This window comes from Aulostomus chinensis, chromosome 13, assembly GCF_037954235.1.
Source record: "Aulostomus chinensis isolate RoL2024-O1b breed Wild chromosome 13, RoL_Achi_v1.0, whole genome shotgun sequence".
NCBI classification, from domain to species: domain Eukaryota; kingdom Metazoa; phylum Chordata; class Actinopteri; order Syngnathiformes; family Aulostomidae; genus Aulostomus; species Aulostomus chinensis.
In genome coordinates, this window is record NC_141332.1 from 1,373,966 (window position 1) to 1,483,765 (window position 109,800).

Genomic DNA, 109,800 nt, shown 5'->3' on the forward strand with positions numbered 1-109,800 from the left:
CCAATAGTAATCAAGTGTGTGAGCTCAGTGCCACCTGGCCCCGCCTCCTACCAGCCTCAGAGCTGCAAGGGAAAAAAAAGAAAACAGACACTAACAGAACACTGAATCAAAAACACAGCACTAACAAAACTTGGAACACAACACACAGAACAGTTACAATTTTTTTAATGTTCTGAGAGAGCATGACAACACAGAGAAAATACTGTCCATCTGATGTTATGAAAATATCTTTTTTATATGTGAGGAGTATGTCCATACAGTATATGTTGAAACTGTAGTGACAGCTGCTTCTTGTTAATGTACAGTAAATTAATAATAGTGTAACAGAGGATTATCTATAACTCCCCTTAGCTTTACAGAGCTTGTTATTGAGTTTGGGTAAATTTTTTGGCTTCCAAACCACAGCTGTAATAATTTGGTTGGGATTCTTGTGTCTTGTTTTGATTTCAGAGGAAAAGCCACTGAACACTACTCAGAACCAAATGGCAAAAGCAGGCAGCAAATAGCTGGGGTACACCACCCAGGAGAGTTCAGTCTAGGAGAGTACAGGTATGTGTGTAGGTGAACTGAAGTCTCACAATCATAAGAGGAGACTATCTTGCTTGTTTAATAGAAATTTCTGTCTACGGTCCATCCACAGATGATGATAAATCCATTCCTCTGGCTCATGCTGTACAAACTACATACGTTCAAGTTAAGGGGTCACCTAGCCTCAAACTTATGGTTTGTAACACAGTATTTTGGAGAGTAACAATGTCAGCAAGTCACACACACACACACACACACACACACACACACACACACACACACACACACACACAAACAAACAACAGCAGACTGTTATTTCCGCTCAAACACATACCTACACAATTCTGATGCAGAGCCAGTATGCCCAAGAGGCTGGCCAATGTGTTTCCTCAACACCTAGGCCTGTAACTGTCGAACATTACAAACATAGATCTCCCAACATTAACATTTCTAACAACTAAGGTTGATTTATCGATTTATTTATTATCAATTTTACATTTTCACAGCCTCACAATGACCATGTTCTCTTTGTTAGGATCTGGAATGTCTGCTGTTATACCATCAGTCCATCCATCCATTTTCTCTTCCACTTATCTGTTAAGGGTTATGGGGGGGGGGGGGGGGCCTGTTTTCATGCACACAGTTTGGGTGTGGCTTCTGATTCAGTTTGTTTGCTCATCTACACACCTGCCAGTCAACATTGTTCATCATGTCTCTCTGATCTCAGTATAAAGCCTGGTCTGAATTGCCACTCTGTGCCAGTGTATCATTGACCCCTTTGTGGTAAACTGTTCAGCGAAAAACTCTTACACAAAACCTAGTGTGCCAATTCCGATTTTGCTGTAGTGTTGTTTCTTTTGCTTCCTGTTACATTCCTTTGTGTTTTTCCTTGCTTTCGTTTAAACAACAGAGCAGGAATCCCAGTGTATATAAAAATTTATTTCAACAGGAATAAGTCAATGAATAAATAAGGTTTTCAATTGTGGGAGGGAGGACAGACTGTGGGGGAATAGTGGCAAACAAATGAACTTAAGATAAGAAAACAAGGCCGTACTTAATACTTCCTGAAGAATAAAGAAACCAAACAACAAAAAGGCCTGACTGGCAACCTAAAAGTGGCTTTCAAAACATACAAATGTAGCACCAACCCAGAAACTAGTGTGACAGACAAAAAAATGTAGCAACATACACTATCGATCAAACTACTGAGTAACTTGTATCTTGTAGCATTACAGGCTAAAATGAGTCAATATCTATGTTTAGTTGTCTGCATATGGGCAGCATTGTCATTTCATGACACGACATTATATTAATATTAAATTTCCACTAACCTTTAAAAACTGCACCTTTAAAGATGTCTTTGAAAGACTTCAGTAGTGTTGTAATTAAACACAGCTCCTTTGAGATGTGCTCAAATCGCTTCTGAAGGTATGGTTTTACACTGGGAAAGTCAAATAATCTCTTTATTCACATAGTTAGTGTATTATAGGGCTATAAGCTGCGATGAAAATTTTTCGGTACATCATCAAAACCAGCCTCCAATAAACATCTCAACTGAGGCAATTTCTCTGACTGCAAGGGAAGTGTTGCTTCCCCTAAAATGTCATAAAATAGATTGTCAAATTTGTATTTTTTATTTACATTTCATTGAGCCATTTCACAAGTTGCACATAAGACCATTTAAGCAAACTCCCTCTGCAGGGCATTTAAAGGAAGCTGGTCATTTTCCTGAAAAGGCCACCAAGCTAGGAATATCCTTTCCCAGAGTGATGCTGAGAAACTGGTGCATGCATTTATCACTTCTCGGCTGGACTATTGCAACTCTCTCCTGTCAGGATGTCCTAAATACTCTCTAAAGAGTCTCCAGCTGGTCCAGAACGCTGCAGCGAGGGTTTTGACGGGAGTTAAGAAGAGAGAACACATCTCTCCCACTTTAGCTTCTCTCCACTGGCTTCCTGTAGGATCTAGAATCGACTTCAAAGTCCTTCTGCTAACTTATAAGGCTCTCAATGATAAAGCCCCATCCTATTTGAAAGAGCTCATTAGTCCCTACTGTCCCACCAGAGCACTCCGCTCCCAGAATGCAGGTCTTTTAGTGATTCCCAGTATCACTAAAAACAGACTGGGAGGTAGAGCCTTCAGTTACCGGGCTCCTCTACTGTGGAACCAGCTCTCTCCATGGGTCAGAGAGGCAGACACTTTAACTACGTTTAAGTCCAGGCTTAAGACTTTCCTCTATGACAGAGCCTTCAGTTAGGACTGGTTCAGGTAGCTCTGAACCATTGATAGCTATGCTGCTATAGGCTTAGACTGCTGGGGGACACATCAGGTTACATGGAGCCCTCTCCTCTCCTCTCCCCCTCTCTCCTCTCCCCCTCTCTCCTCCTCTCCTCTCTGCACATTTTTTAACTGTCATTATCAGTACCTGTTGCACTTTGTAGTTTGGCCTTGGTGTCTCGCAGTCTCTGTGTTTCCACAGATCCACCTGAGCTCCATGTCTCTGCACCTACCGCCGCCTGCATCGCCCCCCCCCCCCCCGTTTTCCCTGCTATTACACCAGCCTGCGCTCCCCTCCCATGAACCAGTTTGCCATCCAGTCCTCCCATCAAGCTGGCTTGCTCTCCCTGCCCCCCACCCCCCGCCTACCAGAAGTCCACATTCTGTGTTATAAACTGTTTTCTTGTCTGTAAACAACATCTACTGCACGTCTGTCCATCCTGGGTGAGGGATCCTCCTCTGTTGCTCACCCTGAGGTTTCTCAGATTTTTCCCTGTTAAAAGGGTTTTCTATGGAGTTTTTCCTCAGTCGATGTGAGGGTCTAAGGGCAGAGGATGTTGTTATGATGCCATGAAGCCTGGAGACAAACTGTTTGTGAAAACAGGCTATACCAATAAAACTGCCTTGCCTTGCCTTGCTGGTAAAATTAGGTCACAGAACATTTTATCCAAAAGGAACAGAGGCAGAGTTTATGTTTAACTGCCTCCTGGCGTTCTACCTGGTTTACCTGGGAACTGTGTATAGAAATCCCGGAGCAGTTGTGGGTCCAAGATGAGGTAACGCGAGATCCAGGAGCGCTCTTCAGGGCCGTACCCCTCCCAATTGACCAGGTACTGGAAACCCCTGCCCCGCCTGGGGACATCCAGAACTCTGGAAACCGTGTAGGCGGGGTGACCGTCAATGATGCGGGGAGGCGGTGGTGGCGGTGACGGGGGCTGGAGGGGGCTGTCGATGACCAGCTTCAGGAGGGACACGTGAAAGACAGGGTGGATCTTGAGGGAGGGGGGAGCTGGAGCTTGACTGGGTTGACGATTTTCTCCACTGTGTAAGGACTGATGAAGCGTGGAGCCAATTTCCGCGAGTCAGTCTGGAGTGGGAGGTCCCGCGACGAGAGCCAGACCCGCTGCCCTACTTGATAGACCGGAGCAGGAACACGTCGGCGGTCTGCCAGTCTCCGCACCTCTCGCCAAACTTGTCTGATTCGTCTGAACTGTGCCAGGACAGACGGGACGGCCGCGTCTGCTTCCTGGCTGGGGAACAGCGGAGGCTGGAACCCTGACGTCACCATGAAGGGGGACATTCCCGTAGCAGAACTGATCAGGGAGTTGTGGGCGTATTCCACCAAGGGATGGTGGGTGGACCAAGACGTAGGGAGGTTGGAGGTGACGCAGCGTAGGGCAGCTTCGAGGTCCTGGTTGGCCCGCTCAGTCTGGCCATTGGACTGGGGATGGTACCCCGAAGTGAGACTAGCCGTAGCCCCCAGGCCCTTGCAGAAAGCTTTCCATACCTGAGACGTGAACTGGGGGCCCCGGTTGGAAACGATGTCTGTGGGGATCCCATGAAGTCTGAGCACATGCAAGATGAGGAGATTAGCTGGAGAAACGATCCACAATCGTCAGAATAGTGTTGTTACCGTCAGAGAGAGGAAGCCCAATAACAAAATCCACAGCGATGTGGGACCAGGGGCGTGGAGGTGTTGGGAAGGGCTGCAGGAGTTCCGTGGGAGGTCGATGGGAAGTCTTCCCGCAGGCGCAGACTTGAGCAGGCGGCGACAAACATGCAGACGTCAGCACTCATGGAAGGCCACCAGAACCGTTGTTGCACCAACATCAAGGTGCGGCGGACCCCGGGATGACAGGCAAGCTGGAAGCCATGGCCCCACAGAAGAACAGCGGATCCTGCTGACGGAGGAACGTATAGTCGCCCGGCTGGGCAGCCATCTGGGACCGGGTGACCCTGAAGCGCATCGCGGACTTCCTCCTCCACCTGCCATACCACTGCCCCTACCACACATGCAGGGGGAAGAATGGTTTGCTGCTCAACCTCCCCCTCCTCCATGGTGAAGTGTCGTGACAGGGCATCTGGTTTCACGTTTCTGCAGCCTGGACGGTAAGTTAGGGTAAAATTGAATCGTCCTAGGAAGAGAGCCCAGCGGGCTTGGTGAGCATTCAGTCTCTTTGCAGTGCACAGACATGACAGGTTTTTATGATCAGTCCATACCACAAAAGGCTGAGCAGCCCCCTCCAACCAGTGTCGCCATTCCTGAAGAGCTAGCACCACCGCCAACAGTTCTCGATTACCCACATCATAGTTTCGTTCTGCAGGCGAGAGGCGGCGAGAAAAGAAAGCGCAGGGGTGCAGTTTGTTATCAGCAGCCTGGTGCTGGGAGAGGACAGCCCCCACTCCTGAATCTGACGCGTCCACCTCCACCACAAACTGCAGCTCGGGATCTGGGTGAGAGAGGACAGGTGCATGAATAAAAAGTTCTTTGAGACGATCAAATGCTTCTTGGGCAGAAGGTGACCAGGAGAAGGGGCGTTTGGTGGAGGTTGAACAGGTGAGAGGGGCTGCGATTTTACTATAGTCGCGTATAAAACGTCGATAAAAATTAGCAAAACCCAAAAAACGCTGAAGCTGTTTCCTGTTTTCTGGGACTGGCCACCCGCTGACTGCTTTTATTTTGGCTGGGTCGGCTTTCAATTGGCCCCTTTCAATAATAAACCCCAAGAAGGAAACAGTAGTCACATGAAACTCGCATTTTTCTGCTTTTACATACAATTTGTTTTCTAGTAGCCGTCTGAGAACTGCACGAACATGTTCCAAGTGGTCTGTCTTGGAACGAGAGAAGATCAAAATATCATCAAGATACACAAATACATTCTTATTAAGCATATCACAAAGCACATCATTTATTAGGCTTTGGAAAACCGCTGGAGCGTTCGTTAATCCAAAAGGCATTACCAGATACTCGAAATGTCCAAGGTGCATGTTGAAGGCCGTCTTCCACTCGTCCCCTTCTCTTATATGCGCCAGATGGTACGCATTGCGGAGATCCAGTTTGGTGAAGATGGTGGACTTGTGTAGGGGGCTAAATGCTCAGAGGCAGGGGATACTTGTTCTTTACCGTAATATCATTGAGGCCGGTGTAATCAATGCAGGGACGAAGGGAACAATCTTTCTTCTCCACAAAGAAGAACCCCGCCCCAACGGGAGAAGAGGATGGCCGAATCAAACCCGCGTTTGATCTTGAGACAAAGGCCAGGACCCAGTAAGTAGAGACAGGAGTAACAAAGTTTATTTACAAAGTGCAAAACAACTAGTCACGTGGGACAAGTATCAAAACAAAACATGAGAACATCGCCTGGAAAAAAGGAAAAAGTAAAGTGCCTCGCAAAAAGGTGAGGAAAAAGACAAAACCAAAAATACCTCTGAGGGATAACGAGACAAAACAAAGAACCGAAGCAAAACTTCTTCCAGAAAGCACACAGCGAGTGGTAGGCACTGGTAGGAGGACTGGAGCCGAAAGCACAAGAGGACACGTGTGGTCTGTAGAAGGGATCATCCGGCACTAAACCACTGGCTGTGCCGACAGATATAGGCTGGCCAAACAAGCCAATAGTAATCAAGTGTGTGAGCTCAGTGCCACCTGGCCCCGCCTCCTACCAGCCTCAGAGCTGCAAGGGGGAAAAAAGAAACAGAAACTAACAGAACACTGAATCAAAAACACAGCACTAACAAAACTTGAAACACAACATTAGCAATGGCTCCAGCCAGGACTCAAATCCAGAAACTTCTTGCTGTGAGGCAACAGTGCGAACCATTGCGCCACCATGACGCCTGCTGCCCATATCTTTTGTTGTAATTGTTTTTATAAACCACAATATTCAGCTGATCAAAATGATCAGGAGTCAGTATCAATCAGGAAGTTTCAACCCTGACGGCCTTGATAAAACAAAATATTCTCATAAAGACATATAATCCCTTGAAGGTCACAAATCTGATCAGTATGCATTACAACAGTTGCAGGCAAAATCATTGATTTCACCTAAACTAGTAAACTGCAAAAAGTCTGATGAGGTGCTGACTAAATCCTCCAATGTCCATACTCATTTTGGCACATCACTTCCTCTTCAGTTCACTGTGATGCTTCTACCTTTGGAGTTTGTGGAACACAATAAAGTCAGAAACCTCCTCCACTAGCTCTGTTTTATGCCTGGAGACTTACACAAGAATGTTTGCATTGTGTGCTCACTGATTTTGTGGGACCAGTAGAAGATCTCATGTGGCTATCATGAGTTCAGCCACAGCAAAAATCAGGCCTGTATCACTGTCCAAACTGCTGCTGGCATTGTGGAAGAGAAACGCAGACCTACTCCAATCGTCTTCACCAGCCCTTTCACACGAGTGGCAAGCCCAACTGTCTAACCCAAGGTATAGGGACAGAATAATCCCCAAGGGCACAATCAGAGGATGGGGGTAGTTTACCCTCAATGCTAGAGAGAGTTAAGGTACACTATGAATAATGTGTACAACATACCATAAACAATTATCTGGTACGTAGTTCACCATGAATAACGTGTACCACATACCAGATAATTGTTTATGGTTGTGTTTGTTCGTTGGCACTGTGGATAATGTTGAGGATGGTCTACTTTTTAACAGCAATCTCTTTGTTCCCTCATAAAAATCGAATTACAAAGATACATATGAATATAAGTGGGCTAGTGTGGCTCGGAGGTTGAGTGACTTTCTGGTAACTGCAGGGTCACTGGTTTGATCCTCACTCCCCCTGGTGGCCATGTGACCATGTTGAAGTGTCCTTGAGCAAGATACTGAGACTTTTTCGCTGACTGGTGACCCATCCAGGGTGTATCCCAACTCTCCCAATGTCAGCTAGGATAGGCTCCAGCCCCCCCCCCCCCCCACGCGACCCTTAATAGATGTGCATCATGGAAAATGGATGGATGGCATACGAACATAAGTGCACCAGTACTTCAAACAGTACGTTGAAAATCATTGTACATATACAGTACATCTGTAAAACCTCGCTTTGAACATGCATTAACACTTTCCTCAATGCTGCTCTTTTTATACAATGCTGCTCCTTTTATATAATGTTAATTTAAATGATCTTCTTTGTGCCTGTGGTTTTTATGTGTCTTTTCTTAAATATGATGTACCCACTGATGTATTGATAATAACGGTATTTCACTAACATGTATATGCTCAGTGCGTATGATTAAAGATGGAACAATAAATCTGATTTTGAGTCACATTGACATCAAAAGTAAAACAGGAGGAGCTGTGTATGTTGGTCCAGCATTACTCCTATACTGGAATGGAATGGAATGTCCAGGTTGCTATGGTAACCCTATGATATGGTTCTGCAATGCATTTTATGTTTTTCTGGGTGCAATAAACCAGTAAACTGAGTTATACTTTACATAAAAGTGAAGACAGGAATATCTTAGATATAATATGCTACTTATTGAGAATCAACTTTGAGGTCCAGAACATGAGTACTTATGAAAACCACTGCCCTAAAGCAAGGCACCTAGTTGTAATATATGGTATAATAATCATATAATAACGAAGGCAGCTGATATTTATTATGTGTGCAGAAGTTGCCCATTTCCAAAATGTTGCCCCCCCCTCCATCACAGACTGACTGCCTGAACACAGCAGACTGCAGAAGAATTCAGTGACCATATTGGAGCTTTATCTATTTGTTGCCCATAAACTACATATTGCCTATTTACTGCCCAAACCATATGTTGGTAGATTGATTTCCTACCTCCCAGGCAGCCAGTGAACCATGCTGGGTTTTCAAAACAGCATTAGAGAGTGGGGGTGGGGTGTGGGATCTAGAGACTCTAGTGGGCATTATAAGAGATGCAATATATTTGATTGCATTTGAAACCTTTTCTTAGGAGAACGTTGTATAGTCTGTTGGCTTCCCAAATGCATAAATCTATACTGTGCAATTTTGCAAATATAGATTTGTTTCTTCTTTTTGTGTGAATTGTCTTTAATTGTGATCATGCTAGTACCTCAATAAGAGTTAATTTTGTAACCATCTTAAAGTAATGGTTAATAATACTTCTAATTAATTCCAACCTCTTTTTATTCATTATTTTACTCCTAATCAGACCCTAATCCTGAAATACACCCTAAAAGAAGTAAAAAAAAAAAAAAAAAAGTGAGAAAATATTTCTCATATGGATGGGGAAACATGATTGCATCAGCACACAGTCAAGCAGAGATGGCTGCTACTAAAGAAATCATTTATGATGTGAGAAAAAATTACTTATTTAACAAGTTTAAGGAGAAATAAAAGACAATAAAACAATAAAAGACTGAAAAGCACAGTTGAGAGACTGAAAAAGGTGGGAAACAGACAAAGGCAGAAAATCTCAAGCAGATGATGACATGGGAGGGAAGAGTTTTCAAAATGAGTGAGTGAACAAACCAGAGTGAGCAAAAACATGAGAAACAAAACTACAAACATCCATCCATTTTCTACCGCTTATCCTGTCAGGGGTCACGGGGGGGGGGGGGGGTGTGGCTGGAGCCTATCCCAGCTGCCTTCATACAAGAGGTACAGGTACGGGTTGCCAGTCCATCGCAGGGCCAACACGTTGTCCAGGGTGAACCCCGCCTCTTGCCCAAAAGCTGCTGGGATAGGCTTCAGCCCCCCTTCATGACCCTTAACAGGACAAGTGGAAGAAAATGGATGGATGGATGGATGGATGGATGGATGTTTGCAAACAGGGTCCCATCTCCTTCATTGTGATTGATATCTTGTATTTAACATGGAATAGCAAAAACACCAAATGGAGTCATTTGGGTTAACAAAGTCGAATAAAAACACAAATAGTCAAAGTTGGATTTTAGTCAGTAATTGTTGAAATTGTTCTGTCTGCGACACATTGCTTTGTTTAAATATCTGCCGAAGATGCCTTGAGTTTTCACCTCTGGATTCCATGACACTTTTGTGTAGTTTGTAAATGTGTTATTTGTCTTGCGCCAATTCACTACAAAAGTTATCTCCTGACTCTTCACTAGTAGAGCAGGTCCAGTACCTCACTCCTTCAATGAATCTACACCCAACAATTCTCCATCAGCAAGCACATCCTGCAACAGTGGTGATGAAACCTTCCTTTTAACAGGCAGGAACATCGAGCTGATCCAGGCTTAATGGGGACGGCCATTTGCCTTGACTGGTTGGGGGGAAAGAGAGCAGGAGAGTAGGGCAGAGACAAAGACAGATAATAGAGGAAGACAGATATACAGAAGGAAAAGAGCGAGAGAAAGGGGAAGAGAATAATGGACAGACGGGGACGTGAACGGGTGATGCTAGGGTTGGCAGATTGAGCCTCTTCAGGTTAACAAACACACACACACAGGTTTGCCCAGTGCCCAGTTATCCTTAGGACAATCCACTGCTTTTCATTCATATGGAGCTTAACCCATGTCTAATCCTAACCCTAAACCTAATCTTAACCATTTGATACCTAACTCTAGATTAAACCCAACCTCAGTTCAAACCCTAACTCAAATTTTGACCAGGAACTCAGAAATTACATTGTGCTATATTAGGACTAGTCTTGAGGTACTGATAAAGTTAGTATTTATACCATAAGAGGCCTACAATAGGCAACAAAAATCAGGGACACTCATACACTGAAGTAGTGATATGCCTTGAGTTATGAACATGGGAACTCTGTTGTGAAATCATTGTGCTTACGTATCTGTTGTCACCATTAATAATGTGAACATCACTACTGATATATTTTAAAAGCTGATGTCTGTCAGATTTGTAGTTTCGAACATTTCAGGTTCACAGAGCTGGACAGCGTATTTCCGCTTTTACATCAAACCCAGTTGAAACCAGATAATGTGATGGTCTCCTTTTGGATCTCCACAGCATGAGACTAATCCCATTTAAAAAAGAAAAAAGTAAACAGCTGAATTTAAAGCTTTGTGCCTCATGAGTCAAATTTATATATGTCTTATGGATGTGCTGGATTGAAAATCATATTATCAAAGAAACCAAAAATCAAGTACAGAAATTAGAAAAGTAAATATATATATATATACTTTGTTATTGCCTACCACTGACGCAGAAAGCTATTCTGTACTTCAAATCTGGGTTCTAACCCCAGAGACATCTCCTTGAGATTTTTGTTATGTGTTAGACACCCTTCCATCTCTGCAAGGGTCCTTCCTCAAGGGTTAGGTTTAGGGCTAACCCTCCTAACCCTCATGGAGATAGGGACAGGGTGAAGTCTTGGAATAGTATTAGGGCAAGGTTAAAATCAAGGTTAGGGTTAGGTTAAGCAAGTCATTGTGAAAGGGGCTAGAAAGCTCTAGGAAATTAATGTAAATCAGTGAATTGATTGTGTGTGTGTGTGTGTGTGTGTGTGTGTGTGTGTGTGTGTGTGTGTGTGTGTCTTGTCACTGAGGACAAGGACTCTTAATCAGCTGTTTGTCTTTCTCCTAATGCAAATGACTGGTCCCTAACTTATTTTTTCTGTTCTAACATGAGTTTAAATCCTCAGTTGGATCCTGTATAAGTGAGAGTGAAAAGCCTACATCAGTACCGTGGAAAGTATTTCACTTCTTGATTTCTTGATTCCCTCCATACCTCTCCATTCAGATGAGCTCCACCTCTAAAGCTGCAACAGATCCTCTCAACTTCCATGTTGACTACAGGCTATGTTCACATCTGTCATCAACAGAAAATACATTCACAAATGTGATAATGATGGAATTTGTTGAGATGCTTCTCACACTGACAATATGCCCCTCGGCACAATGAAAAAGACAACAGGTGGAGTAAATGTTCATGTGAGCCGCAGTTACATAAATTAGAAAAAGCAATTTCTTTGGGTGGGTGAATAATGTGTATACATGGATTCTGATGTATCAGAGCTGATCGATCTGCAAATCAATAATGAAAATATTGCCAGCATTCCCTTTTTATGTGATTTTAGCAGTGCCGATGCTGGAATTGCGATCATTCCTGCAAGATTTCTTAAATTGAGGTCTCTACTGATGGGTTGTGCACCCACAGCTGCTCAAAGGTGCAGCATATAGGAGGACTCGCTCTGAACTGACCTGTGATTGGCTGAAGTATCCCCAAAACAGTCAAAAGCAGACCCAGGGGCAGTCTAGTTCTTTCAGATCCCTTGAATTAGAGTAAGGTGAAAGGTTTTGAAAGTTATAGATCTGATGCCAAAAATTGCACCAAAACAACCTTAGATATCTCAGTTTTCATGGAATAATCTGAGCCTGGTAGTGGATGCATGTCAATTCCAATACTTGTTTCCCAAATTATATATATTGCATACTGCTGTGTGTTCACATACCCAAGCAGACTTCGCGGCTAAAAAAAAAACAAAAAAAAAACAACAACTTCAAACCTCCCAGATTTGAATGAATGAAATATTCCAGATTTAAATCTTAATTACATAGTGTAAATCATCAAAATAATGAGATCAATGGAAACAAAATCATTAACCCATTGGAGAACTAGATTCAGAATCAACCAAAATAAAAGTTGAAAAGTTAGATCACAGGCTCATCCAACTTCTACCACACTGTCCTGCACCAGAAGGAACCCAGGGTCCTCTGCACCAGCTGTAGTTTGGCCTTGGTGTCTCTCAGTCTCTCTGTGTTTCCACAGATCCACCAGAGCTCCATCTCTCTGCTCCAACCGCCGCCTGCATCCCCCCCCCCTTTTTTTTATCCCCTGCTGTTACACCAGCCTGCGCTCCCCTCCCATGAACCAGTCTACCATCCAGTCCCCCATCAAGATGGCTTGCTCTCCCTGCCTCCCCTACCAGAAGCTTCCTTCTTCAACTGTTAACATTTCCATGTTTCCCACATTCTGCATTGTAAACTGTTTTCTTGTCTGTAACAACATCTACTGCACGTCTGTCCGTCCTGGGTGAGGGATCCCTCCTCTGTTGCTCACCCTGAGGTTTCTCAGATTTTTCCCTGTTAAAAGGGTTTTCTATGGAGTTTTTCCTCAGTTGATGTGAGGGTCTAAGGGCAGAGGATGTTGTTATGATGCCATGTGAAGCCCTTTGAGACAAACTGTTTGTGAAAACGGGCTATACAAATAAAATTGCCTTGCCTTGCCTTGCCATATGGTTTTACAGTGGCTCAGAGGATGTCATGCCAGTACTTAACACCAGTCAGGGTACCTCTTGCTAGCACACCACCATCTAACCAGTCAAGATGGAGGATGTTGCAAGCATCAGAATACTCTCCACAGTGTCTCCAGACTCTATCACATTTATCACATGCACTGACACTGCTGTCATCTGTGGAGAAAACAGGGCACAAATGGTGAATCTGCCAATTCTGGTGTTCTCAGGCAAATGCCAGTCAAGCTGCATGGCACTAGATTGTGAGCATCAGCCCCACTCATTGACATCTGGCCCTCACACTACCTTCACAGGGTTTGACAGTTTGGCCAGAAATATGCACACAACTAGCCTGCTGGTCATGTTCCTCCTGCTACTCAACAAAAAGGGCAGATAGCAGTCCTGCTGCTGTGTTGTTTCCCTCCGACAGCCCCCTCCACCTCTACTGGTATACTACCCTGTCTCCTGGTATCTCCTCCACTCTCTTGACACTGTGCTGGCAAACACAGCAAACCGTCTGGCACATTAATGTGCCATCCAGGAGGAGCTGCGCTACCTGAGCATATTCTGTGGGCTGGAAATACCACTTCATGTTACCTCTACTATCAAGGCAACTTGAAAAATAGAGAACTAGCCAAAAATAAGCAAGAAAAGATGGGCTGCACAGTGGTGCAGTGGTCAGCACTGTCGCCTCACGGCAAGAAGTTTCTGGGTTCGAGGCCCAGCTTGAGCACAGGGTCTCTGTGTGGAGTCTCCATGTTCTCCTTGTGCCTGCATAGATTCTCTCTGGGTACTCTGGCGTCCTCCCACAGTCCATAGACATCAAGAGGGGACGAGGTTAATTGGATACTCTAAATTGACCGTAGGCAGGGCTGTGAGAGTGAATGGTTGTCTGTCTCTATGTGTTGGCCCTGCGATGGACTGGCAACCCTCCAGGGTGAACCCGCCTCTCATCTGAATGCAGCAGGGATAGGCTCCAACCTCCCGTAACCCTGAACAGGATAAGCGATAGAAGATGGATGGGTGGATGGATGGATGGGTGGATGGATGGATGGATGGATGGATGGATGAGGAGAGTGAATGGTCCGTGGCCTTTATGTGGATGTTCTTGCTAACTGCCATTCTTTTCCACCTGTTGTCTGTTGCATTTGTACAACAGGTGAAATTGATTCATAATCATTATCACTTCCTAAATGGAAAGGCTGAAATGTGATTGACTTTGGAGTTATAATGTGATTGTTTTATGTTCTCTTTTTTTTTAACAGTGACATTTTTTGACCTGTTGAAGCCTGACCTGGCTGGAATGTTGTACATTTTCATGGATCCTGCATTACAAAACATAAAAATTCCTTTATTTTGATGACTAATTCATGATTGAAATACTTAAATACAGATTTTGATATGTTTTGATTTACACGTAGTGGCACAAGAGCCTTCCTCTTTTAAGCATTTCAATTACAAAGACCAATGAGCAGCGTTCCAAATTCAGTAGACTGGGACTGGACTGAGCAGTAAATTGATTTTAATTTAAGCTATGCACATACAGAAAGGACATTTTTTCTGACCTAAACTAGAGTGTTCCAAATTAAATTTCTCAATTTAAAAATGTTGCCACAGTGGTTAAAAATATAGAATTGCCGAAGTGAATAACACTTTCATGATTTCACTTTAAAGGCATGTTGCAATATTTATGGGAGGACAATTTAAGTATTGAAGTGATGCAGAGTGACGTGAAAGACTTTAAAATCCTTTTGGATTGTAATGTTTTACTATGTTTGTGATTTATTAGTCATTTTTATGAGAGTCAAAAATCTGGTCTCTTCAGTTTCCCTATAACAGAGAAAAAGCAAATTATCCAACACTGACATCTTATGGATATCGGATATATTACAAGTGAGGGTCTTTTCCCCAAATAAGAATAGGTCAAGCACTGCTCATTTGCTGCACAGCAAACCCTTTCAGTCATAAGTTAGATTTTATACAATAACTTTGGTCGATTTAATCACAATAATGCATCTGCTTTGCATCAAAGCTTTGATTTATTCATATGAATGTGATGTACTGTAAAGAGAGACAGAAAGAATCAATGAGTAAATTGAAGAGATACGGCTGGCAAAACAACAGAAAATTTTGGCAGACACAAGATTAATTAAGCTATTGAAATACTGTAATGTTAAAAACATTTTAAGATCAATAGGATTACTAACTGAGATGAAGTCTAGTAAATAACGTGTGTTAATTGCAGCGCTATGTAATTGCAAATTTAAGTACATAATTACTTACTTATTATTTGATTGATTGATAGAATAATTGATACCTGGGGTTCTTAGTATGCCAAGACAATGCCCACCACACCATTATACCACCAGCAGCAGCATAATTAGCAGCAACATAGCAGGACTGTTCCATGCTTTCATGTTACTTATTCTGAATTCTGTCCTGATCTGCTAAGTGCAGAGCAGAAATACAGACTGTTCAAAGTTTACATAGTCGTGTGGCTGCGCCTGCAGTAAGGAAAATAAAATAAGTACCCCTGCCTGGAAAGGAACTGCTCACTTCTGGAGCAATCGCTTCACCTTAATGAGGTTTGTGTCTCACCAAGGACAAACATTTTGTGAAAGGGATCTCTTTTCGTAGATCTGTGTGGGTTTGTGAGTCACACAGGTTCTTCCCTCCTCTTGCTCACCTGTTGGCAAGGCCTCTGATTCCCTTCATCCATCATAAAGGTGCCTCCCCGGCACATTCATGATATCCTTCCTCCCTTTCACACCTTAGCTATTTAGTCCACCTCATACCAACCCTGGTATGGTCATTTGGGCTGGTGTGAAATCCATTTGAACTCAACTGTAGACCAAATAAGCAAACTTTAGTCCGCACCAAGGTCCTGATTCCATTCAAACCAAAAACATTTATTTCACTGGTTCACAGATGGAGGAGACAGTGAGGAGCAACGAGGACCATAAGTGCATAAAGCGGCATCATAGCACAATTGAGTCTGCCTGCAAAGCATTTCTACCTCCTTGTTCAGCCGCATGCGTTCATTCCATCGCTGGATGTCTAGGTGGTGCTTAGATAACAATGTGGCTTACATAGACAATTGGAGCTCCTTCTGGGGAAAGCCTGGTCTGATTCGGAGAGATGGCGTCCATCCTACTTTGGATGGTGCATCTCTCTTATCTAGGAACATAGGCCAATTTATTAGCCATACTAATCCCTGACAAGCACCCAGAGTTCAGACCAGCAGGCAGAGCTGCAGTTTAACACGCCCCTCTGCTGGTTCCTTCGTGTTGTCACCCACCCAGCCTATAGAAACTGTGTCTGCCCTGAGGCTTTATAAGCCTGCACCCAAATCTGGAGGAGTAACTTATAGCAACTTAGTTCAAATTAAAACCACTGCTCCAGCAAATCAACCCAGTAAAACTATTAAATGTGGTTTGCTTAATATTCGATCTCTTGCATCCAAGTCTCTCCTAGTGAACGATTTAATTACTAATTATCAGATTGGTGTATTAGCACTCACTGAAACCTGGGTGCAGCAAGATGAGTATGTTAGTTTAAATGAATCTTCCCCTCCTGGTTACATTAACTACCATGTACCTCGCACCACTGGCAGAGGAGGAGGAGTAGCTGCAATCTATCAGTCAAATTTGGTGCTTAACCCTCGACCTAACAGTTCATTTAACTCATTTGAGAGCCTTATTGTCAGCTGAAAAGATAGTGAATTTTAGAACAAAGATTGCCAGTAATGGAGGACAGACTACAGTCCCCATAGAAGCACCTCCCAGACTTGGTGCATACTTGGACAGCTTCTCCCCCATCGACCTGTCAGAATTAACTTCTGCAGTCGGTTCCTCCAAGTCAGCCACTTGTCTGCTGGATCCCATCCCGACAAGCCTCCTTAAGGATGCCTTCCCTCTAGTCAACACTTCTATATTAAATCAAATTAATCTTTCCTTAGTCACAGGTTATGTGCAACAGGCCTTTAAGGTGGCTGTCATTAACCCTTTACTTAAAAAACCTTCTCTTGACACAGATGTGTTAGCCAACTATAGGCCAATATCCAACCTCCCCTACATCTCCAAGATCCTTGAGAAGGTTGTCCTGGAGCAGCGACATGAACATCTGCACAGCAACGATCTCTTTGAAGCCTTCCAGTCTGTTTTAGGACCGATTCTCTTCACTCTTTACATGCTCCCATTAGGTGACATAATCCGGAAGCACTCGATCAACTTCCACTGTTATGCTGATGACACACAACTTTACTTGTCGATGGAGCCAGACGACACAAGCCAGCTTACTCATCTGCAAGACTGCCTAAAAGACATTAAATCCTGGATGTCTTCTAACTTCTTAATGCTAAATTCAGATAAAACTGAGGTAATCATTTTTGGACCTAAACACCACAGGGACACACTCTTGAATCGGATCTCTACTCTAGATGGCATCACCTTGACCCCGAGTACAACTGCAAGGAACCTTGGGGTCATTTTTGACCAGGACCTTTCCTGCAGCTCTCACATAAAGCATGTGACTAGGTCCACCTTCTTCCATCTGCGAAGTATCGCTAAGATTAGGAATATCCTTTCCCAGATTGATGCTGAGAAACTGGTGCATGCATTTATCACTTCTCGGCTGGACTACTGCAACTCTCTCTTGTCAGGATGTCCCAAAAACTCTCTAAAGAGTCTCCAGCTGGTCCAGAACACTGCAGCGAGGGTTTTGACGGAAGTTAAGAAGAGAGAACACATCTCTCCCACTTTAGCTTCTCTCCACTGGCTTCCTGTAGGATCTAGAATTGACTTCAAAGTTCTTCTGCTGACTTATAAGGCTCTCAATGATAAAGCTCCATCCTATTTGAAAGAGCTCATTAGTCCCTACTGTCCTACCAGAGCACTCCACTCCCAGAATGCAGGTCTTTTAGTGATTCCCAGTATCAATAAAAACAGACTGGGAGGTAGAGCCTTTAGTTACCGGGCTCCTCTACTGTGGAACCAGCTCTCTCCATGGGTCAGAGAGGCAGACACTTTAACTACGTTTAAGTCCAGGCTTAAGACCTTCCTCTATGACAGAGCCTTCAGTTAGGACTGGTTCAGGTAGCTCTGAACCATTGATAGCTATGCTGCTACAGGCTTAGACTGCTGGGGGACACATCAGGTTACATGGAGCCCTTCCCTCCTCTCCTCTCCTCTCCTCTCCTCTCCTCCTCTCTCCTCCTCTCCTCCTCTCCTCCCTGCACATTTTTGGAACTGTCATTACCACTACTTGTTGCACTTTGTAGTTTGGCCTTGGTGACTCGCAGTCTCTCTGTGTTTCCACAGGTCCACCGGAGCTCCATCTCTCTCCTCCAACCGCCGCCTGCATTGCCCCCCCACCCCCCTTTCTTATCCCATCCAGTCATCCAGTCCCCCATCAAGCTGGCTTGCTCTCCCTGCCTCCCCTTCCATGAACCAGTCTGCCATCCAGTCCCCCATCAAGATGGCTTGTTCTCCCGGCCTCCCCTTCCAGAAGCTTCCTTCTTCAGCTGTTATTAACATTTCCATGTTTCCCACATTCTGCATCGTAAACTGTTTTCTTGTCTGTACCAACATCTACTGCACGTCTGTCCGTCCTGGGTGAGGGATCCCTCCTCTGTTGCTCACCCTGAGGTTTCTCAGATTTTTCCCTGTTAAAAGGGTTTTCTATGGAGTTTTTCCTCAGTCGATGTGAGGGTCTAAGGACAGAGGATGTTGTTATGATGCCATGAAGCCCTTTGAGACAAACTGTTTGTGAAAACGGGCTATACAAATAAAATTGCCTTGCCTTGCCTTGCATGCCCATTACTTTTGTGGACAAATTCAACTAACAATATATTTGCATCAAATTCTTTTGTTATGAATGTCAGCTTGTTATATGTAATATGATTCATTTTCTTTTTTTCTGTTCTGTACCTTTGGTACTGATTGCATGTCTGGACTGGGATCCCTCCTCTCTGGCACTCCATGAGCATTCTGCCATTTTCCCCCTTGAAAATTAACTTTCCTTGCCCTGCTCTGATTTTTGTACTTTGATTCTAATTTTGACTTGCGATCGCATAGTTATCATCCCTCTTGCCAATCATCAGCAATCTTGGGCTCAGTTATGGATCCCAATGTCCAGAAACAAAGATCTTTCCTCTGAAACTTGAGCTCGTTTCCCTTCAAGCTGGTGGGGGTTCTTGAATCAGTGCCATCCAATATTTTCTCTAACTTGGTTCTGTCTATTGAACTAACTGGCCTGCATGCTCACCAGTTTTGAGCTGAAATATTGCATCATTGATGGGGGAAATTATATCGTTCCCACGGACCATCAACGGCACTGCTGTGGGGAGGGTGAGCAGCACCAAGTTCCAGGGGATTCACACCCCTGAGGACCTCCACTGGACCAACAACACCACATCACTGGTCAAGAGGGCTCAAACACACCTCTACTTCCTCTGCAAACTGAGGAGAGGACAAGTCCCATTTGCACCACTGGTTAACCAATATAATTCAGATGCCTTTTATAAAGTCTAGATATGTAAAATAAGAATAACATTTATTCATTTCATTAACTCACGCACAGTTGATGCAACACTGGTGGGTCTAAGACTCTACCTGTAGTCATGTGTTCATCATTCTTCATTAAGACAATGTGGGGGGGGGGGGGGGGTGGCAAGATGTAGTCACCATTCCCAAGGGAAAAAAAACTATTTGCAAACCTGATTTGGAGGTTTGGAATGAATCAATTGCAGGAAGAAAATGCAGAACAGCTCAAAAATAAAGTTCCCATGTGGGTACAGAACCTGTTTCCTGCTGATGGGAAAGGCCTGTCAATATATTTTCCAATAAATGAAGCTTTTTCAATGCAAAATATCATCAAGAAACAGAAAACTCCACAGAATGCTACTTCTCCTTTCACAGGGTAGCACAAACAGATCCTCACCATAGTAAAACTGGAAGAAAACAAACAAATACATTACAAAATCTACAGGCAACACCAAGAAAAATTCACCTTGTAGACTAGCAACTAAAAAAAAGCTTATGATGGGTGAGACGACCTCACCACTGGAAAGATCAAGTTTGGGAAAAAAAATGTTATGGACATGCAAAGCAAAGTTTGAGGTGTACAAATCACAAAGAAGAACATTTGAGAGATGCAGAAGAGATGTCGGGAGAGTGCTCAACGTTATCAAGCAAACATGGTACAGGCAGTGAGATGGGCTGGGTACGCTTTGGTCATGGGAAATTGGGAGCCGTACCGGCTAAACGGGATCATTAAGGTTGCCAAAGGTCTGCAAGGATGCAAAAACTGCAGATTGAGGATTTTTGATAAAGGCAAAGTTTGAGGGTTGCAATTATCACATCAATGAAAATATATAATTTTAAGAGAAAATCATTTTCAAATATATATATATATATGTATATATATATATTTATATTTATATATATATATATATATATATATATATATATATATATATATATATATATATATATATATATATATACGATAAGCAATACATTGAATTTTACTTTCACTTACAATTTTGGAAAAAGAAAAAAATTAGAACAAGACTTTAATTCTTTGAATTGGATTTTCTTCAGATTTGAACAGAATGCGCAATAACCTCATGTGTGGTTGCGTGTTTACGGGCAGGTCCGGCGTTTCGACCAATAGCGGGCCCAGGATTCACAGTGGCGTCACTGTTCGCGCTGTCGAACGAAACAGAGTGGAGATCATGGAATCCAAGCAGAGCCAGGTACATTTTTAAACTGCCTTACATCGTTCTTTAATTGTAGTTTCTACGTTTGTGTGCTCCTGCGTCAGACACTTCGTTAACAGAGTAGAAGGCGTGTAAATCCAAGGTGTTGGTCACTGAACAGAAGTACCGGCGCCAGGACGTCGCCCCCTAGTTCTTATCGTCCAGCGGGACACGTTACCGCCAGTTTAGCATCTGAAAACCTATCGTTGCTGGTGGCGACATTGTGTCTAGTGTCCAGCTGCACATGGGGACCTGGACTCAGGGAACAAGTGTTGACATTTCTGTTGTTTATATTTTCCTTCTTTGGACCCTGAATTAGTAAAATCCCACCTGCCACTCATTACACCATTAGTGAAGACCCTTGGCTCGCAGTTATCAAAAGATGTGCATTCATCCTCTTAGTACATTTGTGACACCTTATCGAGTCATGTAGTCATAGTTATGCTCTTTGGTCAGTATTCCTTTGTGGAAATGCTAGGCTTCTTATGTGGAATATAACTTACAATTAGCAACAATTTGAAGCAGTAAATTGATCTGATTAGAACACAAAGCAATGTTTTGGTGGAAGTTATGTTTTTCCGGTTTGTTTTTCAGGAGAATTACATATTTGGCTATTTATTTATTTATTTATTTATTTTCTTTCTGCTGAACCTGGTTGAGGGCTGTTGAATGGGCCAAGAAAACCATTTAAGTTCTGGTGGTGGCGGGGTATTAAACCAAAACAGCCTTTCTTTTTAGGCCTGGTAATCATGTTTTTCTAAATCAGGGGTGTCAAACTGATCCAGTAAATGTGGCTGCAGGTTTTCATTCCAACCCAGCAAAAGCAACACCTGACTTGACTTAAATCAACTAAGCTGTGTCCACACAGCTCATTGGTTGGATCAGGTGTTGCTTTTGCTGGGTTGGAATGAAAACCTGCAGCCACATTTACTGGATCAGTTTGACACCCCTGCTCAAAATAAACAGTACTTAATGTTATGCATCTGCTTGTACATTTGATCAGTGTCAATTGTTTCAGCCTGGCTCATCTGGTGAAAAACACTACATACAGAAATAAAGAGGCACAGGGGAGGTTGCCATTTTTGGAAAGCTCTATTTTTTGCTTCTGTTGTTTTTGTTTTTAGTGGAAAGCTGGACACCAATCAGCTGTTAGGACTGTATTGTTTTTGAATCTCCTTTCAATCTCCTCTGGATATTCAAAGGTTTCTGTTTATGGTAAATCTATCTCTATATATCTATCTATATATATATATATATATATATATATATATATATATATATATATAAATAAACTGAACTGGCGGTAACATGTCCTGTTGTAAAATAAGTGATGGGCCAACTAAACGCAAACTGGATGGGATGGCATGTCGCTGCAGGATGCTGTGGTAGCCATGTAGGTTCAGTGTGCCTACAATTTTGAATAAATCCCCAACAGTGACACCAGCAAAGCCCCCCCACACCATCACACCTCCTCCTCCATCCTTCACGGTGGGAACCATGCATGTAGTGGCCATCTATTAATCTTTTCTGGATCACACAAAGACACAGATCTCAAATTTGGACCCATCAGACCAAAGCACAGATTTTCACCTGTCTAATGTCCATTCCTATTGTTTCTTGGCCCAAACAAATCTTTTCTGCTTCTTGCTTTTCCTTAGTCTTGGTTTCTTAGCAGCTATTCAACCATACAGGCCTGATTGGCGCAGTCTCCTCTGAACAGTTGATGTTGAGATGTGTCTGCTACTAGAACTCTGAGTGGCGTTTATCTGGGCTCTAATCTGAGGTGCTGTTAACTTGTGATTTTTGAGTCTGGTGACTTGGATAAACTTATTCTCAGCAGCAGAGGAGACTCTTGGTCTTCCTTCCTCATTTGAGCCAGTTTCATCGTAGCATTTGATAGTTTTTGCAACTGCACTCGGGGACACATTCAAAGTTTCTGCAATATTCCGGACTTACTGACCTTCAGTTCTTAAAGTAACGATGGACTGTCTTTTCTTGACTTGACTGATTGGTTCTTGCCATAATATGAATTTTAACAGTTGTCAAATAGGGCTGTCAGCTGTGTACCAACCTGGCTTCTGCACAACACAACTGATGGCCTCAACCCCAATAAGAAGCCCAGAAAGTTCACTAATTAACCCTGGCAAGGCAAACCTGGGAAGTGAAAACCATTTCAGGAGACTACATCATGAAGCTCACTGAGAGAAGGCCAAGGGTTTGCAGCACTGCCAACAAAGCAAAGGGTGGCTACTTTGAGGAATCTAAAATATAAAACATATTGACAGTTATTTAACATTTTGTCTATGGTTTTTACTTTTGAAGCCTGTCACTGAGGAGTTGTCTCAACTTTGCTTCCTCCTCAGGTGTTGAACCTTGGGCGAGTGCAGGCACTGGAAACCTGGCTGAAAACAACCAATACAAAACTGATCCAAGTTAATGGCCAGAGGAAATATGGAGGACCACCTGAAGGTAAACACTCTCCTGCAGACTGCATGAGATAATAATTCATGCTAAATACAAATATATGACTAAAACAGCACTGCAAAGAAAAAGAATATGCAGCTTCCATTCATTCATCATTGTCATCTCATTGATTATCACTATTGGTCAATAACAGTGATTCTCAAACTATTTTAACCAAGTACCACCTCAGAAAAATGAAGCACTCCAAGTACCACCATTACGACCAACTTAAACATACAGTAGGGTAGCGGCTCTTATTTAGCCACAGCAGGGGTGGGCAACATGTTTCTCAGAGGCCCACACTGGCTTGGATGAAGTCAGTGTGGAGCCACACATCAGAATATTAAAAGGAAACATGAAACACGCATGCTCTGGTATGTTCATGAATTTTGAACTTGATTTCAATCGTATGTATCAGGCTGGTGAACTCTTAGGTTACAATGAAATGTGTTACCAATTAATGATTTCTATATTGATGCATTGATCACTGGTGAAACACACTGAGCTATGTTGTTAGTATATGAAAATAAGTAACTGGCAGTGTTTTTGACATCAGTGCTTTCATCCAGCTTGATTAAAAAACATGTGAAATCAAAGTCACAACAGACAGCTGAAACCTGTTGAACTTAGGGGTCTGAAACAAATATATTACAAGACAAAACTTTCAATTTGAAAATATTTACTGTTTTGATGGTGTTCTTTGTTTTAAGATACTTCTGTTTTGTTTCATTTTCAATTGGATTTTCCATCTACAATTTGAGGGAGCAGTGGTGGCTGTACTACAGTTGAAGAATCACTGATCAGTAAAATGTCAGGAAATGGTGAAACAGGACCAGTTCCCAGAGCTGGGGGTGTCTACTTGTTTTGTAAAGAGAAATGAAATAACATGGCGATTATTTACCTTGTGACTGAAGTTACAAGTCATTTTTCAGTGGAGAATGACAGAAATAATCAAGTTGCTCAAACTGTGTTAAGAATTTCATGGTTTTGGAGGAGAACAGGTGCAGGAGTTTATTTCTTATCTGAAGTTAATCAAGTTGATCAAAAATCTTTTGTGAGCATTTCTTTTATATTATGTGATTGTAAACAAGATCTGTCGGTCTTACATATTAAACACATTGATTCATGTTATGTTAGGATGTACAGTGGGGTTTTTAGCAGCCCTACTGGCGAGGTGTGTTCTGCACATTCACAGCACAAACAGACCTGTTACTAACAAGATTCTGTCATTTCACGTGTGAGGAGGACCATGTTGTCACACAATGAGGAAAAAATTATGAAGATATGGTGCGCAGCAAAAATGGTCAGCATAGTAGCTCCAGTTGATGACAATGATTATTGATGTTAGAAAAACGATTATATATAAATATGTGGACATATTCAAAATAGACGTGCAGTTTCAAACTCCATTATGAAAATTGAGCCAAAACAGTGTCTTTGGCAGTGGAAGCTTTTTGGTGCATGTGCACATAATACTTGATTTAAAAAAAACAAACAATCAAGTTGCTGGTTGATTTACTAAAAAATAAAAGATAAAATCCTCTCTGGTGTGACCTTGTTGGTGAGGTCTCATAATAGGGTTCCTATCACCCACTCTCTCTTCTCCTGCATTCTGCTGACAGTGTGGGATGGTCCTACCCCAGGATCGCGCTGCGAGGTGTTCATCAGTCAAATCCCTCGAGACACCTATGAGGATCTACTGATACCCCTGTTCTGTTCAGTCGGGCCACTCTGGGAATTCCGACTCATGATGAATTTCAGCGGCCAAAACCGTGGCTTTGCCTATGCCAAATATGGCTCAGCAGGTGTGGCTGCTGATGCCATCCGTCGGCTGCACGGCCACATGATTGAGCCTGGCTTCCGCCTCAGTGTCCGACGTAGCACAGAGAAGAGACACCTCTGCATTGGAGATCTGCCTGTCACCACCAAGCAAGAGGAGTTGGTTCAGGTACTGCAACTGTAGCAGGTCTCGTTCGTTGTTGTAGTGTGAGACAAACATGGCATGATGGCGGCTGGGTAATTTTGCCCAACATGAATGTCACAATCATCACAAACATTATTCATGTGATTTCACCACATGTTTATGTAACATTTCAGTCTTAAGCCTTTCCTCAGACTGAAACAGATGCAGAGATACATAGACCCTTAAGATCCATCCTGAGTGACCCAGTCACACTTAACGCGTGTGCACACACTCAGTGCGTATCAAATTATCTTGGGATGTCATCACTGAAACTAAATTTGGAGGTGGTTTAATACACAATGTGTGCAAATGCACCTGGACCACACTTAAGGACTGCCTCGTCTGCTGATGTCTTTCGTTGAAGTGGAAATGCCATTGCTGAGCATGCAAACGGTGGCATATTGTGACAATCGCTTATCATGTGAAAAGCCCATAGAATCAAGTCAAGTCAGTTTTATTTGTATAGTGCCAATGTTTTTTTGTTTTAATATCATTTAGACAGGCTTCAAGTTTAGTTAGCTGTTTGGGTTCATGTGGATGCGTTGGTAAGTACCTCCTCGACCACGGGACCTCGCCGCTAAGTCTGGATGTTAAGATCCAGAGTGCTGGGGACTCTGCATGGCAGGGGCATCCTTCTGTTTGCACCTGATCGTAGAACAGGTTCAGGACTAGGTTTCACAATCCTTGCATGTACCTTGAAGCACTCATGTTAGACAGATGATGACATTTTAGGGTTGGGTGGTTGAAGGAGGTAAAGATTTCGCCAGGGTCATCAGGTGGGCACCCTCCTTCATTGGCGTTGATTTTACGAGGCCCTCGACACCTCCAGTGGACTCAACAGCATCATCTTAGTCCCAGGTGTGCCCCCTACACTTTAGCCCCTTCCACCCCCCACCCCCCATGACAGCATGCTGTTATTTTGGCGCCCAGGTGTTGAAGAAATTGTTGTATAGAGTTTGTGAAGGTCAGTGGGAGAAAAGCAGTCATGTGTGGGCCTACTGCTGTCTCTAAGGTTTCTGAGTTTAAAGTGAATATGTTGTCAGCTGATGGCAGGAGGAGATGAATTTGATCTCTAATGAGTAGAAATTTAGCATTAAATGATTGAATAATGAATAATCTAGGTAAAAAATAATAGTGTGGCTCTCTGTTAGTCTGGCTACAGCGCTGAAGAAAAACCTCACGTTGTTCTTGTTTTCCTCTATTAATGCTCATTAAGATGATGCTCTAATTTTATGAAGGGCTTCCCTGTAATTTTTAAGGCTATCTTGCCAGATTACATGTGACTCTTCCAGTTTGGCGGTACGCCATATTCTCTCCAGTTTTTGTGTTGTCTGTTTAAGTTGTTGGGTTTCAGAATTGCACTACGGTGCTTGTTTCCTTGTTTGATAGTTTTTTTTCTGTTTGTATGGTGTCTGTTTCAACATCTGCAAAATGAGCAATTTGGAAGTGATTAAAGTTGATAATAGGGTCCTGGAGGACATTACATAAAATTTAAATCTGTCTACAGCATGATCAGGCAGACATCTGGAAAATACCGTTTTCCTTAGTGGTGTATGGTGTTGTTGATTAAGTGATGGTCTGATCAAAGAGACTGCAGACAAACAAGAAAATATTCATCTTCATTTTCATATGTCAGGATGAGGTCAAGGGTGTGCTGATGAGAGTGAATTGGTTCATGTACCGACTGACAGAAGCCAATTTAGTCTAAGAGTGAGATAAATGACCCAACTGTCATTATCAATATCCTACAATACTGACTTTATTTGTTTTCAGAACTAACTGGATGTAAACTCTGGGAATCAGATAAGAATTCAGAGTGTGGACCAGGAGGGCCGTAAACAACAAATACCAGCAGCTGTTGAAATTCTCAGCTGGATGAGACAGACTGAGCATAAGGCTTTCAAATGAGTTTAAAGTTATTTTGGGTTTGGGATTAATTACTAGATTTCTGTCAACAATGGCAGCAACAACTCCTCCTCCACCAGAGCCCCAAGGAATATGAGTGTTGATATGATTTGGAGGAGTGAATTTATTTAGGCCAAAATACTCATCGTTACACAGCCAGGTTTCAGTTAGACTGAACAAGTCAATGTTAGTCATATATTAATACATGTACTAATGTCGTTTTTGATGACAGAGATCTGAAGTTTAATAATCCACATCTAATTCTTAATACTTTTGAATTAATTAGGTGGTGGTGTTTTTCTGGTCTCTCCACCTTGGAAATGCAAGACCAAGATCTACTCTGGTCTTCTTTTTCTTTATCTCTAGCCAACCAATGTTATTTTTTCTGAGTAAATCTGCATGGTCATCTTCAGCTGAATGTTTTCGACTGCTCTCTGCCATCTTGTTTTCAAAATACGCCCCGCTGCTCCTGGCTCGCTGCAGCCTGTGGCTCTGAATGGAGGGAGGAGGAAGAGATTCACATGCATTAACATGAACATGGCATGAAATCAAGTGGCTGGAGAAGAACACAGAGAGGGTGTGTTACATCACCCTCCGCTCCATAGTCATTATGCCACAGGTTCTGTACGTGGCAGAATGTATTTTTGAATTTATATTTAGTTCCTTTAACATCCACCAACATCATTCACTTTGGTTCTGCTCTATTTTCATTTCATCAATTTGTAACAGATTTATCTCAGGACAGTTTTCATATAGAGCAGTCCTCAGCTTGTATACAGTGAAAGATCAAATTTGCACCCACTCACTCACAATGCCATCTGCTAATGTGGAGGATTGATACATTTATCTGCATATGCTAGCTAATTATGGGTTCATTACTTTAATGATCGCATATTTCCAGGTGTAAAAATACATCAAAAAACTGATTTGAAAGCTAATTCAGAGTTGTCTTTAATGATAACTGCTCAGTGTTAATGTAAACTTGAGGACCTCGTCATGCTTACATCTGAGCTAGGATGTTTGAAAGGGAATTTCAGAACTGGCTACAAATAAAAACATTGAGAAAACAGAGATCCTTGATTTAATGGTGATGCTGAGCTCCATATTGATCCAAACTCTGTTCAGTAGCTCACCCTGGACTGTGAACTGACCATAAAGCAACACGAAACATATCCCTCATCAATACTCTCTGTTCAAATGAACTGCTTTGCAATCGATTTCTGTATATTTGTGTTTATTTTTGCTCTTTAAATAACGTGTGCTGTTTGGTCACAGTCTCATGATGTAAATAGCGCTCACAACAACAATAGTGATAATAGACAAGAAAAAGGCCTTTGGTGTGAGAGTTAGAGTCAGTACCTGCAAATGCGTATCAAAGCTAGACCCAAACTAAACAAATGTGGTGCATGTCAAGTTTACATCCAATCTTACTATCACAGGTGTTAAAAGAACTTCTTAATCAATACTATTCACCCTGTTTTCATGAATTATGATAAGATGGTCTGCAACAGAGTTGTTATAGTTTTTCTTTGGGTTTTTTTGGGGGGAGGGGGGCGTAATGACTGACTTCAGTATTATCTCTTTGTTCTCCTTTTTCCTTTGACTGAAACTCAAAATACTGCCAGATAAGCAAAGTTGCACTCACACTATTCACCAAGTTTTCCAAGTGATCTGTTGGTATTGACATGGTCATCAGGTGACAATGGAGTTTAAGCCTAATTTGCAGGGGAGGATGTGCCATTGGATCTAGTTTGTAACATTGTACACACACATATACATGTACAATAACTGCAGTAGTAGTTATATATTTTATGTATTTGATAGTTGATATGATATGGGAGTTTGCATGTTCTCCCTGTGCCTGCGTGGGTTCTCTCTGGTACTCCAGCTTCCTCCCACAGTCCAAAGACATGTAATTGGGGACGAGGCTGATTGATACTCTAAATTGACCGTAGGTGTGACTGTGAGTGTGAATGGTTGTCTCTCTGTATGTTGGCCCTGTGATGGACTGGTGACCTGTCCAGGGTGAACCCCGCCTCTCGCCCGTATCCGCTGGGATAGGCTCCACCCCCCCCCCCGCGACCCTTAACAGGAATAAGTGGAAGACGATGGATGGATGGTAGCTGATATGAAATTATTGTTGAATGACAAAGGTTTGTGATGTATTACAGACCCAAAGAGCATTATTTCCAGCTCATAAACAAGCACTCAACAAAGGTGGGTCTTTCAATTTCAATAGATGCTCATTGTTGCAATGATTTATGAGGATGACAGTGAATGGTGGTGCATTTGAAATTAAAAGAAGGCTATAAAACAGAAAAGCGAGTATTCTTATCTTCTTTGCAGCCCTAAAAATGGTCCATCAGTCTCTTTCCTTTATTCTCCTCCTTGATCTCTGTCCCTCTCTTTCTTTCTCTATAACTCTCTTATCCATGATCCATCTTTGTCTCTGCCCTGCTCTCCTGCTTTCTTTCCCCCAACCAGTCAAAGTAGACGTCCGTTCCCATTGAGCCTGGGTCTGCTTGATGTTCCTGCCTGTTAAAAGGAAGGTTTTCGTCACCACTGTTGCAGGATGTGCTGCTGATAGGGAATTGTTGGGTGTAGATTCATTGAAGGAGTGAGGTGCTGGACCTGCTCTACTAGTTAAGAGTCAGGAGATAACTTTTGTTGTGATTTGGCGCTAGACAAATAAAACTGACTTGACTTGACTAAGATAAATGTTCATTGTTGTTATTTTTATTTGTTTTTACTCATCATTTCAGGTGCTTTGTGGACTGACAGAGGGGGTGGAGAGAGTGTCTCTGAAGGCTGGGCCTGGGATAGAGGGTGTGTCAGCTATTGTTGCCTTCACATCCCATCATGCAGCATCTATGGCCAAGAAGGTGCTAGTGGAAGGTAGGTGAGCTTCTGTACACAAAGGCATGACACTGATTGACAAGATCAGTGCATAGCTATGAACAAAGGATAAACTTTAAACCTACTAGTTATGACATCAAATTGAGTGTGATGCATTACAACTGCATAGTATGAGGATTTTGTGTACATAAGAAATGCTGATGTACACAAGACTAGCAAGAATTTCTGCATTGCACCAATGATGGTGCTGCTGTCTGGATACTACTGCAGCAGCTCTTCACCTGAAACACAGATTAGCATTATCAAACTGCCAGCTTTAGTGTAGGTCTTAAAAAATTGTATTCTTTTAAAGAAGGAGAGAGGAAATTTCAAAGTTCTGTCTTGGATAAGTCTGAATGGAAAATCGCAAAGCAAACAACCAGCATAACAACAGCAAAGACCATAAACAAAGTGTTGCATAACCAGCTCAACACTCAACAGTATCAACAGTACTTCTTTTCCCTGAGAGTGACCGAGAGTACATTTTTTTCACTTGAAATTCAAGTGCGGTAATTGGAAACCTATAGGGATCTAAACTGAAAGTGCCTCTGTAATTTTTAAAATGTTTTGAAAAAGATGGCAATCAATGGAAAATGTTGCATAAAGTCAAATACACTGCACTATTTAAAAACAACACTCCTATGTTCACTTTATTTCCATATTCTTCTGCAAGAAAATGAACTTGTCCACTATATCTGCCAAGAGGCGAGTCCTACTTTCAGTGACAGTGTGCCCTGCCATTGAGAAAACACATCAAGGCAAGGCAAGGCAATTTTATTTGTAGAGCCCGTTTCCACCAACAGTTTGTCTCAAAGGGCTTCACATGGCATCATAACAACATCCTCTGCCCTTAGACCCTCACATCGACTGAGGAAAAACTCCATAGAAAACCTTTAACAGGGAAAAATCTGAGAAACCTCAGGGTGAGCAACAGAGGAGGGATCTCTCACCCAGGAGGGACAGACAAGCAGTAGATGTTGGTACAGACAAGAAAACAGTTTCCAGTACAAAATGTGAGAAACATGGAAATGTTAATAACAGTTGAAGAAGGAAGCTTCTGGAAGGGGAGGCAGGGAGAGCAAGCCAGCTTGAGCTATAGCTTATAGCAGCATAGCTGTCAATGGCTCAGAGCTACCTGAACCAGTCCTAACTGAAGGCTCTGTCATAGAGGAAGGTCTTAAGCCTGGACTTAAACGTAGTTAAAGTGTCTGCCTCTCTGACCCATGGAGAGAGCTGGTTCCACAGTAGAGGAGCCCGGTAACTAAAGGCTCTACCTCCCAGTCTGTTTTTATTGATACTGGGAATCACTAAAAGACCTGCATTCTGGGAGCGGAGTGCTCTGGTGGGACAGTAGGGACTAATGAGCTCTTTCAAATAGGATGGAGCTTTATCATTGAGAGCCTTATAAGTTAGCAGAAGGACTTTGAAGTCGATTCTAGATCCTACAGGAAGCCAGTGGAGAGAAGCTAAAGTGGGAGTGATGTGTTCTCTCTTCTTAACTCACGTCAAAACCCTCGCTGCAGCGTTCTGGACCAGCTGGAGACTCTTTAGAGAGTTTTTGGGACATCCTGACAAGAGAGAGTTGCAGTAGTCCAGCCGAGAAATGATAATTGCATGCACCAGTTTCTCAGCATCAATCTGGGAAAGGATATTCCTAATCTTAGCAATACTTCGCAGATGGAAGAAGGCGGTCCTAGTCACATGCTTTATGTGAGAGCTGCAGGAAAGGTCCTGGTCAAAAATGACCCTAAGGTTCCTTGCAGTTGTACTCGGGTCAAGGTGATGCCATCTAGAGTAGAGATCCGATTCAAGAGTGTGTCCCTGTGGTGTTTAGGTCCAAAAATGATTACCTCAGTTTTATCTGAATTTAGCAGTAAGAAGTTAGAAGACATCCAGGATTTAATGTCTTTCAGGCAGTCTTGCAGATGAGTAAGCTGGCTTGTGTCGTCTGGCTCCATCGACAAGTAAAGTTGTGTGTCATCTGCATAACAGTGGAAGTTGATCGAGTGCTTCCAGATTATGTCACCTAATGGGAGCATGTAAAGAGTGAAGAGAATCGGTCCTAAAACTGAACCCTGTGGTCCACCATATGTAACTCTGCTGTACTCTGAATAGTCATTATTAACATGAACAAACTGAAACCTATCTGATAAGTAGGACTTAAACCATTTTGGGGCAGTTCCTTTAATCCCAGTTTCATGGTCTAGTCTCTGTAGCAGGATGCTGTGGTCGATGGTGTCAAATGCAGCACTGAGGTCCAAAAGGACAACCACAGAGACAAGACCTCTGTCTGAAGGTGTGAGAAGATCATTGGAGACTCTGACCAGTGCAGTGTTCCCTGAGTCCAGACTGGAAGGCTTCAAAGAGCTCGTTGCTGTGCAAATGTTCATGTAGCTGCTCCAGGGCAACCTTCTCAAGGATCTTGGAGATGTAGGGGAGGTTGGATATTGGCCTATAGTTGGCTAACACATCTAGGTCAAGAGAAGGTTTTTTAAGTAAAGGGTTGATGACAGCCACCTTAAAGGCCTGTGGCACATAACCTGTGACTAAGGAAAGATTAATTTGATTTAATATAGAAGTGTTGACTAGAGGGAAGGCATCCTGAAGGAGGCTTTTCTGGATGGGATCCAGCAGACAAGTGGCTGACTTGGAGGAAGTGACTGCAGAAGTTAATTCTAACAGGTCGATGGGGGAGAAGCTGTCCAAGTATGCACCAAGTCTGGGAGGTGCTTCTATGGGGACTGTAGTCTGTCCTCCATTACTGGCAATCTTCATTCTAATATTCACAATCTTTTCAGTAAAGAAAGAAAGGAAGTCGTTACTGCTGAGAGTTGGGGGGATGCATGGCTCAACAGCACTATGGTTCTTGGTGAGCCTGCCCACGGTGCTGAAGAGGAACCTGGGGTTGTTCTTATTCTTGTCTATTAAGGATGAGTAGGAAGCGCTTCTAGCATTACAGAGTTCTTTTTTATATATTAATAAACTCTCCTTCCAGGCTTGGTGGACTTCATCGTGCTGGCTGGAATGTGTCTTCCTTTCCAATTGTCTGGTCTTCTGTTTTAAGGCACACAGCTCTGGGCTGTACCAGGGAACTATTCTTTTCTGGTTGATAACCTTCTTCTTCAGGGGAGCTATGGCATCAAGTGTCCCAAGGAGTGCTGCTGCAGTGCTGTCCACAAGATAGTCTACCTGCGAAGGGGTGAAATCAGCATAACTGCCCATTATATTACTACAAGATGTGGCAGCAAGCTCTGCTGGAATAAGCTCCTTAAATCTAGAAACAGCAGTGTCAGATAGACATCTACTGAAGCGGGACTTTTTCCCAGGTAGGATATAATTTGTTAAAGTAAATTCAAATGTAATTAAGGAGTGATCAGACAAGACGGGGTTCTGAGGAAGAACTATGATGAGGTCAGCTTCTATTCCATAAGTGAGTACTAAATCAAGGATGTGATTAAAAGTGTGAGTGGGTTTGTTTACCCTCTGACAGAAGCCAACAGAATCAAGAAGCGACTTAAACGCAGTGGCCAGAGAATCATCATTGACGTCCACATGGATGTTAAAGTCACCCACTATAATGACTTTGTCTGAGATCAATGCCAAGTTAGACAGAAAGTCAGGGAATTCTTTTAAGAACTCAGAATAAGGTGCAGGAGGATGATACACCACAGCAAGTAAGAGTGGTTTCTCTGCTTTCCAGTCTGGGTGGGAAAAGCTGACAATAAGGCTCTCAAATGAATTAAATGAACTGTTAGGTCGAGGGTTAAGCACCAAATTTGACTGATAGATTGCAGCTACTCCTCCTCCTCTGCCAGTGGTGCGAGGTACATGGTAGTTAATGTAACCAGGAGGGGAAGATTCATTTAAACTAACATACTCATCTTGCTGCACCCAGGTTTCAGTGAGTGCTAATACACCAATCTGATAATTAGTAATTAAATCGTTCACTAGGAGAGACTTGGATGCAAGAGATCGAATATTAAGCAAACCACATTTAATAGTTTTACTGGGTTGGTTTGCTGGAGCAGTGGTTTTAATTTTAACTAAGTTGCTATAAGTTACTCCTCCAGATTTGGGTGCAGGCTTATAAAGCCTCGGGGCAGACACAGTTTCTATAGGCTGGGTGGGTGACAACACGAAGGAACCAGCAGAGGGGCGTGTTAAACTGCACATCACTGGGCAGAGGATGTACCTGGGACAGCAAGGTTACATTGTGTCAACTTAGCAATGTGAGGATACTTCTACTCATTGTTCTTATACTTACCACTTATGCTGTGGCCTTGTATGAGGTGACCTCTACTCATTGTTCTTATACTTACCACTTATACTGTGGCCTTGTATGAGGTGACCTCCTCATGAATGATGTCTGACAAAGGCTTTGTGCTCCTTTCAGTTTTCTGTGTTGTAGACAAATCTGTAAATACCTTGGCCATGGCAGATTATTTTTCTGGGCAGGAGAGGTCTCTGACAGCCTTGGCTCTGCTCCTGATTGATTTATACAAAATAAAACCACAATACCTGCTTCGCAATGCCCACAATGTCCATGGTGAGTTCATCATAGATTTTCTGAACGCAGGCTTCTTCCAAGTAAGGCGTTGACTTGAATCTTGGATCCAGTGCTGTGGCTCTGCAGATAATCCTGAATACTAGAGTCATTGTATCTGCCTTCAAGGTCTTTAGTGATAGCTGCCTTCGCTTCTTTGATGATGGTACTGTGTTCTGCACTCAGTGTCATGATTTCAGTATCATCCTCTGCAGTGGGATAATCATTGAGACGGAGGGGGGTGTTTCTGTGCTCATGAGAGTGGTTACATTCTGAGGTTCGAGAATATTAATGAGGCCCTCTGTTAGATTTGTCTCCCTATCAGTTAAGGACATGTCCATAACTTTTTTCTTTATATCCTTGTCTATGAGGGCAGAATAGATGGCAGGCTGTTACTCAACATAACATTGCAACATGTCATATGTGGAGTTCCAACAAGTTGTGGCATCGTGTATTAGTTTGTGAACAAGCAATTTCAGTATTTCCTGCTTGGTTTTCAGGACATGGGAAGCTATCGTGCTTTGGTGAAAGAAGCTAACCACCTCCAAACCTTCCCCAGAAGTCGGGAAACAGGGTTTAGTGAGACTGCGCTTTTTGCTGCAAGGTTAACTGTGTGAGTGAAGCACCCTATCTGTGGCCCAAGTCCTGCAGCTAAATTGATAGCATTCACTATATTTTTAGCATTATCTGTAATAACAGGAATTGTGCTGTTGGCCCTCTCCAGTTTCCATTCCTCTACCGTGTCTATCAGTATTTCAGAGAGATATTCATTGGTATGACTTCCATAAATGGGGCAGGTTTGCAAAACACAGCTTCTCAATTCCCACTCCAAAGTAATGAAATGAGCGGTCACTGTGAGGAAACTTTCAATGGCCCAGGAAGTCCATCCATCTGTTGTTAGAACTGCATGGGCTGAGTCAGAAAATTCTTTGACAATTTCATGTCATGTCTCATCATACAGTTTTGGAATTACAGATGTTATGAAGTGTCGGCGGAAGGGAATATTATACCACAGCTCAAGTACTTTCATCAACTGGGGAACAGGGGAAGGATACAAAAAGCTATCTCAGAGATTTCAGCTATATATATATAGAGAGAGAGAGAGAGAGAGAGAGAGAGAGAGAGAGAGAGAGAGAGAGAAAGAGTTATAGATAGATAGCTATACATATATCTGTATAAATGTATATACACGTTGTGTGTATATATCTGTATATGTATGTGTGTATATCTATTTATACATACATACAGTATGTATGTATGTATATATACACATTATATATGTGTATATATCTGTAGCATGCATGTGTGTGTGTGAGTGTATATATATAGAGAGAGAGAGAGACACACACACACACACACATACAGTATGTACGTACATATATGTTGTCTTTTGTTTCACTGAATTGTTTGAGATGAGGAAATCACCATTGCATTGCATTACATTACCTAAATGCCCTACTTTCATGATATGTCACTGTAGCGTGAACTTACTTTTTCAATCAATTTCACCCAAAAGCCAAATATCCTTAACTTTTTGAAAGTAGTGTATGTACGGTATTGGGCCGTAATATGTGAGGCTCACATGTAAACTAGCAAAGTTTCCTCGTTCAGTATCTAGAAGATGTGCCAATTTGTATCGACCCCTGGCCAAAATAGGATGATTTCCAGCCTGATGGGTTGGGGTGCCTGATAAATTGCTGGTTTGAAACACAAGCATGAGTGACCATGAGTATGATGGCACTATGTTGTGCAAACAGCAACAATCATATTTGGAGCACACACACATTCTTCACCAGAAGGGAAGACATTTATCCATAATAACTGACTCAAAAGCTAAGTAAATTCTGAAATCACATCAATACAATTTTATTCAGATTTATTTAACTTGCCGCAAAAAAAAAATCCTTTCAATGTCATAGTTGTACTCTGCTTCATTTTGAGAATTGTTAAGCTGCTGCCCCCCAACCAGTCAAAGCAGATGAGCCGGGATTTGCTCAATGTTTCTGCCTGTTAAAGGAATTTTTGCATCTCTGCAGTTGCAGATGTACTTGCTCATGGGGAATTGTAAAGTGTTTGGTTCAAGTGTCATGAGATAACTTGTGATTTGGCACGATACAAATAAAACTGACTAGACTCTGAACTGTCAGCATTTGTGTCTTCCTCCATATTTCATTACTGCACCCGTTGAAGTAGAGTGGCCAGCTAGTGCTTGAAAGGTTACTGGTTCACTACTTGTGAATTTAATTGTTCTTGATGAGTGGGATTGTACCCTGTTTGGAAGCCTTCATCAGTGTGAATGAGTACATAGAGCAGAGAATAAAGGCACTATAAAAAATTATGCTGTTACTATTCTTGACCAAATATTTGTAATTTACAAACTAAATCATTAGACATATACAAATGAAACCTTTGAACAGTATTTGAATGTTTTTGTTTTTTGATTAATTGCGGCCATCATGAGTTTTAGCTTCCAAACCAATTTAATCCTTATTTTTTGTCTCAGCATTCAAGAAGCAGTTTGCCTTGACCATCTCGATCAAGTGGCAGTCCTCAATGAAGCCCAGCCTGGACGAGCTGCTGCCTCCTCACAAACCTCCTACTAGTCTCCTGCCATCGACCCTAAAGCTGCCGCGCCACATTATGAACTCAACTCAGCCCTCAGTCCTGCCTCTTCGTCCGGCCCATCCTCCATCAATTCCCTCAGATTTCTGCAGAGCAGTGGGAGGACCCACTACTCCCCAGTGCTCCTCCATGTCCCAGGAGTATCCAGTGTCTGTAGCTTCCCCAGTGATGCTACTCCATAAGGTGTGTGAGGCAACTGAGGTTGGCCCACCACTCTATGAGATACACTACAGCCATGCGGGGCCAGATGGATTCCTCTTCTTTGCCTTCAAGGTGTGCATCCCTGGGATAGCCACTGATTTCAAGGGGCTGGTCATGATCTTGCCTGGACCCACTGCTGCCAACACCCTGGACAAGGCTCGGCAGGCTGCAGCCCAGCAGGTCCTGCAGTCTGTAAATAAGAAGCAGCTCTACTGAGAAGGTCATCACATCAGGTTGTCAGCTGCTTTCCTGCTGCACAGTTTTTTTCAATGGTTTCCAAAAAAAAGTTTATGTAGTTTGTTGAGTTATGCATGTTTTTATTAGTAGTTTGTCTTGTTTGAACTCGTTTTATGCATGCTTTTTTACTGAGTGTTACTGTTCGATTGATTCCTCATTTTAATTAAATGAGATTTGAAAATGTGTGTTAGTACTTGAAGTCTTTAAAAAAAAAAGCACAATGAACAACCAGATTGTTGGGGTTTATAATTTTGCCATGTAGAATTTCAATGAATTTACACCCAACAATTCTCCATCAGCAGCACATCCTGCAACAGTGGTGATGAAAACCTTCCTTTTAACAGGCAGGAACGTCAAGCAGATCCAGGATCAGTGGGGACGGCCTTCTGTTTTGACCGGTTGGGGGGAAAGACAGCAGGAGAGCAGAGCAGAGACAAAGACAGATAATGGAGGAAGACAGATATGCAGAAGGAAAGAACATTACTGCCATCAATGATGGAGCAAAGATTTTATTTCTGACACCAGAAAATACAGGCATATTTCATACAAGAAGAAGTGAGCATTTGTGTCAACAATTGAGCTTTGAAGTTAGAAGTTGAACTTGAAAGAATAATGTGATGGTTTAGCTTCTGACTAAAGCATTTCTTTTGGGATGTTGCTTTTCATTTTCAATACATCTGAGAAGTTAATTTACATATGATGCTCGATACTGAAAGTAAATGCATGTAATCCAAAACACATCTAATGCTTTGTAGCACATTTTATAGATGTGACTGTTTACAGTGAGGAAGAGTGCAACACAATTCTCAACAAATGAATGAGAACATCGAGTTTCATGTCCAAGAGAAACTGTACAGACTTCTGGAGAGCATCTTTGCTATAGTCAGATGATGTGTTAAGGGATCTGAGCAAACAGCTGACGATGGCTAGGCTTCAGAGGTCCTCCTCCTGATCTCCTCGATGAAAGCAGCTCTCGATATATCCATCTGTGGATACCAAACAAAGAAACAAAGACAATGGGGGTTCAACTGGACATCATGTTCTCACTACTGTTAATGATGTATGACAGTGTACTTGATGGAAATATAAGGCTTTCAGTTGGTGTAGTGTGTATCCTTCAAAGTTTGGAGGAAACTATCTAGGAAGCTCTAGTTTCCAGGATCGTCTTTTTGAATTATTGGGGGGGGGGGGGGTGCTACTCATCAAAATAGTTGTAACAATCAATGATTAGAATAATTACATGAATGCTTTAATATAGTGCTTTGATAAAACTCAATACACTTAGATGCAGAGGTCAGCACTTCACTAAATCTCAGGATTTAGTGATAGGAATTGCTACAAATGGACATGCCATGATTCAAATTAGTATCGACTGAATCCAAATTGATCTTTTAACGTGGTTTAACCAGTGGGAATGTTGTCTGCAGTTGAACTTCTACACTTACCACCTTTTGTCACTGATAGTGAAATCATTTGACTTATATTTGAGGGTATAATGTAATTGGGGCTCTCTAGCGATTGTGATTATTTCATCAGAATTAATGCCATAATTTTAAAAGACAGTTTCCACCATGTATCACGGTGAAACTTGCCTTCCAAGCCACAAGGAGCTATTAACCATAGTTCTTCATGTCTGTGTCTGTAACATGCAAGACACTGTTCTTTTTCAACTGTACCTCTTCTCTGGACGCCACGACACGAAGCTTGACAACTCCATCTTTCAGTTCCTGCTCTCCCAGTATAGCCACCAGGGGGATCCCTGCCTCCTCACAGTGCTGTATCTGACTCAGTAATTTGGGATTCTTCTTGTACATCACCTCTGCCTGCATACAGACACAAATGAACATGGCTTGGTACGGTTCCTTTCATTAAAAACAAACAAAAAACAAATCAAGTAAATTAGTGTATTGTACAATTTTGGGGGGCCTGCTTGTGGGTGCTGTATTTGCATATGATTAATCAGTGGTAAGGGAAAGCAGGCCTTTATTTGGGACTAGGGTTGTCAAAAGTACCGATATCCAGATATCATTCAATACTAAAAATTAATATTTGGATACGATACTCATTTACGAAAGTGTCAATACCACTGGTGTCTGCCGGCAGTTGTCACAGCCTCACTCAGCACCGCCGCACACACAGACTACCTCTCTGCTCCTCCCTTACTCCAAGCTCAGTGTGTGACAGAGCTGGCGAAACATGGCGAGTGCTGCTGCTGGACCTTTGGGACCAATTTTGGTCTAAAATGTCAAAAGCAAAAGCGCAGTATGATAGTATTTTGCACATGAGGCAAACAATCAGGGGGAAGTCATAGCAACAACAGGCCTGTTTGCAAGCACTGCTACAAGGCAGTGACGACAAAGTCAAGTAGCACTAGTAACTTGACAAAACACCTGAAAGACAAGACACCCCACTCTTTACACTGAATTGCGAGAGGTCAGTAAAGCTCCCGTTTCAACACCGTTGAAGTATAAAGCATTACTATGATCAGCACTCTTAAGTTTGCATCCTCCGTGGGCGTGAGATGTGAGAGAAGTGGAATTAAATAACAGTGTTGTGTAAACAATGTGTTGTATTGAAGGCTATTTATTGACTACTTTTCCTAGCATCAGCTAGGCTACATGCTATTTACCGACATATACTTCACCATGACAGAACGTGATATTTAAGGATGAGAAACAGTCGTGTATGAAGTGGCTTAAATGTGTGAACTCCAATGTGTGAGACTTGAGATCCCAGAATTACAATAAATGCAGACAGGCACACACACTGAAGTCAGCTTCTTAAATAACCCATGTGATGTAATAGATGTTAATTGTATGTTATTAGGGAAGACCTTCTTATGTTTGCTCGGCAGAGCAACACATTAGCAGCACTAACAACACACACTAAACAGTGTCCCAGCCCCCCCCAAACCCATGAGGCAACTGGGCCAGACGGTTCGGAGCCAGTTTTCACATCCACACCATTCAGAGCCTGGTACTGGACTGTTCTTGCTGTTAATGAGCGCCCAATATGAGCATTATGAGCATAACGCGCATAATCTAATTTGACCCCCTGAACATGCATGAAATTCGCTGAAATTCTGCACAATTGTCCGGTCTGGCTAAACATTCACTAATCTAAAAGAAAAACACCACAAAAGTCTATAGCGCCACCTAGGGAGCCACACAACTAAAAGATAATTTTAGATCATTTGGAACACTATAACTCCTCCCACGAATGTTCCACAAACATGGGACCAACACCGTTGGACTCAGAAGACGCAAAATTCATACACTCTGACCCCTCACCTATCTACAACAGAATGTCCACAAATTGGACAAAACTGTCAAAATCAGGACTTTTTTTACTCCCCGAACAAAATCAATCTCGTCCTAGGGCATTAATGGTATGGCTTCCAAACTTTCACACGTTACTCTCCCAACTGTGCTGATTGAAAGTTGCTAAAAGTTTTTATATGAATTACTGGGTTTGGATTTTACAAGCCCTCAAAGTGGGGGAGACACGTTTGACGCTTACAATGGAAGTCTATGGGGAGACGGTGTCCTCTCAGGGTACATACTGTCAAACAAACGCTTCTCACGTCTACACCATACATCCCACAGCTTTAAAAAACACACCACTGCATTCCTGACAAAAATCCCTACAAAAATATGGTGTTCTGTGTCACTCTTGACCAGCGTATGCTGACTTCTTCCTCTTGTCCCCACTCCAATTCTGGTGCTCCTCCTCTCTCTCCACTCTAACAAAGATCAAAGACAGAGCAGGGGGGAGGGGTTCTTAAAGGGCCAGCTCTCAGCTCTGCTCTCACTCTAGCACAGATCAAAGACAGAGCAGTGGGGGAGGGGTTCTTAAAGGGCTAGCTCTCAGCTCTGCTCTCACTCTAGCACAGATCAAAGACAGAGCAGTGGGGGAGGGGTTCTTAAAGGGCCAGCTCTCAGCTCTGCTCTCCACTCTAGCACAGATCAAAGACAGAGCAGTGGGGGAGGGGTTCTTAAAGGGCCAGCTCTCAGCTCTGCTCTCACTCTAGCACAGATCAAAGACAGAGCAGTGGGGGAGGGGTTCTTAAAGGGCCAGCTCTCAGCTCTGCTCTCACTCTAGCACAGATCAAAGACAGAGCAGTGGGGGAGTGGTTCTTAAAGGGCCAGCTCTCAGCTCTGCTCTCCACTCTATTACAGATCAAAGACAGAGCAGTGGGGGAGGGGTTCTTAAAGGGCCAGCTCTCAGCTCTGCTCTCACTCTAGCACAGATCAAAGACAGAGCAGTGGGGGAGGGGTTCTTAAAGGGCCAGCTCTCAGCTCTGCTCTCCACTCTAGCACAGATCAAAGACAGAGCAGCGGGGGAGGGGTTCTTAAAGGGCCAGCTCTCAGCTCTGCTCTCACTCTAGCACAGATCAAAGACAGAGCAGTGGGGGAGGGGTTCTTAAAGGGCCAGCTCTCAGCTCTGCTCTCACTCTAGCACAGATCAAAGACAGAGCAGTGGGGGAGGGGTTCTTAAAGGCCAGCTCTCAGCTCTGCTCTCACTCTCTGATCAGACTCAGGCTTCTAACTCCTAAACTACAAGGCCCAGGGATTTGACCAAGACACCGTTGGATTCAGGCCGGTGTCAAGGACGCGGCCACAGGCCGCACAGGGGCTCAGGCCCTAACAACGCTGCTTGCAGCTTTAATTTATTGTCTGTATTTTCTCGACATTATTAAAAACATTTTATGCCCATTATTTTGTCATTTTTCCCGAGTGGTATCGAAAATGGTATCGAGTCTCGAGTTTTTTCCTTAGTATTGGTATCAAATATTGAAATTCTAGCATCATGACAACCCTATTTGGGACATTCTTATGGTAGAAACCAATACCCTATTAGCACAGCCTCATTACTTCACCTGTGCTGACCTATACCAACTAGAATTCCTTAAGTGTTTATATGTGAACAGTTGTTCGGAGTGCTACACATTTAATCCAGTTGTGATTGTGACATAAGCCTAAGTGATTACATAACCAAAAAAATGGGACAGCTCTGAGTGTGTGGGGTTTGTCAACATTATTGCCACTTGCTTTCCTGATGTATACATAATGTGTGTATGGTCACATGACTAGCCAGCATGCAGACCGCAGAGTGACCAACATAGATGCTGTCGAGCAGAGGGGTGATGAACAATCTGATGCTGAACTGAAAATAAATGCAATGTCTTTTATACTGCATTTCTTACACAGTGACGTTGAACAGAAGAACTTGCTGAGGAAAACTTTCAAAGTTAAAGTCACTTCATCGCCCAACGCCATGACTAGTCTGTATGGACACCTAAGACAGCACATGAAAAGTATGGAAAAATGCAAGTGAAAGCAACGCAAGATGTCAAGGAGACACGAAGAAATCGCAGACTCCATGACAAACTACTTGCATTGATAAACACCATTAGCAAACAGGGATTTAGGAAAATGGTCCACACATCGGAGAGATGGTATCTGCTTCCCTCACGTTCCTAACTCCCAGCTTTACCACAAAGGAAGGAGGCTTTGGCTGCATGGACCTGGGTAAGGAGCGTCAGGTTGCCATCATTGGAGAAGCTAGTATGTTTCCAAAATGAGACATTGGTACTGTCTTTGAACTTTGCAGAGATGCTATGATTTTAAAACATTTCTAACTTGAACATTTAACATTTCTAACATATGAACATTTTATACAAAAAATACACACAAATGACCTAACTACAAACTGATTCATGCAACAATTCTAGCTATCTAGAGCTTTCTGATCAAGCATGTTGCCAATTTTTTCCATGAATATGTAAAATGAAGGATATATAATAATGTCTACAGAGCAGCCCGCATATTTGATCATTTGATTCTATAAAGTTCTTCAATGCAATAGAGGGGTTGCTTGGCTCCACTGCTGTGTGCTAATTGCTGCATTGGAGAACATATTTGTCTTCTTGTCAATGTCTCCCTGATACAGAGAATATAAAACACTGAAACGTACCTTGATGCCAGCATTCCAGAGCTCAGTGACAAGTTTGAGTCTCTCCTCCAGCAGGTTCTTCTGTGCAGACGCTACCATGACCTGCACCTCTGTGGTGCGAACCTTCTCTGCTGATGCCTGAACAACACATGACTGTTAGATAACACAACTGCTGACTGGTTTGACTTTATAACATTCTATTCTTTTCCTTCAAAGAAAAAAAAAAAGCACACACAGCATGTCAGCTTTGGTGACTGAAGATGCCTGGATATGAAACTGTAGCCTACAGCCAGCACATTACCTCAGCCTTCTGCTCCATGATAGAGAAGATCCTCTCGATGCCGATGCTGACACCCACACATGGGACTTTTCTGCCCTTGGGGTCAAACATGCCTACCAGGCCATCATAGCGCCCCCCTCCTGCCACACTGCCAACACTGACACTCTCATCAGCAGGTGCCCCATTTTGGGCCTCAGTGGAGACCGGGACAATTCCTGCCTGAGTCAGCACTGCTTCATATATTATTCCAGTGTAATAGTCCAGACCTCGAGCAAGACTGAGGTCAAAAACCACCTGAAGATGAGTGTATGGAGGACAGAAAAAAAGGAAACGATAAAACAGCCTCAGTAGTGGTTATAGTGAGTAAAAAGAAAACAATGGCAGTCTTAATATGGTGACAATTTTTTACACTTATCAATGTGTCAAATATTAAACCATCATTTTCAAAATATTGAGGGTAGACAGAATGAATCTCTTACCTTGTCTGTGACCTGAAAGAGCTGCAAGTAACTGAAGAGCAGCTTTATGTCTGAGAGGCCAGCACAAGCCAGCTTACTCTGAGACATCTTCTGGTCCTGAAGGAGGCGCTCTGCCAAGTCCATCCCACCTACAACACCAGCAGGAGCATAATTTCAGCATCATCCTTGACCACACATTCGTTTGACCAAACTGATCTATCAGCCAATACTATTTCCCACATTCTTCAAAGAGAAAAACATTCTCGTCTTCCATCCAGTTACTTTTTCTTGTAGTTCCTTTGCTGGACATTGTAGAGAAGTTGACACTGACAACAGTGCAGTCAGATGATAATGTGAGTTCGGCACTACCATAATCATGAAAACATGCTCACTCTGTATTATGACAGTAACTACTATGAAGGCCTATGTGAAATAAAGGGACAGCCTACATAGCTTTAGCACCCTGAAATGAACTCTCTGCCTACGGGAAAAACCAACATGGTACTGGAATTGAAGTCATATTCTATTTCCATACGACAAACTGGCTCTATGACAGAACTTGCTATGAGAGAGTACAATTTTTGGGGGAACTGAACACACTTGAACAGTAGTTACTTTGTGAGCACAAAATGCAGCAGAGCTCGGAATAAAGTGTACAGGTGCAGGCACCTACATCATCAATAAACACAAACGTGCCAACACCATTGTCTAGAAAAAAATGTTGTAAATATGCATTGATTAGTCCTCTACTGTGTGTTCAGCTGTGACTGTGGACATGTCTGAAATGACTCATCCAAGTCCTATGTGTGACAGTCAAGGACTTTGGGGAATTGTGTTTCGTAAGAGCTCAAATAAAACAGAGATATTAAATAAAATAACAGCAAAAAATTGCTTGTCTAATTGCAGTGGGATGAACCTTTTTGTCATAATCTCACCCTGCATACTGACGTACTCCCCTATCTGGTCCGCAGCCTCTTCTGACAAGCCCTTCTCATTCACCATCTCCTTCTTCACATCCTCCCATGGCATCTGGGAGGGTTGGGGGGCGGCACAAATAGTTTGAAACAGACGAGAGAACAGAGGGTAAAGCAACACAACTAAAATAATGCTAACATAGCACAACATAATTTATTGCTCAAGAAAACTATTATTTAGATCTTTAGAGCTCCCATCGTCATTTGCTTCATATTTCACAGGGCACCATATTGCTACAAAGTTGGGGTGACTGCCCCAATTCACTTAGTGATCCAGAAATACTAACTAAAATACTATTACAGTCACAAGTAGCCAAAATGAGCTTCTCCCATCGGAGTGGTTGGCCTTGGCTGCTGGTCCCTCATGCTGCTATTAACAGCCTCTCCACTCTGAGCCCTGCTGACCCAGGATAAGGATACCCATCACATCAGTTCATCAGTCCTTCCAGAAAATTGCAGAGTTTTTTGGGATTTTTGCAGGCAAAAATCCTTGTTTATGCAGCATGGTTTTTTTTTTAAACAGCGATGGAATATATGGGACAGTTATTCAGTTTTATGCGATGAAATTGTAGGAATTTGCAAAAACTGCAGTTTAATGAATATGAAAAAAAAAAGATTCCCCCCCACACTCTGTTCTCACTGGGCTACTACCTTCATGTAAAGAGTCTTTGCCAATTACTTAAGCAAGCATACAACATCACAGTGAGCACTAGGAATAATTAAGTTCTCGTCTTATTTTATTTCAGACCTAAATAAACACAAGGCTCAGACTTACAAAACGTTGATGAGTCTAACAAGTTCCAAACTTATTTTTGATGGCGAATGAGACTGATCTGTAGACTTCATCATGTCTTCTTCACCGGGTTTGCAACTTTCTGATCACGTCACTTCACAACGTTCCCAAGGCAACAGGAGGAAAATAGCTGCTCTTGTGTGAAGTAAACGCATCATTTTCAACTTTCTGCAAAGATATGTGACTTTTTTGCAACAAAAATGCAGGGATTGTGAAATCATGCAAGTGCAGCATTTTTCGCACATTGTGCCAGGAAATCGGCGAATTATGTGGCGAAGTGCGGTGTGATTATGTGATTAGTGATTATGCGTTTAATGATGCGATCACATAATTGCTTGCTTTTTCTGGAGGGACTGGTTCATCACAAAAGTAGAAAAAGAACAACAACTTCTAAAGCTTTGGTGGTGCAACATTTGTTATTTCAAATTACATGTATGTGCTGCTGCACTCACACGACCCGCCAACAAAGCCTATTCTACAGACTAAAGAAAGCATCTTTGTTTGATGTAGATCCCCTCAAGAGTAACGCCATTATCATTTTACCATTTTTAAATTAAAATGAGAATAATGCTGTGAGGACTAACATTATCTTTAATGAGACAACTGCAATAACGGTCACAAAATCATGCAGCCCAACCAATATGTAGCGGCAGTGCACCATACTGCTGGTTGCCACCTGACATAAAAATCAAGAAGTTGTTACATTTGTGTTGTTAAACTGCTGCATGTTACCAAAGTAGGGGTTGTGAAATGTTTCAGCCCTCAATAAAAGGTGACAGATGCAACCCCTAACTATCCCCACCACACCACACACCCCATGACTACACTGTGGAGTGATTCAAGAACACAAAAGTCGTGTGCACAGGAAATAGGCCTGTTTTATAATCTTAACTCACTTGACATCTGACATTAATCTCACAATCTCCCTTTCTGAAGTCAACCCCAGTAACCTCTGGACTGGATGGTTTTTACAACAGAGAAAAAAAACACAATTGTAATTTGCAATGATGTTCCCATGGGATTTTTTGCAAGAAGTCAACAAGTTTCAACACTACAAAATCATCTGAAATTCCATGAACACAATGAATATCTAATAAAGAAATACAGAGCATTAGCACATAAAAAAGTGACTAAATAAACAAAAGCTTGAGTGGTAAAAGAAGAGTTGCATGCACAGCAGTATGTCCCTGTACCTTGTCTAGTTTATCCACGGTTGAACAGATGGTACGGAACTTGTCATCTGGAACACCACACACAGCAAACATCCCATCTAGGATGCGTCTGTCATTGACCTGGAAATGAAGGGTGTTATTACGAAGGTGATGCCCAGCAAGTTTAGATCATCATCAGCCTCTCTGATGGGAAGCAATAGAAGATGATGAGAAATACCTTGATACAGAAGTCTCCAAGTTCCAGCTCACTGAGGATTTCATGGACAATTTTCAGGCACTCTGCATCAGGAATCATGCCATCATACTGCCCCGCAATGTCAAAATCCTGACGCAAACAAGCATATGTACACGCAATTGTGAAAATATAGGAGACAACGATTCACAGCATGAACCTTTGCGTGTGTTCCGAGTTGACTGTGATGTCAATCGTGAGCACACCAAAACATTGAAAACTTATTATCAAGATGGAGGGAAAGGGGATGGAAAGGCAATGGTTACAGTGATGCCCCAAATTTATGTCACAAACTGCTCCTGCAGGGCAAAACCACCGCATGTCTTTTTCAGAAAATCCTACAGCTTAGAGCTTATTCATTCATTCACTTCTCCACTCAGAGCTTAGTGACTGCCAGGGGTTAGCACAGGTATCCAAGGATGACTTACACACTGGTAAAACTCTCTGTACCGTCCGCGAGTCATGGCTGGGTTGTCACGGCGGTAGACCTTAGCAATGTGGTACCGCTTAATGTTGGTAATCTTGTTCATGGCCAAGTAGCGTGCAAATGGTACCTGAAAAGTTGTCAAATCAAGGATGATACACCACTAGTCGCATTGATGGAGGGGTCTGAAATCAGGAGTTGATGTGTTATGTATTATCTGGGACTTTAAGTCCGCGAGTTAAAAAAAAACAAATTCCCAGTAACAGCTGCCAAAGGGAGAAAAATACTAAATGGTAAAAGATAGCTCACATCACTTCACAGTAGGGAATCAGCTTAAAACATGTCAGTATCATTCACAGGATCCTATTTATAAAAGATACTTAAAAAGCACACAAAAAGTATAAGCATCCTCTTGACTCAGGACTGTCTGATTCAGAGAGTCTCTAGCATCTGATTTCTATGTGCAGTTTCAATGACAGTTATGTTTACTTCAAGGATACTGTGAGGTCATATCTGAGGGACAGCAGTTCTCCTCCTTGGTCTTTCAGGTCGTAGATGAGCTTTGAGTCTTCCCCATACTTCCCCGTCAATGTTTCCTATACACCAACAAAAAGATACCAGATCTCCATGTTTGTATTCCAGATGACTTTAAACATGAGCACAAACTGTGTTGATAAGATGACATGAGGCAAGACTTGATCCCCCAATGGAGACATTTGTGTTACAGCAGCTCACAAGTACAGTTGGAAAGAGAAGTGACCGATAAACAGAATAAGTATAAAACACAAAATATGAAGGACCAAAAATATACAATATAGTTTAGAATACTATACACTTTGTGTAAGTAGTCAGTTTTGTGCAAAATCTCACCTTCAATTCAAAAACTGGTGTGTCGATGGTTTCTGCTCCATGGCGTTTGAAGCAGTTGATGATGGTGTTAAAGACTTTCTCTCTGATGGCCATCTGCTTAGGGTTGTAGTCTCTTGTTCCCTAACACACACACACACACAGTACCTATTTCCATCACAGGGAATCTTACTTCTGAAATTGTTTGAAAATGTTCCTGTTTCCTCAAAACAAATTAATGAAGGAAAGATGTCAGCATTCATTTACATTTTTTAATTGTTGGAAGTTACTTTTTTTATCTGGACTGTAATGAACAGATTTAAGCATAAAAACTTTACATATTCCATAAACTACAATCTATTTGATTTTTTTCTCTTTATTTTATGTCTTGTATTTACTTGCTACCATTTCTCCTATCTCCTCCTATAGAGCAAGTACTCCTTGACTACATGGTTTCCAATCACTTGTGCTTTAAATGATGTGTTATTGCACCCACTCTTCCTCAACAAGAAATTTTAAGCTTCACACTCTCCTTTTCAAGTTTAAGTTTGTAGATGTTCCACATGTACTGTGAGGTATACCATAATGAAGACATTTTATGTCATGCATAACTATGTGAAAGTGTCCAGGGGCGCTGACCTGTCTTTTAAAACCTCTTTTCGTCCATCCCACAATGAATGCAATGAGGTCACTGAATCCTCTTGGAAAGGTAACATCATTGTCCATGAGACAGTCAGTGGGAGGCACTTGTATGTTCTGACCTGACCTATGTTCTTATCTCTTACTCTGCTCTGCAGCAGATTACAGCAGGGGCCGCACGGCTCAGGGGTAGAGTGGCCGTCTAACAACCAAAGGGTCACTGGTTCAATCCTTGACCCCGGTGACCATGTCCAAGTGTCCTTGAGCAAGATACTGAACCCATAATTGCTCCTGATGAGTAGGTTGGCGCCTTGCATGGCAGCCTCCACCATCAGTGTGTGAGTGTGTGTGTGAATGGGTGAATGAGACGACACTGTAAAGAGCTTTGAGTGCCGCTAAGGTAGAAAAGCGCTCTATAAAATTGAGTCCATTTACCATTTTACCATTACTGTAGGTCTGTGGCGCAAGTTACTATGGTGGTGACAAACTCCACTGAAAAGTGAACCACATTCATAGTACAGAAAAATCCAGGTTGACTCGAAGGTTGACATGTTAACCCACCAATCCTGATGTTCACTTGAAAATGAGTCCAAAGCTGAAAACCCATGTTTTTCTTGATATAAATAAGATATACTGGATAAAATCTTCAGAAGATTCCTACTCAAACGTCTGTGCCTGAAGAGAGCAGCACCATGGTCTTACCTTTGCCGTTTTGAGCACAAATTGATGCTTTCCATCATCTCCTCCTAACTGAGCCTTCAGCTCCAGTAGTTTAGCTACTTCTTCATCAATCTGCAATATACATTACAGAGGACACAAAATTGCAAAAAAAATAATTTTTGATAGTCATAAACAGGACAAAACTTGAGCAAAAAAACACATCATTTTTTGATTTCAAGAAACATATCCCCAGAGCACCAGTACTCTACCTGAGCCACGGTGATCCCCGGGAACGAATGCAGAGATCGGATGCATGTTGGACGCCAAAATCCCACCACACCAGAGCAGGCACGAACAGAAAACATGCCCAGCGCGTTCATCCCAAAGCACAACGAACACAAAACAAAAACATCCAAAAGTTGGACAACCAGTAGTTCAGGAGTGCATCATAAGTAGAGCATTATCCAGTGGTATTGTCCAGGGCCAGCCACAGTATCCAATCACAGTGGTGAATGGCGAGAGAACCAGGATGTTGGCGTTGAGGTAGATGATGGTGATGATGAAGAGCGAAGCAGGCCAAGGTCATCCAGGGTCAGGCAGAAGGAACAGGAGAAAAGTGGTAAGCAACCCTAGCACTAGGGGAGGGTGGAGTATGGTGCAGCATCATCATCACAGAGGTGGAGGATAGAACATGAGATGTACCAAGTCAATTAAGGCAGCAAGCTTATTGTAGCCCACAGACAGAATAAACAGACACAGATGTCCTGCTCTGACCCAGGAAAGAAATTCATGTCTTTAGACTACTTGCTTTAACTAGAGCAGCTGATCATTTCAAAGCTGTTGCAGTTACTACTCTGGTCGCAGTAACTGCAACCTGAACCTACGCATCATATGAATATATATATATATATATATATATATATGTGTGTGTGTGTGTGTGTGTGTGTGTGTATGTATACACACACACACACACACACATATATATAATATATATATTAATATATGAATCATATACATATGGCGTATATGTGGAATTAATTAATTACACCGCAAATTAGCACGTTATAAAAATTAACACAAGATTAATTATAGCACACTGCAATTCAATGCAAATTTTATGCAGACATGAGCATTTTAAACTTGGCCCACTGAAGGACCCATACTTGGCAGTTGCACGTGGCATATTATATATGTAATACACATACATCCATGTTTTTTCTGTAGGAACGACAGTTACTGGAATGCATACAGTCGGTTGGTGTCCAATGTTGACATGACCAACACTCACAAATGCTCCTGTTACTCTGGCAAAGATCCAGGTGATAGTTGAGGGCACGTTATCACTGAAGTAATCGTTCATGTTGTCCTGGCATCAGTGCTCAGGGGAGCGTGTCAAGCATGTGGCCAAAACAGTGGCTGCTCTAAAGTATGTGCGAAGTCATAAAAGGCTGTCGAAAACACAAAGGTCTATGTTCTTAGGACTCATTTATTTCTACAATTTTGTCCGACACTCATGGTAATTATTCAACCTTGCTTCTGCAGCCGCACGGCTTCTCCCAGAATACTACCAGCATGCGTGGGCGTTAGCAGGACGAAATATTGCGTCAGCTGTTCAACCATGCTGGCTTTAGGCAAGCCTTATATCAGCGTTCATCATGCAAGCAGTGTCTACATGTCTTTATACGTACAGGCTCCTGTACCTGTTTTGGATCGCTTGGTTACGTATTATTAACGAGTATTAACCTCATACACTAGCCTATGTTAGCATTTAGCGAACCAAACTGAATCAGTAAGGTTGAGCCGGTGAGGTCAGCACACAGGGTTGGTTAGCAGCTCCATCTACGTTAAGCTAACTGTCGCCGGTTCAGCCTCAGTGGAAATAACAGCAATGATGTTATGTACCAATCGGCCCCTTTACCCGACAGGAGAATTTCGCAGCTTAAGAGATCCCCAACTCCATTGAACCGGAGGGCGTAATCTAAGTTGGCTAGCTACTGCTCTCATTGGGTTCGATTAACGTCAGCTACTCACCACTTATATGTCGGACACTTTTATGATCTTTCACTTGAAACTGATAATGTATGCATCGACTACATTTTCTCATGTTGCATGCTGATCACCGCATGTCAAGCATCTGCTTTGCCATCACAATAAGACCAAATAGGACCAAATGCTAGTACTGACCTCCTCCTTACGCGCTTTCTCTGATTTCAACTTCCGAACAACTTCACCTTGGATTTTAATCGCTTCTTGTATTTGTGCTTTGTCCTCCATCGTTTCTCATTTGTAGACTTCCAATTCTTCGAACACGTTCAATATCAGCAAAACCGAAGCTGTCAAAGTGTGAATTGTTCTTCCTCCTCTTCTTCTTCTACAACTGCTTCTTCTTCTTCTTCTCTGTTAACCGGCGGAACTTGAAGGTGCATGCTGCCACCCACTGTACATGAGTGTGTACTATCATGTCATTCCAGTGTTTAAAATCCTGCCTACCAACCTTGTTGTGATTTCGCCAATTTCAGGCTCCTCACTTCCTCTATCCTCTGTTCCCCTGCTTGTGCTGTAGATATTGATCCCAGGACATTGTTTTGACAGGTGGTATTCCCAAAATTTATCCGGAAGAGAGAGGAATAAGGGGAGGGGAGACTTACTGGAGGAGCTAGAAGTGAGAATGCATAAGACTTCTACTGATTTCCAAATATGAATACCCTCGTTTCATTGCCTCACCTCCCCTCCACACATCGTAGTCCTGCTCCACTGGAATGTGGGTGAAGGAGGTGAGGAGGAGGAGGCAAGAGGATATGAGTCCAGGCAACAGGCTTTCAACAAGATATCTAGGCTGAGCACCATGCCTGCTGCATCATCTGTCCATCAGTTTGTGACTGCACCCCTTGTAGTAACGATTTCTTTGATTTGGCATACTGGTGGCATATTGTCTTAAATTTTATTTGTCATCGTTGTATTAAATAATAGCATGTATTGATTGTGCGGTAGTGAAACAGCCACTGCTGACATTTCTGAGCAGGTTAACTGACACATGGCATCATTATGCAGGTATGAAATGAGAGGCTAATGAAGCCTGAGCCGTTCAAACACTTCTGCAATGTTTAAAATTCCTAACTCTGCGAGGACCACTATGGCATGGAATGCTGTGATCGCTGCCCTTCTCACAATGTATGTAAATCAAACTTCTCTGCCGAGACAGAGGGAGAAGAAGAATGGCACGTGTCGTAAATATAGAAAGTGGAGTCACTGGGCTGCTTAGTGCAGAAGTAAGCAGCGCAATTCAACACAGTCCACCCCCAAACCCGACCCCGGCATTGCCACTACCACTGCTAGCACCCCTTTTGCGGCTCCCTCCTCCACAAATGCCTAGCCAACAGCCACCACATGCCCAGTACAGTTGTTCATAGGGGGGAAATGAGAGCACAGGATCGGTGTTAAATGTTGTCCTTCAAGCACCGGTAATTAGATTTTCCAAATCCCCCACAGAAGACCCAACATGCCAGTTGAAATTTGTGGTTCAGTTGTTGATATTTTGATTGATTTTTTTTATTTATTCTTGAGCCACTTTTCAGCTGTGAGATCTGCAGAGAGAGTGTGTGAGCCAACTGCTAAATTAATAACAAACGTAGCAGTTTCTGGAGTGCCTCTAATGTCACAGGAAAAACACATTACTGTTGAAAGGTCAGAGGTCAGACACTCATTTCTGATCTCTGAAAGCAGCCCAATAAATCTGATGGGCAAGGATCTATTGTGTAAGCTGCATGCCAGTATTCACTGTACCCTGGATGGTTTGTTTTGTCTCTTCCTGAGCACAGAGCAATGCAGGCCGAACAGGTCCTGCAGTCTGCATCTGATGTCATGTATTCTTGGACCTTGCCAAGTATTAATATGAAAAGTGCCTTCAGAGTAGAATACATGCAGAAAGTTGCTCAGTCCTCCCCAGCTTGTGCTTCACTCATGTCAGCCACGAGGCCAGTGTTGAATTGTTTTTGTATGGCTGCTTTGAATCCATCAGAACAATAAAGAAATGATGCTGAAAAATGTTTGAGCTCGACAGAGGGACTAAATTCTGACTCAGTCTTGTATACTGGCCCAGAGGGATGCGGGATGCCTTTGAGTTTGTCTGATCAGCTTGCAGCTGTGCTCGATACTGATGGCTTTGTCTCACATGTTTGTTTCTCACATGTCCCAAAGAAATGAGATAACAGACCTGCAGGAACTGAGCCTGTTATTCAGTCATTTTGGATCAGGGAGTGTTGGTTGAGACACAAAGCCCCTTTAACACTCCTATACTACCTATTCAGAAGCCTGGTCACCCAGACGACTGGAGATTTGTGCAAGATCTAACAGCTATAAATGATATTGTCTCAAGGACATCCATGGTACCAATTCAATCCTTGAATTATTGCCCTCTGATTCAACTTATTACACAGTCATCGACCTGAGCTCTGCTTTCTTTTTGGTGCCATTGCACAAAGACAGTTGGCATCTTTTTGCTTTTACATTTCAGGGTAAGCAGTTGACCTGGACCTCCCTGGCACAGGGTTACTGTGAGTCACCAAGTGTGTGTCCCTCCTAAACCAAGAAGGAAAAGCTGTCTTTCCCACGCATGGCAAATTTTTGTCATCACTGGGTGTCTGAGTATGCTGTCATGGACTCTGTTCAGGCCTGCAATGCTGGAAGCTGCTGCGAATGTGGTGGTGCGGACAGATGAAATGCAGAGTGCTTTTGATGAAGTGAAACATGCTTCTATGTCCATCCCTGCACTGGGCCTCCCTAACTACACCCAGCCTTTCCATCTGTATGTCCACAGGAAAGACAGTTTTGCAACAGCCATATTGGTGCAGAAACACGGGACTCACTACAAGGCCTGGAGCGAATTACTCCTTGAGTCTCTGCCGTGTGGTTAAAGGACTGCCTGGGTGTCTGCTTTCTTTAGCTACAGTTGCTATGATGATAGAGAAATAGTGCTGGGCCATGACTGTGTAGTTCACGTGAATCATGCTGTAATGCAGATTCTGAACTCCACAACAACTCAACACATGACAGCTACTTGGACGCCCACACATTACACTGAAAGGTTTCATGATGAACCAATGTACTTTCATTCATCCTGTGCATTATCCATGCTCTCCCTCTTCTAATGATGTTGTTGTGTTACAGGGCCGCGCTGATGATAGGGAGCGGGACCTAGGGAAGTGAAAGGGCTGCAATTAACCAGAAGAAGAGGCTATGTGATCAAACATGATCATTTGGCTCCACCAGCGGGACCTTACAGAACCTTGCAAGTTGATTTTGCACACATGCCTGTCAGAGCTGTAAATATCTGCTTGTTTTTGTGGATCAATATTCCAAGTGGGTTGAAGCATTCTCCTAATCAGCTCTGCCCATGCAGGAACCCAGTTGTGTGGTCCTAGGGTTTCTTTCTGAGGTTCTCGGGTGTTTTCCACTGTTTCATTTAGGGCATATTCTCACCTGCCTTGCTTGGTTCAAACCAAACAGAAAAAATGGACCCGGACCCAGACATAGGCAGAGAGGTGGTCTCAGTTCACTTCTCTTCCAGAAAACCCTGGTGCAGTTTGCTTGATATGTGAAAGTGACCGCGCTTGGTCCGACCAAGTTCTAAAAATGACGTGCCTTTTTGAATGCAACAGGCTCCTGTTGCTGTGGGAATTATGCAGGCATTGAGGGAAGTGTTATTTCGATTAGCTATGGCTTAACTGTAATATACTGAGTGGAGGAGCCTCAATGTTCAGAACGGGTATTATGTTTGTAAAAGATATTATAAATGAAGAAAGGAGAATCATGTCACATTCACAGATAAGTAAGTGCACGGATGAGTATGCACTCTGCAACAATATAAGCTTTACCACAGCAACGGAAAAGAAAAATTAACACAATTTCAGGTTCACACTCATTATGTAAATCACCAGATGGTTTAAAAAACACAAAAAAATTAATAAAGAAGTGTATACTTTTTATTTACAAGCTAAAAAACTGGTGGCAATACCTTATGGAATGTTTGACATCTGGGAAAGAAGGTTAGACGTACCAGTCCCTTTGTAATGCTCACCAGTGGCTCAGTTTTGGATTGAAGTGCAAAGGTGGTTGTTGGTTTATGATGTAATACTGAAATTGGATCTTTCAGAGTGCTTTTAGGTGATCTGTCAGTGGACACGCATGAAATCAGAATATCATTATTTTGTTGGGAAAATCTTAATTTTAAGAATGACAGTTGGAAATGAATTGAATACTGTATAGGAAGATTTAAAAACGACATCAGCGTTTACTGTAAAACTGAATGTATGATATTGTATCAAACCAAGGAAACAAACTATGCAGAAAGATGGAGTAAAAAAAGAAAATGGAAGGATGGGAAACACAAACAAAAACCAAAATAATATAAAAGAAAGGACTAACAAGATTCATTTAAGATAGAGTCTTTCCTGAGAAGAAAGGAGGAAGGGCTTGGAAATAAGGGAGGGTGAGAGAGAGGGCGTGGTAGTTTGGGAGGGCATGAGAAGACACATGCATTTTCCTCCTTGTTTTTATAGTTCATTCTGTTTTCATTTTTCTCCTTTGAGGATGTGTTTATTGAGGTGGAACTGTGTATGATCAAGGTGATGATGCTCGTTGCAAAATGTAGAACTGAGCCAAAACAGTGAACTCAGTTTACAAAAGAGTTTTCAAAGGAAAAAAGAATGGAAAAATAAACAGAGAACAACAAAAAAGAACCAAAAAAATAATGATAATAAATAAAGATGTCCTCATTGATGGGGGGGGGGGGGGGGGGACTCAGCTAAAGCCAAAGTGAAATTATAATTAGATTTGGTTTCATTTGGTTTGTTTTACACTTACAGTTCAATCTTCTATATTCACATTTACTCTTGTCATTTAGGTTTTCAGTGTGACAAAGTGTTAGAAACCTTGAAGTACTCGTTGTTTTTCATGATTTTACATTTACATCCATGTATTTTACTTTTGCTTATCCTATATCAGCACACACCTCGTGTTCATTTTGATTGTGTTGGAATCATTTGAAACATGTTTGATTCTTTCTGATTGTGAACTGACTTGCTCAAGTGATCAGTCCCCAGTAACAGGGATACTATTTGAGTTTTTTCCTCCTTTGTCATCATGAAGTTTTTGCTCCAGGCCCGAGTCAGCAGTGGAGTGGGGTGTTTGCGCGGCTGTTGTTTGTCTTTCATGACCTCTGCCCTTGAGACCTTGCTTTGGTATTGACTTATACAGTCAGTTTTGACAGAAGGGAGGAGCTCGTGGAGGATGCATGACTACACATTCATACCGGGACTTCTTCTCTGTGAGATCATTAAAATGATTCTTTTAAATTGTCACTGGGTTTTGAACATTGATTTTATGGTATTGTCAGGAGATCTTGGTTGCCTCCAATTCCTCTGGTGTGCGTGGCTTAGCACAGCGATGCCATCCTTAACAAGCTTGAACTGATGAGTTTTTTGACTTGTGAGAGCATGCTTGATGAACCAAGAAAGAGATGGCTGCGAAAAGATTTATAGTTCTGTGTAGGTAGACTCAGAGAGTGAAGCTGACGCATAGCAGTGTGGCACATAAAGAATGCTCAGGTCTTGTAACTACATTGTCCATTTGAATTTTCACTGCTAATTCTCGAAGTAACAGTTGACCTTGAATTGTCACCAGTGCTGCCAGAACCAAGGGGTCAAAGATGCAATTAGTGACAGAAATCCCATCCCAACCCTGCGATGGACTGGAGACCCATCCAGGATGAAGCCCGCCTCTCGCCCGAAGGCTGCTGGGATAGGCTTCAGCCCCCCTGCAACCCTTAACAGGATAACCAGTAGAAAATGGATGGATGGATGAATGGACTTTAACCCAACATGCTCCTGTTCAATCAGTGACCAAAAGTAAATTCAAAACCAAAGTCCACATCGATTGAGTGAACAGAAGTCTGCTATCACTATGTCTGTAAGTATCACATATTCATTTACATTGCTGCAATTTAAGCATTAAGCACTGTGGAAAAGCAATATTTGTAGGTTATGATATCATCGAATGCACAGGTTAAACTCAACGGTCCGTTATGACATTTGAACTCCAGAACAGTTTTGAGATTCAGTGTCCTGTGATTCTTGATATGTTGATTTTTCATTGGCAACTTTGCCCCGACCAGACATTTTTATGTGCATGAACTGTTGCTTTGTGTGTGTGTGTGTGTGTGTGTGCGCGTGTGTGTGCGCGCACGCGTGTGTGTGTGTGTTTGTAAAAAGATATATTAATGCCATTTGAATTAAGGTCTACTACACCAAAAAAAATTGTACAAAACGAACAGTATGACTGTTTTTTGCAAAACACAGGTGAGTTTAAGTTGTACATCCAGCACACTTGAAATTGTGCATCAGTGCAACAACTGGCTGTTTGTGGGAGGAGCAAAATATATGTCACATGGCAGTGGTTCTTACATTTTTTTAAACTAAGCCCCACCACAGAAAAAAATCTTCAAGTACCACCATTATTAACGAGGCTAAAAAATACAGTAGAGTAACAACTCTATTCAGGTACAGACACCTTGCACGGAGTTTGATTTATTTCACCTCTTCCTATTATCCATTAACTAATAACCACTGCCAGCCACTTTGTGCAAAGGTTTAAGTCTAAAACTGGCCTCTGTGCCACACAACTGTCACTCAGTAATGGGCAGCCCTCCTGCTCGTAAACAGTCACGCACAGCCAGGGGAAGCAAATACATGTGCACACACTCATATGAAAATTGTAGGATAAATCCAGATAATATTGTAGCTTGGGCCAAGGAGGTGTCATGCGGACACATGCGAGTATTGAGAATGTCCCTCAGGAAAATCCCATCACATAACTGAGATCTAAAATCCCCAAGCACATCAGACTAAAGGAATCGCTACTTGGCTAAAGACTGAGAACAACCAAGGCAAGGCAAGGCAATTTTATTTGTAGAGCCCGTTTTCACACACAGTTTGTCTCAAAGGGCTTCACATGGCATCACAACAACATCCTCTGCCCTCAGACCCTCATGGTAACTTACAACTGTCAGTTCTGCCTGATACAATATTATAAGTTGACCACTGGCCAGCATTTTTTTGTGTTATCCATTTACAAAAGTCTAACTCAAAGGGTGTCCCTGCAAACTCCTTAACTCGTTCAACTGAGCTGCTGACTTAGTTGAACAGGTTCCCTTTCAATCCCAGGTCAGGTTCGGCATCCATCCCGCCTACGCTTGTTGTTTTTATCAGATTGTCTTTCAGATGTGCTGGTTTCATGGACTCACAACTGAGAACTTCACCATATACCACATACTTGGGTCTCGGCTTTTCCGCCATCTAACTGAATCCAAAATGGGGTTAGCTTGAGTCCTATCTCCTAAACATCTTGCTTATATTGTTGCTACCTGTAGTAGCGGCAGGTGCCGTGAATGGTGCGTGTGAATGAACCAGACATGGGGGACCTCAGTCGAGTGACTGGACACGAGTCAGACCTAAATCAGCAGATTGTAACTTGTGACTTGATTGCCTAACAGAGATAAAAGGCTAAAGCCTGGTTTATGCTTCTGCGTCGCGGCCTGGCGTAGCGACGGCGTAGACCCTACGTCATCGAGCATTCGAAGTTCTGCGTCAAGGGAATGCATTGCTCTGCAATTCACCGCCAAGCCGCTAGGGGGTGTGGCTGTGTCTTTGTATGGTCTCAGGGGGCTCTTGTTGGATTCCAAAACAAAACTATTGACAACAGAAAGTCCAGTGCTTTTCTTTGAACGACTGTTTGCTTTCATGAATCAAACTGTAAACTTTGAACATGACAAACATGACTTCTTGTGGCCATTTTCTTCCGGAGACACACACATTTGTCGCGGAGGTTCTTCCACCTCTTCATACATTCAGCAACCTTCTCTGAGCGGACCAATCACAGTCCTTGACGTTCGGGTCATGACGCATCGACGCGTAGTCAGGATTTTTTGGAGGTGCATGTCAGGCTACAGTGTAGGGTCCGCGTAGGGGTCTGCGTCGACGCCGTACCTATGCTGTCGCTGCGACGCGGAAGCATAAACCAGGCTTTAGACTTCCTATCCATGACTTGAGACTTGATTTAGGCTTGCATTCAATTCCTTGACAAGTCATTGCTTTCTTCATTAATGTGTGAATTATTGATTTTTTTTTTTTCAAACGGATGTTTCCTGTTGCCTATAGGCTAACCTGGCAACCCCAATTGTGCATACATCACCCCAGCGGCTGTCAAGTGGCCGGAGCGGAGTTTTGGATGATGGGAGGTGCAGCTGGCACTGCGGTTCCCAAAATCATACAATTTGGCTTCAAATACTGAAAATTAAAAAAAGAGTAGCTGTTTGCAAGTTCTGCAGTGCCAGAATTTTTGGATGCCTCCAGCACCACATCGAATTTTATCCGGCATTTCAGGCTACACAAGGAGAAGTACCGAATTCATTCTTGTTAACCTGACGTTTGCTAATGTCCCATCCCCTTGAGTCAAAAGTGTTGACTTTACGTGATAATGACTTGTTTCATTGAATTTTTTAAAAATTTCTCCATGTACCACATGGAGTGCGCGCACAGCTGAAGAGTCACTGTCACTGCCGTATCTATTTGTCTGTTCAGATAGCATACGTGTTTCTTCTTCTTTATAAGATGTCTGCTGGAACATTTCGAGGCTAAATAATCAGATATTTTCACAAAAGACGGTGGGGATGAAACAATACAGTAAACCTCATATCTAAAGGTGGACATGAATAAAAGTCCAAATGAACGAAAATCACATTTTTGATTTTTTTGGTACAGTGGTTGGCTCTTACAGCAAGAAGGTTCCAGATTCAACGGTTTTTCTATGTGGAGTATTTATGTTCTCACTGTGCCTACATGGGTTCTCTCTGGTACTCTGGCTTCCTCCCACAGTCTAAAGACGTGTAAGTTTGGTTAATCAACGACTCTAAATTGACCGTAGGCGTGGCTGTGAGTGTGAGTGGTTGTTTATCTACATGTGTTGGCCCTGTGGTGAACTGGCGACCTGTCCAGGGTGAACCCCGCCTCTCACCTGAAGTCAGCTGGGATAGGCTGCCCCCCCCCCCCCCGTGACACTTAATGAATAAGTGGTATAGAAAAGGATGGTTGGCTTCCATCTTCCTTCAACTGCAACAAAGGATTATTTTCATTGTCATCATCATTTGAATGTCTTCTTTTGTCCATCCAGTAGAGCAAAATTCAACAACAGGATTTTTCTGTCATAAATGACAAATATGTTGTAAAGCCTTACATTTATGAGCGTGGATATCGGCAAAGGTATGACGTTTTTTTCTTGAAATAAGAATGAAACGATTAATCAGTTATTTTGAAATTATTATCGGTCTATCGAGTCTTCAATCAGGTTTTTCATTTGTCCAAAATGCAAATCCATGGAGAAAACGTACACTCCATTTATTAGACGCAGAGCAATATTATATTCACCATCATGAACATGGGAGCTCTTCTATTGACTGGGAATCAACCATTGAACAACACTGTTCCCACTCCTGTTTGTTGATAGATTCTTTTTCTCCACAGAGTCCAAATGGCTTGGAGCTGGCTCCCCCTCCCCCAGGCCTAGAGACTGAGTACGAGACTCTCTTCACCTCTGATTCTCTCGCCTTTCTCCATGAGCTCCTCTCCACATTTGACGAGGAGGTGGATCAGGTAGAACAGCTTCAACAGCCCTTTCTGTTAACAGCTTCCTTCCACTCAAAAATAACTATTTCTTAGAGATGTTTGACTCTGACAATCTGACAAACACTTCTCTGTCTTTACTATTTAGCTGTTAATACCTGGCCATAGGTCAGACATACGAGGCCAGTGTATGCAAATTCGGTGGTCGCAAAACTTCAGAGACAAGTAGATGATAAAGTGGGGCATGCTTTATCATAAGCATGCAGTCTGTTCTCCCAACTTTGGAGAACAAGCAAAGCCAGTTTGATGGATAAAGAAAAGAAACCTGGCTATTTATGTTTTTTTTTTTTGCAACTTACTTGGTCGAAGTTGCTCCTTCAAATGCTAAAACAATTGGAGGAGCAACTCGGCCCGGTGTAACTAAGCCTTGAGAAGTTGTCACTTTAGCTGCAAGCACACAGAAAACAAGATGACAATTGGTGACAATCAATCATTTTTGCTCCCTTAACAGAGGAAATATTCCTCTGTTCTGATACAGCCGATGTCAGCATCTACCCTAAACTCCTCTGCAGCCTACATTGTTCACAACGAAATACTCGTGATCCTCAAAGGACACTGATTGGTTCCAACAGTTGATGATCAAAAAGTCATTGATTGATTCAATACCTTCAAACTTGGCAGAAAGCTTTCTCGCATGATATCGTAAAACAGGATCTCACAAAACCAACTGCCTCAGAAGGTAAACACTGACTACAGCCAGCAGTTACATTTCTGAAATACTACATTTTGCATAACAGGAGATATTTACACAGTCAGAATATTTCTATCAAGGGAAAATAATTGTTAATTATTGTTGATTAATTACACCTATAAATATTTGTTAGACTTCAATCAATGGAGACCTTGCTTCACTTAACTCCGACTTCCGTATTCTGTTCAGGTTCTACGGTTGCGAGTGTCCAGAAAGGCTCACTTGGACCTTTCAGGTGACCTGCCAAGCTTCCTGGAGAGTGGCACAAATGTGAGGAGCAACACAGCCTGGCGAGTCTTACCTGTCCCACCACGTCTTCAGAGGAGACATGTGGATATTGGTGACCTGGCTCCCTGCAATACCAAGCGCTTTCTGAAAGCTCTCCAGTCACCAGCGCAAGGCATACAGGTACCCATTCTGTCATTTGTGACAAGACATGAATAAGGAATTACAGTGTAATTTGTTCTACTTGGTATGGAATGTCAATATAAATACCAAGGTAGTATTGTTGCATTTGTGCCTGCAGTAAAGAGTAGTGCTTGTGGTCACTGAACTGTGTGCACATGGGAGGTTCAATGCGCACGTGGAGAGTATTACACCCTCGTGGAGCATAATACTCGCTCGTGGAGCATAATACACGCTCGTGGAGCATAATACACCCTCGTGGAGCATAATACACGCTCGTGGAGCATAATACACGCTCGTGGAGCATAATACACGCTCGTGGAGCATAATACACGCTCGTGGAGCATAATACTCGCTCGTGGAGCATAATACTCGCTCGTGGAGCATAATACACGCTCGTGGAGCATAATACTCGCTCGTGGAGCATAATACACGCTCGTGGAGCATAATACTCGCTCGTGGAGCATAATACACGCTCGTGGAGCATAATACTCGCTCGTGGAGCATAATACACGCTCGTGGAGCATAATACTCGCTCGTGGAGCATAATACACGCTCGTGGAGCATAATACTCGCTCGTGGAGCATAATACTCGCTCGTGGAGCATAATACTCGCTCGTGGTGGACTTAATTTGATGGACATAAATTTGATGCCATGACAATGTTCCATGGTAGCAGTAACGGTGGTATTATTTGACATTTGTGATCAGGACTGACTCTAAACACTCTACAGTATTTTACAACTTGATTTAGAAAAGGGGAATTTCTGCCAGAATCACAAGATCCAGACACTGAGTAATATTCAAGGTGATTTTCGGCACCTTCTTTCACACAGGAGGTGACATTGTTTTCTCTACTTGGACTTTTGACTTTAAAACATTTCTGTTCTCTTTTTCTTTTATGTCTTTTTTTTCTTTTTGGCAGGTTGACTTTGATGATGGAAACTGTCCAACATACTATAACCAAATCAAAGGCATTCATAATGTTTTGAAGGCAGTACACAATCAGTTCTCCAGTAAGTTGTTTGCTTCACAATATTACACTGAACACTTGCTTATATGTACTTTTTCCAGGTGGAGAACAAAGTAAAATGTACAATTCATCTCATGTACCTCTCACCTGTAGGTAACATGCGGTTCATTTATCTGTGTGTTAACAGATGTTCCACACATATCTCAGGCTCCAGTGCTGATGCTTCGTCCCCGTGCCTGGAACATGATTGAGCACAACATGATGGTAGTGTGGTCCTTAAGTTTCATTCATCAAAAAATTCCAATGAAAGAGTTATTCATGTCTACCCCTGAATTACATTGCTTCCAGTTTGATAGGGTCTGAGAGGTCATCAGGAGATGGGAGAGGATAAAGACTGTGTTGTTTAAACACAAAAAGAAAAAACCCAAAAAAGGCATAGTTTACTTGAGCCTTCTCGATCCTCATAGAACAACAGCAGACAGTGAGGTGATGAGACAATACAGTTATATTCAAAGGAAATAACTCCCTGTCATGTCAACAAGTGTATATTACTGTACAGGTCTTTTAATTGCACCAAAAAGCTGTTTAAACACATTCAAGAAAAGATAAAGCCACCAAATAAACATCATCCAGCCCCTTAATCCCTTGAATTTGACAATTCAAATAATTTCTAGACTTCTGAAACCTTCCTTTTGCTTTCATTTGGGAATTTTCTGAGGGAGATGGAAAATGTATGAAGAGTTTCCATGCTTGTTGACTGGCCCTGACATGCTTGCATCATGTACAGGACCTGACATGTCAAACAATTAGTCACATTGACAATAGAGACTCAATCAATGTTGTAATGCAACAGTTGAAAAGGCCCCTGAGGCAGAACTCTGTGACAGCTGCAGCCAATGAGCAATCTTTCCTTTATCTGTCAACAGAAACACTTCTACCCAAATGTGAGCACTGACATCACTGACTTTGTCTTTTTCATATGATTTCAAGAAAATATCTTGAGGGTTTTTTTTTTTATTATTTGGTCAGACAAGATGAAGACTTTTTTCAATATCTGGTATTCTAGTTCATTGTAATTTGTTAGAATGTCATTTGTATTTGTGGAGCCTGATCTATCAATCAATTTCTATTTTTCTATATTCAGGTGGAGGGAAAGGAGGCTCCTGGCCCTCTCTTTGACTTTGGACTCCTCATGTTTCACTGTGGAAAGACTCTGTTTGATAACAAGAGTGGACCATTTTTCTACCTATCAAAAGTAATTGGCAGTTGCTCTCGCTCGCTCGCTCTCTCTCTAAAACACACACACACACACACACACACACACACACACACACAGAGTTTAACTTGTTTTCTCCTTATTTTACAGGTAGAGAGTTTCATGGAGGCCAGATTATGGAACAACATATTTGTGTGGACACAACAGAAGGTCCTTATTCATCTGAGGGTCTGAACATATCACTGCACACAGCGAAGCCCTCTGTGGTAACGCGTTCTCATGACAGTTCCTGCTCGTAATTAGGAGATACAAGAAAGTGCGGTCTGAAAGAAACCAGCGCGTTCTCGTGAGCCTGCCCTGTGCACTTTTGTACGCGCGCCGCCGTTTACGTAGGTCTTTCATCGTAGCTCCGCCGTGCACGAGAGCGTTACATCGCAACGTAACGCGATTGCGAGAGCAGCGAGACGGGGACTGGTGGCTCGCGAGTGGCAGTGATGGCACTGTCGCAGTTAATTTGCCATTACTACCTTCTCGGTTTGACACATACAGAAGCACGTTGCAATATTCCATTCATGGCTGTGGTTCTGAGTAAAGCAGTGGCCCATGTGGCACCTTTCCTTATCTCCTAATTTTGAGACCCTTTTCTCCTAATTACGAGATAAGGTGTCTGAATTGTTTGTTTTTATCCAGAGAATGCAATGCGCCTCCGTAGAAATGAGCTGACTTCTGCTCACATATCCTTTTTGTCATTCTTACTATTTCTATTCATATCCTGGTAATCTTTCAGTCGTAATACATACATCATTATCTACATTGTTGATTGTATTTCTGGTTGAATTCACTGACCTTTGTATGTTTACTGCATTTTAATTTGCACATGTGTTCATGTTTAGCTGGGCCTTCCATTAGGCAGCATCAAGGCAACTGTGCTAATTGAAAATGTATTAGCAGCATTTGAAATGGAGGAAATTCTCTATGAGCTGAGGGCCCACTCAGCAGGACTCAACTGCGGCATCTGGGATTACTCAGCCTCCTTTGTTAATAAATTTGGTGAGCTAAACATTCTGGTTATTAGCTGCTCCTATTCTTTAAGATTCTGTTTTCAACTAAACCTCAGGATCCAGTCGTTGCTTCAGGGAGAGTCTTAAGACAAATGCGCTAGATTTACGTTCATATAATTTCATAATTATTATCATATGGATTAATGACATTTTGCCTGTGACGTTTACAACTGAAATACTGGTCAAAAGGTCATGTGTTTCTCCTCCAGGTCACAGAAAAACCTTTTTGCTGCCTGACCGCAGTAAATATGTCAACTTGAACAAGCGTTTTCTGCGAAGCTACATGGATCTGTTGGTACAAACTTGTCATCGGCGGGGGGCACTAGCCACAGGAGGCATGGCTGCCCTTCTCCTTCCACCAGACCCACACAGCGACTCCTACAGGACAGTAATGACTTCTGTCACCCAGTAAGAAAATATATGCAGACGATGTCCTAATTAACCTGTCATAGTCACGGATAGACACACGTGACATTCAGGCTTTCTCCTCACAATGACCATAATGTCATGGTATAAGACCGTGGCCTCTGCAGACTCTGTACACACTTATTACAGATTATGTTGCTGTGTAACCCATGCAAACAACACAATGTAATATCAATATATATCAAATTATTTATTTTTAATTCCATCAGGCTTACATTTTGTAACCATTAAGCGGTGTAGTATCTGTTGCATTGGGCTTGTAGATGTCTCCAGGCTGGAACTCTCATCAAACATAGGAAGTTTGGAAAAGATTTGTGGAGTCCAATTTCCTGCTCTACCTCGAAATACCAAAACAGACCTCCTCGCTATGGTAACGCTGTAAGATTAAATCCCACACTATTCACAGTGACCCATCCAGATTGACCCACGAGGAGGATTAGATTAGATTTCTTTTTTTTTTTAAGGAATTTCGTGTTTCTCCCAGGGAGCATTATGACAACTTTGCCCCAAAATTCAATGGATTCTTTATTGGCCCATACTAAACTCCTTCTCCATGTGTGATGAAGCACTAGTAGTAGCTTTTGCATAACCCTGCTGACAGACAAACATCATTCACTAAGCCCCTGATAAATATGTAGGCCAATAACAATGGTAGAGGCTTGGCTCCGCCAAAGTATGGAATTGTTGCAAAACAGCTGCTCAATAGTTTTCACTGACCAATCCAACTTCTTTGAGTACAGATCCCCATATTGAATTACTGTACATGGAGCTTTTCACAGCAGGCATGGTGACAGCTATGGGTAAATGCAAGTGTAATTGATCAAAATTATTTGAACACAGTTTTTCTTCTGATCTTTTAGATTGAAATTGTTGGAGATCAAGGCAGGTGTGGATGGTTTTATGGTGTATGACCTGAACCTGATTGAGCCTATGCAGAAAGTAAGTACTTGATCATGCTCTACATATTTGTTCCTTGCTAATAAATAAAATGGATAAAAAAAAAACAGGGCTGCACGGTGGTGCAGTGGTCATCACTGTCGCCTCACAGCAAGAAGGTTCAGGGTTTGAGTCCCGGCTCGGGCACAGGATCTTTCTGTGTGGAGTCTCCATGTTCTCCCTGTTCCTGCGTGGGTTCTCTCTGGTACTCCGGCTTCCTCCCACAGTCCAAAGACATCAAGAGGGGACTAGGCTGATTGATTCTCTAAATTGACTGTAGGTATGAATGTGAGTGTGAATGGTTGTTCGTCTCTCTATGTTGGTCCTGTGATGGACTGGTGACCTGTCCAGGGTGAACCCCGCCTCTCGCCCGTTGACGCTGGGAGAGGCTCCAGCCCCCCACGACCCTTAATTGGAACAAGCGGAAGACGATGGATGGATGGATAAAAAAAGCAGATTTTCTGATACAATAACAACATACTCTCATATCTTTGTTTATTTTTATTTGTTTAAATGTCAACCTTGTTATGGGTGACAGTGTCTGTTTTTTCTTCTTATAAATTTCATTGTTTTCTCAATCATTTCGATCTCTTTCTCACTCTTTTAAAATCTGTTCTAAAATGCATTTATAATCCATTCTCCAGTGATAAGAAACTTTTGAACTTTTGCAGCTCTTCCAGCTCCACACTGAAGGTGATAACCAGCTTCAACAGCTTTGCCAGGACATCACCATAACCTCAGATGACTTGCTGTCCATGCCCTCGGTCAGTTGCAGAGAGGCCCCAAAGTTCATTTGTACAGTATAGGAAGAGGCCAACACGGTAGAGAGCTTGTTTGCAATTTGATCCAGTCTCTTGCTATTCTTTGATTTTTTTTCTGACAGTGGAGGCAACATGACTTGCTAACAGAAAGCTCCTGAATCTTGTCATCATTTTTCATATGACCCTTCATCACTCTCAGCTGTCAGCTTCAATGTCATTTGGAACCAGAGTCTGTGCAGTAGAACTGCTGAACAGCTCCTTCGTATTGTTTGGCAGGCAGTCATAGAGAGGCGATGCCTTCCAAGTCTTTCTGTTCCTTGTCACTCTCTCAACTCTCTTTTCCTCTCGTAAACCCCAACATCTCAAGTCTGACCCATTCAAGTCCTTAATTTGATTCCTCATATCCATTTGGAAATGGTTTCATTATTGAACTTCAAAACATTTTCAGGGTTTCCCGTGGAAATTTTAGAAGTTAAGGTGGCGGGGCGTGACAGGGGGTGTTGTTGTGTGATATAGACTACAGACTCTGCACTACATCAAACAATTATTTAATAAACACTAAATAGTAAAAAAATATTATGTTAAGTAGAAGAAGAAGGGTGGGCTATCCAACTTCCAGATGAACGTCGTCCCAAAAAGTTTTCTTTTTCTTTTTTCTTTTTTCTGGATGTCAGTGAAAGATGACGGCGACAAAGTGCAGTGACGTTCAACCAGCAAATGCCGCTGCTTGGACGCATCCCACGATTTGGAGGCAAACCACATAGACTACTGTATTTAAAGATTTTAAACATTGATTCATTTCCGATTCATGATATGTTTTTGTTAATGCATTCTGCATAGAAGTGAAACTGGCGTTGGTCACAGTATGGAATTGAAGGAAGGAAGTGGGATGGAATAACACAGCCAATATCTTTTGTTTTCTTTTTTTCGGATGTTAGTCAAGGCAGCAGGCGTTTGGTGCTTCGGCGGCTGCCTCGTGCTACAGGAAACCCTGAGTGTCAATTGAGGCATGACGCATGTTTTGTCTCGTGTCTCAAGAATCAGTAACATTGACTTGGCTGTAATCTCTAATAAATACATTTATACCTTGTTTTGTTTTTCTTTAGGGAGGAGTCACCCTGAATGGTTTGAAGTATAACATTGCAGTTGGTGTCTTGTTTATCGATGCTTGGCTATCTGGTAAGTGAATTCATACATACAAGCATATCCTCATCTTTGGGGACAGACAAAATGATGTGAGTACTCCGTCTCTAGGTAAAGGCCACTTTTACTTCAGAGGCCAGGTGGAAGATTCAGCCACAGCAGAAATTTCTAGATCACAGGTGAGTTTTGGATTAGAGCACAGAGTGTGCATCACATGGAAGAGTGAAAGATGCACATCCTAATTGGCTGGTCTGATTACCAACCAAGTATCCACTGGCTCCTCGTCCTTGTATTGAATTGTAACACATCGCAGTTATTTTAAATGAATGGTTTTTTCCCCTGGTTTTACACCACAAGCTGCTCCAACAGCTGTGTTCCAGCTACACTAACCCTAAAATAAACACACCACAGCATCAATGTCTATATTAACATCAGAATGCATATCTAATTCAAGTTCATCCCTCCCTAGTTACCATTTTAATTTACTGCAATACTCAAAAGGATCAGTGGTATCAGCTCAAACTGCACACAAACAGTGCTTGTTAGACACATCATACACAGATCTTGCTGTACAGTGTGATAAACACATACTCTGATTCATGCACTGTCTTGCTCCAGCCTCAAATAGGCATGCCTTGTCTTGTTGTGATTTACAGTTGTTTTCGAACTGATAAGTCACAACAAAGACATCGAGTCCCCAAAATAAGAATTTTAAATCAATTCAATTCAGTCATCCAGCCATTATCCATCAAGGGTTGACGGAGGCGGGGCTGGAGCTTATCCAAGCGGACATTGGGTGAGAGGCGGGGTTCACCCTGGACAGGTCACAAGACCATGGCAGTGCCAACACATAGAGACAGACAACCATTCACACTCACATTCACACCTACGGTCAATTTAGAGTATCAATCAGCCTCGTCCCCAACTGCATGTCTTTGGACTGTAGGAGGAAGCTGGAGTACCAGAGAGAACCCACGCAGGAACAGGGAGAACATGGAGACTCACACAGAAAGATCCTGTGGCTGAGCTTGAACCCAGAACCTTCTTGCTGTGAGGCCACAGTGCTGACCACTGCACCACCGTGCAGCCCCTCATTTCAATTCAATTCAGTTCAATTCAACTTCATTACAGACTCTGATGTCTCGACAAAAGACACAAAAATACAACAAATAGATTACATTCAAAGTCACAACAAAATATCACAATTTAAAAGAAATCCTATACCTACACCTGTACTCTACCTATACTTGTAGATGTTATTTTTCCACGAAGAGACAGCTGTACCAATGTCTCCATAACGAGGATTGGTAACAAATGCTACTAGACTGTATGTCTCATAAAGCCATAATGATTTCATTGTCTGAAGCATTTAGACAACAAATGCATACTATTTCTTAAGACAGCTATAAAAGTGTTTACTTCTGCAGCAACAAGCATGTCAGTAGTACTGCTTCATCTTGGTCTCCTTAGTAAAATTCTGAAGGCATCATTATAAGTTGGAAAGATAAAGTGGTGTACAAGATGCTCTAGACAAACACTTTCACTTCATCAGTACATTCTCAATTCAAACATGTTAGCTTGCATATACAGTATGTCTTTCAGCATTGTAAGCAAATATCACCATCAATCATTTCCTCTGTAAGAAAATGTCCATGATAATTGACTTTATGTCTGATCCGAAGATTATTTACAGACAATCTGAAGTCCAGAAATTTTAAAGATTTGTCCTCTGTGACTCCATAAATTAAAACAGCACTCTGAGTGGCCTGATCTTTCATATCCTGACCAACACAACATAAACAGCATACACCGAGGAGCTGCTGAGTACCAGCTGTACTTTGACTAAAGACCATCAGGTTATCTGTGCACATAATATAGTACACAAGAGCAGTGTTCTTGTTTTTGCTACATATTGAGGACTAGAGTATGTATTTAACCAACAGAGGGAGGACATTTTTGGAAAGTGAGGACATTTTAGCCTGTCCTCACATCTTCAAAGGGCCGTTTTAAAGTCAAGACTTGGTTTTAGGGTCAAGGTCAGAATCAGGTTCTGGTTAGGTTTAGGGTCAAGGTGAGGGGCTGGGGAATGTATGACGTCAGTGACAGTCCTCACAAAGATATAAGTACAAGGATGTGTGTGTGTGTGTGTGTGTGTGTGTGTGTGTGTGTGTGTGTGTGTGTGTGTGTGTGTGTGTGTGTGTGACAGGTATGGCAGTGGATCCGTCATCAGACTCAGCTGGAGGATGACAGCAGGCTAGTGAGCAGGAGGCTGGTGACTGACCTCACCAAGGAGGTCCTGATGGAGCTTATGTCCCCCTCTCACTCTCAGAGGTAAGCACTGAGACTCACTACAGGAGTGTCTTTTCAGACAAACAGAAACGCCTGGTAGAAGAATGTGACAAAAAGATTAAAAGTGAAATTGGAACTAGCACAGCACAAGATGGCCGAATACCGTCGGGGCACTCTCTTCTTTTCACATCCAAGAAGAAAGTCAGCTCCATCATGACCAGCACCAAGAGTAGGAAGAGAAAAATTAATTGGAGGAAAAGTCCTTGTCCAAGTGATTCCCTGGGAGATCAACAACATTTCCTGATGATCCGTGTAGGTTGCTGTTACATGATCTTTCATTTGTTCATTCCTTTAAGATGGCATTATTTCTAGAACCATACGTTTGAAGTATTTTTTAGCAAATACACTGTCAGGATCTGTGACTCATCAAGGCTCATCACAGTAGTCAAAACCTGTTTTCACTGGGAACAATTTTCAAACCGACAAATCAAGCTGGTCCATTGCAATCATGATTCAATCTCATTTATTAAAAAAACAGACAAAAAAGTGTCAGATAAGTGAGTATTGACAAAAAGCAAACAGAAAAGGTGTACATACATTCTATTAATACAGTATTTCAAAGAAAATAATTAGTAAACAGTGTGTTGAGTTTGCGCTTCACCACCAAACTTTAAATAGTGTGTCTTGGAATAGGGCACACATTAGAAAAAATCTGTGGGAATGAATATTTGTAAAAAAGTTCAGGACAGCACAATATGACTCTCCCTTTAAATTCATAAAAACCTGTTACATCTTCCACATTGACTAACCTCTCTGGGAATGGACTTGGTATAAACACTACCCTTATATCTCAAAAACCTTTCAGATCTTTTGAGTAAGTTAAAAGACTGTCATTTGGATTCTGATGATATTCTAAATTATATCTATATTCCGAGCCTGTATCCCAGTACCTCACATAAATGAAGCAGAAAATATCTGGGGTACCTACAGTGTGTGATCAGACACTGCATTTGTCTTTTCAGAATAAAACAGAGGTTACAAACTGCAGCAGACATGTTCCTGGAGGTGGTAGTCAAGAGAGTTTTCCCAGAGTTCATCACCACCTATTTGAGTCAGGACCACACCTTTCGCTGCTACAGCAGCACTGAACCGGCAGATCTGAAGAGAGACATCCATGATTCCAAACTGTGATGTCCACCTGGAGGACAGCTTCATTGTCACTGACACAGAGGACTCACCTCAAATAATGAATGTTTGCCATGAATGTTTTACATGTTCTAAACCAATAGAAATACAAGTTAAGCATTTGTGATATATGTGTGTGTGTGTGTGTGTGTGTGTGTGTGTGTGTGTGTGTGTGTGTGTGTGTGTGTGCGTGTGTGTGTGTGTGTGTGGGGGGGGCACAGTGGTGCAGTGGTTAGCACTGTTGCCTTACAGCATCACAGCAAGAAGGTTCCGGGTTCAAGCTCGGCCACAGGATCTTTCTGTGTGAGTCTCCATGTTCTCCCTGTTCCTGCGTGGGTTCTCTCTGGTACTCCAGCTTCCTCCACAGTCCAAAGACATCAAGAGGGGACGAGGCTGATTGATACTCTAAATTGACCGTAGGTGTGGCTGTAGTTATAGATACAGATAGATATAGATACACACACACACAAACATACATCACCCAAAACATAACAATGTCACTGCCGTGAACCAGTGTGGGCCATGGACCCCAGGCATGAACATGAAGCAGTACCAGAGGGTTGTTGTTTTGTTGTGGTTTGGGATTATATTGAGCATTCGGTTGGATGAAGAATTTGTGGATAATACTGGATGACACGCTTTGGAGTTTGTAAACTGTTGTTTTGGACTGTATTGCTGTTGTTTGTAGTTGATGTCTGTTTTGCCATGGGCCTCAAGGTGACAGATCTTCCCCAAAAATGGAGAGTCATGGACGTGTACTTTCACCAGGTCAGTTGAGAATCAGCCATATATTTGGGTGCAAATAAATGCCACAGAAACGTGACACCTGAGATTGACAGCTTTGTTCTCACAATATTAAGAAGCAGTCCTCTCATTGCCTTATTAACCTCTTCCACTGTTTTCCAGGACGTGTATGTATGACAGTGCCATGGTAAACTGAAACCTTGATCGATGTGAATTAAAGCTTACAGGCCAGTTTGTGAATAAATCAGCTTTCTGTTACTTTTAAGAATCCAACGAGGACTTTGTAGGAAAGAAAAAGACTAAATTGTAATGGGAGGTAAGGCAGTGAATTTTGATTGCAACTTTTTGATATTGTGTCAAATCATAAAAGTTATCACATGACACTTCAGAATTCAGAATTAGAGCAGGTCTAGAACCACAGTTTTGAACTGATTTGCTTTAAAGACATCCAACAAGCAGGCACATCTGAGACGGTGGCCACAAAAACTGCTTTTGAACAAGCAGAAATTTGAGCATACCAAAGAAAGGAAAGCTCACAGGAAAGAGGCACAGAGGGAGAGACAGAAAGAGAGACAGATGTAAAAGGAGAGACTGACAGGTCATTCTGGTTTTTAAGTGCTTAGGAGACATGCCTGAAGTTTAGTTTGCTGATGATTATCAACCAAGATAAATCTCACCCATAGACACTTTAGGAAACTCTGGCTGCAGAGAGGACTGCTGTACTGTATGTGCTGCTTCTAGATGAATTTACTGTCTCTAACAGTCTGGTCCTGACATTGTACCACCACACCTTTCAGCGACAGGTGTCCTGCTCCTGAGTGGGGATTACATGATACTGCATTTACTTCAAGTTTCATTCTGCATCATGCAGTTTTATTGTAATTCTGCGGTTCTTGTTTTTTAGAGGAAAGGTTCTATGGTCGTGAAATCAATTAAAGTGACAGATAACATTCCAGTCAGTTGAGTTGTGGGACAAAAATACATGTTTGTGTCCGCAGTAGTCCTGCTCTTTAAACATCATGCTGATAGGCCACTCCTGTCAGAGGGACCTTCTTAGCAGAGCAGAAGTAACATTGATTTCAGTACCAACACTGTATTTACTATAGAAGTTATAAAATGGTTCACCAGAGTTCTGAGATAAACTGAGTGGAATCATAGAAAAAAACAAAAAAAATTATACACACTATATGTATGTGTGTGTGTGTGTGTGTGTATATATATATAAATATATATATATATATATATATATAAATGTTTATTTATATACACACACATTTATATATACATTTTTATCAGCCTAACCTTGTAATTTTGTAATTTTAGGTTTTCCCTGGTTTATATTCATCTGTTTCTATTGGAAAGAATTCAAACTCTCAACCAACTTAAATTGAATAAACCAGTATTTATTAAAACCAGGCAATTGCACACACTGTATTTAGTTAAAGGTCTGCTGTTGATTATATGACAAAATGTGGGTTTGGTTTGAAAGAAAGAAAAATGTATTTGATGATCGGTACTGAATATTCAAAAATGAAGTGTTACAGTTTAACTATGAAGACACTATAAATGTATTCAGTGATTCTGGTGACACTACACATTTCGGAGAAAAGAAGGTACATAGTTTAGTAGTAATTCTTTTCAGTACTGCACTTTGTATGAGCTCCTACGCAGTGTCAAAGCAGGTATTAGTTTCTCCTGCCTGCAGAGGATTTTGTGCACAGCTGAAGTGAAAACGATGTTGCTATGCATTTTAAAGCAAAGAGCTGCTAGCAGTTTCTTTCTTAGGTTCATCAATGTTTGCAAGCGATCAATAGTCCATAGATAATGAACATTTCAAGTGGTCAGTGTTTGCATAGACTGTGAGGTGTGCTAAAAACCATTCAAGTCTGATCCAACTTTGAGGTGTCATTACAGTCGGTGTCAAGGGGTGCATCAGTTGATAAGCACTGGAAAGTCTATTCAGGATGACATATTTCCATCGGCCAAGTTTGCATCACTTGAGTTCCTTTAACCAAAACCCAGTTGAAGTTTTACGTTTCATTTTCAACCATTGCCTAAAATCAGCTCAACGGCAAGCAAAGGGTGATGAGACTTGCATTTTGTTTAGCATGATAATCTTCTTAAATGAACAGCTTTCTTGGTTTTTGAGTGCTATCGTTCTATACCAGTGTTACGCTACAACTAAACTACACTGTGGACATTTGACTTCAACAACACCACAACTAGTTTTGTGCTCCTGTTTTGGGGACGGTTACCTTTAGTGTCCGAGACAACCTGCTGTCGTAGACACTTAGCAACAACCGCCTTTTTAAGACACATAAAAACGGATCAACTTCAGTGGTATTTACCAATGGATTTTGTGCAGTAGAACAGAATGTTAAAATATCCTATGCTTATGGTAACCACAGACCTGATTTCCAGCATTTTAATTGAAAATGCATTCAAATAACCCATTGATTTTGATACTTTCCATGTTGTAGGACCCATTCCTATTCCACTCAGGCATGATTCATTCCCTCCAACAGCATAATAGAGAATCGCTCTAAAGGTTGTTTTTCCTTAACTCAACACTCAGTATATTTCAATGACTGTAGCTCACTCTACATACATCTCAATAAAGTCAATTGGAATATCTCGTTTTATTCATCTCTTGATGGTTGACTAAATGGGGCCAGTACACTGTTTGTTCTGTTAAGCTGGCTAGGTGAGGCACGCTTTTCATTGGACTGTTTTCTAACAGGGTCCAGCAAGACATGGAGATTGTAATTTCCTGCTCATCACCTTTTTCTCCACTATCTCAGGTTGTTGGTAGACAGTACCCTCGTGTGGCGCAGAGGAAAACTGCTGTGTGGGCAGCTGTTTTGATGCCTTCCTGTTTCTAGCAAACGAGCTTACATTCTAACCAATATAACCAGCATTATTACAATGGTACCATTTGGTTTTGCAAACATTGTTTTATTAATTTTGTCAGTTTGTAATATATAAATTACTTTTAAAAACATGAGGCAGATGCACCTACAAGAAGGACATGGCGTGAAAACACAGAAGTTATAGAAAACCTAGACTGTGTTTACAGATGCTGCCTTAGCCAGCCAGTCCACTTTTCCCAGAGTCCTCTTTCGCCTCCCCATATCATATTTATCCATGTTTTTCTTTTCAGTTACAGAACAACTGCAGACATGGCCTTTTTTATTGGTTCAAAAAGTTAAATAGGCATCATCTTCCTCTTTGTGCAGCTCCCTTCAGTTTCGCCTCTGTTTCGCTCAGTCCGTCCAGATCAGTGCAATGCAGGGGCGGCACACAGCAACTGTGGCCCACAGCCTGGGGAAGGGGGGCAAGGTCTGGGGAAATGGGTTGTTGACTGAGGCATTTGGCAGCATGCTTGCACCTTCTCATCCCCCTCTTTGCTCTTTTCCAAGCTCACATTTCATTTGCCATGTCATCATGCTCTCCTGCTGACAGGTCACCGTTGGCATTTATGGTGATGCTGTTGTCTTGGTAGCCAGGAGGCATGAAAGCTAAGCTGTAGGGGTAGATCTTATGGCAAGCAGCTCGGTAAACCTCAGCCGCCCTCTGCTGGCCCTCCCCCAGCTGAGCATCACACAAAGCCTTCAGCACCTCAGTGCAGATCTAAAACACACACACAAACACACAACTCTGTTCATGTGCATCATCAAGGGAGTGTTCTCAAGCAGAGGCAACAGGTGTGCCCAGTGTGAACCTGACATGTAGGTACATCATCACAGACCTGGAGGCTTCGACCAGAGAGTGATTCATCCAGGGCCATGGCGATCTCACGGGCCATCTTATCAGAGGAGGGCTCCAAGTAGACCATCATCTTAGCAGCTGGAATGAAGGAAACAACCAACAACAAGAAGGTGATTCTCATCAATGTCCTATAGACAACATGTGTGTCACAACATAAAGCTTAAATCATCTGTTACTGGACCATGTGTTTCATTTACACTTCATCCTGTCCTCATATTACTCAAGTCAACTTCATTTGTTTAGCACCAAATCACTACAAAAGTTCTCTCCTGACTCTTCACTAGTAGAGCAGGTCCAGCACCACTCCTTCAATGAATCTACACCCAACAATCCTCCATCAGCAAGCACATCAGGCAAGAGTGACGGCAAAAACCTTCCTTTTAACAGGAGGAACGTCGAGCTGATCCAGGCTCAATGGGGACGGCCTTCTGCTTTGACTGTTGGGGGGGGGGGGGGGGTGGGGATATTGAAATAAGGCTGATGTGCAATGATGAGTTGGTCTGGGCATCCGTTTCTATACAATCAAGTAATATTTAGGGGGAAGAGGAGGAAAAAAGAGAAATAGAGAAGGCACCATCAACCGAAAGGTCCACATTAGGAATGCACAATATTTGCTCAAGGCTATTAGAGTGTCAAAATACCATTATGAATTCATATTGTGGCGTTGCAGAGATGTCCTGCCTACAGATTAATTCTATAGACTTAATAAACATGACATCTTCATTTACATGGGTTTACATGGCAAGTTATCAGATACGCGGCTTAAGTTGCTGTGGTGACGTCATACAAAAAAAACTGGTATCATTTAGGACAAAGTCAAGGTGAAAATGTTTTCACCACTGATGATTTAACGGGGAAATGTAAAGGTCCAAAAATTTTAAATTTTTTTGAAGAGTTAATAAATGTTATCAGTCAGGATACAGAAGCCAGAGTTTGAGCTCAACATTTCAGCTGAAGCCAGCTACGAACAGTGCAATTTTGGGGCCGTCTCAAACCAAAGAACTAAACGTGCCGATATCTGTGATCGTGGCTCCACAACAGTGGTCCTGTGTCACAGTGAGAGAGGTTCAAAGACAGCCGTGATCACGGTCTTCCAAGAGATAACCTGGGAAAAACACAGCATGGACAGAGTAGAAATCAAGCATCACCATCTCACTGCGTGACCGCTGCTATGGCCGATGTCTACCAACAAACCAGCAGGAATACCCAGTAGGAAACGCAGCTGATGATGTCTGATTGACTTGTGTCGCAGAGTTTCAGGATATGGCATCGTTGTACGGTTTGCACTGAAGTTTTGCCGAGTGTTTCCATCCATGTCATACTGTGCGGCTGGCGCTAAAGAGTATCAAATGTCTGACACACCTGACTCCTTTTAACAAGATTGTAAGGGAAGTGATCACCAAAGACAGGAAATGGTCTCACGTATAATCCTCAGGTACCCTTTGAAAGATTGGATGATCACGAATCTAATGACACTGACGGTAGCCTGACCAGGAACAGCGATCCTACTTCATCATTGTGACCCCCAAACATCCTCAGAAGGGTTGGTCAATGAATAAATGAGGACTTACAGGGATAACAGAAGTACAATTCTTTTGTTGCTTTCACCAGGTCGTACAATACCCGCGAGAGCTAAGGTTTGAACAAGGGACTGACGACCAGACAACTGCTCTACATTCTGAACTACATGTTACAGAATGAGAGTTAAGCAGAATACACACATGAAGATAATCTATTCATATAACTATTTTGGGCCGATTCCCTTTGTCAAGCTAAAGATCTCAGATCTTCCTGTGGTGTGAGGAGTGCAGAGCGTGATTTATTCTTCCCAGTCTGCTTGAACAACAACTGCGGCCAACCCCCTTTGACATCATAAATATGAAACATATTCAATCCAACACTTACAATGAGAAATCCTGTTGATTGTGTGTGTGTGTGTGTGTGTGTGTGTGTGTGTGTGTGTGTGTGTGACACCATGGACAGATGAGTGTGCACTCTGTGGATTGTCAAGTGGAACAGAACGATAGCCAATTAGGAAACGAGCTGTCTGAAGATGGAACTTAGAATCGGAGGCCAAATTGGTTGGTCGGAGGCAACGACATGGCTGTGTATACAACATGTCCTTTAAAGCCTAACAAAATCGAACTGACAAGGAGGGGAGTTGGACCAAAATTTTTATTGCGATGGATGTACCACGTAGCTAAAAGCAAGCTGCATCTAGCTTTGTTTAAACTTGCCACATCAGTTTGCCCTCAAGTCATGTTTGACAGCATGACATTTTCAAGTTTTGAGAGTCGAGAACCTGGTTGGACAGAATCTGTTACAGTGTGCTGTGCTGTGTTGGTCACCTGGTTGGACAGAATCTGTTACAGTGTGCTGTGCTGTGTTGGTCACCTGGTTGGACAGAATCTGTTACAGTGTGCTGTGCTGTGTTGGTCACCTGGTTGCACACCACACATTCATGAAAATTAACTTTCAAATCTGTCATTATTTCTCATCCTGTGTGGGGGGTCTCGCATTTCTAAATCAGTTAAGATTTCCAAACCTTTTAGCGTGCACCAGGCAGAAGAAGTCCATGTTATAAAGCAAATAAATGTCGGGGACAGCTGTGTAGAACTGGAACTGAAGATATAGACCTGAACCTGAAATCTGAGAACGCTCTAGTTGCTAAACAAAGCCTCTCCTTCATTTGAGTGAGAGAGAAAGCATTCATTCAAGCAGATCAGATCCAGAACCAGCTATGCAGAAGGCAGAATCAGTGTTGCCAACTCCCCAGTCAGGAAAGGAGCTATGGACTGTCCTAAGACCCGCTACAAGTCACTCGATGATATCATCCACTAATTTGCACGCTAAGCAATTTACATATAATGGACATTACATAGTGGACAAACATCCATGAAAAATACCCATCCAGGGTGTACCCTGCCTTTCACCTCCAGGCTCCAGTCACCCCCCTGGATATCACGGATAAGAGGTATAGAAAATGGATGGATGGATAGATGTTTTGACCTACAAATTAACTTTTTTCTGCTGCTCTTATTTTATGTCACAATTCGATCAAACAGTCAATCGTGAAAAAAATAACTCGGAACAAAAAGCAGAACTGAATGAAAAACTGCTTTGACTTTAGAGTGAGAATATCTCACTCTTCAAAATAACTTCTGACATCAAAATGGCGGGGATCCTCTCTGTTCTGGCTGCAGCCAGGATTACTGTGCTGCTGAGCAGTGAGAGTGAGTACTTGGAGACTGGGAAGAGGCTCAGGAAAGACCCTGCAGCTCCGTCAGGACATGAAAGAGGCAATGGAGTGAACTGCCTTCACATCCCTTCGTTGCTAAGATGTATTGGTGTCAACACAAACATCCTCCCAAAGACCCGAAAAAAAGGGGGTCTAGAAATTTGACAGATCTAGTGACAAAATCTGCACAGTGGCATCACTGGGCAGAATGCTAAGGAACTGTAGTAAACCGTTTTGAAAGTAATGTCAACACTTTTTAAGACTGTGAAAATTTCCGCACATCAACTATGACATTATTTTTTCCTCTGAACATTATGTGTGAATGTATGAAGCTGTAGAAACTGTTTAAGAACACCTTACAACAACAATCAGCATAGTCGTAACTACTAAACCCTGATGCACCAAGTACTAAGTTGAAGTACTTCGCTGCCATGGGGTCCCAAGCTTCCACCGTATGTTAACTAGAGGCCTCGGCCTTTTCTTCAGCTATGCTCAGACTTCTTTTCCTGTTTATGGCATGTTTATAAACATTAATATACTGCAATAACATTTACTGAAATAATTTCATATTCAATTTTATTTAATATATAAATATCAGCATTTCCCTTGGGGATGAATAAAGTATTCTGATTCTGATCAATATGAGGGAACTTGAAATCAAAGAATTTTTCCCTTAAGCCTTTTAAGTTTAAATATAAGATCCAGGGATGCAGTGATCTACTTTATACTCTTTTCACACTGAAAAACACGTGTCAACGCGGGTTTGTGGACCCACGTTTGCTTGGCATTAGGGCGCATTCAAGCTTCCAGAAGTCTGAACTCCCACTGTGAGGCTGCGTGCCTGTGTTTTTCTCTCTGATACGTCATCACTCTGACGTCATCATTACACATGAACGTGCACCGGAATACTGAGATGTAAACAAACGACAACGTGGACGCCGCCGAGTTGAACATTAGCCTTGTTGTTGCGTGCACTGCAATGTTGTCTCTTTTGCAAAGCATACAAACTCGGCGCAGATTGGAAACTGTCCGAGCGCTAATTCAGCTCAGGAGGATTGAGTTTTTGGCCTGTCTGGAAGGGAGCCGAAGAAGCTACAGGCGAAGCCTGACAGGTGGCACAGTGACAAAATCAGGATGCGACAGGAAGGTAGCGTGAAACCTGAGACGACACGGCGAGCCGAGCTGAACACAGTCGCTAAACACCCGGGTCGCTTGGCAAGTGGGTCGACGCAGGTCGAAATGCCGAGTCGACCCTTACAGGGTGCTGAAAAACTCACGTTGACCCACGTTTTTGGTGCAGAGTGAAAGGGGCTTTAGATACAAGGTACAGGAGAGAAACTGGTTTTAAAAAGCTGGATCAGGAACCAGTGACAATGAAGATGACTTATTCAATCTAATTCTGTGTGAGTGGATTCTCTACAAACAATGTCATACATCAGCTGTGCACCTATATAACTATGGATAATTCTTTGCAACAAGAGCTAACAGTTTAAAGTATTTCTCACTTCCTAAAAACACTTGATTTATTATCATTTTCAAAATACAAATTTGGAGAATAGTTTTTTACATACATGTGTATTTAGTGCAAATTATCTTGGAATGTTATAAAAGAAATTTACAATCTTTCCATAAAGGTGCAAAGGACGATAATTTGAAGAAAACATGCTATTTTTAAAAGAAAAAAATTCTTCCAAGGATCATTTAGAAAAGGTGCAGATTGAAAGCATAAATTTAGCTGAAAAAACACGGTGGTGAAAATATTATTAAAAAAATTTCAACGGGTCCAAAATTATATGATACACATACATAATATTTACATTCCAGCAAGTTGGTTGATAAACCGTTGAGGCTCTCTGAGCCACTAGCATAAACATGCTGAGATCATGTGTTATCTATATTTCTTCACTGTCCTTACGAGCTCAGGAGTTGCCAAGAGTTGGACTGACTGGGGAAATAGCAGAGAAACGTGAGGCTTCTTTCCATTATCTGTCTCAAGTATTGTTGGAGAAACACAGGAGCACCATGAGGGTCAATACTGGTTCAGCATTTCTGGTCTAAACTGAAAGACTAAACAACCTAGGCTGAAAAGCCATGCTGAGGTTGCCACTTGTCTGCTGAAGGCTAAGCTAACGTCTGATGACTAACAATAGCAACTGCACACGTTACCAACTTTAGGCCTCTGTCAGGATCATGTTGTCAACGGTGGAGTGTGACAACATCAAGAAATGTATGTAGTAAGATGGACCACATGAATTATCAAGCTTACTGCTGCTATTCAAACTCTGACCATATGTGGTTAGTTGTGTCAACCTGGCAACCAGAGTAATAGATTAGCGTAACCAGAGTGAGGAGGACTGTGAGGTTTAAATGTTGTCCATTGCACCTTTAACACATCATTCAACCATCCCTCCAATGAAACCAAATTAAATTACCATGCGCAAAGTTGATCAAAGCATTTAACAGATACTTAACGACAGCAAAATCAGCAAACCAATATGGCGAGTACAGGACAGATACCCCCAAATAAACTGAATCAGTCGGATGACAACCGAGTGCAGCGTTTGAGTGTCATGTGTGAGTGTGTGCTATTCACCAGCCAATCGGTGAGGAATGGAGTTGGCATGTTGACTCAGGAAGTTCTTGTTGTAGCTCTGTGGGTTGCTCTCCCCAAACAGCCGAGCTATCTCCTGCTTCAACACCGTTCTCACTGCCTCAGACATGTCTGCACACTCTCTCACTGCACACATACGCACCCCCCCAACACACACACACACACACACAGAAAAAAATGACACTTTCAGAGTTCAAGATTATTGACATAAAGAAAATGTTCCGGCATGAACTTCTTTTGTACCTCCTTTGAAGAAGCGAACCAGACACTGGTGCAGCCATGGGTTCGAAGGCTCCATACTTACAGCCCTCTTTATTGACTGCAGCATCAACAGGTACTTCTCTGGAAGCAAAATGGAAGTTAGTTTAGGCCAACAATGCAGGAGCTTGCAAGATATGAAGTGTTCTGCTTACAGACTGTATGAGGCATTGTAACAAGCAGGCTGGCAGTGTCAGTCTCACCTTTCCTGAAGTAGATCTCAAAGGCCAGGAGGTGAGTCTCAATCTGGTTTCGTACCAGGTTCTTAAGAGGCATCAAGAACTTCACCGCCTCCTCCAGGGGATTCTCTGGCTAGAAAAGGGAGATTAAGCATGTCACATTATGTAAATGCATCAATTCAACCGGGGACAGACATGCTTCATTTGTCTGTCATGCTGAAAGACGCGGTAAATGTGAGCCCACCTTGACCAGTTTGTCAGGTATGAGCTCCTCCTTTGGCCCCCCAATCTCCTCGTCATCATCCTCCTTTTTCTTCTTCTGGTTTTTCAGCTGCTTCTCTTTCTCAGCATTTTTCTTCTCCTCCTCCAGTTGTGCCTTCTTCTGGGCCCTTCGCTGTTTGTTCCGTAGTTTTTTCAGTTCCTTATCTGTCAGATTCTCTACACAGAGCAACAGTAACATCATCTTATTGCTTCTTTAAACTAATCACCGAACTTAAGTCGGAACTGTCACATTTTCCTGTGCATTTCTGCACAAAAAAGCAGGGCTATAGTTGCTACAGAATCATTCTGTCCATTAAAAATCATGTTTTCTGTGAAATCGTCTTCATGAACAATTAAACAGTTGAGACCAAAAATGTGCATTATTACACACTGAGAATGCAGACTGAAAAAGCATCACATGTTCAGTCCTACGCAGCACTCAGCTGCTTAACACGCTCTCATCACATGGTTTCAGTGAGGCACTAACTTGAACTTCACGTCTTCAGATGTCTGCACTAACATTACTCTGTTTTTAATTACTTGGGCTCGCTACTTCCAGGAAACAAGTAGATGTTGCTCTCTGCTGACAAACACTGTCCGGTACACTGAAACTTAGTTTGAGATATTTTATTAGCACTAAACAAGAACATTATCATGATAATTGCTTTGTGTGTCAAGCATCACCCTCCCCTCTCTCTAAAAATCAGCGTCAGATCCTGAAAAAGCCAAACTGCCCAACCACAAATCCAAAGATTTTATTATTTTCAAAATCAAATTACTTTGGATTCATTTTGGATAAGCATAAGCAGAACTTCGAATGCTCAATGACGGTGTGGGGTCTACGCCGTCGCCGTGACGCAGAAGCATAAACCAAGCTTAACACGAATTAACAGTGTGTGTGTGTGTGTGTGTGTGTGTGTGTGTGTGTGCGCGCGTGTGTGTGTCTAACCAGTGTCCGCGTGTTTCTCCTTGTTGTCATCTGTCAGGGGCTTGTCATGCAGGGCCAGGTAGATCTGTATTGCAGTTCGAGCCGCTTTGTAGTAGAACGGATGCTGGCGCAGCACGTCCTCCAGCTTCAGCAGGTCCACGTAAGAGCACAAGGTCATCTTCCTCATGCAGTAGGTGTGGAAGTCAAACTGGTCGTCTGTGATCTCCACAAAATGCTGACGTCAGAAAGCATTTACATCAGCTTTGTTAGTTGGTGGGCTTCTGAATTCAGACACAAATTCATTGGTGACCAACGGACTCATTACTTCTTGTACAACTGCTCCATTATAGTACACCTCTTGAGTGCTTTGGCACTTGTTGAACATGAGCCAGCATAATATTTTGACAAATATTTTAATGGTTCCAACTTTCTCAATCACTGACTAGGTTTATTTTTACCTCTGAGGCTCAGAATGAAGACATTATGGAAAGGAACCTTTGCTTGAGTTTCTCTTTCCTTCTGTACTGGTATTTGAGGTGGAATGTTCTGGGAGGTTTACAGGAGTGTCACACTGAATCTTATTGGAGCAAAGCCTTTTCTCATCTGGATCTGTCCTTTCACTCCTACATAAAAGCAAATCTCCAGGACTGCTTTCTTTTGTGTGCTGTGCTCAACATGCTGTCTCTAAAGGATGCAGAAAAACTAGTCCATGCTTTGTCACTTCCAGGCTGGATTACTGCAGTTCCCTCCTATCAGGCAGCACCAGTGGGTCCCTAAAGACTCTCCAGCTGGTCCAGAACGCTGCTGCCCACGTGTTGACGAGAACTAGTAGAAGAGACCAGGTCTCTCCTGTACTGGCTTCTCTGCATGGCTCCCTATCAAATTTAGGATAGAATTCAAAATTCTCCTTCTAACATTCAAAGTCCTCAACAGTCAGGCTCCTTCATACCTGACAGAGCTCATAGTCCCCTATTACCCAGCTAGAACCTTTCGCTCCCAGGATGCAGGGTTACTTGTGGTTCCGAGAATTTCTAAAAGTAGAATGGGAGCCAGAGCCTTCAGCTATCAGGCTCCCCTCCTGTGGAACCGTCTCCTAGTTTCAGTCTGGGATGCAGACACCCTCTCGACCTTTAAGAGCAGACTAAAGACCTTCCTTTTTGATCAGGCTTATAGTTGGGCTGCTTAGGCTGGCCCTTAGATATGCAGCTATAGGCTTAGACTGCTGGGGGATCTCCCATGGTGCACTGGGCTTCTCTATAGTCCTCTCTGTCCTCCTGTATTCATACATGTTACTAACTCCTCTTCTTCTCCGGAGACTTTGTGCTTTCCCACTTCCCAGATCCCTGACAGGTGCTGCTGCTGGAGGCTGCAGACCTGAAGAGGCTCGAGCTGCCACCCTTAGTATCTGTATTAGTTCTATTAATATTTACATCAGTATTCTTGATACTGTATTAGCATTAGCATCAGTATTCTGTTTGTAAGCATATAACTGCTCATATTATGCAGGAATGATTGCTTGTTTTCAACCAGAAGATGTGATTATTTTGTAGCTGTTTGTTATTGTTTGCCATCTTTCTCCATCCAGCCTGTTCACATCCCTATCTCTTAGTCATTGTCTCTCCTTTCTCTGTCTCTTTATCTCTGTTCCTCTCTTTCCTTCCGCATATCTGTCTTCCTCCATTATCTGTCTTTGTCTCTGCCCCGCTCTCCTGCTCTCTTTCCCCCCAACCGGTCAAAGCAGAAGGCCGTCCCCATTGAGCCTGGATCTGCTTGACGTTCCTGCCTGTTAAAAGGAAGGTTTTCATCACCACTGTTGCAGGATGTGCTGCTGATGGAGAATTGTTGGGTGTAGATTCATTGAAGGAGTGAGGTGCTGGACCTGCTCTACTAGTAAAGTGTCATGAGAGAACTTTTGTTGTGATTTTGCGTGTGACACATAAGCATGATGATTAAACAACATTGTCCATGGCTCCAGTGGTAGAGTGCAGTGCTTCCCCAACACGGATCGCTGGAGACTCACCCTCTCAATCTCATGGCACTTCTTCAGGGCCTCTCCAAACTTGTTCATGGCCTTGTAGGCCAAGGCACACTCTGTTTGGAACCACATGCATTGCATCTCATTCAGGTTCTCGACTGCTGATGTGCCTTCCTGAAACCACAAACAACTTTATTAGCTCATTTTATAATAAAAAATAAACTGTACGTAAAAGGTGTGTGTGTGTGGGGGGGGGTTATGGTGTTTCAAGGAAAAGCTTTACTTAGTGCCTCGAGCATTTCACTATCTGTATCCTTTACCTCTCTGACTTCCAAGTGTAACAGGGTTCAACTTTACTATGACAGATACTGACTACCAAATTTCTGGCATTGTGGCAACCTTGGTTGACACGAAACCCCAAACTACTACTCTGAAGTACGATGTCGAGGAGGACTTGTCTTCTTGTCATACACGTTCTCCCACCCTTTTTGTCATACCCGTGTGAACTTGGAGCACATCTCCTCTGCTTCTTTGAGGAGGCCAGCTTTCAACATGTATTTGGCACACTTGGAGTTGATGAAGCGGTCAGCAGTGTCAAAGGCCTGTGCTTCGTCCATCCAGCGAGCTGCTTCTTTTATGTTTCCCGCATGCTGCAGAGACAAGGACATGTAAACACCATAAAAAAGGAACAAATATGTGAACTCCATGAGCACATTTGGAGGTTAGACTGCACCTTGTAGATCTTTGCCTTGATGAGGAAGAGCTCAATGAGTGTGGGTGTGCTATCAATGGCAGCGTTGATGTACTCCAGGGCGATGCCAGGCTGCCCTATGAAGTCAAAGTGCTGTGCCAGAAAATACTGAACCCACAACAAAGTGGTAGGGGGCTCCTCCTTCCTGTCATCTATACACACATTTAGCATAACACACATTATGTCTGGATTCACACTTCAACTCCAGAAACATCAGCTTTAATATGCTGTTCAGTTTGCTGGAAACAACTTCAATACTTGCAATTTATTTATCTATGTACAGCATTCATTGATTTGTGGCAGCCTGCAACAATATCAACGCTGGTCACTACAGATCAAATCCAATTCTCTGGCTGCCACTGATCAAGCCAGTATTCGATGGAAATGTGCAACAGCATTTGGCTGGATTTTCTAGCAAATGAATCAAAATGATACAACACATGGCCGGAAACATGGCTCTTATATGAATAAAGTATGTAAGGACAAGAGAAACAGATCAATGACCAAACAACACTCACCGTTTTCACTAAACATTCTACAGCTTTTTAAAGAGGTTTCATAGCCAGCTACCAATTCTTCAATTATTGAAACCTGTGTGGAGAAAACAAGTTAAACTGCTGTTGTTTTTAGGGATGGAAAATTTAGTACGCAGCCACAAACTGTCAACGTCCCCATTTACCTTGTCTTTATCAGTGTAGAGGGATTTGAGAGTAGTAAAGACAGGCGGACAGCCTTTACTGAAGTTCATCCTGAGGTAGCTGTCCAGACATTCACAAAACTTCTCCCCTGCCAGCACAATTTCATGACACAGTAAAGTCTGTTTTGTTCTGTCACATGGCAGAGAAGGACATCAGTGATGCACAATGTGACAGGGGCACGACGAAGACACTGAAATGCAAAATTTTGTCGAAGACCAGCTCAACTTGTGGCATCAAGTGTTGTGCTACTGCAATCTCCGGTCACTGTAACATGCCTGTGTCCAGCTGTCTCCATAAATATCGAGGGAACTCTCAATGCTGTAGTTAAGCTTGACAATTTTTGGTTAGCAAAACTACAAAATGAAACTTTGTTCCCTGATAAATATGCGTTGTGACCTGGCATCTGTTAACTCAGGAAAGGGCAGATTATCTCTTTTTCGACTGATTGACTGATTAAACATCTTACTCATAGTACTGGAAACAACTGCACGCAACAATTTCATTAAAAAAAAGAGTCATTTAAATGAAATTGTGCTTTTCCTATCAGGTCTGAAAGCCATGATGCATAATCCTTCTGCTGTATGTGAATCAGTGAGGTGGCTGGTACAGAAACATCAAAAGGAAAGCAGACAGCGTGCAGGCTGTACTTTGCAGGTTGGACTGGGTTTACCTGTGAGGAAATTAAGAGGCAGCCTTCGGGGAACCAGGCCTTTAGGGAACTTCACCCAGGCATCCTCATATATCTTCTGACGCTCCTCGATGTTTCCTAGACAAACACACACAAATACAAACTAAAAGTAAATGCAAACAGACAGTAAACAGTCTGGGTTGCCACAACTACATTTACGCTGGCCAAGCATTACAAGTTTACTGTGAGGTACTGTACTGTGCTATAATGTTACTGCAACACCATGAACTCATTACAGCCGAGCTCTTAGGGGAACAATGTGGACACAATGTCTGCATATGCACTGCCATATTGTGGGTCCTTCTAAGAAACAAGAAGATGGTGCAGTCTACAGAGAAACGCACCAAAGTAAATCTTAACATTCATTTTCATTCCTTAAGGTTTGGTTTCTTGAGAAACTGTGTTTCATTTTATTTCAAATGTACTGCAGATAGAAGTATGCAACACAACAGAGAAAACAATGGTGTTCAAATGTTCATCTATGTTCAGATATCACATGTTTCATTTGGTATTGCTGTACACTGTTGTAGATATATGTGATATCCCTGACTTCAACTCAGGACACTTCTTGAATGCTTCAGAAGGAGATGGGAGCTGAAGGTTGATAATCCTCCTCTTCTCTGGGACAGACATTCTGACAAGGATGCAATTATTTTCAGAAGTGACACAATACATCTGAAGTAATATCATCCAGGAAAAAAAAGAAGCAGCTTCAGTGAAGATTTCCAGTTGATATACTGTAACTCGCTAGGTTGCGATTTGCAACTGGTTGCATGAGTTTCATTGTGTACAGCCAGCCAAAGAATTTTCTCTTAGTAGCTGTAGAGAAGGTAGACTATCTCCTCATTCCTGTCAAGTCATTTTGACTCTTATTTCACTTGGAACAGAAAAAGAACACGATATGCAGTAGTCACAGCTGTAGTGAAAGCAAAATTACATGCATGTGTTTGAGATCTCTGTAGATGTCATGCAGAGCTAAAGATTATGTGTGATACATATTCAGAATTCTGCAGCATTAAACACCGCAATACGCATAGGACACATTAAGGAGTGCAGCTGTTACCTGGTTTTAAGGCCTTTTCCAGGCCCTGGTAGTAGGCCCAATTTTCCGGATTCCTCTCCTGAAGTTTCCTGTAGACCTCTAAAGCCTCCTCAGGCCTTTCCAGCTTTAGCAGCAGCTCCCCTACGCACGCACACACACGCACGTACACACAAAAATCATGATTAGGTAAGGCATCATCAAGTTTAAAGCCTTAACATTCACTGTAGCGCTACCATCAGAACTATTGGCCTACAGAGCCAGTTGACAAAGACTGGCATAGCTCTGGACTTCTGTTCACAGTCTGTTGTATTTTCATGAACAGGAACATAGATTTCCTGGGAAGAAGAATGATGACGACAAGAAAATTAGAGACAGACCAATATAAAAACAGGATTGTTTTGATTGTAGCATGTTGTTGCTACATAAACTATTCTGAGCTGTATACCTCAGGCAGACATATGGGCGAGGCTCGTACCATAAATACTTTGTCCTTGAAGAGAAGTTCTCTGAGAACATGGATAATGCTCTTCTGTCTGGTTTGTACAGTTACACAGTACAGAACAAGAGTTCTGCGCTGAAAAGCGATGATGTTGCCACACACAAAGATGTAGAGATGGCTGATCCTCGCAGTATCGCTACCTAAATACACCTCCAAGACAATGTTGCTTTAAAAATGGCAGCACCAACCTACCTCTTGTCTCCTCCACAGCAAGTTTATCACAGATCTGTTTCTCATAGTTGTTGAGGTGATCGAGGGCTTCCTTGTACAGGCCGGCCTCCCTCAGAACCTGGTTCTGATAAAGCAGCAGTTCACTGTACTCGTAATCCACCTTGTCTGGAGATGTCTGGAGACACACATACATGAGAGGAATTGTGGCAGTTGATAACTGCTGTAGGCACTGACAGATTGGAATGTGTCAAACACATATTAACTTCCTCAAAAGGTACTGCACAATATTCCTGTTACACTATGTGACTGATACAAGGTTATAATCTCATCAGGGTCAGTCAGACACTTTATTATCAAAATCCAAGAGTCAGAATTTGTACAAATGTAAAATTCCTTCAAGGCATTAATACGAAGATGTTGCATTCATGAGAATGAGACCAAAGGACAGACAACCCAAAATATTAAAACTGTACTATAGCATGCTAAGATCAGCCCAGACACTCATCTCTCTGAGTGACTTGAGACACCTCTACTTTCATCATCTACTCTACTATTCAAGTCTACACACTGCAGTGTCAAGAACTGTTCAAGGTTCTTTCAAGTAGTGCACATTTTTAGCCCACCTGTTGCGTTTTACGGAACTCCTCAACTATCTTAGCAGCCATCTCAAAGTCCTCCAGCAGGTGATAGGCTACAGCATAACCAATCCATGAAGCTCGCTGGGCTGGACGCAGCTGCAACAGCTGGTACCGAGTTTCCTACAGAAAGACAACCACAAAAGCACACACAACTGGTTATCCAGATGGCAGGTAGAGAAAGAACTTCCTCTACCTGTCTATCCACCGCATCCCTGCATTAAGATGCTCATCTCTCTGATGCTCCTCACCCTGTAGCCTTCCAGGTCTCTCATCTGGATCTGCAGCAGAGAAAGGTCTCGAAGGATCTGTAGGTTGTCCTTGTCCCACTTGAGAGCATTACGGTAACATTTAATAGCCTCGTCATACTTTTTGTCTGAGCGCTGCAGCAGGCCATACACATGCCAGCCTATGAGGATGAGTGGGTTCAGGAAACACACAATAATTAAATGATACATCTACATGAACACACACTAAAACAAAAAGGGATACGTTTTCAAAATTGGCTGAAGCCTTTCAGGAACAAATAAACACGAAAGGGTTATTCTCACTGAATCTCAAAGTCAAAATGCTTATACTTTCCAATTAGGAATTTTGCTCTTAATTACTTGGAATGTTTTTCCTCTCTAACACACAAATCAAAATGGACCGAACCTGTCCGTGACCTAACAACCATAATACAAATTGGATTCTGGGCTCACAGAACAGTTGCACTGCTACAATCATTTGAAATGGAACCCTAATCTAAATGGGTGTGAGGCAACACTAGGGACCCTGAGGGGCTGATGGAAGGATACAGACGTGGCTCTTGAGGTCGTTGCGTAGGCCTCGTCTGACCAGCTCATAGGCTTCCTCCTTCTTACCCAGACAGTTGAGAGTTAAACCCTTCATGGCCAGCGTCTCTGGAGCACAGAGCAGGAGATAATGAAACAAAACATGACACAAATAATTTACAAGAATTTAGGAGCACCTAGAATCCAAACTAATTGACTGCAAATAGAGACCTATCATCTGGGTCTATATTTTTGGTTAATTTGTTTTATAACGTGTTCACAGAGATTTTTCAAATTAACCCCCTAGTGGAAACAAGAACTACACAAACAAAGAATTTTAAAGAAATGGTTCAGATTTCTCAACTTCCTTTCACTATCCATTTAAAGTCCCAGCCGTTTCTTGTAAACTGCTCAACTTAATACACAGTGCAGCCAAACAAGTTCCCCAGCAGCAACCATTCACTGCAAGGCCAACATTAACTCAACTGTCCTTAGAAGTTGTGTAGGGTTGTAAGGCTAAAGCATTGCAAGAACATCAAGTGAATTCTTGCATGGCTAGCAATAGCATGTGATAACTGGTTTATTATAAAAGGCATTGTGCATTACAGTGCACAATGGGTGAGGGATGTTTAGATACATCACCAGCAACAGGTCACTCAAATGTAATTTGCACAGTTGAACACTTATGAGCAGGCTTCTATGGAACGGCTTTAAACGAGGGGCTTTCAATTCCTTACATGTTATTCCAATGCTGCTGCCTGCATTTCAGCTAAATTTTCTCTCAGTTACTGGCTTGTAACTTCCTGTCTCAACGGAGTAACTTCTGGATTCAAGCACAAAGAGTAGAATAATATCAGGTAAATGCAAACACTGACACTAATTTGCTGAATTAATATGTTTATTTTTCCTGATCACACCATTCATTCAAATGCAGTCAAAACAGAAAAAAATCTAACAATGCTTTGCATTTTCAAAACTACTTGAAATGTTAAATACTGTATTTCTGAATAATTCTAGCAAAAGAAACACAATTCAAATCTACAACTGTAAAATGTCAATGTCTAACTGTAACATGTTTATTTTCATCCTCCACACAACTTTATATCCACCTGGGAGCGATTCACCAACCCTCAATATGTCCAGAATTGCTCATTTAGTTACCTAGCTTACATTTTGGAGCTATTTAGCCATCGTAGATATATAAAAAAAAATACTATGATGGTTTGTTTCTTTTTTCCAGGCCATAATGTAGTTGTATGTATTTGGGATGTTTTTGAAATTGTTTTATCACAGCACTGTGAGAGCAGCTGAAGTCAAACAATCCAACAGCCCCCTCTAATGGATAAAACGAGAGTTACGAATGTAACTACGGTTCTATGAATCCCAAATGACCGCCAGAGGGCGGTGCTTAAAGCGAATGTTCCCTTTGCGCATGCGCAATCGTAGTATGAGAAGATAGGCAATATCTTCCAGTGTCATCAGGGGTTCTGTTCCTACAGAGTCTTCTCGCGACAACGCGAGGATTCTGAGTGACAGAATGCTCTGGCGGTCATTCGGGATTCATAGAACCGTAGTTACATTCGTAACTCTCGTTCTATTTCATCCCTGCTGACCGCCAGAGGGTGGTGCTTATAACACTGAGTGACCAATACCAGCAGAGTTACGAGGAATCCCCAGTACACACTTCATCGGGTGGACTCGGAGGACTCCGGTAGGAGAATTGTACTCAGGGGATGGGGAGTGGCTACATTCACCCTGTAGAACCTTGTAAAGGTGGTAGGCCAGGGGTGTCAAACTGATCCAGTAAAGGGCCGTGCGACTGCAGGTTTTCATTCCACCCAAGCAAAACCAACACCTGATCCAACCAATGAGCTGTGTGGACACAGCTTGATTGATTTAAGTAGATTCAGGTGTTGCTTTTGCTTGGGTGGAATGAAAACCTGCAGCCACACGGCCCTTAACTGGATCAGTTTGACACCTGTGTGGTAGGCGATGCCCATGAAGCGGCAGCACATATAGCCTCCAGGGGCACTCCTCTTAGGGCAGCCCATGAGGTTGAAACACTCCTGATGGAATGGCACCTCACATCAGATGGTGGGGGGCGGTGTGTCGTATGACGTCCACTATCCAGTGGGAGAGCTGCTGCTTTGAGAGAGCACAACCAATGTTAGGAACGCTGTGGCACACAAAGAGCTGGTCTGAACACCCGATGCTTGCGGTGGCTGCAACATATAATGATAGGGCCCGCACGGGGCACAACAATACCAGCATGACCCCCCTCCCCCTGGCGGAGGGTCAGATTGTGCGAGTCTCACAGGAAGGTTGAGCTGTGGGCCGGACAGCACCTTTGGGAGAAAAGCCGCATTCGGCCACAATGTGACCCGAGCCATCCGAATTCCATCTCAGGCATGAGGGACTAACTAACAGTGCGTGTAGCTCACTAACACGCTATGCCGAGATAACTGCTTGCAGAAAAGCAGTCTTACTGTGTGTTCACACCAAACGCGAATGCGAATTTCACGTCGCGTTATTCGCGCGAATTTGACGCTGGATCATTTTAGTGTCCATTTGTGTCATTCGCGCAAATACGCGAATTCGCTCACTTGCCCGAGTAGCGAGTATTTCCGCCAACGTTTCTTCCCACCATTTCACCATGGATATTCAAAGAACTGCTGCGTTTTACCTGCTGTGGAAGGCTGAAATACGTCGGAAAACTAAACGCCGTCGTATCTGGGTTAACAACACCATCTAGAGGCGAGCACAGCTCGGTGAATTAAGCTCCTCCAGGAGCTGCGTCTGGATAACTGCCGCTTCCAGCGGTATTTTCGGATGACTGGCCAGTTTAACGACCTGCTAGGTAGGATCAGTGACAGAATTTCACGAATGGACACCAACTTATTCAACCGTTTCCTGTAATTTTGACACGTAGTGTCATATAGCACCAGGTTCCCACAATCAACTTGTCCACCATCTTCACAGTCAGCCGTGAAGTCGGGACATCCTCAACGCTGACTGGCTGTCGTAACGCGATTTTTTTTGCCAAAGTTGAATATTTTCAACATGCGCGAATGGTGAAATTTCGCAACGCGAATTTGCGCATTCACCTCATTCATGCCGCCCGACTGAAAATTCGCGTCATTCGCGCATTTGCATAGACTTTGAATGGAAACTGTTTTCTGAATTTGTGTTCGGTGTGAACACACAGTTATGTGACAGCCACTTGAGCCCTGCCTGCTCTAAGGGTTCAAAGGGGGGTTGGCACAAGGCGTCCAGCACAACAGGCAGGTCCCATGCTGGAGCCCGTGGGACTCTTGGGGGGCATAGCCTACGAGCCCCCCTCAGGAAGAGTGACACCAGGCTATGACTTCCCACTGTGCCATTCTCAACCGTGCTGGGTCGACAAGATATTGCCACCACGTATACCTTTAACGTGGAGGGAGAGCGGCCCCCCCTCCAAGAGGGACTGTACAAACTCGAGAATAATTTGCACAGAGCAATGCACTGGATCCTCAACGTGGCTTGCACACCACGCAGAGAACAGCTTCCACCTGTTTCCATACTGCAACTGGGTGGATGGTGCTCTGGCATTCAGGATGGTCTGACTGACATGATCAGTACACCCACCTAGCAGTGGCTCGGGCCCTCCAGCGGCCAGACCCACAGCTGCAGGCGTTGAGGATTGGGATGCCAGATTTGCCCTCCCAGTTGAGATAGAAGGTCTTTCCTTACAGGGAGGCGCCATGGCGTGCGGCAACAGAGCTTGTGGAGCAGAAGAAACCATGTCCATGCTGGCCAGAAGGGGGCCACCAGCAGTATCCTGTGACCCTCCAGAAGTACTCTGTGAAGTACTGACAGAATCAGAGGGAGTGGCGGAAAAGCATACAGCAGACCGTCTGGCCAAGGTTGCGCAGGTGCATCCAGACCCAGAGGGCTGGTCCACTCTGTGAGAGAGAACCAGAGGGGACAGTGGGTAGAGTCTTCCGAGGCAAAAACATCGACTTCTGCCCTGCCGAAGAGGTCCCAGATTGTGTGCACCACCTCTGGGTGGAGACACCACTCCCACGGTGGTGGTTTCTGGCTGGAGAGGAGGTCTGCCAGCGGATTCTGCTCTCCTGGTATGTAAATTGCCTGCAGGCTGCTCGGATGGGGGGCTGCCCAGATGGGAGGCTGCCCATGTCAGGAGGCCCTGGGACACCTGCAGCAGCTGTGCAGACTTGGTGCCTCCCTGATGGTTGACCAGTACGTACTTCCCTTTTAGGCGTGGCTAAAAGTGTAGTTAAGTGTCTGAGGGCCAAATGCACTGCTTGCAGCTCCAGCACGTTGATGTGTTCTGGGCGGTCTGCCACACTGCACCCCAACCCATGGGGCAGGCATCTGCGGTGACAACCTCTCTCCGGGACAGGATGGAGCCCATAAGGACGCCCCTGGACAGATAAGCCCTGCCCCGCCACTGAGCCTGGGAGAGAAGACAGTGCCGTAACACCCTGAGCTTCAGGTGTCTGTGCCACTTGGCATTGAGGTGGAAGCTGTTCAGCCACCTCTGCAAAGGGTGCAGCGACAGCAAGTCCAAGGGAACAACAGTAGGGACTGACGTGAGCTTTCCCAAGAGACGTAGAAAGGTGACATAAGGCAGTAACCTGCCCCTGCAGAAGAGGGTGAGAAGCTGTAGGATATCGTCCACACGATGAGGGGAGGGGCAGGCCCTCATAGTGCTTGTGTCCAGTGCCACATCGATGAAGGTTATGGTCTGAGAGGGCTCCAGGCAACATGAGAGAGCAGGTGGGCTGTGTCCTGGGCCACCTGAGCATGAGATGTCACACAGATCAGCCAGTCATCCAGGTATGGCAATATTTTCATGCCCTGAGCCTGCAAAGGCGCGAGGGCTGCCGCAACACACCTCGTGAACACTCGGCGAGAAGGAGAGCCCAAATGGAAGCACCCTTAACTGCCAATGGTGACCTCGGGAGGCAAAGCGCAGAAACCACCTGTAGTGATGTGCGATGGGGACATGGAAGTAGGCTTCCTTCAGGTCTATGGATGTTAGCCATTCCCCATGGGCAACGGTTTGCATAACCTCCGTTCTGGTTACCATGTGAAATGGTAAGATATTCGTATATTGGTTGAGTCCCCGCAGGTCTAAAATGGGCCGAAATCCACCGGTTTTCTTCGTGACGAGGAAGTACCTTGAATAAAAACCCCTGGGGTGCAACAGAGGGTCCTGGTTCGATCGCGCCCCTGGCCAGGAGGGTGGCTAACTCCTGGTCTAGTGCTGAGGCTTTTGCCGGGTCCCTGATGATGGTCATTTTGACCTGGCTGGAGACGGGGGCCGGCGTCGTAACTGAAGCCTGTAGGCTCCACAGGAATGCTGCGGAGGGTCCTCCTACACGCCTCCGTCAGGGGGGACTGTGCAAGCCATACTTGGCGGTGAGTCTGGACCAGAAAGGACATCATCCGCCCGAGTTCCCTGGACATGAGAGCGAAAGCCTGCAGAGACGCATCGCTGAAGCCAATGATGGAGGCCTCAGCCCCCCTTCCTGCAGGGAAGTGGAGAGCACAAACATAAGATGGGCCAAGGAGCTGCCAATGCGGCCAGCATGTGCTCCAGCGTTGTAAGCCCTTGTGAGAAGGTCGTTCGTGATCCTACATTGAGGTCGAGGGTACCTGACAGCCACCCGGAGCGCCTCGTCGGGAGACACGATGAGGGATACGACGCCTGGCTCAACAGCAGGCATGGGGTCCAGCCCAGCTCCTGCATCATCATGTATGGCCGCCAGGGCTCAACCATCAGCTGAGAGATGTGAAAGAGCCCCAGTATCCCTCCAACAAGTGTTTAACTCCCTCAGATATTCCTGTGAGGGGGGGACAGCAAAAGGGTTGGGGGCCTGCCTGCGCCTGAAGAAGGCGCTCTCAGATACCGCTTCAGCTTGCTGTGGTATGTCCAGCTGCAGGCACTCCAAGGCTGTACACAGAATGGCCTGCATGGAGCTATCACCTGCCTCACTCAAAGAGCTCTGAGCCGAGGACAGAAAGCCAGGGTCTGAGGCTTGAGAGGCCCTGTGCCCATCTTCGTCCTGGTAGTGAGAGGCCGAAGCTGCCAGAGAGATATCGTCATCTTCTGGATCCAACACAGGCATTGGTGGGGTGGATTCCCTTGGGACCTCCAGAGGGGCGTCAGAGCGACCATTTTGCAGAAGGGACCTCATCTCAGCCAACTCCACAGACTTACCTCCAAAGAAAGCCTACATCCTGATTTCGCCCTCTTCCTGGAGAGTGCAGCAGCAGCAGACTCAACCCTGCATTTTGAATGCGTGAAGCGAGCAGGAGGTAGCTGATTTGAGGGCCCACCTACCACCTGGGCCAATCTAGCAGCCCTCAGGGCATGTAGCTGCAATTCATGCATTGACTGTCAGACATCACCTCAATCAGATGATCCTGACCAAGACACATTGGGCAGAGGTCATGGCCATCACCGGCCTGCAGAGGAGCCCCACAGCCAACACAGCAATAACTACCATCCATAGTGGCAAATGATATTCAGCAATAAAACACTTCAATTGAGGGAAGGGGGTGCAGTGCCGCCTACTCAGGAGAGGTCGGAAGGTTAGCGCTAACAGCACTCAGGTAGGCTCGTGACGGACGGTATTTGGCGTACACAGGGGTGAATAAGACTCCTGTCAGCCAAACGTGAGCACAACCACGGCAGCAGGAGGGCACCATCGGCTGGGAGAGGGGGCGCGAACGCTACCTTCACCAGCAGAGGTTCCGAGCAAACCAGAGAACTTAACAAAGAACAGCCGCCGCGCGAACACTCCGGCAGGAATTGTTCTCCTCTTTTCTTAATGAGAAATAAAGCAACTTTAACACAAAACTAGCCACTGCAATACTGGGAGCGGGGAGAGCAATGCTACCTACACCGCCAGTGACCGCAACTTACACAGCCGTAAGTAAAGATACTTCGCGAATACCACCGCGAACTCAAGCAAGCTAATCAGAGCGAAACAAAATTAACAGCCGTTGGGGGGAGGGAGCGCAGACACTGCCTACACCGACAACTGTTGACACAAAGTAAGCAGGGCACTAGTTACCGTGAGATGCTGGAAAACAAACCAAAGACAGACAGCTGTCGCAGCCCTTGGAGGGCGAGCTTTGCTGCTCTGACCAAAACAGGCACAGTGTGTCCAGCGATGGTTCCGAGGAGAAATGTAGACCGAAGAAATCAGGGTCTTATAAGTTTAGAAGAGCGGTTAGCCGATGCTACCAGATGCATACAGACTGCATGCAAGAAAAAAAAAAGGAACAGAACCCCTAATGACACCAGAAGATATTGCCTCTCCCGGGTCATCCAGGGGTCACAGGGGACGTTGTTGGTATTCATACTCAGATTGCACATGCGTGAAGGGTACGTTCAGTGCTTTAAGCACCGCCCTCTGGCGGTCAGCAGGGATAAAATAGAACTATAAACCACAAAACAACTACTGACATAATTCACATTCTAAATTGTGGGAATAGTGTTACCATAGTTGAGGGCTCATTGATTCCTGATTGTCAATCTATCTGCACCCCACCAAAATATAAGGAATATCGGTCCATATATTGATTCCAGTGTCGTTCTGGCATAACGTTCAATTAAGCATGCAAGACCAATGTACCTCTGTGAAATTGGACTAGGGTCCATTTTTCCATTAGTGTGATGCATTTGAAGAGGTGCTGACACAGCCCCAAAACTAACTCTGAGGCAATTTATTTGTGATAGAAATGTTAGCCAGCCTCAGTCCTTTCCTGTACATAAAGATAACACTCATATCATGGAATTTAAGGGGGTTCGGTAAAATATCAAAACAGAAACAGGTCATGCATAGAATTAAGCAACTGAAATCATCCGTTGTGTTTCTACAAGGAACCCACTTACTAATTTGTGACCTATTGAAAATCCAAAGAAGAAAGAGGGGTGTTAATTAGGAGTGTTATGAAATTTTGTGAAATAAATTTCAAAAGACGCACAAAATAAAAATCAATGTTAAAATAAAACAATGTGAAGCGGCGCCGCGCATCACTAACACTGATGATTTTCCTACTGTATACACATAGTACAAGAAGAAGAAGCAAAACAATTATTTCTAAATGGAGGAAGACGAGGTCAGGAAGCGGATGCTCCTTCATCAAACAAATTATTCCAAAATATTTGTATATATATGTACAGTACTATATATATATATATATATATATATATATATATATAATGCATATATATATATACATATATACACACACACACACACATATATATATATAGTACTGTACATATATATATACAAATATTTCGTTTTTTTCTAAGCAAAGAGCATTTTATTTTGTACTGACACGACAATAACTTGGATGTCTGCATATTAAGAAAGAAAATAAAGAGTATTAAATTTTTGCATTTCTGATTTTTGATTTTCTTTCATCTTTATTTCGTATCGTGAGTATTTTGTATCGTGAGCCCTGTTTTGTATTTCGTATCGTTTCGTGAGTTGACTATTTCGTTGCACCCCTCGTGTTAATATTAATTCACAAATCTGACCCATTCAAAGTATGAAAGGTTACACCTGATAAGGCCGGCTGATATTTAATACTCCAGGGAAAGCTTAGTGATGTTAATATAAATCTTGTAAATCCGTATGGACAAAATTCCGATAACCCCTAAATTTTCGGAGGACTTATTTTTACTTTTAGCTCAGATGTCGGGCCATCTTCTCATTGGAAGGGACTTCAACACAACCCTGGTGACAAATCTCAACAAACTAAAAGGTACAGACAATACTCATAGACAAGTAGCTAGGAAAACATTACACAATTTCATGCAAGCCCTGAATTTATGTGATCCATGGAGGAGAAAATACCCAAATAAATCAGAATCTTCATGCTTTTACTCATCAACAAATTCATATTCAAGTATAGATTATTTTTATTTCAAATGATTTATTCTCTCAGATACATAATGTTACTTACGAATCCATTGTAATTTTGGATCCTGGTCCATTAAATTAGTCAATAACATATCCAAATTCATTAGGAGGGCCTTAAAGACAGCCTGACATACGTGGGCGGCACGGCTCAAAGGTAGAGTGGCCGTCTAGCAACCAAAGGGTCGCTGGTTCAATCCTCGACCCCGGTGACCATGTTGAAGTGTCCTTGAGCAAGATACTGAACCCATAATTGCTCCTGATGAGTAGGTTGGCGCCTTGCATGGCAGCCTCCACCATCAGTGTGTGTGTGTGTGTGTGAATGGGTGAATGAGATGACACTGTAAAGAGCTTTGAGTACTGCTAAGGTAGAAAAGCGCTCTATAAAATTGAGTCCATTTGAGCCCATTTACAGATGGAGGCTATACCCAAAGTGGCTACATGACACAAAATTCATGAAGTTTGTTGGGTAGGGATAGAGAGCGTTCATATTTCAGAAAAAAAAGCATGAGATAATATATCTTTCAGACCTAAAAAACACAATACCTGTGTCATCAATACTTTTTCTCAATGGGCAAGAAAGGATTAATCCAACAATCCAGCAGCCATTAACAGTAGCTAAAGATGGGTTCACATATTTAGAAATTATCATTACACCTCAAATGAAAAATATGAGTGAATATGAATATCAGTGTAGCCAAATGGATGAACCTCCCCTTTATAATAATTGGTGACTTAATATTATTAAAATGAATGTTCTTCCCAAATTGTTATATTTATTTCAATCAATACATCCCCCACCAACATTCTTCTCCAATATGAGGGAAATGTTCACAAAATGTATGTGGAACAAAAAGGAGATCAAGACTTCGCTTGACATTGCAATATCTTCCACATGAAAGAGGGGGGCTCCAGCTACCCAATATTTTATGATATTTTAGGGCAGCTGCCTTTATTAGTTTTTGTAACCCTCACACTTTACCATGGGTCCAGAAAGAAGAAAATGGCACCAGGAGACTGGATACTTACCTATATTCTGATTCTCTCAAAAGACTTAAACAGAACACAGCTGGGCCGTTTGTTAACTACAATTATAGCCTGGCATGCATCACAGGAAATGTTTACAGTGCTGGCTGGGATATCATCATTTGCTCCCATTGGGGCAAATCTTTATTTATACCAAGTAAATCGATCTCTGGTTTCAGACTCTGGGCTCAGTTGGGATACAGAAGGTTGCAAATCTTTATTCAGACCCCCCCCCCCCCCCCCCCCCCATGTCCTTTGACAATCTTAAAGAAAAATCTGGGATCCTTCCAACTAATATGTTTAAATATTTTCAAATATGGAGTTCCATTCACTCACGGTTACAATCATATCAATGTCCTCCCCTAAGTACTACTGACAAGCTGGCAACATCAGACCCATATTCTTAAGGTGAGATCTCAGCATTATACAAGAAACTGGTAAAGACATCTTTGGAATCTTCAGACCACAAAATGGATGGATAGAGGATCTTCAAAGAGAAACTACTGAATAGGAGAGGGGAAAAGCTTGTGATAAAGCACATACACTATCTGTTCAAAGCAGGTTGAAACTGAGCCACTATAATGGGCTTATGGGAACATATATAACTCCTAAAAACTCAAATTCAATTCTAATATTCCTGATAGTTGTATAAAAGGCAGAACGACGAAGGGAACCCTATTTTATTGAATTTGGAAATGCAAACATTTACAAGAATTATGGGAAAAAAAATAACTGACACAATCTCCACCATAATACATTAAAAAAAATCCCTGCATGCCTGGAGCTGTGCGCACTCAGACTGATGACAGAAACACTGAGCGTAAGCTGCTTAACCTCTGCTTCATAGATGCCAAACATCTTATTGCCAGACACTGGAAACGTGTTAATCGTCCTTCTTTGAACATGTGGATTCATGAACTGTCTCCTTGCTTATTCATTGACTTAAATATACAATCCAACAAAAAAAGTCATATTTTTCAGAACAAATGGAATTCATTTATCATATTTTTGGAATCAAGACCTTATCTCCTAATTCCTTAGAAGTAACATCTACCAAGTAAGACTGAACCCTTTTAATTCTATTTCATTTATGTTTTATTCAGGTAATATAATTTACGTTTGTTTTCTTTTTAGGTTTCCATACATAAATATTCTCTTTTCCTTATTTTTCAAGACACATGTATAGTCTACGCATACGTTTCTCTCCCTTTTTTTCCTCTCTCCTATTCATTTCAGTCTATCATTTATGTATCCACTTTTACTGCAAATGCAGGTGTGCTGTACATATTTTTTGTTGTTTTTGTTTTTCATTTTTCATTTTAAAGTATCAAAGTATCATTTTTTTTCTTAAACTTATGGCTCTATGTACAGGGTTGGGCGGAGGGAGGGAAGTCGTTTAAAGACTTGAAAGATGTAACAAATCATTGCAGGACAAATGATAATCCATGTTTAAAAATCAATAAAGATGTACGTTTAGGGAATGTGAGCCAGCCCCAGTCCTTCCCTGTACTCCACAAGTTTGAGAAGGTGTGTTCTGCACTCTGGGATGTAGCAAAGAAGCCAAACTACACATGCACATGCACACGGCAATGGGTTCTGATGGGGGCAAAAGCTGAGTTTAAAGATTACTAGATTTGTTACCTACATCATCTGAGACATTGTTGTCACCAGAAGATAAAAGACACATTTAAAGCATCAGAAATGTTCTTTGTTTCATTACATTAAAAATAGGGATATCAGTTCAATCTGCAGGTCAGGGTTATGGAACATAAATATAAATTCATTGATCTTTGATCACTATATCTCAGACTCTCTTACTCTCATTTGTGCATAAACTACAGGTTAGGGACTTTACAAAAGTGTGACACTACTGATTCATTGTATCAGTTTTGGCCCTGAAAAGCAGGTCATATTTGGTTACTGTATTACTGGTAAAAAAAATCTATATCATGCAACCCCAAAAATGACAGTTCATGATTCCTCCCAGCATGAATGGTCAGATCAAGACAGCTTGTCACTTACCTCCATGCTCAGCAAACTTTGGGTTTCCTAGAATCTGTTTGCAGAACTTCAGTCCATTTCTGTACTGCTTGTGCTCGTAACATCTCTGTAACAATAAAGTAACAGGCCATCAGCCAGCTACTTTCTGTTGCCCTAATTCTAAATTCACAGCAAGGTATGCATGTATGAAAGAGACATAATTCAAGTGATGAGCAGAAGGAACTTCCATCTACTATGGAATCTGATCCACGTTACTGTCCATATAAGAAAACTGTCCCCTTGAGATAAATAGAACAGACAACACAGGAGAGAAAGGTAACGATGACGAGATGTGGTCAGACAAGCAGCCAGCTGGCTGGGCCTGGCTCAGTGCAGACAGCAGCAGCTCACTGGAAACCTTGCCAACTCCCACTACAATGCATGCACTGCATCACCTCATAACAAGAGAAACACAGTTCTAAATATTAGAACATCATCGGTTTAGTACCACCGCTGCCGTCAACAACTGAGTGGAGAAATGGGAGCCACACACGGGACTGACTTTTGTGTGAAACAAGTCTAGGATCTTTTGAGTTTTGAAACTGTGCCTATGAACTGCTATACTGTAAAAAGACAAGAGATCGAATAATTTCATTGTCACGATGGTCTTACAGACCTTGATTTCGTCTTGACACACCAGTTTCCGGCAATTTGGGGTTAACATTGGCTATACTTTTTGAAGCATGCTAAACTGAACTACTCAAACGAAGTAACTTAATGTTAGAACTACTTCGCTGAATGTTGTTCGATTTAATAAACAGTGTAACAAAAGGAGTTCTCCAGCTGCAACCATTTACCGCGAAGTGGACGTTAACTAAACTATCCTCCGAAGTTGTGCAAGGCTGTCATGTGTCTAAAAGCATTGTCATTGATTTACTTTGAATGTGTTACCAGACCAAAGTATAGCTAGAACATCGAGTGATTTGTGGACAACCTAGCAATCTAGCATTGAGACCCCTGGTTTATAAAAGAGACATAGTGATTATAGTGAGTTAGGTGTGCGTAATGTTTAGATAAGTCACTAGCAACTCCCGAGCTACTTGCTCTGAATGCTACAACTGACGGCTACCTAGCAAACTAGCTTCACCTAGCAAGCTAACATTAACTTAGGCATGTAGCCTACCAATATTCTCTTGAAGAGAGCATTCTCCTTCGGCGGTAGAGTGATTGTGGGCATTGTGTTGGCTTCCTATGCCTCTGTCGGTTCAAACATGAATAATACTCAGGTGGAGTTAAAGATCCAGGTTTGTTTGAGGCTCTTCAGGCTCCCCTCCGCTCTTCACTCTCACGTGTTGAAGCCCAGGCCCCCTTGCGAGCAAAATGGCCGTAATGCTTCTCCGGGTCAAGCTACCATCTGAGCCTGCGTGTTAAACAAGTGGCAGTATGTTTCTGTAAACTAATGTGACTGATCCAATGTTTGATTAAGTCATTAACCAAATAAAGAGTTGGAGGGCCAAGTGCTGGAAATCTGTCATCTCGAATGTGCAAATTAAAGTTGTGAAAATGCATCGGCACGTAATTTTATTTATTCCATATAACAAATTTCTATATCAAAACAATAAATGTGGTAATATTAATCTAAAAAAAAAACTACGGAATGGAATTTGAATTGTTACGGGTGCGGAGGACGCTGCGTCAAGTCATCGATGACGTTGGTATCAGCTACTTTGCACTGCCAGGACGATTAAACAATCGCAGTGTTTGGATTGTGTGTGGGAGAATCGTCCAGCTGAAATGACTTTGAACCGGTTATTAACGCGAGCCGCTTTCATCAGCAAAGGTAAGAGGATTAGGCCTTGTCTCACATTTGTGAGTTGTTTTGTTGTTGTTGTTATTTTGACAAACCTGTGTTTTCACTTGCTCTTTGCTTGTGAGCTCCTGTTTGTTTTGAAGCCTGACCTTAGCTTAGCATTCGTGTAGCATTAATCACAAAGTAGCAATGTCTCTTTCTAAAGCTTTCCAAAAAAAAGGCAGACTTGCACGATTATTCTTATCCTCGGCATTTTTAGTTTCGAGCAACTAGGTGAGCCATTGTTCAAATAACCTTTCGACATATTAAATGACAAATTAAAGAACCAATCAAATCATAAGGTAAATCGGAATAAATGAGTGGGGAAACAGATGACAGCCTTCGTAAAATTGAAGACCCATTTTGTATCAACATGAGACACCACACCATATCATGAATCTCGTTTTATCTTTACAGTTGGATCCAGGACTGCATTCACAAGCTCAAAGCGCGACACCGTCAACCCCAATTGGCTGCGAGTGGGGCTTGCCTTCGGAACATCTGCTTTCGTCTGGGGCCTGGTACATGTTCATATGAGTTATGACAGAGAATTTAAGCTCGCGGAAAATCGATGAGCATCGGCTGATGTATTCCAGGGTTTCAATGAAATCCCATTCATATGCAAGCTGATGGTTGCTTATTGCTGAATATTTCAGATTTTTGTCCGTGACAAATAGATGATCAACAGCTGTACTCAAAGCTCTGTGACAGTATTTGAGCTCATCTCTGTGTCCAGATGCAAATAAGAAGAGGTGCCCTATTCATCTGTTCTTTATTGGGATGAATCTGAATCAGGAGCCATTGACGTACTGTTTGCAATATGCAGCACACTCAGCAAAAGGCCTTATTTTCCATTTGCTCAACATTTTCTCAGTCCCTGTACTGCATCCACAATACAATGAACACAGAACCAGCTTTAAAAAAGATTATGTTACACTGATGCTGAATGTGTAACAGTCAAGTGCATTTCGAAACAAAGCTTTATTTTGAAGTTTTATCATCACTGCACATACTGAGATAAAGACTATGAGATAATACAGCTCATGTCAATGTGCACACCTGCAATGGACATTTAACAAAGAAGTGACTTACTTTTGAATGACGTTTCCTCCATTTCCAACTTACTAAGAGCCTGTAGTGTGGGTGGAACTGGCCTTGACGCGCACCCACTGATGAGGGGTTTTATGGTTTATTCCTCCTCCCTGTTACATGATAGATGCCCTTCAGCTGATTAAGTCTCCACTCAAACACACAAACTACAAACACAAAATAGGGGCCAGTTTGTGACTGAGCCTAAAGTGAGTGTGGTGCATCTTATTGCTTGTTGGAAATGTTGTAGGCAACATGTAAATGAAAATGAGCCATTTACTAATGAAAATAATATGGCCATGGGATACATTGAAATATTGACACAAACATTAAAGACTTACATTTATATGCTGTAGGGCTGCAAGGCTGTAATTTGAATATCTGGTTCTTATGAGTTGCAGTGTAATACAACAAAACTTACTGACTAGTTTTGTTCATTCTCCATCTGCAGCTCTTCAAGCAGCACAGTAATGATGTACATGAGTACAAAGTGAGGAATGGACTGGAATAACCCAGTTCTCAGGTAAGTGAGTGTCTTTTTGTTTAGTTAATACTAAAATCAAATATGGAATCAGTGAATTATTATGTAATGCAGTGCAATTTATACTGCCATGCTGGTTAAGGATATCAAGGCTGTAAACAATTTAACAAATGAAATATTTAATTTCTCATCAGGTGCAGGGCTTTTGACGTCCCACTCACATGATGCACCTGTTTCTCCTCCAGTTTCTACCTCCTCTGTTCCTGATTCATCCCTCCGGATTTTCTGCAAAATAAATGTATATCATGACATATACATGCGTTTGGTTCATTTAATTGTCACGTGTTCACGGTTGCCATGTTGTCCTCAATAATACTGGGAGATGAGCACACAAATATCTAAATTCAGTTTATATTTTGCTCCATATTGTTAGTGAAGTATGAGATGACTTTCCTTTGCCACTTAGCTCATGGGGTGCTTAATGTAAAATTTAGTTATAATTTTCGAACATATTTTCAACATTTGGCTCACTTATCTCACATTTAGCTAATTTTCCTCACATTTGCGACAGAAATTCATGTAATACAACGTGACATGTAATCATCTAATGTATGTTCTTATGTAAAAAATGAACGTTAAATCTAAATCCATTTCCATCTATTGTCTACTGCTATCTACAGCAGCCTTCACCAGTCCATCACAGGGCCAACACACAGAGACAGACAACTATTCACACTCACAGTCACACCTACGGTCAATTTAGAGTATCAATCAGCCTCGTCCCCTCTTGATGTCTTTGGACTGTGGAGGAAGCTGGAGTACCAGAGAGAACCCAGCAGGAACAGGGAGAAAGATGCTGGAGCTCGAACCCAGAACCTTCTTGCTGTGAGGCGACAGTGCCACTGTGCCGCCTTGTTAAAGCTAAATGTTGAATATAAATTTTAATGTAAAATGTTAAAACTAGGGAGGCATGGGTTCTCTCTGGTACTCCAGCTTCCTCCACAGTCCAAAGACATCAAGAGGGGACCAGGTTAATCCAGACTCTAAATTGACCGTAGGTATGACTGTGAGTGTGAATGGTTGTCTGTCTCTGTATGTTGGCCCTGCGATGGACTGGTGACCTGTCCAGGGTGAACCCCGCCCCACCCCCGAAAGCTGCTGGGATAGGCTCCAGCCCCCCCATGACCTTTAACAAGATAAGAGGAAGAAAATGGATGGATGGATGGATGGATGTTAAAACTAAGTGTGAACTCTTAATCTACATGTTAAATCGAAATGTGTTGTAGAGTCTATCCAGCCTTCCATCCCAACCTAAAACTTAAAGCCAAGTAAAACACAATGTAAACTCAATATGATAATGCTATGATAATAATAATCCATCCATTTTCTTCTGCTTATTCCTATTAAGGATGGGGAGGGGGTGGGGCTGGAGCCTCTCCCAGCAGCTACAGGCGAGAGGCGGGGTTCACCCTGGACAGGTCACCAGTCCATCACAGGGCCAACACATAGAGACAAACAACCATTCACACTCACAATCACACCTACGGTCAATTTAGAGTATCAATCAGCCTAGTCCCCTCTTGATGTCTTTGGACGGTGGGAGGAAGCTGGAGTACCAGAGAGAACCCAGCAGGAACAGGGAGAACATGGAGACTCCCTTGCCTGAGCTGGGACTCAAACCTGGAACCTTCTTCTCAAGCATAATCATCCTGTTTCTCTGTGGCATTAAACACTCCTTATATAGACCAGCTGTACATTGATATACTACAAGATGCACATCAATAAGATGCCTTAAGATGGACGTGTAGTATTAGGTAAAACTAAGTAGCTTCAGCCAAACCACTCTATCTAGCTAGGTGTCATTTGCAAGGATCAGGAGATTCCAATTGCAAGATCAAAAATAAGCATTTTGACAGTCTAAATCAGAGGGCCAGGAAATTGAGAATGGTAAGAAGTCAATAATGTGGTGATTGCATGAATAACTGAGTGGTATTTCAGCACATCTTATTTGAAATTCCTCACTTACTTCTGGTGTAAGTGGCTCCTCTTGAATTTAAGACTAGTAAGTGTATCGTACACTCTTTAGTTTATACTTGTGAGGACCAACTGCAGTCAAGTATTCGCAGAGAAGCTGGGCATGCTGTTTAGGGAAGTTTAGGGAAATGAAATAGCCTTGAGAAAGTGGTGATGTATGTAAATACATTGCTGGAGAGAGTGGAACTTAGAGGTAAAAGCAACTGCAGGGTTGAAAGAGCAGGACAGGGCAGTCTTCTCTTTTTGTTCTCAGGTTTAAAAAGTCAGTTATTTTTCTGAAACCCAGTCAGACTGTTGAAATTTGCAGTTAAGGCTGGGGGTTAGCAGGGGTTGCATGGCATGGCTCAGAGGTAGAGTGGCCTTATAGCAACCAAAGGTTT

General features: G+C 42.7%; 5 protein-coding genes across 7 annotated transcripts; 3 read left to right on the plus strand and 2 right to left on the minus strand.

The window, feature by feature from the left end:
• The first annotated feature begins 20,588 nt into the window (after positions 1-20,588).
• dnd1 (DND microRNA-mediated repression inhibitor 1) lies at positions 20,589-37,730 on the plus strand. Its single transcript, XM_086222749.1, has 5 exons — positions 20,589-20,715; positions 23,082-23,187; positions 24,804-25,129; positions 29,812-29,944; positions 36,991-37,730. The coding sequence occupies exons 1-5, from the start codon at positions 20,695-20,697 to the stop codon at positions 37,524-37,526; spliced, it is 1,122 nt and encodes a 373-aa protein (XP_086078875.1). The 5' UTR covers positions 20,589-20,694; the 3' UTR covers positions 37,527-37,730.
• A 310-nt stretch (positions 37,731-38,040) lies between these two features.
• hars (histidyl-tRNA synthetase) lies at positions 38,041-52,378 on the minus strand. 2 transcript variants are annotated; one of them, XM_086222747.1, is made up of 14 exons: positions 52,165-52,333; positions 50,250-50,615; positions 50,023-50,112; positions 48,706-48,825; positions 48,336-48,431; positions 47,840-47,965; positions 47,397-47,504; positions 47,201-47,299; positions 45,176-45,269; positions 44,262-44,389; positions 43,804-44,076; positions 43,524-43,640; positions 39,224-39,370; positions 38,041-38,533 (listed from the first exon to the last, which is right to left on the minus strand). In XM_086222747.1, the coding sequence occupies exons 2-14, from the start codon at positions 50,358-50,360 to the stop codon at positions 38,474-38,476; spliced, it is 1,569 nt and encodes a 522-aa protein (XP_086078873.1). In that variant the 5' UTR covers positions 50,361-50,615; positions 52,165-52,333; the 3' UTR covers positions 38,041-38,473. The 2 variants fall into 2 exon arrangements, with proteins under 2 accessions (XP_086078873.1, XP_086078874.1); XM_086222748.1 differs by lacking the exon at positions 50,250-50,615 and having other exon boundaries at positions 52,165-52,378.
• A 5,303-nt stretch (positions 52,379-57,681) lies between these two features.
• On the plus strand, positions 57,682-74,711 carry ugl (ureidoglycolate lyase). 2 transcript variants are annotated; one of them, XM_086222751.1, is made up of 15 exons: positions 57,682-57,945; positions 61,554-61,682; positions 62,593-62,811; positions 63,733-63,823; positions 63,968-64,044; positions 64,925-65,035; positions 65,147-65,224; positions 65,890-66,046; positions 66,267-66,465; positions 67,344-67,422; positions 68,091-68,183; positions 69,287-69,359; positions 69,435-69,502; positions 71,530-71,654; positions 72,635-74,711. In XM_086222751.1, exons 1-15 carry the CDS (start codon positions 57,940-57,942, stop codon positions 72,801-72,803), a joined length of 1,674 nt encoding a protein of 557 aa, XP_086078877.1. In that variant the 5' UTR covers positions 57,682-57,939; the 3' UTR covers positions 72,804-74,711. The 2 variants fall into 2 exon arrangements, with proteins under 2 accessions (XP_086078877.1, XP_086078878.1); XM_086222752.1 differs by having other exon boundaries at positions 57,684-57,945; positions 65,147-65,206.
• Positions 74,712-74,949: 238 nt separating this feature from the next.
• Positions 74,950-105,638, minus strand: LOC147250465 (N-alpha-acetyltransferase 15, NatA auxiliary subunit-like). Its single transcript, XM_086222750.1, has 20 exons — positions 105,151-105,638; positions 104,010-104,094; positions 92,041-92,145; positions 91,495-91,652; positions 91,232-91,366; positions 90,630-90,783; positions 89,960-90,079; positions 88,879-88,974; positions 88,190-88,296; positions 88,029-88,101; positions 87,493-87,662; positions 87,257-87,409; positions 86,805-86,933; positions 84,806-85,019; positions 83,840-84,033; positions 83,620-83,728; positions 83,402-83,500; positions 83,141-83,284; positions 77,290-77,387; positions 74,950-77,171 (listed from the first exon to the last, which is right to left on the minus strand). Exons 1-20 carry the CDS (start codon positions 105,202-105,204, stop codon positions 76,962-76,964), a joined length of 2,607 nt encoding a protein of 868 aa, XP_086078876.1. The 5' UTR covers positions 105,205-105,638; the 3' UTR covers positions 74,950-76,961.
• Positions 105,639-105,642: 4 nt separating this feature from the next.
• Positions 105,643-107,699, plus strand: ndufc1 (NADH:ubiquinone oxidoreductase subunit C1). Its single transcript, XM_086222753.1, has 4 exons — positions 105,643-105,807; positions 106,234-106,337; positions 107,357-107,428; positions 107,581-107,699. The coding sequence occupies exons 1-3, from the start codon at positions 105,762-105,764 to the stop codon at positions 107,414-107,416; spliced, it is 210 nt and encodes a 69-aa protein (XP_086078879.1). The 5' UTR covers positions 105,643-105,761; the 3' UTR covers positions 107,417-107,428; positions 107,581-107,699.
• Positions 107,700-109,800: the final 2,101 nt, after the last annotated feature.

Coding starts and splice junctions, on each gene's coding strand:
- dnd1 (XM_086222749.1), top strand. CDS start 20,695: ATGGAATCCAAGCAGAGCCAG. Junction 23,188..24,803: donor ATATGGAGGACCACCTGAAG/GTAAACACTCTC, acceptor TTCTGCTGACAG/TGTGGGATGGTCCTACCCCA. Junction 25,130..29,811: donor AGCAAGAGGAGTTGGTTCAG/GTACTGCAACTG, acceptor TCATCATTTCAG/GTGCTTTGTGGACTGACAGA.
- ndufc1 (XM_086222753.1), top strand. CDS start 105,762: ATGACTTTGAACCGGTTATTAACGCGAGCCGCTTTCATCAGCAAAG. Junction 105,808..106,233: donor AGCCGCTTTCATCAGCAAAG/GTAAGAGGATTA, acceptor TTATCTTTACAG/TTGGATCCAGGACTGCATTC. Junction 106,338..107,356: donor CTGCTTTCGTCTGGGGCCTG/GTACATGTTCAT, acceptor CTCCATCTGCAG/CTCTTCAAGCAGCACAGTAA.
- ugl (XM_086222751.1), top strand. Junction 65,225..65,889: donor AGGTCCTTATTCATCTGAGG/GTCTGAACATAT, acceptor GTTCATGTTTAG/CTGGGCCTTCCATTAGGCAG. Junction 67,423..68,090: donor TGATTGAGCCTATGCAGAAA/GTAAGTACTTGA, acceptor GAACTTTTGCAG/CTCTTCCAGCTCCACACTGA.
- LOC147250465 (XM_086222750.1), bottom strand. CDS start 105,204: ATGCCCACAATCACTCTACCGCCGAAGGAGAATGCTCTCTTCAAGAGA. Junction 90,784..91,231: donor AGTTCCGTAAAACGCAACAG/GTGGGCTAAAAA, acceptor GTGTGTCTCCAG/ACATCTCCAGACAAGGTGGA. Junction 90,080..90,629: donor TGCTGTGGAGGAGACAAGAG/GTAGGTTGGTGC, acceptor GTGCGTGCGTAG/GGGAGCTGCTGCTAAAGCTG.
- hars (XM_086222747.1), bottom strand. CDS start 50,360: ATGAACGCGCTGGGCATGTTTTCTGTTCGTGCCTGCTCTGGTGTGGTG. Junction 47,300..47,396: donor TTGGAGACTTCTGTATCAAG/GTATTTCTCATC, acceptor CTTCATTTCCAG/GTCAATGACAGACGCATCCT. Junction 43,641..43,803: donor TCATGGAGCAGAAGGCTGAG/GTAATGTGCTGG, acceptor TGTGTTGTTCAG/GCATCAGCAGAGAAGGTTCG.